General features: G+C 35.5%; 7 protein-coding genes across 11 annotated transcripts; 4 read left to right on the top strand and 3 right to left on the bottom strand.

Moving 5' to 3' along the window:
- Positions 1 to 6,912: 6,912 nt before the first annotated feature.
- LOC117326737 lies at positions 6,913 to 13,197 on the top strand. The gene is made up of 4 exons (XM_033883458.1): positions 6,913 to 7,210; positions 11,896 to 12,021; positions 12,653 to 12,799; positions 13,136 to 13,197. The coding sequence occupies exons 1-4, from the start codon at positions 6,913 to 6,915 to the stop codon at positions 13,195 to 13,197; spliced, it is 633 nt and encodes a 210-aa protein (XP_033739349.1).
- A 617-nt stretch (positions 13,198 to 13,814) lies between these two features.
- Positions 13,815 to 18,933, top strand: LOC117326736 (serine/threonine-protein phosphatase 6 regulatory ankyrin repeat subunit B-like). Its single transcript, XM_033883457.1, has 2 exons — positions 13,815 to 13,856; positions 14,292 to 18,933. Exon 2 carries the CDS (start codon positions 15,817 to 15,819, stop codon positions 18,931 to 18,933), a length of 3,117 nt encoding a protein of 1,038 aa, XP_033739348.1. The 5' UTR covers positions 13,815 to 13,856; positions 14,292 to 15,816.
- A 9,804-nt stretch (positions 18,934 to 28,737) lies between these two features.
- Positions 28,738 to 33,067, bottom strand: LOC117328538. Its single transcript, XM_033886071.1, has 2 exons — positions 32,841 to 33,067; positions 28,738 to 30,441 (listed from the first exon to the last, which is right to left on the bottom strand). The coding sequence occupies exons 1-2, from the start codon at positions 32,887 to 32,889 to the stop codon at positions 29,993 to 29,995; spliced, it is 498 nt and encodes a 165-aa protein (XP_033741962.1). The 5' UTR covers positions 32,890 to 33,067; the 3' UTR covers positions 28,738 to 29,992.
- An 8,019-nt stretch (positions 33,068 to 41,086) lies between these two features.
- LOC117327024 (uncharacterized protein YBL113C-like) lies at positions 41,087 to 57,626 on the top strand. The gene is made up of 4 exons (XM_033883837.1): positions 41,087 to 41,310; positions 51,312 to 51,468; positions 54,946 to 55,139; positions 56,274 to 57,626. Exons 1-4 carry the CDS (start codon positions 41,265 to 41,267, stop codon positions 57,503 to 57,505), a joined length of 1,629 nt encoding a protein of 542 aa, XP_033739728.1. The 5' UTR covers positions 41,087 to 41,264; the 3' UTR covers positions 57,506 to 57,626.
- A 2,121-nt stretch (positions 57,627 to 59,747) lies between these two features.
- Positions 59,748 to 70,388, top strand: LOC117327021 (carbohydrate sulfotransferase 9-like). Its single transcript, XM_033883833.1, has 5 exons — positions 59,748 to 59,945; positions 63,072 to 63,124; positions 64,422 to 64,580; positions 65,486 to 65,590; positions 67,745 to 70,388. The coding sequence occupies exons 1-5, from the start codon at positions 59,855 to 59,857 to the stop codon at positions 68,672 to 68,674; spliced, it is 1,338 nt and encodes a 445-aa protein (XP_033739724.1). The 5' UTR covers positions 59,748 to 59,854; the 3' UTR covers positions 68,675 to 70,388.
- A 226-nt stretch (positions 70,389 to 70,614) lies between these two features.
- On the bottom strand, positions 70,615 to 79,422 carry LOC117327022 (quinone oxidoreductase PIG3-like). Of its 3 annotated transcripts, none has more exons than XM_033883834.1 (8): positions 77,121 to 78,513; positions 76,527 to 76,667; positions 76,283 to 76,418; positions 74,468 to 74,599; positions 73,779 to 73,991; positions 73,434 to 73,538; positions 73,036 to 73,127; positions 70,615 to 72,418 (listed from the first exon to the last, which is right to left on the bottom strand). In XM_033883834.1, the coding sequence occupies exons 1-8, from the start codon at positions 77,253 to 77,255 to the stop codon at positions 72,224 to 72,226; spliced, it is 1,149 nt and encodes a 382-aa protein (XP_033739725.1). In that variant the 5' UTR covers positions 77,256 to 78,513; the 3' UTR covers positions 70,615 to 72,223. The 3 variants fall into 3 exon arrangements, with proteins under 3 accessions (XP_033739725.1, XP_033739726.1, XP_033739727.1); XM_033883835.1 differs by lacking the exon at positions 77,121 to 78,513 and adding an exon at positions 79,313 to 79,422 and having other exon boundaries at positions 72,030 to 72,418; XM_033883836.1 differs by lacking the exon at positions 77,121 to 78,513 and adding an exon at positions 77,020 to 77,041 and having other exon boundaries at positions 72,030 to 72,418.
- A 12,365-nt stretch (positions 79,423 to 91,787) lies between these two features.
- Positions 91,788 to 102,334, bottom strand: LOC117327020 (alpha-(1,3)-fucosyltransferase C-like). 3 transcript variants are annotated; one of them, XR_004532561.1, is made up of 3 exons: positions 101,175 to 102,334; positions 96,734 to 96,899; positions 91,788 to 96,694 (listed from the first exon to the last, which is right to left on the bottom strand). XR_004532561.1 is itself a non-coding variant. In XM_033883831.1 (2 exons), exons 1-2 carry the CDS (start codon positions 102,300 to 102,302, stop codon positions 96,852 to 96,854), a joined length of 1,176 nt encoding a protein of 391 aa, XP_033739722.1. In that variant the 5' UTR covers positions 102,303 to 102,334; the 3' UTR covers positions 91,788 to 96,851. The 3 variants fall into 3 exon arrangements, 2 of the variants coding, with proteins under 2 accessions (XP_033739722.1, XP_033739723.1); XM_033883831.1 differs by having other exon boundaries at positions 91,788 to 96,899; XM_033883832.1 differs by lacking the exon at positions 101,175 to 102,334 and adding an exon at positions 98,228 to 99,374 and having other exon boundaries at positions 91,788 to 96,899.
- Positions 102,335 to 115,432: the final 13,098 nt, after the last annotated feature.

Here is a 115,432-nt window from a genome sequence, read left to right as displayed (position 1 = left end):
TTGCTATGCAACGCCAGTTTTGAATGGTTTAAAACCGTGTATGATTGCCAGTAATCCACTCTCGTGTCAATAATACACTCACAAACCGCCTATATGTACAAAGAAAATACACAAAATGTATTATTGAAGTCATAAGCTAATATAGATACTGTTGTAGATATATATATATATAATATTTCTATTCCTTTATCTTGATCAACTATCTTAATCTTATTTCTCGCTTGTGGCGTATTTCATTAGCTGTTTACTTGACAGTTATGAATTGGGTCTTTATGAAAAGAAAAAAAAGGTCCACAACTTTCATAATAATAACTGAAAGTGTAAAGGACATTGAAACTGTCTAGCAAATCTGTATTAACGGATAATCTGTTTCAAAATATGAAATTGCTCGCTTTTATGATTTTCTTCATTCAATTTTTATTTAGCGGGCAAGTACTACATCCTCGTTTTTTATGGGCAAGGGTGCCTTCACAGTTTTAGTTCATTTTCTCTTGGTTATAGCCGTGAAAAATTCTGTCAGTTCCTGAATGAATACACTCCATCCGTACCATTACATAATGCATCAAAGTTTACGTTCGATAGCATATATTGTTGTATCCATATATGCTCCAACCTGAAGCGGATAATTGAGAGCCATGAACAAAAGCATAAAACTTAGTACAAAAGTACTTTTAGCCAAATCCATATAAATTTAGCTGACCTTCCTTACACTTGAAAAAAACTAATTAAAAAAACAACATGAACTTATCTCCATTTGCTGTTTTGGGCAAACAATACTGTTTATTAGTCCCCTGCCGTTTGAAAAACAGAGGGACTATAGGTTTACCCTCCGTCCGCCTGTCTGTCCGTCCGGCCGTCCGTCCGTCTGTCTGTCTGTCACGCAATAGTTGTCCGGACAACTCCTTCTAAAGTACTACTCCGATTTTAATGAAACTTGGTATACATGATCAGTATAACATGTAGTTGTGCACCCCACATTTTTTTTTCGAAAAACCAATTTTCAAAATGGCCGCCGACTTCTCATTGGTTGAGACTTGTCCGGACAACTCCTTCTAAAGTACTGCTCCGATTTTAATGAAACTTAGTACACATGATCAGTATGACATGTAGTTGTGCAACCAAATTATTTTTTTAAAAATTCATTTTTCAAAATGGCTGCCGGCTTCTCATTGGTTGAGACATGTCCGGACAACTCCTCCTAAAGTAATACTCCGATTTTAACGAAACTTAGTATTCATGATCAGTATAACATGTAGTTGTGCATCCAACATTTTGTTTTCCGAAAAACCAATTTTCAAAATGGCCGCCGACTTCTCATTGGTTGACGCTTGTCCGAACAACTCCGCCTAAAGTACTACTCCGATTTTAACGAAACCTGGTATACATGATCAGTATAGCATGTAGTTGTGCATCTCAATTTTGCATCCCACATTTTTTTTTCGAAAAACCAATTTTCAAAATGGCCACCGACTTCTCATTGGTTGAGATTTGTCCGGACAACTCCTCCTAAAGTACTACTCCGATTTTAACGAAATTTGGTATTCAGCATGATCTGCATAACATGCAGTTGTACATCCCAATTTTTTTTTCCGAAAAACCAATTTTCAAAATGGCCGCCGACTTCTCATTGGTTGAGATTTGTCCGGACAACTCCTCCTAAAGTACTACTCCGATTTTAACGAAATTTGGTATTCATGATCAGCATAACATGCAGTTGTACATCCCAAATTTTTTTTCCGAAAAACCAATTTTCAAAATGGCCGCCGACTTCTCATTGGTTGAGGCTTGTCCGGACAACTCCTCCTAAAGTACTACTATGATTTTAACGAAACTTGGTATACATGATCAGTATAACATATAATTGTGCATCCCAATTTTTCTTTAAAAAAAAACAACACTTTTTCAAAATGGCCGCCGGCTTCTCATTGGTTGAGGCGTGTCCGGACAATCCTTAAGTACTACTCTGATTTGAACGAAACTTGGTAAACCTGATCAGTATAACACGCAGTTTAAAAAATGGGAAATAAATAGTTGCACTCCTTGGTCAGGCAGGGGACTTTGTATTGCTGTTGCAATACTATCCATCCTTGTTTTTTCCTGTTTGAGTGTCAATCACAGCTTATTTCATATAAACTATTCACTTTATCTTGACTTTGAAGATTAGAACTCATAACTGCAATATGTTAAAGATGTTTCCTTTGTCAGTGACAATGACAAATGGTTATGAAAATAGCCTGACTCGGTGGTGTTTCAGGGAGAGTCAAGGGAAGTACTCAATACTCAATATATCCCGTAAACCCGCATAACGTCCTTTATTCAATTCTTTTTTCTTCATAGGAGTCACAAAACATAACCCTTCCTACATGATCGCTTCAAATGTTTATGTTATTCTGTTAATTGATTCAAACATATTTTATTGTCAAAAAGTACAAAGGGATTAGGCACAAGTTTTTGCAACTTATCAACGCCCTTTCCCAAAACAAATACAAAATTACAATATTTGACAAAATAAAGACTGTTAAAATATGCTTTCTATCGAAAGATATTTCTACAAAGACATAATATAACAAACATGTTGCATTTCGAGAACTTTGAGATCGTCAGTATGAGTGTGTCAACTTTTATCAAACTAATATGATAGGTTATCAGACAAAATTATAATTCTTAATGTTTAATAAGATGTATCAGATTTACTGAATTTCCAAATGATTATTTTGTAATAGGTCTAGCAATTAAATGATGACAATGTAATTTTATATGTAAACACCAATCGTAATTTATTACTATACCACAGACATTTAACAACATACTGAGTACAATATATATATGTTGGAGTACATCCAAGTATGCAAATGACCTAAGTATTGTGTCATTGTTCTTTACCTTACTTAATCAAAAACACCTTTAACTCATAGTTGTTAAATCTGTTGAGAAACATTTATATGGATAAACCATTCAAAAAAGCATGCAATAACTCATTAACACCAGATTACTGAATATTTGACAATATCTTCACATTCGTTAGGAAAATAATCAATCACAGCAATTTTTATCCGCATCATTTCTTGCACCCGCGTGGCAATCAACTTATGCGTCAGGCACACTTGTCAAATTTCCCTATTTTGGTGGGAATCTTCAGATTTTAGCAAATATTTTAGGCAGTATTCATCAGAAACTCTTCTTTGTTTTATCATTACAAAATTCCCAATAGTCACTCAGAAAGAGAGCGTTTGCTTTCGAAGCTTGGTTGGGTTTATTTTGTTTAACGTCCTATTAACAGCTAAGGTCATTTAAGAACGACCTCCCGTGCGTGCGACATGCACGCGTGTGGTGAGTTGGTATGTTTGTTTTGGGAAGCTGCGGTATGTTCCTGTTAAGTCTCCTTAAGACCCCACTCGGTCACATTATACTGACAACAGTCGAACCAGTCGTCCCACTCCTAATATGCTGAGCGCTAAGCATGAGTATCAACTACCATTTTTAAAGACTCTGGTATGTCTCGGCCTGGGGTGGAATCCAAAACCCCAAATTATTGAATACGCAAAACAGCCCTGCACAAGTTCGACTATACAAAATGACAAACATTTCAATTATTTAAATAACGTGGTTGTTTGTGTTCTATGAAAAAAATGGTGCTACAGTCGGGTATTGGTGTGATCTCACATACTTAAGAGAGGAGAAAGATATTTCTGTCCTATTCAGGATTGATAACGAACATGCACAGGGCATTAAAGAATGATAACTGAAGTCACCTACGTGTGAATTTTGTCTGATATTGTCGAATGTGCCAGAAAAGAACTGTGGTTCAAGATGATGTCAACGTTTCAAGTTTAGTAGAGTATTATTGTGATTATCCGTTCCACTAGGTCTAGGGGAAGGTTTAAGGTTTAAATGTTCGAAGGGTCTGTAAATTGGACCCAATTTAGATATAGAAGAATTTGCCATTTAATTGTTATCTGTCATTTTTCAGCACAATACAAGCTGTATTCGAACAGTGTTCTGAATTGAATTAAGAGCCAATTGTTCTTAAAACAATTACAGATTTTGGCACACGTACACAACCGTTATCGTGCGTTAGGTATGTCCGTGAACACGATAACGTCACAACAATAGTTCATGTCCCATGATCAGTCTACCGCGGCCATATTAGGTTATAATTACAATACAGGGTTACATTGAAATATCATTTGATATTCTAATAATGAATAATGACATATCAGTGTAAGACGAAGTAATATGAGATTTAAAAAAAAAGACTAGCAAGTAATTTACATACATGAAGGTGGCTTATTCCGGATAAATGAACGGGTTCTTTTTTTAAAGTTTTATTTCTAATATTTAACTGATATTGTTATAAAGGTTTATGTCGATATATATGTAAACGAGAAAGATATAAGATAATATAAACGAATAAAGACTGAGAAAAACATAAAAAGGAAAAAGACAAAATATCCAAATGACCAAACCTTTGATAACCGAAGTATATTCAACACTAATTCATTGGACATTACTGATGTTATATATTTGTCCTTGTACTTACTCGGAGATAGAAGTACCTGTTACTGGGATACTCTTTACTCCAGAAGTAGAAATAACGGAATGTGGCTATACAAAGAACTCCCCAGGGTTTTTGTTAATTATAAAAGTCTAGTCCTAAAAGCGTATTATCTATCTTACCGTTTGATGATTTTCTTTTCTTTACACTACCATTCCCGAATGCAAATATGTGATGGAAGCTATTTTCCAACAAAGGCAAAAAATACACTTATGATGAAAACATAAAAAATGACTAACAAACCATTTCCGATTTTTTTTTTGTCATACAAGATAATTATATTTAAGAACAGGAAAACGCTATCTTGCTGTCTTTTTCTGAATTTCACCTATATATATATCGATGATGTCATATCTTTGTTATATGACGGAGATGGATTCCCATTTGGTTCAACTATTACTAACTTTTAATTGTATTGTGTGTTTTTTCTTAAGTGATATAAACACCTCTTCTCCCATCCTGCTTTCATGTGATATACAACAGACATGTACAGTTGTAAGCGCCAAATTTGACATTCTACATTCTGTTACAGATATACACCGGAATGGATATTATAATTAAAGGTTTTGAAAAATCTGATGTAGGCGATAGTTTAAATTCAATTCATATTATTCCATTTTCCCTATTGTTCAATTGCCATTTACACATGTTGGCAAGCTTACGCTATATATGTAGTTATTTAAAAAGCTGTATAATGTATACGTCACTGATGAAGACATCAAATGATTGGGTTGTCTATTCTTTCTTATCATACCGCACTGATAATGGGAAAACACCGACAGTTATTGCAGCGCTGGACTGTTGCTCGTCAACTCACAGGCTTTAGAGTCAACAATGGTGACAAAGGATGAGGGGAATTACCTTGTTTGTCCTTTAACACAATAACCTTAGTTTGTATGTAAATGTTTCGCGGTGTTTTAGAAATATGGACAACGTACCTATATCGAAAAGGAGACTATATACAAATCACCAGACAACATCAAACCTATCATAATCCCCGATTCATCATAGGGATACGTCAGGGTGTATGAAGCTTCAGTAATTATATATTACATACTCGATGTTGCAATTATACTGGTAAACCAATCTCGCCGTACACGCAATTTGCCTTGGGGTTTTCTTTTTCCTACAGGTAGACATCGAGCTTCGTAATATATTCCATACACGTTGTAAATCATCTATCTACATTTGAAAGTTATGGTATTAGTGTTAATTGAGTTGCAACAATGAATGTACTTTCAAACAGGCAAACTTATACCTATATCAGTAGCATAAATATTATTTGATATTTATTAAGTTTAAAGGCTTTTTTTTCAGGTCGATAATGATACAGAGATAAAGTTGAGGGTAAAATGGAGGACGATGAAGAAGGAAATAACGTGGATAAAGTAGATCCTACCGTTACCAAGGATGAGCGATCATCTCACCCCATAACATCTGGACATGTCTATGGTTCACAAGGGGATGGACAAGCATCAGGTACCACAGCAACATTTGACAGTAGCTATGGTTCACAAAGTGAAGAACCAACATCAGCTACCATAGCAACATCTGATCGTGGCTATGATTCACAAAGGGAGGATCCAACACCGGGTACCATGGCAACATCTGACTGTGGTTCTGGTTTACAAAGGGAGGACCCAACACCAGATACCATAGCAACATATGACCGTCATCAACCTGCCTTCGACGATAAGTCAGTTACAAACTTTGGAGAAGGTAATGAATAATGAACGGTAAATAGCCGCACTGTTATCACTGTTTTAAATGTCTTGTTCCTGTCAGTGCTGAAATCGCTGACATATATGCAATAGACAATCATGTTATAACATAGACAATGAGTACATGATAAAACCAAAGTCTTTGATTGAAGGTTGAATTTTCTCATAAAAAATAGACTTGTGTGTGGAGATTATAAATAATATTTGAGAATTAAAATCTCTAATTTGAACATTATTTGACAACATCAGAGCGGGTTTTTCTTATCATTTTCTCAGGATGTACAATTCACGATAACAATGAAATGATTCAGCAGTCGCACAAATCAAATATCCGGTTATTTTTGACAGGTGACGGTCTAACCTTTCATGGTAACCATTCTACTCTCATATACAACATCGGTAAGTATTTCTAGTTTGATAGTCTTTTGGAATGCACATATTTTATAGAACTAAGTTTTTTCTTTGAAAAATGATATCAACAAAACAGTTAAGAATGAAAGTCTTTCCACAGATGGAGGTAAACGTAAACGTGATACCATGGACACACCAGATTGCCGTGACGACACCTCAAGTAAACAACCGAAATACATGTATGATATTAAAACAACAGCTGGAAGTAGTTGTAATGCCTCTACAATGAGTGAGGCACCAGATTTTATGGAGACTTTGGACAGCAGTGATTGTACAGTCATATATGACCGTAAACGTGATGCCAGGGACACGTCAGAATGCAGTGGCAACTCTTCCAGCAAAAAAACGAAATATGATGCTAAAACAACACTTGAACATTGTAGTAGTTTATCTACTGCTCGCGCAACACCAACCATCATAGAGACATTTGAGGGCGGCGCGTGCAATACTAGATATGACCAAACAGATGAAACACATCTTAGAAATGCTTATGACGATTCAACAATTCCTGAATCCAATCAAGGTAGGAATTCATGACGGTTGTACGCATGTTGCGTATTCAACTAGTCTGTACACGTGTTTCTGAAGTCGGAGGAGGTACGAATAAACCTAGACTGTACAATTCTTCTTCAACGCGTTACATTAAGATGCCGTAGCTGTCTACATCTTTAATCATATAGTAAAACCATGAGACGTCATCAGTCATATATTGTATCGTTGAAGTAATCGTTATCATTATGTTTTTATCTCATCCATTTTGGACACTAATTAGCTGGCAATTTCAATGACGTGAAATAATCATGAAGGAATATAAGTACATCTGTAGCATGTTAATTCTAACTTGTGTCTTCAATTAACAATTAAACGCTTGTTTGATTGTATATATTCGCAAGATCAATGCAAATCCTGGGTGACAAATAAATAGAATGACGTCCTACAAAAATGACGCACCTAACGGGCGTCATTCTATTTATTTGTCACCCAGATTGCATTGATCTTGCCAATAAATACAATCTAACAAGCATTTAATTGTTACAGACCCGTGTACGTTCGCGGTTCCGATTTAAGCGTAGCGTTTCCGTAGCACTTCCGTAGCATTACCGTATCACTTCCGTACCATTTCCGTATCACTACCGTAGCATTACCGTACCATTTCCGTAGCACTTCCGTAGCATTACCGTACCATTTCCGTAGCACTTCCGTAGCATTACCGTACCATTTCCGTAGCATTTCCGTAGCGTTTGCGTCCACTTACCGTAGCATTACCGTGGCATTTGCGTTTACCTATTTTCACTCGCTGACCGTCTCATAACCGTTCGGTAGAAAATTTTGCGGAGTGTGTTTTTTATCGAAACGAAATTTAGTTAAATATACTTACCGAACGTCACTAAAGCATAGTAGCTACAGCAAATAATTTAACATTGGTCAACTAAAGGTACAGTATGCTGTGGACCAAGTGATACTAGGTGTGAAAGGTAGAACAATAAGAGATAATTATGACCTACAGGTAAGGCTATAGACTGCTTCATAAAACTTGGCTTTTAACATTAATGAGAATGTCATCGTGATCTACGGAGTTATTCATTATTTATTTCAGTTTTAAAACCCAAAGGTCTAATCACAAAATTGATAACAAATTGATAAAATCAGAGACCGAATAAATGTGATATATATTTCTCTCGGTAAAACTACGACAGGAAATTCAAATCTATATCTTCGGATCATATGTGATATATATGTATGTATCTGATAAAGTATAACAAGAGTAAATTAATTACAAAGTAAGAGCAAATACGGTATATAAGTGCATACACATGTGAAATAGAACTGATGTCCTAAATAGAAATCATCCAGATAATCAAGTTAGTCTTGTTATGAACAGTAAAAAAGAGACTTAATTCTGAAAACAAATCTTCGTCCGACATAAATCTCTCAAGTGAGACGTTAAAAAACTGTCAGGAATATGACAAACGTAGTTTTAATTAATTAGGACTCTTTTAAGAACATTACAATTTCTTACAATAATCCAGAATTTACAGGGATAAAGCAGGGTTGAGCTACTCGACCTAGTCAAAAAAAGATGTGGAACTAAAAAGTTAAATTATCCTGTAAAAGTTCGATCAAGCAGGCTATGTAAAGATTTGAATAAAAATATATGTATTAATGCCTACATACCAGACTAGGTAAGTTGAATTGTGTACAAAACATGTAATATAGACTATGATCGTTTAATTTTGATTTAAAACACGTAAAAGATGTAAAAGAGAGAGTGAATCATTTGAATCGCGTAGTTTAAGGACTGATATTATGCAGATATTTTTTTGTATCATCACACTAACATCATCGTCAAAGTTGGAATAGCAAAAACTTTTCTTCGTGGCAACGTTGCTTTACTTCATTAAGAAACACATCCGCTGCTAGTTTGATAGAATTTTATAATTATTGGTATGCACAAAAAAATATTTGCTTTGGTGTCTTTTCTAAAATTGTTATTTTGTAAAAAAAAAAAAAAAAAAAAAAAAAAAAAAATAACACACACACCCTCACACATATACACAGATTTAAATAACAGTCATACAAGACACTTGTTAATACTTCTATTATAAAAAAAAACATACATTTGTAATTTAAACTCTTGAGATGGTGATGGTTTCATGATATATGTAAACTTAATAAATTTCGATTTTTACTGTGAATATCTAAGATTCGTTATAAGTAGCCTCTATAAATTCATTTGAATCATTATTGTATAAGTCATATTCAACTTGACATTTTCATATTTTCTTTCATGAAAGTAAGAACAGGCTACTGCTATAGTTTAAACTCACTCAGGTGTAAAATTTGACATGTTGGCAGGTAATACAGGTAAATTTCTGTATGTTGGCTAAGTGAGAATAAGCCATAATTGGACCCCGGGGGGTTAATTGGGGACAGGTCACCTGGCCAGGTATACCACGTGCCAGACATAAAAGAGCTAGACTGATCGGCATCTTACAGGTAAAGTGTGATAGGATGCATGTCCTCAAGGCTGTGGGGTTGCATATTGCGCCCAGTTGGCCATTGGCAACAGGCCTTTCATAGATGTTTGGCTTCAATGTAATGTACATGTGGTCTGGACATGTACATGTCTCAAGATCTGTCGACAGAACATACAATGTATAATATCATATAGATGACTTGTACTGTAAAAAAAACTTTCAAGTTGAGAATAACAATGTAAAAGAAACTTTAGTAAATTAACATTCAATTAAAATTTAAAATATTAATATTTTGTCTGACAAAATATTTACATGAAGTATATGTACACCTGAGTCAGCCATTATTAGGCCTCTGACACAAACTGATGTATTGTAATAGAAGCATGTAAATGATTAAAATGATCGCAAACAGCATCAAAATTAATTTCAAAAGTAGATTCTTCACTCTACACTGTTGAAGTCTTTATATATTGAATCAAAGTATTACCGGGTTATGTTCTTTGTGATAATAAGTTTTAAAAAACTCGTGCACTCCTCACTTCTCCTAGGGTGCAAAGGTTAACTGATTGTCACTCAACTGTAGTTGTAGTCCATTAATAAATATTTTCAGAGTGTTATCCATTATCACGTAAACATACAGAGTCTGCTCCATTGCAGACGTGTGATATCAGAGACATATATATGTCTCTGGTGATATACACGTATCTGATTGCACATGTACATTGTATAGTCTTAAGTATATAATTATTGATGTCTTGTTTTTAGTTTCTATCCCTTTCCATGCAGCCAGAATTTCCTCTGATCCGACATCAGACTTTTAAACAAATCGTCAATGCTTACACACCATTAATATGTACCAGTGATTGTTATATATAGACTTGCCAGGCATGTACATGTACTTGACTTAATTGTCCCCCTTACTTGTTGCCATGGGTACTAATCCCCCTCCCCACCACCATCAACTTCACCTGATGGCCATGGATATACACTTGATTAGGAGTCACCGGGCTCAGGTGTGTAAGTCATAACCACACCTGGTCAGTTTCTCCTTTTTACAATTAGCCCTAGGCGGGTCAATTCATAGCCTGGTCAATCTGTGTTCAGAATTCTTGATCTGTTTACCTGTACCTAAATTAACACTTTGATACAAGTTTTACAATTCAATTAGTTTATTACTTAAACCTTATGGTTTATCAGTACAAATGCGGTGAATAAATGCAGTGAAAATATAGATAAATACATAAAAACAAAACGATAAAGTTCGGACACACAGAGACAACACATTTTATTTTAAAATTAAATACTATCGTCTTTTGTTGCCGAGAATAATAAATTATGACCTTAATATTTCCGGTTTCTAAAAGTTCTCGCAAACTGAGGTTTTCTATAGTAGTACAGTTTGATAAAACGTTCTTCCACTCCCCGATACAACATTCACTCCATCAGACACCTTTCACTGTCGTTTCTACGAGTTCGCTTCGTCTAGGATCCGCTTTTTATAAGAACCAGATAATTTATTCAGAAACGGTCGATTATTTGTGAGCGTCAACCGTAGCATTTCCGTAGCATTACCGTAGCATTACCGTGGCACTTCCGTAGCATTACCGTAGCATTTCCGTACCATTTCCGTAGCATTACCGTACCATTTCCGTAGCATTTCCGTAGCATTACCGTACCATTTCCGTAGTACTTCCGTAGCATTACCGTACCATTTCCGTAGCGTTTGCGTTTAAGACGGAACAGCGAACGTACACGGGTCTGTATATTTATATTAAGATACGTTAAACTTCACTTTCACTTTGCTAAATCTGGAGTTTAAGTTTAGCTATTCCCCTGTTTGTTCAATTGAAAGAAACGGCACATGTGAAATCGATTTCATTGTAGTGCTTGGTTTGCATTCAAATTGACGTGTAAGACAAAGCCTCGGCGTGACTATGATCAACAAAGCACCAAAATGACGTCATATTTACGCGATTGTTCTAAGTCCAAATCCTTGCTAGGTTTGATTCGCCCGTAACGCATTGCCAAACATTTTTTTTACGCTTACGAAAGTGACGTCATGTGATCTGGGCTGCATTTATACGGTGATCAATACCATCTGGTTTAACACAGGAGTAATGGGAGACTGTCACACAGAATGTAAATATTAACGTATGAAAGACACATTTTTCATGATTGTTTACAAAACCAATACTAGAGTATGACATCACAATAATTTATGTTTGTCCAGGAGCTGTAATGCGGCTTCAAAATGAAGTCATCCAGGTACAGAATCGGTCGAATTTCCGTATAACTACAAAAGGCGCCGGTACAAATCTGATGATCGGTCAAAATCCTAAGGTCGAGTACAATTTCAGTAAGTAGCCACTACAAGACGACTAATGTAGCATGCTCTTCGTTATTTAACGTTCACTGTATATAATGCCAAGATCGTATTTGAAGCAGCTGTTCATTTGTATCTTATACAATCATTTAAATACATCAAAATTTCCGTTAATAATTGGACTATAATAGAAAACTACATGAATGATTGGGATGAAATTTTTATTATCATTGTATTATTTGTTGTTTTACTTCTCAATGTGCATGAGACAGGTTCCGACGCTAAACTGTATATCTAAAATTACATTTACATAATTAAGAAATAATAATCGCTCGGATATAATTAATTTTCCATTGATTGTACGTAGAATGCAGCTTTCTGACTGGTTAAGATTTTTTTCATACCACTATGAAGAAAATCAGAGAATGGCACGAAAAATGTGACGTCACAATACGACAATTGACGTTGCATATTGATTTGAGAAAAAGAATCTCATATAAAACCAGTAAAATTGTACATAAAACATGTTTTTAATTAGAAAATTATTTTCAAAAATTAGTTATAAGCGTTGATGTCAATTATTTAAAAGTTTTATAGGGATATGAAAAAAAAATATTTGCAAACATGAATATGCTCATTCAAACAACATCACAACTAATTTCAGAGGATGGTTGCCCGGAGGCTATCGAAGACTCAAATCGAGAGACACGTGAGGCAGTACTTCATAACGAAACTCAGTTGAAGAAGGCAATAGTGGAATCTGAGACGAGAATAGCTGACCATGTTGTGAAGTTATCACAGCAAATCGAAGGTGATTATCAAACTCGTGTTTTACGGAATAACTAAATATCACGTCAACGAATTACAATTATATTATCAAGAGGAAGCAGCTTAAAACCAACAAAATAATAATAATCATATATTTTTGAGAATTTCATTTGATCACTTCTGAGAAGCCCATGAAGTTTTCATATAGGACAAAAACCTCTACCAAAAATGTCTGTATTCTGTTTGTTGAGGCTCAAATTTACATACTTCTTACATATCGTACCGCATGCAAAACTATATATACATCTTGAACTTCCATGTTCTGAAATTGTGTCTGTGGATTAACGTATAAAGTTTTATCAAACTTTTATTGTTTCAGAACTAGAAGAGAGAACGAAACAAAACGAGGAAATGATACTATCATCTATCAAAAGTGAGTAAAATATGCATTCTATCATGTGTACATCGATGATAATATGAGAAAAAGGTTCGAGGCAAATGACTCAGGATGAAATGATTTGTATTGCATTCAGATTTATTTCGTATCTAGTATTTAAAACCTATGCATGTGTATAACTGTGTTATCTATTAATTTGTATTTTGTATTGGAGAAAAGAGGTTCAACATTTTCAGATATTCTGTTTTTTATTTTCTTATAATGAATTAAATATTTTAATTAGAAAAAGTGCGTATTTCAGGCTAATTACCAAATAAAATGTATTCTTTGAAGAAAAAAAATCAAACTCAAATTCAAATTATTTGATATTGTATATATTTAGAAAGTACAGAATAATTAATAAAACTATCAAAACTTTTTTTTATGTACTTTGTAGTTGACACATTTGATACATGTACATATGTACCAAGCTGGTTGTCACAAGCCTGTAGATTAAAGTAGGGATTGTCAGAGATTTCCAAACTCATTCTGATATTTTGTGTGTTATCCAGGTTTCCATTTTGTTTACTTTACCCATATGATTGCAAAATATCATCCGTATACCTTTTTAAAACCACTAAAATTAGTTCCCACTAACGCACAATATATTGTTTCATCTTAGAAAATGAAAACATGGACCAGACGGAGCAACGAAACATTATCAGTAAGTATCAATTGATATTTTTGTGTATTGCATTTTAGTTATTTAAATTGGTAATTCCTTTAGACAATGGAATTTTGTCCTCATTGCTTTGTATTGTTGTTTCACTAGAATATCCTTATCGTATAAAATTTCCCGGAATGTTCTATCTAAGGCGCTTAATAAATCAATACCGAAGTTAGATAGGATATTTTTATACTTACAAAGAGACAGGTCATTGAAGCCCCACACACTGAACGGTGACTTTTGCATTAGTTGCTATGTTTTTTTCTATACATATATATATATTCTGACCTGGGAGAAATTCGTCACTTTGTTAAACATTTCTGCATCTGAAGCGTTGTGGTTATTCGATGATTAATGAATAATTGTTTAAAGTTAAAATGCTTTAATTCAAATCTCACTTTAGATCAATAAAATATTTATTAACATTTTCAGGTCAGACAGAGAACTGGGTACAGGAACAACAAAAAACATTTCAGTTTGTAAACACCAAGGCCTTTCGCGATGCAAAAGAAAAAATCAAACAGACAAGGTTTGTGGTTATAAGGGGAGACTCTGGGTCGGGGAAGACACGTTTAGCCTCTGAACTTTTAGATTGGCTTCATTCTCCAGCACAAAAGCAAGTATTTCACTGCAAGAAACCCTTACGTCTCCCAAGCCTTCAGCGCTGGGATCAGGGTCATTTCAGCTAATTCAAATCTTGCCATTTTATTGGATGATCTGTTAGGCTACAGTTCTGATGTACTGCAGGATTTGACATGGTGGAGACAACATGCCGACATTATCAAATCAATCGTAGTGGGGAAGGATTTAGCAAATTATTTGATCATTACATTAAGAAATGACATATATCACGAGTACAAATCTAAGCTTGGTTGTTTCTCACTGTTTGATGATGAGAATGTCATTGATCTCAGCTCTTCTGATTACATTTTAGAGGAGGAAAGAGAAAAGCTGCTAAGCATATATACACAGACGATAGATAATTTTCGACCATTTTCAGAAAATGAGATTCGTCAAATAGTTGCTGCTTCTCCGCCAATTGGATTTCCTGAATGCTGCCGTATATTCAGAATAACTCCAGATTTGCATCCAAAGAGAGCGGGTTATTTCATAAGACCATTAGAGAGCATTAGAACAGTGATAAAGGAGAAGTTCAGCAAAGCAAAACAAACTGCGTTGTTGTATCTTTTGCTATCCCGAGAACCTGTCTCAACAAAACGACTTGATTTTCAAAATGAATGTTTTGACAAAGAAGGGATAGCACATGTATTCAGCGTGGCATCCCATGTCTTTCCTGATTCAAATAAAAATGCTGAATCACTTGAAGCACAACCTCAGTGTCTGCAGCGTGGCCTTAATATTTTATGTGGTTCTTTTGTACGTAAAGAGAAAGGCATCTTTAAATTCTTCCATGACTCTATACAAGACGTTACTGCTATCCTCTATGGGGAAGTGACGCCAAGTGGTTTCCTTAAAGACTGCCCCTGCAGTTGTTTACACTACGTAGCAACAAGTAAATGTACAGATGTACTAAATAAGGTAGTGATAGATGAGAACATCTATGAAATCGCTTACCAGCGCATATTGCGAGAACTTGAATCAAAACAACACTCAAGTTACGTGGCAGTAGCTTCCATGTCGCTATGGAATGACAAAGAATTTATCACTGGATTTTTAAATTGGTTCAAATCAAAGAAATATTCCGCAAAAGAGTATTTCATTACATTTAACACAACCATTCCACTGATAATATCTTTGAGTCACGTAATGGTTATTGAAAGTGATCAGTTGATATTTTTGGCTGAAAATTTGGCTCGAGAAAATAACAGCTGCTTTCTTATCTACGCTGCTAAGATGAATGCAGTTTTACTCCTTAGCCATTTAATGCAAATCTTAAAGATACAAGAGTTAACCAGCCATATGAAATATGCACTAGATGTAGCACTCTTAGAAGGAAATGTTGACTGTTCAGCATACCTTCTTAAACAAAACATTGAACCAGATTACAGGTCATATCTTTGTGCTGCACGAGGTGGCAAGGTCGAAAATTATGAAGATGCTAGATATATCAAAACCACTCAGTAACAGCCAAAAGTGGGAAATTTTCCGTGAGGCATGCATTTATGGTCGGCATGATATATGTGCATACCTTTCCGAACTTTTCCAGGTCCAGTTGTTACAAGTGGACAAACGCGAATATGGTCATTGTTTACAACTTATTGCAATAATTGGATCAGTTGAATGTTTTCAAATAGCAGCCAGCTTCTTCATTCAGGACTGTCAAAGTGATGAGGAGCGAAAACTATCATTTAAAACATTAACGGATGAACTCGGTTCTAATGTATTGCATATGGCAATTCTAGCAAGACAAAGACAGATGATACTGTATCTAATGAAACAATATCACTACCTGTTAAGACAAAAAAATCTTATCGGTGCTAGTGGTCTGTCATTGATAGCAAACACTTGTATGCTTGGTATACTCACACAGAGGGACATTGAAAGCGTTTTCAAGAGTATGTGTCAGAACGGCATGACGGAATCGCTGATAGATGAAGACGGTAAAACAATTTTACTTTGGGCGTGCTCTTCTGGAAACGAAGAGCTATGTGTAAAACTATTACCCATAAGTCCGGCGAATTTACTTAAAAATCGCAATGGCATTAGCTGTCTACATCACATTGCTTGTAGTGGCAAAATCGAATGGTTTAAAGCAGCAACTGCTTTAATAATTAAAAATCAAAATAACCTAGACATTGAGAAATTACTGGAAGACAGTAATGGGTTCACAGCATTGCATTATGCCTGTGTGAACGGACACAGAGTCATGAGTTCTTACTTGATAACAAAATATCCCAGATTGATTCATAAAAAAGACCAAATTGATCGCCACTGCCTTCATTTCATTGCAATGTCCGGCAATGTAGAGAGTTTTCAATCAATAGCTGCTTTAGCACTCAGAGATATGAACGACAAAGAAAGACAACTGTTCATTGAGACTCTGATAGACAAAAATGGATTGACAGTTCTAAATTATGCCTGCTCGAAAGGACACAGAGATATAAGCGTAAACTTGATCGAAAAATATCCTCGATTACTAAATCAAAAAGACGAAATTGATCACCACTGCCTTCATTACATTGCAATGTCCGGCAATGTAGAGTGTTTTCAATCAATAGCTGCTTTTGCTCTCAAAGATATGAACGACAAAGAAAGACAACGGTTCTTTGAGACTCTGATAGACAAAAATGGATGGACAGTTCTACATTATGCCTGCTCGAAAGGACACAAAGATATTAGCGTCAACTTGATCGAAAAATATCCTCGATTACTAAATCAAAAAGACAAAATTGATCACCACTGCCTTCATTTCATTGCAATGTCCGGCAATGTAGAGAGTTTTCAATCAATAGCTGCTTTTGCTCTCAAAGATATGAACGACAAAGACAGACAACGGTTCATTGAGACTCTGATAGACAAAAAAGGATGGACAGTTCTACATCACGCCTGTTTCAAAGGACACAGAGATATTAGTTTCCACTTGATCGAAAAATATCCTAGATTACTTCATCAAAAAGACCAAATTGATCAGCATTGCCTTCATTTCATTGCAATGTCCGGCAATGTAGAGTGTTTTCATTCAATAGCTGCTTTAGCTCTCAAAGATATGAACGACAATGGAAGACAACGGTTCATGGAGACTCTGATAGACAAAAAAGGATTGACAGTTCTACATCATGCTTGTTTCAAAGGACACAGAGATATTAGTTTCCACTTGATCGAAAAATATCCTAGATTACTTCATCAAAAAGACCAAATTGATCAGCATTGCCTTCATTTCATTGCAATGTCCGGCAATGTAGAGTGTTTTCAATCAATAGCTGCTTTTGCTCTCAAAGATATGAACGACAAAGAAAGACAACGGTTCTTTGAGACTCTGATAGACAAAAAAGGATGGACAGTTCTACATCACGCCTGTTTCAAAGGACACAGAGATATTAGTTTCCACTTGATCGAAAAATATCCTAGATTACTTCATCAAAAAGACCAAATTGATCACCATTGCCTTCATTTGATTGCAGAACTCGGCAATGTAGAGTGTTTTCAAGCAATAGCTGCTTTAGCTCTCAAAGATATGAACGAAACAGAAAGAGAATTATTCATGGAGAGTCTGATAGACAAAAATGGATGGACAGTTCTACATGTTGCCTGTTTAATAGGAAACAAAGATTTTTGCCTAGAATTGGTTGAAAATTTTCCTAGATTGTTTTCACAAACAGACAAAATTGGCCGGCACTGCCTTCATTTGATTGCCCAATTAGGCAATGTAGAGTGTTTTCAATCAATAACTCTTTTAGCCCTCAAAGATGTGAACGAAACCGAAAGAGAACAATTCCTGGAGGCTCTTGTAGACAATAAAGGCTGGACAGTTCTATATCATGCCTGTTTGAATGGACGCACCGATTTGTGCTTGAACTTGATCGAAAAATATCCTAGATTATTTTCACAAAGGGACCAAATGGATCGGCACTGTCTTCATCTCATTGCAATGTCCGGCAATGTAAAGTGTTTTCAATCAATAACTCATTTGGCCCTCAAAGATATGAACGAAGCAGAAAGAGAACGATTCCAGGATGCTCTTGTAGACAATAATGGCTGGACAGTTCTACATTATTCCTGTTTGAATGGACGCAACGATTTGTGCTTGGACTTGATCAAAAAATTTCCTAGATTATTTTCACAAAAGGACCCAATGGATCGGCACTGTCTTCATCTCAATGCAATGTCAGGCAACGTAAAGTGTTTTCAATCAATAACTCTTTTAGCTCTCAAAGATATGAACGAAACAGAAAGAGAATTATTCATGGAGACTCTGATAGACAAAAATGGATTGACAGTTCTACATTTTGCCTGTTTGAATGGACGCACCGATTTGTGCTTGGACTTGATCGAAAAATATCCTAGATTATTTTCACAAAAGGACCCAATGGATCGGCACTGTCTTCATCTCAATGCAATGTCCGGCAATGTAAATTGTTTTCAATCAATAACTCGTTTAGCTCTCAAGATATGAACGAAAAGAAAGAGAACTTTTCATGGAGGCTATGATAGACAAAAATGGATTAACACTGCTACATCATGCATGTTTGAAAGGAAACAAAGATTTTTGCTTGAAATTAATTGAGAAATATCCTAAATTACTTTCACAAAAAGACCAAATTGATCAACATTGTCTTTATTTCATTGCAGTATCCGGAATGTAGAGTGTTTTCAATCAATAGTGCTTTTGTCTAAAAGATATGAACGAACAAAAGAGACTATTCTGGAGGACTCTGATAGAAAAAAATGGATGGACAGTTCTACACCATGCCTGTTGAAAGGACACAAAGATTTTTGCTTGAAGTTAATTAACATATATCCTAAATTACTTTCACAAAAGGACCAACTTAACCGGCACTGTCTTCATTTTGTTGCATTGTCCGGGAATGAAGAGTGCTTTCAATCGATAGCTGCTTTCGTTCTAAAAGATATGAACGAAACCGAAAGAGAACAATTCATGAAGGCCCTGATAGACAAAGATGGAAGGACAGTTCTACATCATGCCTGTTTGGAAGGGCACACACATATTTGCTTGAACTTAATCGAAAAATACCCTAAATTACTTTCACAAAAAGACCAACTTGATCGACACTGTCTTCATCTTGTTGCATTGTCCGGGAATGAAGAGTGCTTTCAATCAATAGCTGCTTTGGTTCTAAAAGATATGAATGAAACAGAAAGGGAATCATTCATGGAGACTCTGATAGACAAAAAATGATTGACAGTTCTACATCATGACTGTTTGGAAGGTACAGATATTTCTGCTTCAACTTCATTAATAAATATTCTAGATTACTTTCACGAAGATACCAAAATGATCACTGGCTCTTTTTAATTGCACTGCCCGGCAACGTAAAGGGTTTTCAATCAATAACTTTTTTAGCCCTCAAAGAACAATTCATGGAGGCTCTTCTAGACAAAGATTGCAGGTCAGTTCTACGTGTTTCTTGTTTAAAGGGCATACACACGTTTTCCTTGAATTTGATCGACAATTGATAGATTACGTTCACACAAAGATCGAATCAATCCACACTGCCGTCATTTCATTGCCGAATCCGGAAATGAAACATGTTTTCATCCAATAGCTGCTTTAGTTCTCAAATATATGAAAGAGAAAATAAAATAGAAAAAATAACAATTTATTTAGACTCTGAAAATGGATTGACAGTTCTTCATGTAGGTTGTTTTGAGTTTTACTTGAACTTAATCGAAAAATATCCTAGATTACTTTCACAAAAAGATGCAATTGATCATCACTGCCTTCATTTGATTACAGAATTTGGAAATGAAGGGTGTTTTAATCAATCGCTGCGTTAGTTTTCAAAGTTTTGAACGAAACAGAAAGAAAACTATTCATGAACGGTCTAATTGCAAAACAGGATCATAAAGTTGTGTAATGTTCATTTCATTGCCGTATCTGGTAATATCGAATGGTTTCAATCATCAATATCTGGCTTCGTTCTCCACAACACGAATGATGAAAAAAGAAAACTATTCATGTCAGCTTCGATAGACAAATATGAAAGAACAGTTGTAACAGAGTAAAAACAAAGATGTCTCCTTATATTACACACTCAGGTCAAGAAGAGTGTTTTAATATGTACAAGATTTTACTCTAAAGGGCAAGACTCAGAAAGATATATATATATATATATATATATGTTCCTTTAAATTTGAAAGATAGCAGAGGCAAAACTGTATTGGACAAAGCACGTGAAAATGGACAAACTGAAATGAACTCGTACTTAATAGATCAGTTTCCTTTTCCTTAGCATAATTTTAATTACGCGTGACCTTGAATAAATACTTTATAGTTTCCAGACCCTCACATTTAGCTTTAATTAGACACTTGATGCATACGGTTTATCATGAAATCATGAACCTATGCTGAAACGTTGTTATTAAGATTGATGTAGGATAGCAGGGATGAACGTTACCATATCTTCTATATTTGTGGCATTAGAAGGAAAGCTGAGATCAATGACACGCCCGATACCAGTATTCATGAGTTTATAGTATACATTACAATGGAACCATACATTAAACCTGCATATAGCGACACGCCCGATACCAGTATTCATGTGTTTATAGTATACATTACAATGTGACCATACATTGAACCTGTATATAGCGACACTCCCGATACCAGTGTTCATGACTTTATAGTGTACATTACAATGGAACCATAATTAAACCTGTATAAAGAGACACTCCCGATAGCAGTGTTCATGAGTTTATAGTATACATTACAATGGAACCATACATAAAAACCTGTATATAGCGACACGCCCGACACCAGTGTTAATTTGATCATAGTATACATTACAATGGAACCATACATTAAACCTGTATTATTATTATTAAAACTATACAGTGAAGCATGTACATAGAGTCATACCCAATACCAGTGTTTATGTGCTGATAGCGTACATTACAATGGAATTATATAATAAACATATGTTTAGATATATTATAGTATGATATTATTTTATTTTGTACAAAATTTACATAAATAGTAGTATTTTGTAATGTGATAGATAATATTCTTGATATATTGATAATAGATTAATACATATTTTTGTCATGGTTCCTCAATAATGTATTTTCCTTTAAGTATTTATCTCCGCGTATGAAGTCAGTTGTATATCTTTGATAAACCTTGTATGATAAAAACTACCTTCCAGTTTCAAAATAAAGTAATTCACGACCTGAAAAATTACAGCAATCATTGATGGCAGTACTATTCACTATAAGCTGTTCATGTAATGATATATAATTAATTTTCCATTGTTTGTACGTAGAATGCGGCATTCTGATTGGTTGAGATTTTTTTTTCTTTTTATACCACTTAGGCCAGTACAATTGTACATAAAGTATGTTTTAAGTTAGAAGATTATTTTCAAAAATTAATTTTAAGCGTTGATGTCAATTGTTTTTCAGTTTCATCGGGGTATGAAAAAATGTGTTTGCAAACTTCTGTAAGAATCCGCTACACGGATTCATACAGTTTGCAAACAATTTTTTTCATACCCCGATGAAACTAAACAAATTGACATCAATGCATAAATAACAAACTTATAATCAATGCTATATCAATACAGTTTGTTTCAATTGACACTATATTACCGTATAATCTACAAACAATTCACCCTTTGTCATACTGACAAATATGATACGCGACTCATGTATAATATTTATAAATCAGATCAAATCAACAAGATAATCTGTTGTTGCATATTTTAAAATAGGTTTAATTATCAAATACACTTTTTGAACGGGTACAATGTATATTGTTCTGCCTTATGGTATTCTCGTTTTGTAATAAGATTGCATTGTCTTTTAATGCAAACTCTTCTTTCATGCATGTATTGTATTTTTTATTTATTTATTTTTTAGTTTTTTTATTTATTTATTTTTTTATTTATTTTTGTTTATTCATTTTTTGCTGTAAATAGTGTTTATTTTATATTGGACCACATTATTAATCATTGTCTTTACGCGTAAGAATGAATTATCTTCTAGTGATTATCATTGGTATCATGTTTATCGGACTCGCTGGATATACCGATATGAGAGTTATCTCCCCTGACACCTATCAGTGTAAGTATTTGATTTGTTTTGCTAATTTTGAAAAAATAATAAACTTGATATTTTTCTGTATGTTTTTATGAGTTGCTAATGTTCGCTTTTCATTGTTTATTTTGCTCATGTACCACAGGAAATAATATATTCTAAAAACGGAAAAAATTATTTGCTTTCTTAACATTCGAAAAATTATCTCCGTTCCTGGTATATATTACGAATATTAGTTGTCCAAAAGTGTCTAGAATTTTTTCCCGTAAATATATCACGTTATTTATCTTTGTATATGTATATATCTATACATAGCTATGACGCGCCAAAGAGTTTTCTTTTCAATCACACATGAGTATAGTCAATCACTCAATGCCACAAAATTCGAGGTCATAGCTTCTGTAAATAGATCAGTTTGCTGGTGTATATATTACAATGCGAAAAAATCCTATAAAATTTCTCTATAAATATATCACGTTCCTTATGTAAATATTTCTATGCCAAGTTAAATTCTCTCTATACCTCATAATTCTTAATCTTATTTCGCTGTAAATAGTGTTTTTATTTTTTTTCATTTATTTATTTTTATAATTATCATATATATATAGAGTTTTCTTTTCAATCACACATGAGTATAGTCGATAACTCAATGCCACAAAATTCGAGGTCATAGCTTCTATATATATATATATATTTGTTGTTGACAAAACCTGATAAAAAGTCCAATACTTCATATGTAATTGATGAAAACGAAACCTTTTATCATGATGATAACGGTTACTACCGTGTACGTTGGACTCGCTGGATACATAGCCATGTGTCTATATGTTGTACATAAGCCTATATGTAAGTTATCTCCCTTTTATGTATTTTGTGAAAGTATTTTTTTCTACAGTAGAAAATATTTTTCATTAATGCTGTTTCTGTACGCAGGTTTAAAAACATATATTGTAGTTAATTACGATTTGTTAAAATTATATGATCACTTATAAATTATCTTGTTCTGTTATTGTAGATTACTCATATATTCATTTATGTACCAAGAGAGATTAGTATATTAATAACAATGAAAATAACGATCATTATTATCATTCAAAGTTGTTTTTGATGTTTATTACATATATCCCAGTTTATCAACAAAGTAAATATAACATGATGAATATATGTAAATATGACAAGCCAAATTATATATTGTCTCTATTATACACTAAGTTTTATGTCAGTTATATCATTGTTTTGAAATATTTGTTTACGGTGTTCAAACTTTGAGATGTCTGATATCTTGTTTACAAATAAAACAAATCACTACAGTGTTAACCTCTGTGGTTAACCTATAAAGGCTATATAAAGCCCCTGAGGTGCGTTTTACAAATTATGTTGTGTTATGTAATATGATCAGATAGATGTATTATGTTTATCTACATGTATATATTGCATAAAATATGAACATTTTAAATGATTTGATGTAAGATGTAATATATCATAAGTAAAATATATATCTTAAATCAAACCCATATGTAATTATTACTTTTAAATATTTTTTATGTTATGAATCGTATTTCTGTTATTATATATTTATCTACTGAGTTACGCTTGTTACAAACGTTATCTGATCCAACTTGGGAAATTATTCAAAAAGCTGGATGAAAAAAAAACCATCTTCGTTTTTTATCATTGATAACTTACAATGTTTAAGATGTGAGCTATTTTCCTGAACTGAATATATGCACAATACTATTAAGAAGTATAGAAGAATCGATCATATCTTAAAAGAAAAGAACTTTAAGACCAAGTTCATATCAGAAATGAAATTGACATGTTTAAAATGTATTACATCAAGAATTCGTTTTAAAAATATATGATCACTTCTTAACTTTGGTAATGATTTACCTGTATGGACTGGCAAGTTTGAAGAGTTGTTATCAGTCTAAAAAATGATGTGATACTCTACCATCAAAAGAAGCTGATATGGTTCAAAAGAGATGAAAAAATTAAATATTGATAAAATTAATATATAAGAAAATTTTTGGAAAGATATGATCGGTCAAAAACTTTTATTTTGATTTATTATATGGGGTACGGAATGCTTGAAAGATAAGATCGGTCCTAAACTTTTATTTTTTTCTATTTTTTCATCAGGAACTGGACATGTTTGAAAAGATATGACCTGTCCTAAAAGTGTATTACGATTTATTAATCAGGGTACTCGTATTGCTCGAAGAGATATTATTTGTCTATAACTTTAATTAAGATGTTTTATTATTTGAGGTACTGGACGTGTTCGAAAAGATCGATCCTAAACTTTTTCTACGGTTTACTTACGGAGGTTTTCAACTGGGAATGTTTGGAAAATTATTATTTGTCCTAAACATTTATCATTTTATTGATGATAAATGACAATGTTTAGAAAGATATGATCCGTCCTCAACTTCTATGATTTATTATATATGGAAATAAATTTGCTTAAACGGATATATGACAGTTCCTTCACCTTTATCATATAATTATTTGAGGTACTAGACATATTTTAAAAAAAAAATGATAAGTCCTAAACCTTTTATTATGATATATTATATGAGGTACTAGGCATATTTGAAAAGATATGTTTAGTCCTAAACTTTAATCAATTTACTGCTGAAGAACTGGACATGTTTAGAACGATATGATCAGTCCTATACTTTGATTTTGATTTATTTTATAAGTAACTAGACAAGTAGGAAAACATGCAATATATATCCCACCCATGCCACACACTCCCACACACAAACACATATACATATATTTTTATCAATTAGTAAAATTCATAGTAATTTAGTTATGCATATGTTATATATGACAATTCTATATTGATTCTGGGTAAATCTCAATTATATATATATGCAGCATATACAGTACCCTGCAAGCAATATAACATTATGGAAATGGGCAAGATTGGACTGGATGGAAGTTGTCATAGTATTATTAAGTTATATAAAGTAACAAATTTCCTAAAATAATTAAGGGTAGATTGATAACACTTTTGACTACTCCAGTTTTTTTTTTGTTTTTTTTGTTTTTATATGTAATATGTATTAGCAAAAATGTGTATAACATAGTTGTTGATGAATTCTCATACATCTTTTAGGGTGACTGGTCAATGTGTTTTAACACGGGGACTTTATAGGACCTGCAACCCAAGGAAGTAATGTATGAAAATTCTATCAACAAATATGGTGTACAGACAATACCTAAATTCATATAATTTGACTCAATTTATACACACCAAAAAAAATTCTACCTGGAGTGATATATACTTCATTATTTAAATTATACTCTAATCTACTGTTAATTTGTGATTTGGCAATTGTATGTATCAACTACGTAAATTAATATATATATTCATATATATGTTCCTGTTAATATATATAAAATTATGTATACTTCTTCTGTTATATTCGAGATTAAAACATTGTTACCTGTATATATGTTTATATGGAGATGACTTAAATAGGCTATGCCTGATGTCAGATCCATTTGTCGAATTAAATGACAATAAAATGTGTTGAAATTGAAATTGAAGTAGGAAAATATATCATTGGTCCCTATCTTTTATTACGATTGATTATATACATAAGGCACTGGGCATGTTTGAAAAGACATCATCAGTCCTTAAAGAGGCTTACCCGCAGACGGACCGGTAAACGGCACATCTCCGATCACTAAATAAACTTCAGTACACATTTCTATGTGACAAAATTAGAGGCTTTCCGACTTTATTTCTTGAAAACAATTACAGAATATGTATTTAAAATACGTTTTAAAACTCAACCTGAGAGGGAAATGTATGGAATATAACGGCAAATCTTCTTTGTAAATCGCCGCTGCCTTTGAAGTTATCACTGTGCGGCACTGTGCACGTGCTTGTTTCTTTGATGTGTCAATCAAATTAGACTTATTGCGGGTTGTGATTAAATAAATAATATTTAAAAATGAGGTTATAATATCACATTTCAGCGTTTTATAAGGAAAATAAAATGAAAAACTCAACAATTCCAACAATCTGTCATGTGTAAAAAATATTTTTCTATTAGCCAATTTTTCTGATCTCTCTGCGGGCAAGCCTCTTTAACTTTTATTATGCTTTATTATATATTAAGGGACTGTAAATATCTTTAAACAATATGATCAGTTCTAAGCTTTTGTTACGAATAATTTATACTTGGTATACCCATACTACCGGTAGACTTCGTATTCGTGTACTTCTTATGTATACGTTGGTACAAAGGCAACGATTTGTCCCCTCCAGAAATTCAATGAGAGTGAAAACTATATCGTTATACCAATGCTCAGTCCTTGTCATTACAATAGCAATTTAAGTTAACCGTATACGTATATTGGACAAGTATATGGGACGCATTCGTTGCAGAATGACAAGATTAAGGTCATCATTGCATTGGGACATGATTTATTTTGAAGGCTGACTCAAAGGTCCAAAACCTTGGCTGCCTTCCAATGTTTACATGTCTGGAGTTATCAATGTTTTGTGTTATAAAAAATATTGCTGTTTATATTTAATCTTTGTCAGTGCTGTAATAATTTTCTATGGATTATGATCAAAATTCATACATTTTGTCAGGAATGAGAATATCTTGAAACTGTCGGAGTTTGAGGGTATACATGTATTTGTAGGAATGACCGTTACTATCTATAGAAAAGGTTTATATTCGCTCTTGTGACTTTATTTATAAAGCATATCAAATTTGACGTAATAGTCAAACGCACCTAGAACGAGTTCGTGTTCCGGAGTGCCAAGGTCATGGTCATTTTACCATTGATAGATTTGTTTTTATTGTTCTAATGACTTAATGGTTGAACGGATTTTGATCATACTTCATTAATTAATCAATTGTTGAAAATACCCAGAATGAGCTCGAGTTTCGGAGCTATGTTTACCAAGGTCAAGGTCATGATTACCATCTACATTTTTCCTTATATATATATCTTGTTCTAAGACGAAATTATCTCGTTGAATGAAAAACATGCCGAATTAAGTCTTGCAGGGAAGTATATTGTGTATACCTACTAAAAGCCTTCCATTTTTTATGCTATTTTAAAAGTATAACTACTAAAAATGTCGTGGTTAAATGGACTGTACACGACTGTGTTTTAAGTTGTAAAACTTATCGGCATGTAAATTTGACAAGAATTTCAGATGAATTACATTCTATTTATTTCAAGTGAAATTAATGTTTTAAAATGCTTTTGTGTATCTATGATCTTATGACTTATATGTCTATTTTTTATGGATTAGCTATTTTCGTATAACATTATATCCTTCAGTTCTATAATTTGCATTAATAAAGACATAAATGTAATCAAATATTGTGGATTTTTGCAGTTTCATGGCATTGGACATGTTTTATATACATGGAAATATGCTTTATTTGTTGAAAATGCAAACGGACTTCAAAATATCCATAATGATATTTTCAAAAAATATCAAAATAATTTCTGATCGAATATATGTTTGATTCTGAAATTAGATAAATATTAAGTACTTTATATTTTATATACGGACCATAAGTAGGTCGTGAAGCCTATTTAAGACATTAAAATGTGTATAGCATCTTAACTTTTTAAACGAGGTATCAAATTAATAAATAAACATCTTGACATAGTATCAGTCTTGATTTCTTGTTCTTTATTAGTTATCCGTCAGGTTTTTCTTATCAAAAATTAATATCTACAAAACATGTCATGAATGTAACAGACTTATGATTAGTTGATGCATGTACCAGAGTATAATCAAATCGCGTTCTCCACCTGGTTTAAGTTTGACAGCCACATGTCAAGGATAAAAAGTCAAAAATCACATTTTACTATTTGCGAAATATCATCCTTGTTTTGATCATTACAGATAAAGGTCCAGGATAAAAGGTTTAATGTCAAGAATCATACGTTAAAAGTCAAAGACAAAGGGTTAAAGGTCAAAGGTGATTTGTTAAATGTCAAGGATAAAAGGTTTAATGTCAAAGGTGATTGGTTAAACGTTGAGGATAAAAGGCGGGAATTCCGCAGGTGGGGGTACCCAAGTGTGCTGTTAATGTCAGGGTTACTGTCTTTCGAGTACCCGTGTGCTCTTAAACATATACAATAACAACATTTATCCGATAGAAAAAAACTTCAAACTTTAATTTGATATAAGTTTCGCATCATTGAACTTCAAACAAGCGAATAAAGGGAAGGAGTCACTAGTAATAAAATATAGTAAATTATTTAGTTGTGTGAGTTCTTTATCGACGTTGGTTAATAATTTAGGCAGGTTGATTATCAAACAGGTTTGGAGCAAAACAATATTTGAGTTTATTATAAGATTACAGGTGTTAATATCTTTGAATACAAATTGTCAACAAATCTGAAAAAAAAAATTGATTTAGATTTTGAATCTAGATATTTAATTTTTTAGTCACAATTTAGGGTATTGACAATATAACCATATACACGAACAAAGGCCGAACAACATTTCGCACGAGGGATTCGAACAATTTACATAGAGCTGGCGGTGTGGATCACACAACTCCCAATGGTCTTCATCATCCTACGTCTCTCGAGAACGGGAAAGTATTTTCACTTTCAAAACAAAGAAACAATTTCGTTTAAGGAAATGTCTTTGCATCAAAAAGGTAATTTTACACGTAATATTGAAGGTGACATCAACAAAGCATGAAACGCTGCTCCCGTCTTTTTTCTCTTTGTTTCCCATTTTGACAGCATTCTATCAATTGAATTCAATTTGATGATTTCATGACTTAAATCTAGAAGGACTTAAAAGCAGCTCTATGATGTCCATTACATCACTGACGAGTCCTAGAAGGATTAAACAGCTGTATATTGTCCCTTACATCACTGAAGAATCCTTGAAAGGACGGACAAGCTGTTTGGTGTCCCAAGCATAGATTACGAGTCCTCAAAGGACAAAACAGCTGTATGATACCATTAACATCACTGACAAGTTTCAGAAGGACTAAATAGCTGTATGATACCACTAACATCACTGACAAGTCCCAGAAGGTCTAAATAGCTGAATAATGTCTATAATATCACTGACTAGTCCTAGAAAAGCTAAGCACCTATATCGTATCCCTAACACTACTTACGAGGCCTAGAATTAGAGAAGTGTGTTAGGCACCGGAGCCAGCATAAAAGGTAGGATATGTTTTCTTGGACCTTTTGATGCTTTAGCAAAGTAATGTAAAATATAAACGGCGGTCAACCAAGATGAAATGCATTCTATATGCTCAATTTTCATTTCAGTGCCCTTTCTTTTAATAATTGCTTCCTTGCTGGTATTGTACATTCTGTCCCTTTTTGGATTTGGTATTTCTTGTTTTGCCAGCGCTTGTGTTGGAAATGGAACCAGATAACTGAGAAATATGGAACTAATAAACTGCGTATTTCCACCAATCCGTTAAAAGTGCTTGTCATTTGTAAAAGAACCTTGCCAGATCAACCATATCCGGGATTAAGATCATACCGATGATCGCTGTAAGAATGGCTATAGCCACGCCTCCCATGGCAACACTACTGAGGCGGGGGTCGTAAACACTAATATGTTTACATCGATAAGAAGATAACTTGGTTTTATTTACAGCGAGCAGTGTTTTTAATTCCAGAACGGCGTAATTCAACTCCTCCAGACTGAGATGTTTGATCTTGTTTCTCCTGACGAAACAATTGTTTCTTAAAACAGTTGTACTATTAAACGGAGAAGTTGGAGTGGCGTGATCTGTCGACCCGATATTGGCAGTTGTTCCTCGACTGGTTGTCGGGGCGTCAGATTCTATTCCAACAGAAGCTGTATTGTATATTGTAGTGACGGTGTTCGACGTCATCACAGCTGGAAATGTTCTGTGCGTTGTAGTTCCAACATCTGAAATAACATCAAATAGTGTTTTTACAGTTGCACGGAATTTAAAATGATACGAGTGCGTTGAGAAAATGTATACTACAGGCTAACAAGCATTCTAGGTATTACTAGATCAATATCTGTTCCCTACTGGCCTTCTCTGAAAGTAATAAAGTAACCTTGACCTTCACCCAAAATACTTGAATCTCTTTGTCTGCGAAATTATAGTTCCTTATTATGTGAAGTTTCTTCAAAATCCTTCAAGGTATGAAGCCGCTAGAGCGCTGACCATTTTTGGTGTTACGTACGTAGACACGTACGAAACTTAGACACCACAAAAATCCTTATTGGATTGAAAATCCTACAGCACAAACAATGCACTAGTGAATGCTGCTTTCATAAATGATTTTTGCAAAAGGATACGTTTAATGATGAATAAAGAGCGCATGCAAGGTGAGTGCACACAAAACAATTTCTAACTAATCAGTAAGCAACCAACAGAAACAGTCTTTGTTCAACTCGCCATCTTTGGAAATCCATAGAAAATCGATAGAATCTGAAATTCCTCATACATTATTTGTTTGCTCTTAAAACCTTCGATAACTAATGGCCAAAATAATCAACAAAGATAACTGTTATAATGACCAAACCACAATCAAAACTAAAAATCGATTAAAGGGAAAATGTGAACAAAAAAACAGAAAATTTGCAAAGAGACTACTAGAAAGGTACAAGCCCAAGTGATCATGAAGAGTAAGCGTCTTCAACAATATTCAATATCTCAATACGTATCAAGACCTTGACGATGAGACCCGCTATGACTGACGATTAATGGAATTCTATATGTACGTAATTATAACACCTAAGAAATTCATTGCTTTCATCCGTTAATACGCCTAGTGATTCCCCATTCATTTTGTTCTCATTATAAAAACGGGTCAATATATCTTTTACAAGATTCACATGGTGGACGTTGTCAGTAATCACTCCCATGGCCGAAACAATGGTTTTAACATCCCTGTAATATTGGATCTTTGGATAAACATTAATAAATCTGTTCATCTCTTAGCCATTGTTTAACAGATTAGAATAAGAATTCCCACTTCGTTGACATGGCATACCGTAGTGTTCATGTTTGTAAGGAGTTTTACATCCACATAATAGCTAGGGCAATATGCGGACGGGTCTCAAGGAGAAAATCAGAGTAAAAACACAACACGGGAAGAAAAAACAGACATCTCGCAATAAAAGAAACTCAAAGTTCGTCATCAGGGAAATTGCATTTAAATTGTCTCGATTATCATTCTGTTATTATACCGATTCTGAGAATTGATTGATACAGAACACACTGGCTATGTATATTCGTATTGATCACAATGGCTATGCAATCAAGCGTCAATGATGGTCGTCCCGTTGATTCTGTTCACCTTCACGTCTGAAAGTATTTGTATGAAACCGAGTGTGAGGGATAAACAATTACCACTGTGTGTTTTAGAATAAGAAAATCTCAAATCTGATTGCATTTATGATGTTAAGAAATTGGTTTTCAACCCAAAGAAGACGCTGACGAGGATCATTAACGAATTCCTGAGGTCTGATTTCAATTCAAATACATGTAGTATCGAAGTATGAACAACAAACCATACTTTGATTCTAGATAAAGGAATCGTAGGGAAAATTTAGCTTATCTGACTCTTTTACGTCACATAGGGTAGGTAAAGGTCAAATTCCGATAGCATCTACCATCTGCCAATGCGTATACAGGTACCATATGATTTCAAGCAGGTCTGAATTTTTAGCTGAAAATCAATAAATAATTCCCAAATGTAAAATAGCCCTTCGGAAACTACAGTCGTGGTTGAGGGGAGCAGGAACATAAAGTTAAGTAAGTGAACAATGAAAGAGTTATGGTAGGCATATTTACCTTCACATAGTTTCAATCATAAATAGTATTTGTCATGCATATATCAATTTGGCCGCCTTGTGCCTGGAAGATAATTATTAAAGGTAGTGAACTTCGCCCTCTCCCCAATTGGCGAACTTGCAAACCGTTGGAAAGATTCATTTACTTACAACTTAATAAAGCACCTTAATGCGCTTCTGATATATGTAAAGAAATTCTTTACAGCATATTAATGTCTTTAATAAAATCGTTCAAATTTCAACCAGTCTGATCCCCCTTTTTTTCTGCACTTGGTCTATAAAATTCACTATGATTCATCATTAACTAAATTTGCTTTCTTTGAGCTTGATGGAGATACATATCATTTCATTAAAAACGGTGAGAATATTTGACATGTATGTACATGTATATGAAATTTAAATGGCATCAACAATGATTTAATGATAATAAATTTGATTAACATGTCGCTTTAATGAGTTTTAAATTTTTAACAAGATTTTACTCAATAATGGCCGGTTACCTTTTCTACATAGGGCTCTATATGTGTCCCCGCAGTTCTTTGTTTTCATTCCATCACACGTGACAACAACACAGCTGTCATCGGGGCAGTTATTTGGCTCAGTCGCTCCATCCCATTTGCCCCACCTTCCGTAGGACCATACTCGGTAGTATTCCCATCTATTGTATTTCCGGTTGTAAAACCGTTTAATGCTGCATTTATATGAATCCAACACCAAACCAGTCCAAAATACCACAGAGCACCTGTCAAATGGAAGAGCATCTTTACTTATGATATGAATTATTAAATTCTTGATACTGTTAATAATAGTCCGTTTTTACTCATAACTCAGCACCAGAGGCGACCTTTATACGGACAGTGGAATTGACAGATCAGTCAGTATCATACGTCCATCAAAATGGTGTCATTCTCCCAAATTAAAAAAATATATATATTAATGAAAAGACACCTATTCAATGGACACAATTTACATGTGACCTATCTGTTACGAGGTCATAAACCTGAATGAGCTCAAAATAGTGATCACGATCTCGTTTGACAAATTTGGAAGTTTTATTTAGAAAAAGAAAGACACTAAAACGTAAACCTGTTTGTCTAACATACATTATTATTATCATGCATCATTATATGTACTTTATGCCATTATCATAATAGCCTTTGGTTCCCAACGAAACTGTTCAGTTAAACCAAAAGTCAAGTATATATATATATATATATATATATATATATATACCCAGATCTCCTATTGTCGTAGATTTACTATTATCGGGGCGGCAACTAAAAATGGATGTAAAATACACGATTGGTGTTTGCTTTTGTCATTCGTAGACCGGTGATAAAATTTTGTTCAACAGTTATTGATTTAATCATAAATCAAAATGTCTTTAAGACAAATGATATGTTTAAAACTGCAATTACGACACCAGCCGATTTTCGTACCTCTAGAATGGGGAACTACAGTCTATTACGAAAAGCTATTCGTTTGCTATTGCTAAATAAAGAAAACAAATAAATAATTACTTGTCCTGTAATCTTATCTCCTCTTCATAGTTCTTCCATTTATCCTCTGTGTTTAGCACCAGGAGGCGACCATTGTGATCACTACAATAGCTATTGGCTTCATTCCACGTCAATGAAGAACGGCTTAACACATAATCTGTTGCAAACGTCAATCTACCTGGAATATAAAGATACATCATAATGTGTAAGATTTATCACATTTATTTGATGAAATATATTGAGCTGCTTTCAGTTTCCACCACTATTGTACTCCATGTCCGTAATGGTCCGCATTGCTAATATACAAATACAGGCACTATAGTGAAGAAACAGGAAAGACCACTCACAGAATATCAATATTTTCACGAGTGTGAAGCACGAGTGAAAAATATCGAAATATTCTGTCATACGAGTGAAATATATGTTATATTAAACGGGAAACCATTCATTTTTTTCTGATTGCATTTTACATACATAAAAACTAAATTTAACATCGAAAAACTGAGAGTGCCAAAATGTGAGGAAATCAGAAACATAATTCATTACGTCATCTCTTTGTGACGTTACTCCACGATCAACGCAATTTAAGCGTTTTCTGCTGTTATCGAATAATATGTGGATTAATAGCGGACGTAAAGTGAGTATTTGGTCAAAAATAGGTCTGAATATTTCAGAAATACAGCAAAATAACCAATCTGATTATCTTTGTTTCAAGTTTCAATGCGGTAAATACAAAGGTTTGCTCTGATTGGTCAAAAAACGAAAAACTTATATTTTCACTACAAAACTTATATTTCTATTGCAAATGGCTGCAATGAAAGTATCAGTTTTATTAGTTTGATAAATTTCTATATTTCACTGACAAATACAATAAAGAGAAATATTAAATGAGAAAACAACTTTCTTTGTCACTAGTAAGACAAACACAAATACGAACATAAGAAAATGCAAAAGGTGACAAAAGATGAAGCTCCGAATTTTTTAAAGTTCAAAGAAAAGAATTGCAGAAGGTAAACTATTGCTGTGAAAACTGACGATATACGGTATATGTACGAGTATAATATGCCGACAATGGCAGGTGTAGTCTACAATCACGCTAGCAGGTATAAATACGTCGGCATACAATGCAAGATGGCTGTCACGCTCTTCATCACCTCACCTCTGGGACCAGTTGTCTTCTGTTATTTCAAGTACATTTGTATCTTCCCAAGGTAAGTCAACTCGTCATATACATTCAAAACACTCATCACTGTTTCAATAATGGAATATATTTAAAGCATTAATTGTATTATACAAGAATCATCAGGTCCACCCCTATATGACAAGTGGTATCATAGACCACTTTTCCACAGGAAAATCTCAACGCCCGCTCTTAAACTAAGCCGTTGACCAATACAGCAACTAATGAACCGACAAATCATCTCGCTTAATTTGCCTCAGATGCCTCACAATGGCTGCTCTTGCTATCCGTCGTCCCTCTATCGCTCAATTGGCCTCAGGATCGAGAACACATGGATTGGATGCGTTGAATACGTTAGCATACCATCAACTCATAAAGGTGGCATAGGGCATCGTGTTGACAGCCATATTCCTCCACGCAGAAGGAACTTGTCCCAATCGCCTCTTCACGACATTATTCCTATTAAGGGTCCTTTCAACACAAAAATACCCATCCATGACCTCCTTGCAAAATTTACCCAAATCTAGAACTTTCTGAGAATAGGCACTCCACCCACGTCTTCCCAACAGCAACCCCCATCCAGGGCCTCGTCACAAACGGTTCTCAAACCCGGGACTTCTGTTGTACCGCCATCCATAACCAGGGTTTCTTCCCCGCATAAACCCCAATCTTTGCCTCCCATCATGAACCTTTACGAAGCCCCAATCCGGTACCACTTTACAACAAATGTCCCCTTTTCGGGCCTTCTCAAAAAAGAAATCCCTTTCTTGGTCTCCATTTTGACAAGAGACCCCCTTCGGGATTTTTACAACAGAAACTCCCCTATGGGGCCTACTCAAAACACAAAGCTCCTCAGGAGCTTTTATCATGACGGGAACCTTTCCCCGCAAAATGCCCATCCAAACTACGGGGCATTTGCAAAGGATACTCCTGAGAAACAGAATCATCTGATATGAGACAGGTACGGAGATATTTGTTGTTTTCGATTATTATCAACATCCCTTAAAATTCAGCTCTAATACTAGGAAAAGTATCCTTCATACGCTGATGTATTATCACACGTATGAAGCATATCGATCGATGCTATGTAAACATAATGTTATAGAAATACCTTGTACCATCAAAAGCACTGCGTGAACTCCGATCACGCCAGGTACTGGCCTAGTTATTGGACAGGTATTTTGACCTGTATGTTTGGCATCAAATATCTAGCAATAACAGTACATTTATCGCTAAAAAAACATCCATTTCACTTCTTGACACCAATGTTGACGGAGATGACTGAATATCATATATGTACGAGTATAATGTACCGTGTAGTCCACGAACACGCTAACAGGTTCGTAAATACGTCCGTATACAAACTTGACCAGGTGTAGGGTACGCTTATGGCTGTCACGCTCTAAAGTACCTCACCCTTCCTCAGATACATGTATATAACCAAGGGAAGTCAACTCGCCACACATACATTCACAATGCTATGATAAACAGTGCAGTAAAATAGTGTATTAATGCTTGACGCATTTAAGTCACGATGTTGTGTTTCACTCGAATTGATATCACCTTGTTATATTTCAATCGTGTGACTATTATAATTATTATATTATGTGACTATCACATTGTTGTATTTAACACTTGTGACTATCACATTATTATATTTCACTCGTGTGACTATCACCTTGTTATATTTAACTCGTGTTGATATCACATTGTTATATTTCACCCTTGTTGATATCACATTGTTACATTTCAATTATGTGACTATCACATTGTTCTATTTCACTCGTATGACTATCACGTTGTTATATTTCACTCATGTGACAATCACATTATTATATGTCACTCGTGTGACTATCACATTGTTTTAGTTCACATATGTATTTCGTGTGAATCTCCTTGTTACATTGCATGTTTCACTGGTGTGGATATCACCTTGAATTATTTTCACTCGTGTGAATCTTCCCTTTTTTATATTTCATTCGTGTTAATATCACATTATTATATTTCAATAAACCTGAACACCTGTAGATAAATCTATTAAACTTTTAGCCACAACTTAAATATTTTGATGACTATTTAAGAAATAAGTCAATGCATTCAATGTTCTCCTTTCTGATGTATGATTTATTGCTGAGATGACAAACGACACCTATTTGATATAACATAACTAATACTAGTATATTTGTCGATACACAAATATGGTACAGTATATATGGCACATTGTAAACACGGAACCTTACTCATTTTTGGTGTTTTTGTTTATAAGTATGTACATGACATATCTACATTAATTTATTGATTTAACGTAAGGTTGCATCTTTAGTACTTATATTACATTGATGGAAAGGCTTACACATATCTTTTCGGCATAGCCGTATAATATTCTTTTGGTCCCGGATATGACGCGACAGGTGGCGTTACTGGTCAAGACGAAATATGTCATTGGTCAATGATGCGGTCAATGCAAAATGCACATATGCAGTTAAAGACGAAACAAAGTTAAGAATGCAAGCTGAATAAGTGGTGTATCTTTTCGAGTGACAAATTAATAAAATTATATTCCTGATTAAAAAGCAGTCTTATTATCGCCAAAAATAATTCAAACTGATCTAAGTTTGTTATCCGTGCTGAAACGCATTAGTTCGTTGTTTATTTCACCAGCAGTTTTACATTATAACCACCAGCATTAAAACTATTCCGGGGCCAAAAGACAAGTATACGGCTATGCCGAAAAACGATGATTTAACGGAGAAAATAGACGAAAATCTGAATTTAGTCACCTATTTGACATCATTGATGGACACTGGAGTTGCACTTAGTTCAAACAGTATTCAATACAAGTGTACATATACATTACAAATTGTACATGGTGAGGGATCTAGAAACAAGCTTAAAGCTTATATTAATCCATTTCCCTCTAAGGTTCGGCATATTGGTGATTAGGATGGTGGTCGAGATACAAATACTGTTTCATGATAATAAACAGAAAATAATTATTTTTACAAAAAGTTAAATTATGGTGAAAAGTGATGAACAGTGGTGGAACACAAATAAATCTATGTTATAGCAATCTAATTTGAGAACAAAATACTTGGATATATAATCATGTAAATTATTTATGTTAATTAATGATGTTGATGGGGATGTGGATAAATTACGATGAAGCTAAGTAGTTCATAAATATTTAGTCGAACCTTTTGGAATGTAATATAAAATTCTGTACAGCTTCAATTATTATTTCATTTTCTTCCAGTCTGGGTTTCCTGATAATAGAATATCAGTATTCAGATCAAAATTTAAACTGAATATAAACTGATTACGTTGATTAATAATTTTTTCGCACATGAACAAAAAGTGAAAACTATCTTCAATACATTGTATATCCACATAAACAGAAAGGGCTATCCGTTAGATTTCTGTTAAATACATGTTCTTTCACGTTACTGCAATTTAAACGATGTCTGGTATGTAGTATTTGTAAGTTACGTGTGCCAAAATTTCAATAACATGGTGGGGTTTTAATGTCTTAATTTAAGTATTTATTAAGGATAATCAAAGAGGGGTTGTTCCTGATGTCTGCCGGTATAGAATTGTCTGATTCTGTAATCATGCAAATCTGAATGTTGAGAAGATTCTTGCACTCAAAATGCTATCCCTATTGGGAATGGTGTCAAAAGAAACATTACAAGGAAGGCAAATTTTAAGTAAAGAGAGAAAAAATTAACTTACCCCGAAGTAACAGAATAATCACGAGAACAAACACGAAGACATCCATCTGTGATAAATATCAGCAACTCAACCTATCATGTTCTATATATATAAATATTTCCTGAGCTTAAGGTCTGCTAGCTGGAAATATTCTGTATGATTAGTTTTGAAATTCTGAATAGATCAAGCACCGCAATATGCATAACATATAAACATGTTTATGATACTGGTAATATAAATCTGTCAATCAATCTTAGGAAATAACTTTTTGTATTTATGTCGCTGTCCTCCTTTGTCCCCAACGAGATTCCACAGTTCAATTATTTTCCAATACAACTCACTGATATAGCTGTTTGCAAGTGAATGAAATGAAGAAAAATAAAATGGTTTGATCTTTTTCATTATCTGTGTACGTATTTATTGCTAGGTAATGCTTACTGGCCGAAAGTCCACTCAAAAGTGACAATGCTTCTCAAACGTAGAGCATGCGCATACAATTGAGAAGTATGGTTGACTAAGAGGAATATTCATATAGGGAACAACCAACCAATTGAAAAAATATATTTTTGAAACAGCCCCTGTGTATAGAACGTTGAGCCAAGGATAAAATGTCTGGCAGTCACTGATTGGCCAGTATGTTATGAAGTGAATAGATATGTAGCCTGATAGGTAACAATCAATAAGAAATGTTGATATAAATTTCGTAAGTCCGATTGGTTTTTTCCCCAAAAGTTCACGTAATAATAGTAAACAGGTAAACATTTAAGATTTTTGCGAATTTTTACTGCGAAATTCACCTCTTTTCAAAATGGCTACCCTGGAGAAAATTTGAGCTGAAGGACCCAACTTTTTTTTTGATTAGGTGTTATATCAGACCCTAAACTTTTGTTATAAACCATAATCGTCATATTCAATTCAAGAATTTGAATGAAATAATCCAAAACGTTAACACTAAAGTCTATGGGAAAACAATTGGTTGGTTGGTCTCAGAATAATCAGCAAAGGGAATTGTCTTAAATGTATCGATAGCACATCATGTAGAAACTATTTAGAACGATTGAAAATACTTTATGTAGAACATGAACCCTACAGAACATGATGTAATGTGTTTATCAATTATCGCCCACAGTAAAATTACTTATATTTACGTAAACCATGAAAAATACCAGAGAGAAGAATTAATAGGAAATGAAAAATTAATTTAGGCATTTATGTACATTGTTTCATAAATATTAATCAAGAAAATATCATTAGTACATTACCGGAACAAAAACATAAATGGAGTAAATAGTTTGAACTTTTATCGAAATGTTGTTTCAGGAGCACAACGCCACTAAGTACTGACAATATGTATAATGAAATTAGTTATTTGTAGATGTTTTTATCAATAAAACAAAAACAAAAACATCATGCTAGGACATTTTGGGTAATTATTGCAAGTCGGGGTTTGGTTTTGGTTTATCATTATTTAAAGTCCTACCAATATGTAAGGTCTCCCGTGCGAACGAGTGTGTATGTGTTTTTGGAGGCTTCGGAAGTGCTATCTCACTGAAGCATACTGCCGAATAAACCTAGCAGCACAACCCACCCGGTCACATTATACTGACAACTGGCGAACTCTAATATGCTGTGCACTAAGGAGGTGTAACTACCGTTTTCAAAGACACTGCTATGCTTGTAATGCGTACAGTATTTACTACGAATTTGGTGAGCAATGGACACATAAGTATGATTGCTCCTAACAAATTTCCACCAACAAGCGGAGGGAGGGTTGAACAATTGAACAAATATTGTGGGTTTCTTACAGACAATCAGCCAGGCAGACACACCCAGAGACAATCACAGCCAGAGACAGACGGGCGGGCGGGTAGGCAGGCAGGCAGGCACAGAAAGACACACAGGCAGACGAAATAAGCCGGAATTTACTTCGGACAAGACATGAGCTCGGTTTTAATCATGTTTGGAATTCTTCCATAATCGTATTTTTTTTCCAAATTGACATAATTGGTATAAAATTGAGTCACTGTGACCTGCTTTCTGACTATTGGTTATGTTTTTCAATACCTTTTTGATTTTTTTAACATATCATTAAGTTTCGTAAAAACAGTCAATGACATATGCCATATTATGACAACCTAACCTCAAGGTATCTATATACAAAAAAATTAAACTGATCGGTGATAGCCACCAGAAGGCCTAAATTGGCACTCCTCTTTTCATACTGACCAGTAATATAGCCTATAATTATATTTATTGTATCAAATAGAACTATGGATATCGCGGCATAATTTCAGCAAATAGACGGGAGTATATAGACATTGGTTCATATTAACATCGCTAATGCTGACGGACACTGGCCCTCATCATACATTGTTAAGCAGGTAGAACTGTTAGCTGAGGCTTTTAAAATTGTCGATTCCCTTTCGCCATTTTTAAAGTACAGATGGAAAGATGAAGAGTGATGTTATAATGATGTCGATGCCTTTTATACACATTCGTTACAGCTAAGGACTTTTGAGGACGGGATCAGCCTAAGAATGCACGCCTTTGCGCTAGTTCTGACGATCATCATGTTAATTCAGGGTAAGTTTTCCTCATATTTGTACTATACAACACTTTCATTAAGAACATGATATTTGCATGTTGTCTTCATATATATAAATAAATATATGATATATATAAAATTCAACACAACTGTGGTGTTTCGCTTAATCTTTTTTTCTTTTTTTTTTCGCCAATGTTTTCATTTTTTTTTTTTTTTTTTCGCTAACGTTTTTAGTTGGGTTTTTTTCGCTCATTTTTCATAACGTTTTATATAACGCTTATATATATATAAATATTTCGTAAAAACTATTGGCATTCCTTTATACATTGGGATATACGTTTTTTGCGATATACTCAAAAATGATATTGCGTTCCTCCTAGAAGTTAACAAAAAATTAGCATCGTGAGAAATCTAAGAATATATGATACATAACTTTGACATTACTGATATCAAAATTTCAAGTTACTTTGAAAAAAAATAACTAAAACGGGGCATTTTGAGGTTATTTTAAGTGTCGACTCAAAGAATTTAACTACCACTACGAATTTAAACGTTGACATTCACTCATAACGTATATTTGCATACATTTTATTGATGTTGTTTTCGTCTGTACATGTCCATAAAGACTGCATTCATCACATAATAATACCGGTTTAAACATTAATGTGAGAACTTATACACTATTTACAAAATAATGGATCAAACTCGGTACAATGCCTATAAAAATCCATTAAGAATATCGATATACATGAAAAAACGAAACCATAAATAAAACAATTACATAAAAAAATATTTACAAAATCATAGATTTAAATGGAGACTCTTAAAAAAGAACAAGGAGAAAAGGCCAGGTGCTCCGCAAGCGTCAGCGTCTGCTTCTGCGTGTCTCTTAAACATTCCTTCACTAAGTGTTAAAGGAAAACAAATTTCAAACTTTATTTCCTGAAAATGCATGTACCATATGACGTCAACAACAAGTTCCCCTGTACATCTATATAACATACAGTTTATTGTATTGCTATTAACGGTGCAAGGTGACGTCTTCACCAAATTTCTCATATATTTTATATAATGTATAAATTATTGCATTGCTATTAAAGGTACCATATGACGTCAACTCTAAGTGTCCCCATCATATGTATATAATATATAGGTTATTGCTTTTCTATCAAAGGTACCATATGATGTCGACACAAAATTTGTCTTTACACTTAAATAATAAATAGCTTATTTCAAGTGTCCCATTTACATCTTTATAATATACAGCTCATTGTATTGCTATTACTGGTACGATATGACGTCCACACAAATTTCCCCTCCACATCTATATAATATATAGCTTATTGTGTTGCTATTAACTGTACCATATGACGTCACACAAAATTTCTCCTCTACACTAACATAACATACAGTTCATTGTATTGCTATTACTTGTACGATATGACGTCCACACACATTTCCCCTCTACATCTATATAATATATAGCTTATTGTGTTGCTATTAACTGTACCATATGACGTCACACAAAATTTCTCCTCTACACTAACATAACATACAGTTCATTGTATTGCTATTACTGGTACGATATGACGTCCACACAAATTTCCCCTCTACATCTATATAATATATAGCTTATTTTGTTGCAATAAACTGTAACATATGACGTCAAATCCGAGTGTCCCCATCATATTTGTGTAATATATAGAGGATATCTAACAGTGTCTTCAGTAATACCAAATATATTTCACGAGTGGGGCTAATATTTTGATATTTTTCACGAGTGCGCAGCACGAGTGAAAAATATCAAAATATTAGCCACACGAGTGAAATATATTTGGTTTTACTGAAGACACTGTTAGATATTCTGTTTATTACATTTTTAATCAACGAAAACCCTACCCCGTATGCTAACTAGGACTACAGCGATAATTTGTAAACAAAAAAAGTAGTTTCCCCTGTCCAGGTGTCGGGCTTTCTGATTGGTCAATTATTTTGGTATTTTCTAATCATTAATTTGATTGGTCAAATCAGCAAAAGTGATATGTTTCACTAGTGAAAAATATGATATTCTTCACTAGTGAAAAATATGATATTCTTCACTAGTGAAAAATATGATATTCTTCACTAGTGAAAAATATGATATTCTTCACTAGTGAAAAATAGCACTTTTATAGAATGAATAATTTTTGATATTTCACTGGTAAAAATGTAATAAATAGGTTTATTGTATTTCTATCAAAGGTAGCATACGACGTCAACACAAAATCTCTCTTCACACTTATATAATATATAGCTCATTGTATTGCTATTAATGGTAGTGTGTTTGATAGAGAAATTCTGTTTCATTCAAAGAGTTTCAGGGGGAATTGGGTACTAGAGATTTCATACCTACCATTATATCTACATTATGTCATAAGAGGAACTCCGGACAAACATTCCAAGAGTCGGTGTTCTTTGAGCTGTTGTTTGTTGATTTTTCCAGTGTTCGTTTTCAATATTTTCCAATAACCACCTTGACGGTATGTCATTCAAGTTAGTAAACAAATACATTGATACCTATGGTCATGTGGAGAGCAACTTTATATATGATATCGTTATGACATACGTAGGTTTATCTGATTGGGTAGGTCAATATTTGTGCTTACATTATCGTGTGTGTATGTGGTACTGTATGAAGGGGAAAGCAATCGACTATCGTGCTCTAGTGTGTACAATGAGTTTAAAAACCATTAACATATGCCAGTTAATATTGTGCACTTCGACTTTACACATCAACATTCCCCTGTAAAGTGGAAATTCTGACAAGTTCCGGAACTGATGTCGTCAAACTATGACGATATAAGATATATATGTATTGTACAAAATTTATAAGGAATATACCTATCGCATATGTTAACTACTGCGATTATGTTTGAAAAATAATTGATTTTTATTTGAATTTATTAGCTTACATAATTATAAATAACAGTTTAAAATGAGATACAGACAAAGGTAACTATGGTAACAAAATGCTCAAAAAAGATGTATCAAACAAATTCAAATTGACCGAAATTCAGCCTACATAGACTGTACTAGTATCGAGTGAGACACTTGCGTCTGCGCATGACCGGAGTAAGAAAGCGTATCCGGTTTTGAAGGATAACGTTCCTCTCAACTACCAAAGCTGTTCCTAGCTGGAGTGTCATATGATGATCGTTTTTGGTAAAGTTGATCGATGGGATTTACGTCCAGCGAACGGGCTAGCCAATCCATTCGATAAATTGACTCTTTGCTTTAGCTGCTGTTCAGTCATACTATCTCTATGTGACATAGTAGTATCGTCCATATTGATGAAGTTAGGACCAATAGTGTAACCAAAGAGTCTGACATAGCCACTCAAGGGTCTGACATAGCCATCATAGGGTCTGACATAGCCATCATAGGGTCTGACATAGCCACTCAAGGGTCTGACATAGCCATCATAAGGTCTGACATAGCCATCATAGGGTCTGACATAGCCACTGAAGGGTCTGACATAGCCATCATAGGGTCTGACATAGCCACCAAAGGGTCTGACATAGCCATCATAGGGTCTGGCATAGCCATCAAAGGGTCTGACATAGCCATCATAGGGTCTGACATAGCCATCATAGGGTCTGAAATAGCCATCATAGGGTCTGACATAGCCACTCAAGGGTCTGACATAGCCATCATAGGGCCTGACATAGCCACCAAAGGGTCTGACATAGCCATCATAGGGTCTGGCATAGCCATCAAAGGGTCTGACATAGCCATCATAGGGTCTGACATAGCCATCATAGGGTCTGAAATAGCCATCATACGGTCTGACATAGCCACCATAGGGTCTGACATAGCCATCACAGGGTCTGACATAGCCACCATAGGGTCTGACATAGCCATCATAGGGTCTGACATAGTCACCATAGGGTCTGACATAGTCACCATAGGGTCTGACATAGCCATCATACGGTCTGACATAGCCACCATAGGGTCTGACATAGCCATCATAGGGTCTGACATAGCCATCATAGGGTCTGACATAGCCATCATAGGGTCTGACATAGCCATCATAGGGTCTGACTTAGCCACCATAGGGTCTTACATAGCCATCATAGGGTCTGACATAGCCACCATAGGGTCTGACATAGCCATCATAGGGTTTGGCATAGCCATCATAGGGTCTGGCATAGCCACCATAGGGTCTGACATAGCCATCATAGGGTCTGGCATAGCCACCATAGGGTCTGACATAGCCATCATAGGGTCTGACATAGCCACCATAGGGTCTGACATAGTCACCATAGGGTCTGACATAGCCATCATAGGGTCTGACATAGCCATCATAGGGTCTGAAATAGCCACTCAAGGGTCTGACATAGCCATCATAGGGTCTGACACAGTTATCATAGGGTCTGACATAGCCACCATAGGGTCTGACATAGCCATCATAGGGTCTGACATAGCCATCATAGGGTCTGACATAGCCACCATAGGGTCTGACAAAGCCAGCATAGGGCCTGACATAGCCATCACGTATTTCATCTTAATAAATCAGCCAGGATACCATTTCAGAAGACATGGAGGTCAATTTTCCCACCAAGGCTTATTCCTGAGCCTCAGACATATACTGATTATAATAGTTTGTAATTTTATTTACCGCTATACACAGCAAGCTATCTCAGGCCGGTTCACACATTATTATCCGTGGTTACTTGGCCTTTAGCAACCAGCATATGTCTTTTCTCAACTCTCTGGGGGCATACAAACGGAGCTGTCATTTTGGCGCTAACAGCTCACACACGGCAATCCTTACACTTCCCCACGACGAACCTTTTTCGGCATAGCCGTCTAATTTTGTTTTGGCCCCGGATATGACGCGACAGGTGGCGTTCTGGTCAAGATGAAGTATGTGATTGGTCAATGTAGCGGTCAATGCAAAATGCAGATATACAGTTAAAAACGAAACAAAGTTAATGGGACCTCACGGTAAACCAATATTTATTTTGTATTTTTTATCATATTATTGGGTATATCTTTAAAAAAAATAACCTTCTGAACAATAAACATTCGAATTCGATGATGTAGGCCTATGTACATAAAAACATCAATTATTAAAAGGTTATCAAACAATCTGAATATGCACAAATTTTGTGACATATATACGGATAAACGCATGCGCACAACAAACTAAAACACATGGAAACAAAAATGGCTTCCAATGTGAGTCGAATGCGGTTGAAAACGATAACAGCTTCCGCAATGAAGAGAATAATAGGAAAATGGGTCAAACACAATCCTAGAATTAAACTTGGGAAGCAGTACAATAGACTGTAACAGTACTAGTTCAAACATGAAAACAGCAGTAATACGGACGCCGCTCGTATTCTGCTTGATTGTTTGATAGTAGGTCATGACAATCTCGGTAATATTTACACAAACTCGGTAAGATTTCCACAAACTCGATAAGATTTACACAAACTCTGTAATAGTTCCACAAACTCGGTAATATTTATACAGTCTGTACCAGTACATCGCTACTGTCACTATACTATATGAACAATGTTTACACTTATTTACACATAAATATGCGTGCCGTAATATATGCAGAATGTGTTATTTAACATTTAAACCACTGTATAATATCGTTATCCAACTAACCCAGATGGAATATATATATCGCCTTGTAAACTATCGTGTGTTTGTGCTGCCACGATTTCAAAACAGTCACGTAATGATTTAAAAATAATTTCCGCGCTAAATTCAGAGGGGGATTCCCAACTAAATCAAGTGGTCAAGCTGGACATAGGGATTGACTGTGAACATTGGGACAGCACAGAAACATAACTGGAAAGGAACAAAACGCGTACATTCAGTGAAAATTGCAACGTTTTTACCGTGATGTCCCTTCTAAATTGAATGCAAGCTGAATAAGTGCATGGATGCATCTATTCAAATGACACATTTGCAGTCTTATTATCACCAAAAATGATTCAAACTGATAGAATTTTGTTATCCGTGCTGAAACTGCGCATTTATTAATTACAATGTAGTTCGTTAACCTATTTCACCAGTAGTTTTACATTATAACCACCAGCATTAAAACTATGCCATTTATCTTTTTTAAAGATATTTCTTGTTATAGCTGAGTCGACTAGGACAGCACGGAGTAAAATATATTGTCCCTAGACTATAGTGCCTCCCTAAAATCAGTGATCTCTTATGTTCCCGAACATATCCTACCTAGACTCTCTCCCTAGGTTCTCTTCATACTCGTGCAATAAACACACAATTGTTTTCCGTAATACATCTACTAATATAGTGAAAGTATCATTAGCCTTTAAGGGCGTGTAAAGTTGGAAACACGCGTACACGAGCTCTGTTATCAACTCGACCATAGGAATAGACAGGAAAGCTGCTAACTATTCTCCCAAAATAAAACGGGAGAAAACTATCAAATTTTACAAAAAAAATCTGGACATTTTGCCAATATAGTCTAGTAATCTTAAGAAAGTGCGATTAGTATACTGTAAGCGTGCTAATTTTGGCTCATTCAAATTTTAACGCGGCACAAATATTTAACAGATCAACGCAATGATACATTTTCGCACCAACGTTATTTACCATAGGAATTATGTTAACAATATGTGTTATTAATGCCGTTATGATTTTGCGAAAAACGCAAAAGTAAAATTACCGCTAAACTATGAACGTTAACACTACATAGCATGGAAGCGTTGTCAGTCTGCCTGCGAAACACCACTTACATGTCACAGAATTTTTATGTAATCATTTGTTCTATTTATTATTTCCTTGAGCTTCGGCACAAATATCTGAAGAGTAATATAACAGGTTCCCCGAAAGCAATGCATGGTTACATGCCCGATTCCATTCATTATTTGCATGAACTTCGACACAATGCTTTATGAGTTGCTACCGCATTTAAACGTAAAAATGCAAAACGAGTTGTGATGACTCGAATGAAAGCCACTCAAGCCATAACTCTTATCACAGATAACAGTAAACAAGTCATTACTCAAATTTCGTCTCTATATCATTATAATCTTCGATTTTTCTGAGTTGATATATGCTAACATTTCTATTAAACCTTATTTCAGTTCAATATCAAACTACCAGCATATAGAATAAGACTTACCGCAAGCAATCAAAATAGATTTGAGAAGCGTCGTCTGTACTTTCATAATTCATCATATTACCTCCCTTTGAGAACTCTCCCATTGTACGGTCGCCCATAGCTGTCAGACGCTACTATTAATAATTTCAGGATTATATTTAAGAAAATAACGACTTTCCCGATTTTTGTTGTATTTCGAATTTTTGTAGTGTGTTTATATACTGAAACGAAAAAGAAACGCAACATGGAAAATTGTGATTAATTTTGTATTAAATATACATATCTGTATAAAAATCGCGGAAATAAACATGCACCCTGCCTAACACCCATACCAATCTTCAAAATCACCCAAGTGTGACTAGAGACCTATGCACTTCCGGCGCGGTAAAAACATCAAAAACCGTGCCTGTACAAACATATGCGTTCTTTTTTCATTCAAAGCAGTATCAATTCATCACTAACATTGAGCCACATCATCGCCAATACTTTTGCAAACAATAATTCCTTTTACAATTATGCCACGGTTATCAAAGGTTGATAGAGGACGTGCTATAGCGATGCTTCTGGCAGGGAACACGCAACTTCACGTCGCTCGACAATTCAGAGTTCACAAATCGACTATTAGTCGATTAGTTTCACGTCTTAACGCAACAGGAAGAGTCGATGACCAGCCGAGATCAGGACGTCCACGCGTAACGTCGCGACGTCAAGACCGGGTTCTTAGGTTGGCACACCTGCGTAACAGGAGATTAACGGCCGCTGAAACGGCAAGGAATACGATTGGTAATCATAACCGTCGAATTCATCCCCAAACAGTGATCAACAGACTGCGTGAGGCTAATTTGCGTGCAAGGCGACAGTACGTTGGTTTACCACTAACACCGCAACGTCGAGCACGTCGTATGCAATGGGCAACGGCACATATGCCCAGACGTTTTCCTATGAGACGTTGGAGGTCTATGCTCTTCACCGATGAATCTCGATTCACGTCATTTCGAGCAGATGGCCGTCAACGTGTGTACCGGCGTCGAGGCGAACGTTTTGCTGACGCCTGTGTTTTGGAACACGACCGATTTGGGGGTGGATCAGTTATGGTTTGGGCGGGAATCTCCCATGGTTTGAAGACGCCTTTGGTGATAGTCAATGGGAATTTAACGGCCGTACGCTATCGGGATGAGATCCTTAGGCCCCATGTTGTGCCGTTTGTTAGGCAGCATCATCTAACCTTTCAGCAAGATAACGCGAGACCACACGTTGCAAGAGTCTGTAGAGACTTTCTTGCGACACAGAACATTGTTCCTATAGATTGGCCTCCATATAGCCCCGACCTGTCCCCAATCGAGCATTTGTGGGATGAATTAGACAGAAGAATTCGAAATCGCCGTAACCCCCCAAATACCCTCCCTCAGTTAGCAAATGCACTCGTCCAAGAATGGAATAACATTCCAATACGGAAAGTCAATGCCCTGATGAACTCAATGCAACAAAGAATTAGAGATGTGATAACTGTTCGAGAAGGACACACACGATATTAGGGCACGGTTTCAAAACTGCTGCCATTTCAACTTGGATTCACGTAGGGTACTACCAATCATGACCTTCTAGCAAAGTGACCTGTTCTTAAAAATCTCTAAACATTTAAAGGATGTTACATCAATATTCAATATTAACTATTACATATGAAATTTAAACATAATGCTCACAAGTATTATTTTATTAAACCTACAATTTGAAGTTGCGTTTCTTTTTCGTTTCAGTATATATTAACCTAGATATATAATCAATAGGAATAGTTTTTGCTGCATTTAGTTTGAGGTCTAGATTGACTAGACTATGAGGTGATTGTAAAACCTCACATCCCGCCTGGCTGGTCACATTATACTGACATGACAATGGGCCAAGCTAGTTAAAAGCGCAACCATTTGCATTCGTATCAGCCGTATAATCTTCATAATATGCATAATTGCTTAAATACAATTCGTTTATCTGTGCAAGAGCGGGGAAACAAAATGGCTGCTGAATCTCACTGTGTGACTTTATGTGGTGTCCACTACGAGCTTTGGGTAGTTTCCCGATGTCTGCTATGCCGTATCTACCCTGACTTACCATAGCCTATACAATGTTTTGTTGTCCTCTACACAGCAATAAGCATTCCATCTGGCACCAGGAACTATGTTTACCCGCTGTCAGTAGGTGTACGGGCATGTTTATTTACATGTTTTACATGTTACATGCGATTGACCATTTACAATGAGATAATGTATGGTTTTGTTTTCCATTCTTTCCAACAACTACGGTCATTGAAGGACGGCATCCGCTGTGTGCAAGATACATACGTGATTGTATGTGTGTGTTGTGAGAGTCTGAAGTATGTTCGTGCTTGTGTCATTGTTTTGTCGCAATAATACTATGTCAACTTCACAGTGCTACCTCAGTGAAGCATACTGCCAAAGACACCCAGCAGGACACTCACCCCGTCACATTATACCGACAACGACATTTGAATACTGAGCGTTCAACAGCAGCAGCAAGTACTATTTTAGGACTCTGGTCTGTTTCGACCAAGGAACAAACCAAAAAGCCTTCCTTTACAACTGCGAACGCCCTGCTAAATGTCAAAACTGAGGCAGTGTCAAGTGCGACATTGGGGAGAATAAAATTGTTAGAAAAGAGAAAAGATAAAATCCCAAATTAAGTCGCCTTTTACGATCATGCAATGGGGACAGCAGGTACAATTCTTACGACCTACCTCCAGGGCTTGTGTGGAACTAAAAAGACGTCCGACATTGACCCTATTATCCATGGGCGGTCGTTATATGGTCTTATTCATTCTGATGACGTTAATATTTTAAAAAGCAGAAAAATAGCACATCCTGATCTTAAAAAAGGTGTTTTGTTTGATTTCAGGGAAAATAACATCCGGTGTAACCTACTTCTTCAGCTCTAACCAATTGTCTTTGAATGATGCTGTAGATTTCTGCCAGAGTAACCATGGTCATATCAGTTCGTTTGACAGCCAGGCCACTTGGAACAACTATAAAGATGAAATGAATTCTCTTGGCAAGTAAGTACTTTGTGATGCATTTGATTTAGTGTTATTTTGATAGATACTTTGACGTGTGAACACGTGTTCAATATGATATATATGTTATTGGTGGTTTATAATGAAAATTTTCTTTATGGAAGGAGGAGATTGATCAGAACTCAATTATTGCTTCTTTGAATGTGCTGAACGTCAGCGGCCAGACAGTTTATATGGTTAGAGTGCCCGTCTAGACTTCAGAGGTCCCGGTTCATTCGTTGCATTTTCCTCTTCCATTACATATGGCGCCATACTAAATATCCACGGAGGTGTAAAGGGGACTCGTGAACCCCGGAGATTTTTTTGAAATAGGGAAGAAATTCCAGGAATATAGCGGCACTGGACTAGTCTGAACGCCAGTGGCCAGGTAGTTTAAATGATTAGAGAGTCCGTCTAGAGTTCGGGGTTCGCAAGTTCGAATCCCAATCTGGTCACCACATTCTTTCTCTCCTGTAAGAGTGATCTGTCCCTCGACTCCGTAGTTCGTCTGGTTGTTGATTTGTACCAAAGCAGGTACCTTAGAAGAAAAAAAAAACAACAATAAAACAAAAAACAAAAACAAACGGGATATACTAATATAGTGCACAATTTTCCTTAAAGCCAGGACACTGAAAATAATTATTCCCTTGTTATGGCGTTATGTAAAGAAGCGCTGTGTTAATATGACTACAATGTAATCTACCAAAGTTTGACATGAAATGTTGATGAAATCGACACTTGAAAAGTCACACAAGTATATCGATTTGGCATTCAATTAGGCAAGACTAGTACCACAGCCACCGATAGTACACGGGTCCATATCCGCCGACTTGTACCACAACCACTAATAGTACAGTGGTCCATATCCACCGACTTGTACCACAACCACTAATAGTACAGTGGTCCATATCCACCGACTTGTACCACAACCACTAATAGTACAGTGGTCCATATCCACCGACTTGTACCACAACCACAGATAGTACAGTGGACCATATCCACCGACTTGTACCACAACCATTAATAGTACATTGGTCCATATCCACCGACTTGTAGCACAACCACTAATAGTACAGTGGTCCATATCCACCGACTTGTACCACAACCACTAATAGTACAGTGGTCCATATCCGCCGACTTGTACCACAATCACAAATAGTACAGTAGTCCATATCCACCGACTTGTACCACAACCACTAATAGTACAGTAGTCCATATCAACCGTCTTGTACCACAACCACTAATAGAACAGTGGTCCATATCCACCGACTTGTACCACAACCACAGATAGTACAGTTGTCCATATCCACCGACTTGTACCACAACCACAGATAGTACAGTGGTCCATATCCACCGACTTGTACCACAACCACTAATAGTACAGTTGTCCATATCCGCAGACTTATACCACAACCACAGATAGTACAGTGGACCATATCCACCGACTTGTACCACAACAACAGATAGTACAGTTGTCCATATCCACCGACTGGTACCACAACCACAAATAGTACAGTTGTCCGTATCCACCGACTTGTACCACAACCACTCATAGTACAGTTTTCCATATCCACCGACTTGTACCACAACCACTAATAGTACAGTTTTCTATATCCACCGACTTGTACCATAACAACAGATAGTACAGTGGTCCATATCCACCGACTTGTACCACAACCACTAATAGTACAGTGGTCCATATCCACCGACTTGTACCACAACCACTAATAGTACAGTGGTCCATATCCACCGACTGGTACCACAACAACAGATAGTACAGTTGTCTATATCCACCGACTTGTACCACAACCACAGATAGTACAGTTGTTCATATCCGCAGACTTGTACCACAACCACAGATAGTACAGTGGTCCATATCCACCGACTTGTACCACAACCACAGATAGTACAGTGGTCCATATCCACCGACTTGTACCACAACCACTAATAGTACAGTGGTCCATATCCACCGACTTGTACCACAACCACTAATAGTACAGTGGTCCATATCCACCGACTTGTACCACAACCACAGATAGTACAGTGGTCCATATCCACCGACTTGTACCACAACCACAGATAGTACAGTTGTCCATATCCACCGACTTGTACCACAACCACAGATAGTACAGTTGTCCATATCCGCCGACCTGTACCACAACCACTAATAGTACAGTTGTCCATATCCACGACTTTACCACACCACAGATACGTGTCCATACCAGACTTACCAACCACAGATAGTACAGTGGTCCATATCCGCAGACTTGTACCACAACCACAGATAGTACAGTGGTCCATATCCGCAGACTTGTACCACAACCACAGATAGTACAGTGGTCCATATCCACCGACTTGTACCACAACCACAGATAGTACAGTGGTCCATATCCACCGACTTGTACCACAACCACAGATAGTACAGTGGACCATATCCACCGACTTGTACCACAACCACAGATAGTACAGTTGTCCATATCCGCAGACTTGTACCACAACCACAGATAGTACAGTGGTCCATATCCACCGACTTGTACCACAACCACTAATAGTACAGTGGTCCATATCCACCGACTTGTACCACAACCACAGATAGTACAGTGGTCCATATCCGCAGACTTGTACCACAACCACAGATAGTACAGTTGTCCATATCCACCGACTTGTACCACAACCACAGATAGTACAGTTGTCCATATCCGCCGACTTGTACCACAACCACTAATAGTACAGTGGTCCATATCCACCGACTTGTACCACAACCACAGATAGTACAGTGGTCCATATCCACCGACTTGTACCACAACCACAGATAGTACAGTGGTCCATATCCACCGACTTGTACCATAACCACTAATAGTACAGTTGTCCATATCCACCGACTTGTACCACAACCACAGATAGTACAGTGGTCCATATTTACCGACTTGTACCACAACCACAGATAGTACAGTTGTCCATATCCGCCGACTTGTACCACAACCACAGATAGTACAGTTGTCCATATCCACCGACTTGTACCACAACCACAGATAGTACAGTTGTCCATATCCACCGACTTGTACCACAACCACAGATAGTACAGTGGTCCATATCCGCCGACTTGTACCACAACCACAGAAAGTACAGTGGTCCATATCCACCGACTTGTACCACAACCACTCATAGTACAGTGGTCCATATCTGCCAAATAGTAATACAACAGCCGATAGTACAGGGGTCCATATCCGCCGATTGTTACCACAGCAACCGATAGTCCAAGTGCTCAGCGTAACTTTCTTCCTGTTATTTTAAAAAGGCGGGATTTTTTTTATTTGTCATAGAAAAAAAAGTAAAAGCTTACGGATTGATTAAATTTATAACTTGGTCAAAATGTTGTGTCCGGCTATTTGAAGTTTATTTTTGTTTAGAAGTATAATTCTGGCCAATATTCGTTTCTGACAACATGGCTATACCATACACCCTTAATATAATTTTCAGGTGCGACACTCGTTATTGGGCAAGTAACGTATTGGATAGTTGTCTGAATGGAAAATGGACGTATAGTGGCTGGGGAATATGGGACGGCTCTCACGAACCCGATGATTGCCCTGATTCAAAGTGCGTCACTGTGATATGCAAAGGAATGAGAACAAGGGATTGTTCCGGCTCTTATTTTACTCTTTGCAGTAAAGGTAATTCATCCGATAATACTGTTGTGCCAAGATGGTGCGTTAAATGCTATTAAATAATAACACAAGTCGTAGAGCTTGGTTTACTTTTAATCACAAGCGTCTGAAGTTCTGACAGTAAACTGAGATATAATACCATATAAAAAAATAAGAGTATCTGCTATAAAAAAAGAACAGGTATGCAACGCCTCCGATGACAACAATCACTTAAATCTCTGCAAACGGGAAAAATATACGATTTACAATATAATTATTCATGATATTGACAATAAAAAAGAACTCAAGAAGCACATGGATTCTTTCAATTTATATTTATATTCTGTGTCGTTGAAACATTTTTTAATACTGCTGGTGTAACATGTTTCTGTTTTTAAAACGATTGAGAATCAAGGGCAGATAACTTAATTTTGCATGAATTAAAAAGTATTACCTCGATATTCACTGCGGACCTGCATGGCCGCCATTTTCACGACATGGTTGACGTGACAGACCATCTCAGAAAGTTTTTAGCTAAAATATAACTAATTAAACGCAATGAGTAATGGTTGATGTTTGTCGAGTGTTAAATAATGTTAGCGGCATATGTGTATACCAAAAATTATATTGTAAATCGTATATTTTTCCCGTTTGCAGAGATTTAAGTGATTGTTGTCATCGGAGGCGTTGCATACCTGTTCTTTTTTATATATCTATACTCCTATTTTTTATATGGTATTATATCTCAGTTTACTGTCAGAACTTCAGACGCCTGTGGTTTAATCGCGGCAAACTCTAATCATAACAGAACGTTTCAATGGCGTATATATATAATATATGTACAATTCGTATCCATGTATGTAAATACATTGCGATCCAGGTATTCATATATCATCTGATAGACGACTTACACAATGATCATGTCAGGGTATCGGGCCGACCATCACTGTGCCATTGAAACGTTCTTTTTTAAGAACGCCGATGTGGCACAGCGGTATAGGCTGCTGGTATTTCTGGCTAGGCGATTGGGTGCCGTAGATCGTGAGTTCGAGGCCCGGTCAGGGCACGGGTCAAAAAGTTGTCTTCCTTCGTAATTTGTGTTGCTAAGTTATATAAACAATGTTATATAGATATATTTGATTCAGCTTCCATTTTATTCAGATCTTTCAACGACGGCAAAAACTACGGCGTCAACGAATAACCCTACTACAGCACAAACTACGGCGTCAACGAATAACCCCACTACAGCACAAACTACAGCGTCAACGAATAACCCCACTACAGCACAAACTACAGCGTCAACGAATAACCCCACTACAGCACGAACTACGGCGTCAACGAATGACCCCACTACAGCACAAACTACAGCGTCAACGAATAACCCTACTACAGCACAAACTACGGCGTCAACGAATAACCCCACTACAGCACAAACTACGGCGTCAACGAATAACCCTACTACAGCACAAACTACAGCGTCAACGAATAACCCTACTACAGCACAAACTACGGCGTCAACGAATAACCCCACTACAGCACAAACTACGGCGTCAACGAATAACCCCACTACAGCACGAACTACGGCGTCAACGAATGACCCCACTACAGCACAAACTACGGCGTCAACGAATAACCCTACTACAGCACAAACTACAGCGTCAACGAATAACCCTACTACAGCACAAACTACAGCGTCAACGAATGACCCCACTACAGCACAAACTACAGCGCCAACGAATAACCCCACTACAGCACTAACTACAGCGTCAACGAATAACCCCACTACAGCACAAACTACAGCGTCAACGAATAACCCCACTACAGCACAAACTACAGCGTCAACTAATAACCCCACTACAGCACAAACTACAGCGTCAACGAATAACCCCACTACAGTACTAACTACGTTAACCAATGCCCGCACTACAGCACTAACTACGTTAACCAATACCCGCACTACAGCACTAACTACGTTAACCAATGCCCGCACTACAGCACTAACTACGTTAACCAATGCCCGCACTACAGATGGCGAGACTTCTTCACAAAACACACGTATATCAGATTTCACGTCTGACGTCAGTACCACGACACAAACCACACTGGACTCCGTCAGTAAAATTAACTGCAACTTGTGTTGTGTTGTAAATAACACGAGTAGACAACTCAACCAGGAAGAGTTGAACAACGTCATACAAAAACTTAGGAATGAGCTCGCTGTAAACAAAACTAATTTGTCTGCCTACCGCCGTAAGCTAATTAGTGTGTATGACCCCCGGCCCAGCGTTGTCGCCGTGGGAGGTGTGGCCATAGGTATTCTGGCTAGTATCATCAGCACATTTATTATCCTTGACTTGGCCAGGCTTTTCAGGTTACATTCTAAAGAGCAGTAGAAACAGAACGTGTTACTGGTTCGACACTTAATCTATTAGAACCGTGAAACAACCAACCGGTTCAAGTAGAGTAATTTATTCAAGTTATGTAATTAGTTTCATTGAATAAAGATCATTTTTACACAAAAAAAATGCCAAACTCTGATTTCAGTTTTTTTGTTTTTTTGTTTTTTGTTTTTGTATTGGCAAAAGAAGAAATTGTTAATAAAGTGTTTTCAATTCGTCTTATTATTGGTGCATTTTCTTCAAAACATACCACGGAAGCAAACCGTCAGGAAGAAGTCGCCTTTTCGCGTTTTCAATTAAGACTTGCATACTGTAAACAAACTCATTTCCGCGTGCGATTAATTTTCGCGTGTTTCTTGTGTGATAAAAAAAATGCAAAAATAATCACCACGAAATAGTTTAAGTCAAAGTTACAGTAGACGAAGTGCAACATCGCCATGTGACAATATGACGCGACAGTGCGAAATAAACATTCTATCGAATTTGGTGGGGTACTTTTGTCACATGGCGCATTGTGGCTCTTCACCTGGCGGTGCGATATAGCTGAAATAAACCACCATACATGTACTGTTATTATTGTAAACCCCGACATTTAGTCCCCGTGAAAAAGTCGTTAAACATGAAAACGAAAATTAAGCCGCCGCGAAAATAAATTTGGCTATAGAATGTACAAGTGTACCACATATAAACGTACGCTTAGATTTTACGCAGAGAAAAAAGCACCTGTTATGACCGTGTGCTGAGATGTCCACGATGTGATGTAATTACAGTGTATTCCAAACTTGTTATAATACTTGTTATATATAAAGGATAAAGTTGTCTTAAAATGTTTAACAAATCTAAACGCAAAGCTTTAAAATGAAATATTCACGACATTGTCGTCGCCGGAGACATCCCATCATAGTCTCGCTTTCGGAACTTTTCGTAGAAGCTGAGACAACAATGCCTTAATGCATTAGCATATAGTAGGGTAAGCTTGTCGTTGTTTTTCTGGACCAAAAGTATCGCGCAAGTTAATTTAATATAAACAGAACTATAAAAATAGCTTAGACGTTTTTATATACCGACTATATCACAGCAACATTGTCGTCTCAAAGCGATTCACAAATTATCATCCGTGGTAATTGGGACAACCAGCTAATGCATTTCTCAAATCCCTGGTTAGCCTACAACCGGAGCTGCCATTTCGAGGCTAACAGCTTACACACGACATTTTTTGCACAGCCCTACCACGTAGTCATTTACGGCTGAGTCGATTGAACCACAACCGAGCAATGTATCTTGTTCAAGGATACAATATAGCGCCCTTGCCGGGACTCGAACTGGCGACCCTTCGGTCACGTAGACCTGCGAACTACACAAGACCATCATACCTCGAGAGAATAGAATCAAACTAATACAAAGAACTTCCATACAAGAAAAAATAAGTATTTGTCATTTGTATAACCTAGCACTTTTGTTGAACAATATAGAGAATACATTATTAGTGTCTTTAAATATATGCCGATAAGGTGTATACAGCTTATATTTAAGACACTGACCATGTATTCTATTCATCATACAACAATCATAAAAATAAGCATTTTCAAGTGAAACAGTTTAGACAATGATCTAAACTCACTTGGAAGTCGGTCATCGAATTGACGCACGTGATTCTAAAATACAACTGTTGTTCGTCACTGCCGAATACAGCAAAAATATATTTGATGGGTGTATTCCGGCAAAGCGGAGGCATGTTGCAGGATAAATCCTAATATTTGCCGATTCATCTGTCGAGAATCGTATTACTGACGTCGTCGTGACGTCAACCATGTTGAAACAGTGATGTCACGGTCAATATTGTGCACTGTGGCGTCATCTTGTCTGGAGGACAGTTCAAATAAAGATGTCAACCGTGTTGCCCGTCATTTCGTCATCTCTGATCATATTCTACTAAAAACCTTAAGAATAACTGAATCATATCATTAGCTCGTATTACGTTCACATGGATCTGAAATATAGATTTTCTCAGTTACAAAAACGAAACGTTTTGTTGAGGCGAATCAGGTGTTCATGACGTCAGACGAATACATCGAGATAATGAATGACTCATGTCTTTGTGACCTTCAAAAAATAATCTACAAATTCGAAATTCACGGAAGTAGAATCTAATCGCTATCGAATGCATTGTCAATATGAGTGTATGCAATTTGACTGTCGGTTCTCATCCCTTCTTATCTATAGCTGAACCAGATGGCGTTGGTCACAAGGAAAAGAGCCGTGGTATTATAGTTGTCGACAGTAAAAGTGGCATTTTACTTATTCATATACACATACACAGTGTATGTCTCCATATCAGAGAAAATGAGGCCGAAATTCCTTGTTATGACCAGTGCTGGGTTGTGCTTAACGGTTTTATTAGCATGGACATTAGGACACCATATTACCTATGAGGGTAAGTATGTTGTTGTTGTTGTTGTCGTCGTTGTTTAAATTGTATATTATTCTTAAATGATATCTTTCACATTTCCCAATTTGCTTAAATAGTGTCACGTGATTCCGTACAAAAAGTCAGATTTCTAAAAAAAAAAAAAAAAAAAAGAAGAAAACAACTGGTCAAACATACTGGAACTGGATGACTGAATGTTTCTAAAAATAGATTATGAATTACTCTCCTTTGGAATTGTCCAAAATGTCAAATATCTTGCACGCATTTGAAATATAAATTTCATTCTTAAATGCTTGAACATTATCTAATGATTTTGGAATCAGTGTACTGTTTGATTGTGAGGTGATTCAAATGTATAATGAAATATTTACAAAAGTTTCATAAAGCAGTCTCTCGGATTAACAAGAGCTGTTGGAGAACAGCATAGCTCGTCTCGCAAATGTTTGTCAATAAATAATTAAAATATATTAATTGGAATGGTTTCGCAAATTGCATTATTTAATAATATTTATATTGTTTACTTGATCAGATTATGTAGCACCCCGCTACAATTATGCTTTGTGAATTCATGCAATTTTCAAAACCATACCAATTTATATATATATAAATTATTTATTGACAAACATTCGGGAGACAAGCTATGCTGTTGTAGATTAAATGAATATATTAAATACAAATGTAATTGCTTTTGGACATATTTCTTCAATATTTTGACAAAATATTATCCTAATGAGAGTTATCTCCCTTGAAAAATGTGGACTGGTATAAATTGTCTATTGTGAGCATTTTCACATTGTTTTATTTTCAGTTTCACCCCAAGAAGGGATAGTGTAACTCCATAGGGACTCTTTTACCAAATATCAGCACCCTAGTACAATCATAAAGTGATGTGTTAAATAGCTTTCAACATTTGCACAAAAATTTATAAAAAAAATGTGTTTTTTCCCCAAAAAAATATTTCAGTTTAACTCCGGCAAGGGATAGTTTAACCCCCACAGGGAACCTAATACCATGTATTACTATGCCTTTCAACACTCACAATATAAACTTAACACAAAGTCCAAAGATTTAAAAACAAAAACAAAAAACACAGATTTAAAAAGAAAAATCCAATTATTTTTTAAAGTTTTACTCCAGGAAGGGATTGTCTTACTCCATAGGGACTCTATTGCCAAATATCAGCACCCTAGTACAATTATAAAATGATGTATTAAAACCTCTTAACACTTAAGCAAAAACTTAACACAGAAATATTCTAAGTCCAAAAATTTGAAAATTCTGTTTTTTTTCCCAAAAAAATCTTTTAGTTTAACTCCGGCAGGGGATAGTTTAACCCAAGAGGGAGTCTATTACCAACTATCAGCACCCTAGTGCAATTATAAAGTGATGTATTAATACCTTTCAACACTTGCACCAAAAACTTAACGCAAAAATTTTCTAAGTCCAAAAATGTTCAAAAATCTGGGTTTTTTTTCCAAAAAATCTTTTAGTTTAACTCCGGCAGGGGATAGTTTGACCCCCACAGGGACCATATTACCATAAATTACTATGCCTTTCAACACTTGCACCAACAATTTAACATTTGGAAAACCAACGCCGACGCCGGAGTGACGACATAAGCTCTCACTCTTCTTCGAAGAGACGAGCTAAAAACTATCATAGCATTTTGATTTAAGTAGACACACGGTTTTATTGACCTAAACAATTAACTTTTTAGGTTAATCAAACTATACATCGGCTTTATCAAAAGACAATTATTGTATGATATTTTTCGTTTATTTGTTACTTCGTCCTCGGTTAATCTTTTTTCAGGTTAATAAAACCATACATCGACCTTATCAAGAGGCTATAATTGTATACTTTCAAAAGTGTTGCAATTTAGTTTTAGACCATATAATGCAATATAGATATTGAATTGAAAGCAACCAATCAGATATATCATTTTCAATGCCACTGATATTTACATGCTATTTCTACCATGATTTTAAATGGATAAATATTAATAGTAGATTTCCCTATACGATTGATTCGTCTGTCATTAACACTATTATCAGTTCAAGACGACAGGCTGTGGCACGTATCCCTAGTGTCTGTGTAACTACTACATGTGCATGTTATCTTAAAAGTATACATACTTCTTGCGTATTCAAACAGAATGTTGATCTCACTTTCATCAACGAATCACTATATTTTAGTCATACAGTATGCTTATCCATCAAGAAACATGGTTAAGGAATTCAGGAAAAATTTTGGTCATGACGCTTTCTTTAGATGCATTTTTTACAAAAGCATTTTCTCACAGATCGGTAATATATGTCAAGGACTCCCACGTTTCGGAGTATTAAGCCTTTATTCGAATTATTCTAATGTACTTGTTTGTTTATTTGGTCATATAAAAATGAGAGTTCAGACCGACACCAACAATTATTGTCAGATGGTGACGTGATTCTAGCTTAAGACAACCACCATGGTTATATTAGGATGAGAATTCAGGCTAACACCAACAACCGTGGTCAAATGAGGATCAGAATTCAGGTTAACACCAACAACCGTGGTCAAATGAGGATGAGAATTCAGGCTAACACCAACAACCGTGGTCAAATGAGGATGAGAATTCAGGTTGACACCAACAACCGTGGTCAAATGAGGATGAGAATTCAGACTATCACCAACAACCGTGGTCAAATGAGGATGAGAATTCAGACTATCACCAACAACCGTGGTCAAATGAGGATGAGAATTCAGGTTGACACCAACAACCGTGGTCAAATGAGGATGAGAATTCATTCTGACACTAACAACCATTGTCATATGAGAAGGGGATTCGAGTAGATCTTGAGAGATATAATGAACATGATTTCAAAAAAAAATATAAAAAAAATCATATCATCAATAGAAAGACATAACAAAGAAAAAGAAATTCCGAGGCCGTATTTTAATTGCCTCCAAAGATTATCATGTAATGCAGTACATTTTTATGTGATGAAACAAATTACCATTCCTATTGTAATTTGGGTAAATCTTGTAAAAGAACAAACTTCCCATCCTATAGAAGATTGTGTTAATCTTGTGATGAAACAAACTTCTCTTCCTTTTTTAGAGTGTGTAAATCTTCCAAATTTTATCTTACAGGTTTTTATCTTTTTCATCCTAAGGAGAAAGAGAAACCAAACTTAGAACCAATGGTGAGTATTCCACACAAGAGTCACTGACATACAACATAGGGTTATCATTACAGCATCTCAAGACGCCCTTAACAATTATCTGGACCAGTTCCATTTATATTCCTAAGCTTAAGGCAATTTCTTGAACTAAAGTTTCTCATAGAAAATTGTTACATAACTCAAGGAGGGTCCTCTAAGTAAGACCTTTTTCTAAAATTCTGTAATGCTGTTCTATGTCTATTCTGTCTGTTGGTTTCCATTTGAACTTGTGAAGTATTTCCTTGGAGATATAACGCAAAGCAAAAAACGGAGTGCAATCCAATTTTTAGTGTTGAAGCTCCATAACATCAAAAACATTTCGAGTTAATCATTATAACTTATTTTAATGTACAAAATTCCCGTGGAAATATACTTTTGTTGGCTAACTATTTTCTGTTAGAAGTTATAACGCCGCTGTATGAGCCAATCAAAAGCGACGTTACAAACGGCGACGTCATTTCTTATGTTATGGACTGATAAGATTGTTTTGGCAAATGTAAATACCGTATATTGGGTTTTTTTAGCGAGTGTCTAATTTTCGCTGTTTTCGCGACCCGACTCGGTCGCGAATTATAAGATATCGCTAAAATTGGTCACATTTTACAGTAAGAGTTAGCTCCCTTGTAGGGGTGTTGTCACGAACCGATCACTTGTTTACACATACCGTATACAGGTGTGCTTAATTGGCCGTGACTCGACTGAACTGTTTTATTCAATAAAAATGTACTCACAGTTGACCATATGTTCTGTCCTTTGTTTAGATCTAATTGAAATCATAACGAGAGTGGCATCGCCAAGCGAAACATGGCCATGCTACGATTTGTAACCGTTACACAGAAGGACAAAGGAAATCCGGTCAGGAACAGACCTGAGTTTGCTGAAGCAAACAAACGTGTAGATACATTATTATTACTGTACTTCTTCGTTTTTGTTGTATATTAAACATATGCACGCTTGAATTTGAATTACACGTTGTGAAAACGCTTAAAATGAAATACGCTAAAAAGAAAACGTGTCATTTTGTACAGAAAACGCGAAATTCGGCATACGCTAAAAAAAACGATATACGGTACTTGTTACAAGCAAGATTGAATGATTATCTAACAACTTTTGAATTTTATTCTAGTTGTCGCCGTTTTGTTTTGTTCTATATGACCATGACGTCCTGCGAGTTATTTTGCTGATTATCGTATTGCAAGTCGCTATGATGTAAATAGCCCTTGTTTGCTATTAGAGTAACGACTTTTCCTATTGACTGTGCAAATTTATTTTGTCGCAGATCATGCTTACTCGAACGCCTACCACACAACATCTTGCAACTGCGTCACTTGTGCAGCCACGTGGACCTGTTCCACTAGATACAATAAGACAACAGAGGCGTGACAACCTGTTAAAGGCGTGTAAGGACGATAGTGTGAGATACCACGGGACATACCAGGTACTAAGTGGGTATGACGGCATGCAAAATAAATACTGTTGATATTTCAGCTTTTCTAAAGTGTTTTCGATGGAAAAATTAGGCAATTATGGTGCAAATTTCATTTCTTTAATCCATATAACCAGTGTGACAATTTGAATCAATGCGTGTCTCTTTGAATATAATATAATATAATATCATTTACATATTAATGCAACATATATCTTCAGTGTTAACATCAAGTTTTCGTGAAACCATTTTCACATATAGAAAACTGCAATAGTTAAAAAAAATCGCTTAAGTTAACGGAATTCAAGTTTTCCCGCCATTCTCGGGTTTGATCCTGTTAACAGCTCTGCCATGTTGTTCCGCGTAAAAAATGTGCGAACGATATTAGAAAACTAACATTCACATGAAACATTCTACATATAAACATGAGGATAATACATAACACAATTGTTACATTTGATTGTCTACGCCAGAAGGTTTATTATCCATCCTTTATTGCCTGGGCCGCAGATATGTTACTGTTATATTCATACGCCAGTAGGCAGTCATGAGCTGGTAACGCCCACCTTCATTTGGTATGGTCATATAGTGGCAATGTCATACAGTGTTAAATATATACAGATTATATCATAATGCACATGGTATTGAGATGTGGCAAGGCGTAAACCACATAAACTACATCCATACAGTTTGAATAATTCACCTAACCACCTCTGTCATTTTGATATTCCGACACTTTCAAGGTAAACAATTAGACACGAATTGATATATTTTCTTGATATCTTCAAATCAAAATACAGACATGGATGCTGTATTAAGATGTTTGTATGTCCCAAAAATAACAAATAAACAAACGAAACAAAACAAAAACAATTGCACAGACTTCTATAACATTCACATTACTTATACTTTACAAGGTACCATACACGGTATTGGAGCGCATGCAAGTGTCACCGAAACATCGCCTTATCTATTGTGGGTTAGAGAAAGCTGCATCGTCATTCATGAAAAGAATATTCATGGTAAATATATGTATACAAGTGTCTTTTATTCGTACATTTTGTACGGCGAAATTTATCAAATGTATCTCGTTCCCTTTCCGTGAATCTTATTCCTTTTCCGTGTATCTCACTCCATTTCCGTGTATCTCATTCCCTTTCCGTGAATCTCATTCCTTTTCCGTGTATCTCATTCCCTTTCCGTGTATCCCATTCCTTCCCGTGTATTGTATTCCCATTCCGTGATTATCATTCCCTTTCCATGCATCTTTCTCCTTCCGTGTATTTTATTCTCTTTCCGTGTACCCTATTTCCGTTCCGTGTATCTCGATCCTTTCCGTGTATCTTAGTCCCTTTCCGTGAATCTTATTCCCTTCCCGTGTATCTTATTCCCTTCCCGTGTATCTTATTCCCTTTCCATTAGTCTCATTTCCTTTCAGTATAGCTTATTCCCTTTCCGTGTATCTAATCCCTTTACGTGTATCTCATTCTCTTTCCGTGTATTTCATTCCCTTTCCGTGAATCTCATTCCCTTTCCGTGTATCTCATTCCCTTTCCGTGTATCTCAATCCCTTTCCGTGTATCTCAATCCCTTTCCGTGTATCTCAATCCCTTTCCGTGTATCTCAATCCCTTTCCGTGTATCTTATTCCCTTTCCGTGTATCTCGATCCCTTTCCGTATATCTTATTCCCTTTCCGTGTATCTCATTCCCCTTCCGTGTATTTCATTCCCTTTTTGTGAATCTCATTCCCTTTCCGTGTATCTCGATCCCTTTCCGTGTATCTCAATCCCTTTTCCGTGTATCTCATTCCCTTTCTGTGAATCTCATTCCCTTTCCGTGTATCTCATTCCCTTTCCGTGTATCTCAATCCCTTTCCGTGTATCTCAATCCCTTTCCGTGTATCTCAATCCCTTTCCGTGGATCTCATTCCCTTTCCGTGTATCTCATTCCCTTTCCGTGTATCTCAATCCCTTTCCGTATATCTTATTCCCTTTCCGTGTATCTCATTCCCCTTCCGTGTATTTCATTCCCTTTTTGTGAATCTCATTCCCTTTCCGTGTATCTCAATCCCTTTCCGTGTATCTCATTCCCTTTCCGTGAATGTCATTCCCTTTCTGTGAATCTCATTCCCTTTCCGTGTATCTCGATCCCTTTGTAACATGACTTCTGGAGGACAGTGTATATAATTGGCGCAGTACAGTAGTGTATACTAAGTGATATATATCTTGAGTTCGTTGTCCTATCAGAGCACAAGTAATTTTTTTGTCTTCCTTTGTCATTCGTATATATTAAATATCAAACATATTGTATCGTTTCCATTTTATGTTGTTGATGCAATTGCTAGATATGCGATACCCCTTCTTTTAATTAACATTTTTGAAAACTGACACCGGTTGCAGGTTTGTTGTACATTGTACTTTCATCCTCTACTCTAGGGCTAAATTTCCACGTGGTCTACCGTGACGACTCTTTCTATGGGATGTTTTCAATGTTTCGCTATTATACATCCCTTGCAGAACAATTCTAAGCCTGTCGAATATCCTTTGTTTAAAATTCTATTTTCACACAGAATAAACCAAAGATGAAGCCATATTAAAGCTTACTATATCTACTTTTATGACTGTACTGTATTTATTTGACCGTTCATGATCTTGATAATTTGATCAAAGAGTCTGAATATATTAAAATTTCTAAGCATGGTACCTACGGACGAAGTAATACTTAAAGAAAAAGTCGTCAACACTCTTTAGTACTTTCGTCACATCTTGGCGATTCTTTTGATATTCTGAAGAATCGCAAGATGCAACGAAAGCGCCAAAAACGTGTTGTCGACTTTTTCTTTTTTCTTTTTATATATATAGGTAATTGGTCGTGTAATAATAACGACAGTACAGACATGTAAATTGCAAACGAGCACATACACATCGTCTATATGTGATTGTTTGTAATTTACTTGTGTCTTGATAAAGGGACAGATTGCCTCGAAAATTCGACAGTTTACTTGTCTGTACACTGTCGTTATAACTACATGACCAATTATATATTTCTAGTATTACATATCCAGCGAACAACTGTTTGTTAGGACCAGTACCTATACTAGACCATACCGTCGTTATTACTTACTAGAACCTATGTATAATATATATATAACAATTTGTTGACATTTATATTACAGATCTTAAACGGAGCGGAGAAAAAGTCGCCCTATGAGTTGCCATTGGCTAAATCTGGTCTAGGCGTTCCCATCTTGTCCGAATACCCGCAAGCTGAAGTGCCCGATATGCTTCTAAATTCTACCATGGTTATAATCACCAGAGATCCTTATACCCGACTTTTGTCGGCGTACACTGATAAACTCTACTCTCCAAATGCCATATACGCTGATAAAATCGGCAAATATGCTGTGAAATTGTCAAGGGAAAATGCAACTGAACAAAGCCTGCGATGTGGTTTCGATCTCACATTTAAAGAATTTGTGAAATATTTCATTCAATCAGAAAAAGATGGCTTACATCGGGACAATCATTTCGCTCCTGCTAACCAAATGTGTTTACCTTGCACCTACAATTATAATTTCATAGCAAGAACGGAAACATTATTAAATGACACAGTGTATCTCCTTAATCATCTGGGAGAACAGCAATTGGCGGAGAGCATACAGGTAAATTTTACCAGCAAGAATCGTCGGGATAAAATCAAAGACCAACCAAACCTGTTATTCATGTTTAGAGATAAATATAAAGGTTGTTTATCCTTTTTTGATGCCCAACGAAAAATCTGGAAGAAAATGCAAACTTCAGGTGTGATTGACAAAAAATCCAAATATCCTATATCGCGAGATGAAAGTGAAAACATCACGCGGACTTCATTTGAAAAACTATTACTCGCAGCAGTCGGTAATGTTGTTGACGCCACCTACGCAAGGAAACAGAGAGAAGAGGCTGCCATTGAGGCATACTCTAGTCTTGACGGAGAGGACCTAGAAGAACTTAGCAAAATATTTGCACCAGACTGTAAGATTTTCAAGTTCAGATGTAGACCCCAAAGGTTTTTTGAAACAGATCCAAATATCAAACCGTGGTATTTCGAACTTGCGACAGCCTGATTTGTTTGTTTTTTTGTTGTTTTTTTTCATATTTGGAGATTATGAAATTGAATGCTTTTTCTAGTTCTCCCATGAACTGAACAAGAACTTGGCAATAGGACATATTGATGGCTCTTTCGTACTATTTGACGCACGATTGTCATAAAAAAAACCAATGTATATAACAACAATAAGCGCAATCATATTTTAGCGGAATGCTCCCAGCGCGAAAAAAACCCACTAAAATTAGATAACCGCTAAAATATGTAAGTTTACAGTATTTTATTCGCATTTTTACTTAGATCAGAATTTACGATTTATCTGTTCTGCAGCTTATCGAAAACGAAAATACTTTGTTTAAAGATTTGATTTATGCGACTCATTTGTGTCATTGATGCAGACTCAGTAGTAATGTCTTTCGCCAGAAGGTTAAACGTCAAAGATCCGAATTATCGGCTTGATGGTTTTACCACATTTGACATCTGTAACCTTAATATTGTGTCAGTGTCATTCAATAATCTAGGCGGGGTGACAGTGGAACATCATCAACAATGTTTTCTCTATTCCCTTCAACTATGATAAAAACTTAAACGTTACGTCATAGATACAATGTAGTAACCTAGTACAATACATGACACTTGGTGTAGATTTCTGTCATAGCTCTTTCTCCCAACATGCAAACGTTCGAATGGCAAAAACCAAGCATTTCACCTTGAATATGGGTCAAGGTCGTTTCTTTTCACAAAATGTAATTATTGATTGAAGAAATGTCGTTTCATTTCGTAAAGGTTTCATCCAAGAAAGCTACATGCCATAGATAATTCCATATATTTCCGTTCATCTAAATGTCTCGCTTTTATGTTTTAACAAAGTTGTTCCTTGTGACTTTGAATATTAATCTTTCTTTTCGTAAAATCTTATTGGGCGTTGAGGCCATATGAACTAAATGTGAATGTTATCATGAATTTCTTTTTGTTTTAAATAAAATTTTATCAATGTAGTTGTATATATTTGATTTTTTTGGAAAATAGAGAAAATTAAGAAAATTTGCAATATCCTTATGCTCAAGTGAATGTCATGTTGATCGAGAGAGAGATGAAGTCTTATTTGTATGTTCATCATTTTTATCATGTGACATTTTATAATGCTGAAATAAAACACTGTAGAAGTAACACATATCACTGTGAATTTTCAGCAAAATGCTATTTATTGAAGCAGACCTTGACCTTTGAGCTTTGATGTCAATATCTGTGAACTCGTGCCAGATCTATCAAATACAAACACCTGTTCAGTTTTAGAATATGTAAGAAAATATTACAGCTTAAGTGAAGAGATAGAGAGGGAAATTGAACATATGTTATTGGAAATTGGTCTTGACGCTATACACCAACTAAAGCGGGGCGGCAAAACTCTATTTTTAGATACAATGATCTTGACCAACGGCTGGTCACGCCAGTGTTCAAACTTGTTAAAAGTAAATTATACACTTTTGATTCGTCGTTCAAATAGTAAATACGATCGCTAAAGTAATGAAAAATGAATATAACAGAAGCAATGGGGATTTGGTCAATTTTGCAAGTATATAACACTTGTCTTTTACAGAAGACAATGTCTCTACTGTCTGTTTTAGCATCAGGACAGATATAATGACTAAAGACATAGGAATTCACGTGAGAAATATATTTCCAATTTCAGCGAAACACTTTCAAGTTGAATAAATGAATTTAAAAATTACCTTGTATTGTTTTGTTTTCTTTCTACCAATTTTCAAATCGGATTTCTTTGGTGTATTCATGAAGTAAAAGGACATTTTTTTTATTGTTTGTTTGTTTTGGGGGTTTTTCACTATTTTTTTATGACACATTATATAGTTATATCAATAAAAAATGATATTGTAACCAACAATCGTAGCTCAATATAAAAAAAAAACAGAAATTGTACAAAAAACGAACAACACATTGTTTAAAATACTTCAATTTACTCGTGTCCTGTAACATACACATTGTTATTTAGACAAACAGTTTACCTGTTTACAACGAAATACTCTGGGTAACACCCACTCCCAGAATAGCCAATGGGAGGCAAAACGCAGCATTTTTAAGCATTTTAAGAAAATGATATTTTGAGGTACAACCCGGATGAGCCGTCTACCTGCGGGTAATACATTTTACATACAAAAGCGACAGTTGATTATTTTGGCGATCAGTATTGGGGTCATGATACTTACATTTTTACAGCTATAGTAAACATATGTTGTTATTAATGTGATAAGCTGTTCATCAAAATATTAATTTAAAAGATTTTTGGAAAAAAGTGTAATACTGTTATATTTACATCTATCGTTCGTGTGTAAATTTAGAACTACAACAAAATATATAGTCAGTATTTGTTAATACGTGTATATTGTCATAAAACAAATGGATTGGACAACAGGCAAACCTATATAAGTCCTCTTCAATAATATACATGTACATGAAACATAACATAAAGCTCACATAAGGCATCTTTCGGGCCCTGTTTCATCAACATTTCTTAACGTAACGAATGTCATTGAATTAAAATTATCCACAGGGAAATATTAATGGGTTGAAGGAAAAAATCTTAGTCGAGGAATTTTCCTTAAATTCTAAAACGGTTTCCTGAAATGTACATTTTTAAGTAAAGGAGTTACGGTATACTTTAAATTAAGGAAAATTAATATAACCGGGGTTAGATGTAAAAAATGTAAAGATCGTCAATATTTAAAGCATGAACTGCATATAAAACTGGAATGTTTAACAAGTGTTGTGTTAACATAACAACCAAGTGACTTATGTCTTCATATAATACAAAAGTCTGACTAAATCACACACAAAATACTAAAAATAATGCATCGGTTTATAAAATATAACTACATGTATCATAAATCATGTAAAAGAATTTCATCACTAACAATCAACAAAATGAAAATTGCAATTATGATATATGAAACACTTATTTTAGCGCAATCAAATTTTAGCGGAAATTAGCAGAATAAAGGATTAGCACACCAACAAAGTTTGCCATCAAAATCATGTAAATTAGCGCAAAAAAAAAATCAATCGGAATTCTTTAAGCACAAAATCGCTGAAATAAGGTAACCGCTTAAATGTCTCCCTTTACAGTAACTAGATATGTACGTAGATTATATAAGTTCTACGTTTAATCAATTACTGTATTATACTACCGGGTAAATACAGAGTATATAATATCATATATATCATGTATATTTAACACACAATCGGTCTGTTGTCCAGTGAATTCGCGGTGTAATATTTTTGCATATGGCTCTAGTATAATATACCTTATATCTTAAATTTGTTTTCATTTCATATAAGATGTTATGAAACTCGTCTTGAAACTTTTATTTTCGCACGCAAAGGCTCGCAAAAATAAAAACTTCTAAGACTCGCTTAATAAAATTTCATTCGAAATGAATACTCATCTAGGATCATATGCATGTATATATATGACGTAAAAAGAGCGCAACTGACGTCGTCGCGCCCAATCAAGTGTGATCCCACCGGACGATACACTGGATACCCGGAAACTTCAGAGCTCATCTTTAGCGTCCCCCTTCCTCACCTCTATCACAATTTTCCCAGTGTTGGCGTTGCTCTCCATGTACATGTGAGCAGCTGATATGTTTTCCATCGGAAAGACTGTGTCGATGATGGGTTTGAGTTTTCCGGAATCAAAATGAGGAAGGGCAGCTTCCACGAAGTTCCTAACAAGATCCCCTTTATACTGAAATATAATATCATATAACATCATTTATTACTGTTTTCTGCTTTTAAATTCCATTCACTAAATAAGGAAACTGCCGTACGTAGTATGATTTTAAATTTGGACTCTTCTATAGACATATTTTCAGTTTACGGCCACCTCCCACACTTTAAGCCCATAGCACCACTGACGAGTCCTACAAGGACAAAACTGTATGGCACAGTTTAAATAATGTTCGCTCTACTGTATCAAACTCTCAAATGATAATGTCCATATATAGTGTGTGTCTTTTGAACAATCCTTTGAGATTGCAGGTGGTAGCACTGCTGGTGGATTTTTTCTGTTGTCGAGGTTATTTATACCCTGATCGACACGTTTCAATTCATTGGAATAGTACCACAGCAAACATTTAACTTCTATTTGTATTTGTCAAACTTTCTTATTTCAAACTCTGATAATTCAAAGATCCACAACAAAAAATTCAGTTCTGGAAAACTTCAAAGTTTGAAGTATATTTTGAGAGTGTAAAGGAATATAGGATTAAATATGAATTGAGCACAACATTGCCCTGAAAAGGTTGTCGAATAAAGTAGTCTACCTGACGATATTAATAATGAGCATTGACCCTGGTGACGTACCTGTATAGATCGTGCACGTAGCGTGGAACCCATTATAGAAATTCTCTTCCTTAATAACTTTGCTAGCATATCTCCGTTTACGTTCCCTCCGCCTACAAATTAGAATTATGCAACCGCATGATAAATACTCGCTTTTCTTCAAGCAAAGACAACTTTTGATTTCTTCATCAACCGCTGAACATTAGATTAAATTCAATTTATTGACTTTAAGCTTTACAGATCATCAGTGTGTTTGATGCTTTCCTTTATAGTTAAAACCATTTCCTACCAGCACTATCTGTTATTTCACAAAAGGTAGCTGTCGATCTTGTCATCACAACTACGTTAACAATGATTTCAATTCCAGATGTTTACATTTTATACAAAAATTATAACTTATTATCCATTGAAATTCTTACCAAGAAGACCATAAACGATCCAACGTCCTTCCGTCTTCACACTTTGCATATTTTGTTCGTAAAAAGATTCTCCGACACAGTCCAGTATTAAGTCCACGCCCTTACCTTAAAAGGAAGGCAACGTTTCAAGAAAGTTGGTTTAAATATCAAAATGTTTAAACCAACTACTAGTATACACTCAACACTCTTCAAAGGTAATATATGTTTTCTTAACATATTGTTTCCAAAATGTTCATAAAAGGGTTCAAATGTTACAAAAATATACGGCAAACGTACTTGTTTGACGTTTGAAAAATATACACTGTACATGGTAAATTAACTAACAAACTAGATGCACAAGTTTACCCTTGGTAGCCTCCAGAACTTTATGTCCAAAGTCCCCTTCCTTGTAGTTAAAGCCTGCCATTGCTCCTAGTTCTTTGGCTCTGCTTATCTTCTCGTTAGATCCCGCAGTCACAATGGGCGTGGCTCCGACTAAACTGGCCAGCTGTACTGCAGCTGTCCCGACCCCCGAACCACCAGCGTGGATGAGGACACTCTCTCCAGCCTGGATCTTACCTAATTTATACGGATGTGTCAGAAAGGTCAATTTGGTTTTGTTTTCTTTTTGTGTTATTTAACGTCAAATATGCGAGATTCATGCGTGTAGTGGATGTTCGTGTGTTTTGGGAGACTGTGGTATGTTCTTGTTAGTCAAATTGTGATAGCGCAGAACTGATGCCGACTTTATAGTGCTATCTCACTGAACCATACTACCTAAAGATGCTAGCAGATCACCTCAACCGATCACATTATCATGACAACGGGCGTACCAGACGTCCCACTGTCCAAATGTAAAGCGTTACGCAGGAGTAGTCACTAACAATTTTATAGATTTTGTTTTGTTCCCCCACATATGACATGTGATTGATTTGATTTCAATAAAAGGGGGTGGGGGGGGGGGGGGGGGGGGGGGGGGGGGGGTAGTATCACATTTAAAAAGTTATCTACATACAAAAATAGAAGCAAACCGTGTCTTTACTACTTTGTCGTACCAACTGTGTGGAGCAGTTGAAATGCCGTCAGCCATACTTCCGGTATGGCGGCCGCCTTTTTGAACGTGAATCCTGAGGGTACAGGCATCAAGAGGTCCTCGTGTCCAGCCACATACTCCGCATTGCCTCCACCTATGGGAATAAAGGCAATAGCAATCACGTGACATCAAAACATAACCCCGCCTACAGGAATAAAGGAAATACCAATCACGTGACTTCAATACATTACCCCACCTACAAGAATAAAGGCAATACCAATCACGTGGCATCAAAACATTACCCCGCCCTACAGGAATAAAGGAAATACCAATCACGTGACTCCAATACATTACCCTGTCAATGGGAATAAAGGCAATACCGATCACGTGACATCAATATATTATCCCGCCTATAGGAATAATAAATATTTGACACTTGGAAGGGGGTAGTTTCACATGTTGTAATGCTTTAAAATGAAGTATCATTGTTGGAAAGTTGGAAGGAGATATTGATACACATAATGGTGTGTAGTCGAAACCTAAGGGCCACTTTAAATGATGAGATGTATATATGTTGCAAATATGGGAAACCTTGGTTTAGTTCACATGTTTATATACAGAATATATACATTAAAAGAACCTCTTTGCAAAGAATCAGCCTCCTAATACCATTATTAAGTGAATGGTGAGCAATTACAAAATTTTAACCAGACAAGTAAAATTATCATAGGAGAATAACTCCACAAATAAGGGGTAAGGGGTATGAGTTTGGTATGCGACACTCCGGCTCATCAAGATGTATATTTGTGTCAAGTATGGAGAGCCTGGGTCGGGTAGTATTGAAGTTATGGTCCGGATAAGTAAAATCATAAAAGGGCAATAACTCCGCTAATAAGGAGGTGAGGAGCATACTTTTGGTATGTGACACTCCGGCTCATCTAGATGTATATTTGTGTTAATGAGAGCTCAACACCATATGTGCCCGAAGTAAAATCATCAAAGGGGAATAACTCCACAAATAAGGGGGTAAGGGGCATGATTTTGGTATGCGACACTCCGGCTCATCAAGATGTATATTTGTGTCAAGTATGGAGAATCTGGGTCGGGTAGTATTGGAGTTATGGTCCGGACAATTAAAATCACCAAAGGGGAATAACTCCGCGAATACGGGGGTAAGGGGGCATGATTTTGGTATGCGACACTCCGGCTCATCAAGATGTATATTTGTGTCAAGTATGGAGAATCTGGGTCGGGTAGTATTGGAGTTATGGTCCGGACAATTAAAATCATCAAAGGGGAATAACTCCGCGAATACGGGGGGTAAGGGGGCATGATTTTGGTATGGGACACTCCGGCTCATCAAGATGTATATTTGTGTCAAGTATGGAGAGCCTGGGTCGAGTAGTATTGGAGTTATGATAACATTTCGTCGGGCGTATAAAAACGAAAAAAAAAAAGATTTAAATAAATATCCTGATTACTACAAATGGTTATTCCTGAATTTGGTGAAGTAATTTTTTCATCTTCATCACTGATATTTTTTCTCCATTAAACAATTAACCAGTTGACAACACATTTGTCCTCTCTGCACTAGAAATTGTGTCCATGCCAGTCGTTTATTAGTTAAGTAAACAAACTTGATATCCGATATAATCCGTGGTAGCCAATGTCATCAATTTGAATAAAAATATAATCAAGGCCATTATTCAAGCCTGTAATTGATGTAATATAAAGACTTTTGGGTTGGTAATACATAGGACGTCGACGAAGAAAACAAAATGAACAGGACGAACGTCCTATTGCCAACAGTATGAGGAATTAGGAAGTAAAGCCTCACCCGCTAGCAGCGTCATCACTTTGTCTCCTAACTTCCACCTACTGCCACAGTCCGGCCCCAGGGTCTCTATAGTACCAACAGCTTCCAGTCCGAGGATTTCGCTCTCGCCCGGGGGAGGGGCATAGCGCCCTTTCCTCTGTTAATGACAATAAACTATATATGTTTGCGATTTTTGCAAAATAATGTTAATGAACATATATATCCCGCCAAACACAGCGAACTTATAATATCATACTAGCATTACCTGTAAAATGTCGGCCCTGTTGATAGCTGTAGCATGTACTTTTATCAAAACCTCGTGCGCTCTCACTTCCGGTATCGGTACTTTTCCAATGTGCATACTTGACGCAGCGCCATCTGGGCCGAACTGCACAGCATTCATCATCTACAATTATACATTATCTTATTCATCATGAGATTAGTTCAAATCAAACAATATATCGCCAGCTGTGGGCTTTTTAACATATATCTTGTTTTTGTTTGTTCAGAATTTTACAAAAACTCTGGTCAGATGCAAACGTTGTCCACGGGCAATGGGACAGACAACTGACGGACGCTGCAAAGATGACACATCGAATGTGGAACGGAAGTAGGTTATAATTTATCTATCTTAGATTTCCCGTTATAAAACCGCTCTTAAGATAGATAGCCTACTTCCGTTCCACAGTTGATTTGGTCCGTTTTCTAATCTCATTCAGAACATTCATCAAACTAGGCCTAGTGTTCTCCTGACTTACATATTCTCTGGTCCCGTGAATATAAACACGTGTTCAGTTTTATGAATAACACTGTTAGATAAATCGTCAACAAGACGGGCCCATGCAGACTGCCAAATTACCTTACACCGGAAGCCGTACAATATCCGTCGAACCGGAAAGACTTTTAGTTTCGTCGTCATATTTTGTGCAGCGATGATGCAGGAAAACATATCATTCACTATCTGTATCGGAGCTGAACAAAATGCATTGTACATACGGTAAACACAACTTTCGATTTCATTTTCCGTGAAATGCAGCTTTATCGGAAAATCACATATCCCGTTTTCTTATCATACTGCTACATTGCACCTCCTTTACGGAAGTGCGGTCTAACAGTATTCATTTATCACAATATACATGCATAGGCTAATGGTAAGGTTAACCTCAACATTTTCTTCGTGTGCCTTTTTGAGGAGTTCATAAAGCTAACAGAGCAAGCTAAAAAGCTGTCAATTGAGATTTAGACAAGCTATTTTTTTTTTCTTTTTCTTTTTTTCCAAATAACCAGCAGAGTTTATATATATTGTTTAACATTTTGCTTTTTCTAGTCTTAAGTGGTATTTCAAATACTAACATGCGGAATGTCTGCTATAATGTAAATACAGTCTGTAATTTCATATTATAATTCTACAATACCTGTTCAGTCTATTAAAAAGAGAGAAAGAGAAAGCTATAAAATAATTTGAAAAATAGAGTCCTGACCAATAGAAATTACTGCGATTTCGTGATCTGATTGGACCGGGTTGACCGTATAATTGGAAACAAACAAGTTCTATATAAAGTTTCCGTTTTCAGAAATATTCCACTATGATGACAGTGTGTTCCGGTCATCGTATCTAAGGAAGCGCCGACATTTTAGTTTGTGATATGCTTGGAGACGAGTACACGCACCCGAGCCTACAAAAAAACACAATGAACTGTCAAGTCAGTACATCGTCCACTGAACGGCCGAAAGACCGTAATAGTGGACGTTTAACCCGTTAATAACAAGTGCGCAGAATCGAACAATTATTGAAGTCTGTGTAATCTATACAAAAATAATATATGGCTTGCTCCCTAGTTGTGCATGATCTGTTTCCAATAACTTCTCCAACTGTCGATTTTCGGACAACCTTACGGTAAAGTTTTGTAACTTGAGATGAAAAATGTAACGACAGACCATGCTCCGATTTCAAAAACGTTCCTTGACAAAAAGAAATCCCCTCACTTTAACTTTTCCATGGGAAGGTATACATAATTTAAGGAGGAAATCTTAGTGAAATCTTAGCTAAGGAACCTACTTCAAATTCTGAAATGCTTTCATATAAAATCATTTAAGTTAAGGAATGTCCTTACGTTATGGGAACTTGATGAATCTGGGTACCAAGGACTCGAACCGGGACATCCGAACTCTAGACGGACGATCTAACACCGGCGTTAAGCCCAGTCCAGATCCGTCACGGTTTAGAGATTTAAATTAACGAAAACAATGACATATGTCCATGGTAAATTAACAAAAGGTGCAATTACTCTCATGATATTAAATATATAATCCATAGTTTCAATTAAATCTTGAAAATAATATGATTTTGTTTTAAGGTAAAATTCCAAATTCCACTTTAACTCCCCTGAATATTAATGTAAACAATTCCTTGAATAATCATACGTATCTCATTTTAAAATAATTGGATGAGCCTATCAGCATCAAGCACTTACAGTAATTTTCTGGGAAACGTTCTAGTTCACGGAAAATTACACGTGTGGATGTTTTTCTAAGAATCAATGACGGTTTACGTACAAGTTTAGATAGTATTTATCATATGTGATTAATGAAAATGCCCATCAACGTTATGTGAAACAAGTCATTAAAATGGCACGCGTGAGCACAGGGACCCGAGAATATGTTACAGTATATGTGTAATTTGGCTTTCTCCTGAGCGTATAGCACATTTTAATTCTTAAAAATGACACCCTCGGCGTCATTTAGAATATATATTTCTTATAATGAACAACGAGAGGGGTGCCATTTTTATGGAACTTTAATGTGCTTTACACACTAGAGAATATCTTATAATCATAGACTCACTGTTACAAATACTCGGGCCGTTTTATCGCGACAGAGGCCAAATGTACGAGTGTCTCAGTGATTAAAGGGAGATAAATCGAACACTTACAGATCAGGTAGCCACGTTGTACGCCTGGAAATGCATTGTGTTTGGGGAATTACATCGATTAAAGTGAGTTTGTTTGCTAAAACTTGACCTATTACGAAACATGAGTGCACGCCTCTTACCTTTGTTTCCGCAAAATCAGTGAAATACACAAAGTCGAGTGCAAACAAGCAGGGACGCATGTGTCAGTATGTGTAACGGTCTCTTCGTTAATTTGTGTACATAACTGCGTGTAGTGAAAGAGACGAACACGTTATCGGGTATATCCGGATTTTATGTTGGGGTCATTCAAAATACATCTATTTTTTTTTATTTCGTTAGATATTCAGGAATAACTTGTCCTTGAGGGGAGTTGTGTCGCTTTACCCTTTGTTTTTATGTGTGGGTTAAGGTGTGTTTATGTTGTGTTTTAATATAGATCAAAGCACTTAGTCTAGTAGCATTTAGGACACACACAACCAAATATCGCTCTTTATAGTGTTATTACTAAATACTCTATCCCCTCATGAACGGTCTCTTCGCTACACAACTTCTGGTGACGTCATCTACACGGATCTCCTTTCGTTTAGCTACATACGAGAGAGGCAATCTCTCCCAGGGTTCCTTGCGCTCTGCTACATTCCGAAATCTGGTAGAGATTGGCGAGAGAGGTTCTATATATACTTTACATCAGCTAATTATAGATACTTACACAGTATCTGAAGTAGAAATATGAAAATGGATATTGTTTAGCTCACTTGTAACTAACTACATACGTATAGCAAGGCTAGTTTGAGTCTCAACGGACATGGCAGTTACTTGGGACAACTAGATATAGATCTATTTATGTTTGTTTGTTTCGAAGATTTTTCAAGATTTTGTGCGCAACAAGAGGTCATACATTTACAATAAGTATCATACAATGTGATTGACACCAACACTTTCTAAATAATTTGGTATTTTAGACAATATCATAATTAGTCATTCAGTTATATATACATAGGAATAGTAAGACATGATTATCATTATATTACCTTATTACAATAATAAGTGTATCGAATAATCTATGTATAAGGCAATATATCTATACCTCGCGTATATCTATTAGTACAATGAGTACATAAGTTTAAAATTATTACAGGTCTACACGATATGTAGATCAATATACATATAGATATAGTTAGACAAAGTTTGTTTTTTTGTTTTTGTATCATTATATTACCTTATTAGCAATATTACATATCATAAAATCAAAAAAAAATTGGCACAAAACAATGATATTAATAGTAATGCTTAATAGTCTAAGTAATTCATATCTAAGATAATTCTTTGTTCTAATGCTGTTTTAGTAACTCATAGAGGAGAGGCGACGAAAGTTGTATGCTGTCATCAAACGGCTCAAAGAAAGGGGTGACAAGACTACCATCAAGATTGTCAGAGATAAACTGTACGTCAACGACAGACTTCATGATGGCGGCAACCTTGCCAACGATGAGCGTCAGACGTCTACGTCATCAACCTTGAACTCAGGGAACCGGAGATAGGGACACGAAGAGAGAGAGACAATCCAATCACTGACCGTGTCATATTATGGGATGCTGGTAAATGTGTCAAACTTCTAAATAGTGAATTCATCAACATTATTGATAAGCATGACATAATTTGTCTTAGTGAATGTTGGTTCACTGAAAATTATGATATTGGTGATCTTGATGAATATTGCAAATATGTTTCCCTCGCAAATCAGGTCGAGGAGGCGGAATCGTTATTTTTTACAAGAAATGTTTCCAAAACAGGTTATCAGTAATAAAAAATATCAAAGACAGTATAATCTGGTCAAAGTACGCCAGAATGTAAACGATATCTATATTGCTTTTTGTTATTTTCCCACAGAAAATAGTGATTTTTACGATAAAGATACAAAAGAATTTGATCCATTTCAATCTTTAATTGATTCGTTAACTAAATAGAAGACATACAGGACAGTCTTTACAGCAGGGGATCTCAATACTAGAATTGTGTGATGACATAAATTATTATCATTATGCAAAACGACTGTGTTTAGAATAATGAATGGACGGCATGTACATGGTTCAGTCGGTAGTTTTACATTCTTTAATTCTATCGGTACAAGTCTCATTTATCATGTGCTTGTCGAATGCGAGAATTTTCCTAATGTTACGGAATTTAGTAATGTCAGACCATTCCCCCGTGTCTTTTAATTTGAAAAAACCTCTTTAAGTAATGAGGAAGATAGATATGGAGACCAGAGTCATGTTACATATTGTAGATGCACATGTGAGTGTGTTAAGCGGATAGACAATAATGTTGATGTAATTAGACAAAGTCTTGCTAATGATAATAGTAGAAATCATTTGTCAAATATTCTTTGCATAATAACGTTGATGTTGATCAATGTGTTGAAAGTTTTTGTTCTTTTTTTTAAAACAAATAACCTTATCTTTATGTGATTTGCATTGTTTTAGTCCTTTTAAAAACGATACAGATAACCCTAAAAGAAAAAATAAGAAGGAAGATAAGCCTTGGTTTACTGTTACAATGTAAGCAAAAGTATACAAAAGTATATAATGTATACAAAAATGCCTTACATGCTTTCAATATTAGCAAATCTAGTGTAAATCATAGTAACTTGGTAGAAAAAAGTAGGAATATAAGAAAATGGAGTTAAAGCTGAAGAGAGAATATCAACGTCATGAAGGAGATATGATGGAGTATTTAAGAAAGTAAAATCCAAAACATTTTTACAAATACTTCAGCAAGCGAAAAGTAAATGTGTCAGACAAAATTTCTTTAGATAATTTTTTTCATCATTTTAAAGACTTACGCGGTCATGAAGGAACAGAATGTGTATTTGATGAATTGGGTGCGAATATTAATGAAGAAGAAATCAATCTTGCTATCAGTAAATTACAATGAAAAAGGAGCTGTGTAAAAGACAAAATACTTCATGAACTATTCATAGACTGTAAAGATATTCTTTTATCATATTTAACCAAGCTGTTTAACTCCATTTTCGAACCTGGCTGTTTTCCGGAAGTTTGGTCCAAGGGATATATAACACCAATTTATAAGAAAGGGGACATTGGCGACACTAATCACAACAGAGGCATCACTTTGGTGAGTTACTTGGGGAAATTATTTACCTCTATACTGAATACAAGATTAGTTAATTGAGATGTAGAAACAGACGCCCAATTTGGCTTTAGATCCAGTTACTCAACAACTGATTGAATTTGTGTGCTCAAGTCTTTGATAAATAGACATTTAGGCAGAAAGGGCGAGAGAATGTATTGTTGCTTTGTAGATTATAAAAAGACGTTTTATTTCATTGATAGAACTAATCTATGGTGTAAGCTAATTAAACAAGGAGTAGGTGGTAAACTGTTAACAATTATTCAGGCGCTGTATAGCTCTGTTACATACAATGTATGTTACAAAGCTATGTCATGTGTTAAGCATAATAGGTCTTGCTCTGAATACTTCACCAACAGGGTCGGTCTCTTTCAAGGGGAAATTTTATCACCAAGTTTGTATTTAATGTATGTTGATGATTGTGAAATGTATTTTTTAAAAGAAGGCTGTGCAATGTTAGAAATAGATATATATTTCGTTTGATGTATGCAGACGACATGGTCTTATTTGCAGAATCGACAAATAAATTACAAAGAATGTTAGATGAATTTAAGAAATATAATACCGAGTATAATTTTTTTTTTCTTCATTGACTGTAGGCCATACGGCCCATAAGTATATATTATAAACAAAACAATACTTGATAATGGCATAGAACTGCAATGCTACAATACAAATACAAAGTGGAGTACGGATTAAAGATATAAAGATCGGATTTTGTTTGCGTTTTACCTTCCTCGCAGTCGCATTTTCACGTTCTCACGTTTTCGACCTAAGGTCGAGATAGTGAGATTGCGAGGTTTGATATTTGGCGATAACGATCCACCATAGTAAGACATGTTAAGATTCGCTTCATTGTAACCATCTTTGTTCAGAAGACTTGTAAATAACTTAGCTTGGACATTAGTGACATCTCTACTGAAGTTGATCATGCATTTGTGATATGGACGATACATATAAAAATAACCATATCATATTTTAAATGTTAATACCTTTAATTGATTTATCACCTCATTAGTTTTCTTTTTAAATTAAATTCCTTTGTGCAGTATTTTTCTACACAAAATGAATATATGGATCTCAATATAAAAGAATCAAGTACTTATAATCTTCTCTATAGATTTATAATAAATCATACCGTATACATCATTTTGTTTTATTTTTTAATTGACATATTAAGTTATAGACAGCATATTTTACCTGTACAGGTAACAGTAACTTTGGATTTACCTGTACAGGTTACCTCATTGTTAAAACAACATTCCACCTGTATTGTTTACATATGTTTTTAGGACAACCAGGGTATATTTTTTCAGTTTTGGGAGAAACAGGATGACACTATTGTTACACCGTCATGCTTGACCGCAGATACCACACTGGCTTCGAAACAGGTTTTGCTGGTGAGGTATGCATCTGGTATTTCACGTAATTGAAAACCGTTTTTACGTAAGATTCAATTGAAAATATATACTGTACTCGTATTGGAACCAGGTTACCTTGCACTTTAACAATCCAAGGGCATACTATCTGTGTATTTCACCTATGCACTGCCCAATATTAGCAAGTCCAATGGCAAAATGTATTTCCTTTCAAAAAAAATGCAGAGCCTTTTCTGGAACTAGCATCATTATGAAAATAAAAAAGTTGTTTATCTATTTATCCATTTATCTGAAAGGTACTGCTATCAATATTTTACCTGAGTGCTGATTATAAATACCAAAAAATCATTGACACATGTACCTATCCCCTTTGAAGTGGTCTGTTGTTACAAAGGGTAGGTGAGTTTGCAATACTGAAAGTTAAAATCTAAAATGCATTTTTAGAATTCAAGTATAAGAGTACCTTTGTAAATGTCATATGGCTACCTATAGAAAAGTATAATTTCGTACCTGTTACCTGTTTTGAGAGAGATTTTTTTAAAGTTTCTGCTTATTCTCGCTGTAAAAGAACCAACCAGTTTGGTTCGTTAGGAAGAGTTGGAGGCCTTTTTGAATACGAGAGTGTTCCATTTTCAAAAGAAACACTGCTAAAACCATAACTTATCTCGCAGGCAACCAGGTGTTTGTACAAACTATTTCAATAGCAATTAATATTTACTGGAAGTCTGGTCATGAACCTTAAAGTGTATTTGTTTGCTAAAACCAGACCTATTACGAAGCATAGGAGCACGTCTCTTACCTTTGTTTCCGCCAAATTAAGTAGACTGCAAACAAGCAGGGATTCTTGTGTCGTTATGTGTAATGGTCTCTTCGTTTATTTGGTTAGAGGCTAGATCTAACGTCATCCCACCTCGTCGCGCTTGTCACTTCAGCTACACAGCTTCTGATGACGTCATCTACATGGATCTACTTTCGTTTTGCTTGAGAGGATCTACACTTTACATCAGCTAATTACACGATACTGACACATCATCTGAATTAGAAATATGAAAATGGATATTGTTTAGCTCACTTGTAACTAGCTATAGCAAGGCTAGTTTGAGTCTCAGCGGACATGGAAGTTACTTGGGACAACTATATATTTCTCTAAAATACAGCTGTTTTCCTTCAGTGTAGAATACAGAAAAAATATGCATGGTGGGTGTATTCCGAACATGCGGCGCAGTTACGGGGTAAAAGCCAGTACAGAGATGCACTGAGGTGAAAAGCCTCCTATGTATAATTAAGTCTGTATTGAGATACTCTTAGGCGACGGGCCTCGTATAAGGCCAGACTAAAGGCGGGGATCCTCCTATTTAAGTCAGCAATGAGATGATATGAGGTTTGGTCTAGTATACAAGCCAATGCAAAGATTAATTGAATGAAGAGAATGGCTTTCAGTTATAATTTAGTATAGGCCTCTATGTCAATAGCAGTATTGAGATCGTCAGAAGATCTAGACTCGTCTAGTGAAAGGTCGTAATAATTATGTTTAGACCAATTAATGAACAGAAGTGACAATCCTATGCGTGCAATATCAATGTAAGTCATTTGAGTGAGCTATATACTTACTGTACATTTGCCTCTACAATGTACAATGAGCTTACGCCTGTATGTGATTAAAGTCTTTCTTTGTATTATTATATATACTGTAGATAACTTTATTTATATAGTATGTTAGGTAATGAATTCAGATATGAATAATTACCTCCGATTCTGCACTGCACCACAGCCTTGTTTTCATTTAGACTCGGAACGAAATTAGATGACGTCATCAGAAGTTGTGTAGCTGAAGTGACGGGCGTGACGAGGTGATGGGGTGCCAGCAAACCTCACCGGTTCCTACCTGATTTTGCTAACGCATGCGCACATAGCTGTTCAAAAAATACTATTTAAGGAATTCATCTAGTAGGCAAGCCGTTTTAGCATTTAATCCCGTTACCTCTTAAGGGCATATTTTTTTCACTTAAGTAAAAAAAAACATAATGCAAATAATTTATTCACCTTAAGGTGAAAAGAATTTCACTTAAGTGAAATTCTTTTTCACTTAAGTGAAATAAAACATAATGCAAATAAATGCTAACTTCCCTTAAGACAAAAAGAATTTCATTTAAGTGAAAAAAAATATTTGCAGACATAATGCAAAATTCTTTTCATCTTAAGGTAAATAAAACGGACCATATGTTCATAAAATCACTCTGTCCTCCTATCCACCCCATGGTATAATGAAATGAACCCTCCACTTGGACTCCAAACCGGTTTTATACCACATTTATGTATCCACAACCATAAATTGAAGATACTTTTTATCATCATGAAGTAAAGTGAAACATATTTCAATATATGTTATGTTTCATTGCCATTATGTTTTTTTTTTCTCCAAGGTAAAAAAAAAAAGTATTTCCCTTATGTTTTATTTCACTTACGATTTATTTCACTTGTGTTCTATTTCCCTTATGATTTATGCTTTATTTCCATTATGTTCTATTTCACTTATGATTTATATCTTCAGTGTAAACCTTTTGCCTATACATACTAATAGCTATGAACAGATTTTGTCCTAAAATAATGACATATTGGAATTAATCAAAAATCATGTTTAAGAAACGCCTTCATTTTTAATTTTCAAAATTAAATAAGATAAAATAACCGATTTTGACAAAAAAGATGTTGTTAAAACCATTAAACACTGCAATCCAATGCTATGTCAACTAAGAAACAGCGTGAGTAAACTTTAACTTTGAAACGTTCTTATCACTTATCATAATGGAAATAAAACATATATTTAATGGAAATAAAACATAAGTGAGTGTAAATCATATAAAACAAATGAAGTAGGAAAAAGGTCTCAAATTGGTCAGAAATTAAACACCCAGTGCTTGGTCAATAGAGGGACTAGTCCATATCTGATTCATGAGAGTGGGTGTCCTATTTACTCAACAGCAGCATTTGCATTATGTTTTATTTCACTTAAGTGAAAAAGATCTTCCCTTAAGATGAATAAAATTTATGTCACTTAAGTGAAATTCTTTTTCACTTAAGTGAAATCAACCATAATGCAAAAGAAAATCTTTTAACCTTAAGGTACAAAGTATTTCACTTAAGTGAAATACTTTTGAAGCATATTTTACCTTAAGAGGAAATGGGATTAAATGTTAAAACGGCTTGCCATATGAGTCGTCTATTATTAGATTGATTCTGTAACGTATTAGTTACTGTGATTAACATATTATATTCCGACGGATATTTTAAGCAGTAATTATTTAGAAATATCGATAACTTTCTGTTGTCAGATGACGGACTGATTAGATGCTTGTAACAGAATAATAAAATACAATGGATATGCATTGTGTGTATATAAACTGATAAATATAATACCTTAGAACAAATTCGATCAATTATTATTTATTTTCATATCGGGTTTATAAACGTAAGCATTTATATTATTTACGCAAATCCTGGCGTTCTAGATTCCTTTTTAGGACCAGTGTTTGGTTAATTATATAAAATCAAATTATGTCATTAAATTTTAGTTTCGATTTGGGTTTTTGCTTTATGCCATTATATTGTTATGATGATTTAAAAAAATATCTTGAAAAAAAAGAGCCCATCTGAATGTTGGTTAAAAATCTATAGCTCTGCATAGTTATATACATTAGTAATTTGACATAATATACTTTTAAATATTCAAATTATTCACGTGTCTATGCTTCATTAATCTACGACCTAGAAGTTTTGATCCCTCACCGAGATGTTGTGAATTATGGTCAATCCTTTCGTTACTAATCAGCAACAGACATAAAAGAGTGCTTTGAATAAATATGTTTTATCATTTTTTTATTTTCACATAATCTTAAACCACTCACTTTGTAATTCATTCATATACATGTCAGAATACTAAACACAGCAATAATGTTACAAATAGATATTGTGACTGGCTCCATCAGATCTGCTCAGCCAGCGACAGCACTTACGCCGTATATATACTCTAATGAGATGGCTTGGGATTTTATGGAATTTCTTTTTATATTCTACATTCAAGTTAACCTCAGACTAAATTGAATCTTTAATGATGGTAAAGTTTTCAGTCTTAAAACTTCGTTTCCATGTACTATTTCATGGGATATCTCCCATTTACTAATAATATATACCGAGGTGTGTCATATGACCAGCCGGTGTGTCCGATATTCTAATAGTATGCCACTGTAGGGCTATCGCGAGCAATCTCCCACTGCACTAGTGACTTAGAGAGAGAGAGAGAGAGAGAGAGAGAGAGAGAGAGAGAGAGAGAGAGAGAGAGAGAGAGAGAGAGAGAGAGAGAGAGAGAGAGAGAGAGAGTACATTAATAGATACTCCTCAGTAATGAATTGGCGGACTTAAACTGTTTACATGGAACTTGAAGTTGTTACCGGGAAGAAATCCACGAATCGACATTATGATTAGAGATAAACGAATTATTGGCGGACTTACGGATTAAAACTGATGTAAAATGTCAAAATTGAAGATGTACCACAGCTGAAATACCTCAGTCAGAATGTCCAAAAGTCTTGTGTCAAGGTCAGGTTGAGACTCGAGCTAGGTCCTGATGTAACATGTCCATATGTTTATGTGTTGCCCTGTATGATTATCTGTTGTAATCGCACATTCTGAAAACATTTGGTGCACAGTCTAACACTTCCGAGATCCCGCAAAAGACCTTACTGAAATCGAACAGAATGTCAATTTTGTGATGTCATTAATCTGTTTAATATACATGTACATTTGATTTGTACATCATATTCATTCATGGACTCATGGCGCAGAAATGAAACAATTAAACTAATCTTGCTTCCGAGTTTCGTTAGCTAACATTTCCTCAATTGAAGACCTTCTGACCGAATGAAGCAGACGACACCAGTACTATGTGTTCCTCTGAGTTTAAACTGTGTAACAGAAGCGGACGGCATCAATACCAAATGCTCCTCTTGTCTCAGACTGGGTGACTGAATCAGACAACGTCAATAGCACGTGATCCTCTTGTTTCAGACTAAGTTACTGAAATTGACGACACCAACATCTCTGGCTCCTCTGAGTTCAGGCAGAGTGACATAATCAGGCGACGCCAATATCACGCGTTCTTCTGGTTTCGGATTAAGTGACTTAAGCAGACGACACCAATATCACGTGCTCCTCTGAGTTCAGCCTGTGTGACTTAAGCAGACGACACCAGTGTAGTTTCTTAAGCAGACGACACCAATATCACGATGTTAATTCAACTTAATCATCTTAATTCTTGCTGAAGGACGACAGGACTAGATTTGAACGTAGGTCGTTTCGTTTCATTATTTTAATATATATATAATGTTGGGAATCTCGGAAGAGTTACTTCCCCTTGTGTGGACTTTCCTGTGGCGGGAGATATGCGATTCGCTCTCTTCGACCCAAGCTATGAACCAGCAGGACGTGTGGTAATTCCCCCTGTAATTAACTTCGTCGAATTGGAGCGTTTGGTGGCCTCTCCGGGTCTTTGTGAGCGGGGACGGTTACAACAAGGATCTGTGTGACCCTTTCTGTGTTAAATGTAGATTTGTTTAGTTGTTGTTAACCTGTTATCGTAAATAAAGTCTGTTGAAATCTTACAATAATATCATATAACTTTAATATTCTTATGGTAGGAAACCCTGTTTCGGCTTGTTGCGTCCCACTGAAGCATACGTTTCACTACCGTAGACGTATATCCTTTATGAATTAGTGTCATAATAGGGGGAGAGGGGGTACTTATATTCAATGCAGTCGATGCATAACGTATATTTAAAATATCAAAGTAGTTGCATATCTAATTTTTTTATCTAAACAGAAAACAAAACTTACTCGGGTGTATCATAGCGTGACTGAGAGTAACACCAGACTTGTATCTAATGCATGCTTACCACAAACCCCTTCTCTAATACATCCTGTTCAATCTTTTAGCATACCTTAGCTATTTATGCTACAGTAAATAGCAATGCCCGTACGTATATATACATTCCTTCAAAATCTTTACTGTGTTACTCTAGGTGGGTTTATCAACAGATTGGATTGTTCTTGTGGAATTTTTTACCTTAAGTATTAGAAAGTTAAATATTTTGTAAACAATGTTTATTCCTCTACCAAACACATGGATAGAAATGGTCTTTCAAAGTGAAGGTTTTGACCTTATTTCACTGTTAATGTCACCGTGTCGTTTTTATCATACATTTCTATTTTTACAAGGTACAGTTTTGAAATAGTAACCGGTTTGACGGTTGCGTCTGCACACGTTTCAAGGCAAGGATAAAAACTAAAAATGTCAACATTTTTTAAGGTACTACGACCAAAATATCTACCACCAGAAGGGGCATCTCATTTCCTGCTCTTTTACATCTGCCCCCACCACATCCGAGAATCCAATCTAAATTGAAATCTAGATGGTCATCCTCAATACGTTACATGAACATCTAACAACATCAAAAAAGGGGTCACGTCGGGATGACCTTTTGGATTACCCAATCAAATGAATATTTCCAGAATCTTGGAAGTAAATTGTATGTGTTCGAATAAGCATGACTAGAGTGCATAGCTTGCATAATCTCTCAATTTGTTTCAAGTCAATTCGCCGATGAAAGAATATAGCAACATGTATATACATGCTGTGCCGAAATTGTTTGCTTCAGATGCATGCTGTGACGGAATGTTTGAAATACATATATCTCAGAGGTCATCAGAATGTGACCCCTTATGGGATGTTGTTAGATGTTCATGTAACGCAGTGAGAATGACCATCTAGGTTTCAATTAGATTGCAGAGAATTCGTTTTCACAAAATATTTTCCTCTGCTGTGCGTTGTGTGTTTTATTTTCAAGGGTCGAAGTCGTGCTGAACCTTTTAGTCGCTTGTTTAGATTGATAATTATAGTTAAAAGCAGCAATTACTATGTCATTTTCATTGATTTATCATACACAGTTCTTATATTGATATGTTACCTTCATGCCCTATCGAGAAATTAGTATCAGAGGTGAGGCCTCAATGAGTTCCTGCATGATTGGAGGGGATGTAATTTGCGATACTTACCACTGACGGTATTTTGATTAAATGACTATTATAATGACAATTGTGATGATTGTTATACAATGGCTATGATGATGTATGTAAAATGAAATGTGTCTTTTTTATGATATATTGAGATGAAATTTTCTTAGGATAATGAATAGGATTATGAGTAGTAGTAGTAGTAGTAGTAGTAGTAGTAGTAGTAGTAGTAGTAGTAGTAGTGGTGGTGGTAGTAGTAGTAGTAGTAGTAGTAGTAGTAGTAGTAGTAGTGGTAGTGGTGGTAGTAGTAGTAGTAGTAGTAGTAGTAGTAGTGTAGTGTACAGTTGTTGTTGTTGTTGTGGTGGTAGTAGTAGTAGTAGTAGTAGTAGTAGTAGTACATGTAGTAGTAGTAGTAGTAGTAGTAGTGGTAGTGGTGGTGGTAAGTAGTAGTAGTAGTAGTAGTAGTATAGTAGTAGTGTAGTGTAGTAGTAGTAGTAGTAGTAGTAGTAGTAGTAGTAGTAGTGGGTGTAGTAGTAGTAGTAGTAGTAGTAGTGGTGGTGGTAGTGGTAGTAGTAGTAGTAGTATGTAGTAGTAGTAGTGTAGTAGTAGCAGTAGTAGTAGTAGTAGTGTAGTAGTAGTAGTATGTAGTAGTAGTAGTAGTAGTGTAGTAGTAGTAGTAGTAGTAGTGTGTAGTAGTAGTAGTAGTAGTAGTAGTAGTATGTAGTAGTAGTAGTAGTAGTAGTAGTAGTAGTAGTAGTGTAGTAGTAGTAGTAGTAGTAGTAGTGGTAGTGGTGGTAGTAGAGTAGTAGTAGTAGTAGTAGTAGTAGTAGTGGTGGTGGTGGTAGTAGTAGTAGTAGTAGTAGTAGTAGTAGTAGTAGTAGTAGTAGTAGTAGTAGTAGTGTAGTAGTAGTAGTAGTAGTAGTAGTAGTAGTACATGCTGCGACGAGAAAACACGAGATAAAATCAGCCCACTGACACAGGCATTAAACAGTTGCGTTAGATAAACATAACAACATTTGAGTGCAGTTTGTATTTTTTTAATTTCTAGATGATATTGTAATAAGTAGCAAAACTTCATGATCAAAAGTGACCAAGTGTAAAGATATGTACATATATAAATATATATTGTATATAATAAATTGTGTTTAAAAAAGATACAAAAATATTACGTAAATACAATACAATGGAATTGAACAACATATATAATATATAACCTTTTATCATCATTGAAATGTATGCTAATTTATAGACTTGGTCAGACATGTAACCATGTTGCTGTTTAAAGTTGAACATACCTATGCCATGACGCATGCATATTTATTTCAAGAAATCTCAGTATCAAAACAAGGATTTGTCTTTTTATTTATTTATCTATTTATTTTTGTCGCCATGTAATTTTCTTTTTTATAGATATTTCAAATGAATCGCGTCAGAGCATCAAGTTGAAATATCTGTAAAAAAAAAATACAGTTTACAACAAAAAAGAACGAAAAATTATGACATACTTTAAAAACATTCATTGTCATTCATTAGACATTATACATACTTGGGTAACAGATATATTGTGTGTGCCAAAGCGAGGTCGTAACCTCACTCACAGAAAACAATGTATCAAACCTGGGCAAATATAAATTGAAAAACAAATATGGACCTAGAAGTGACCACTGAAGTACCCCTGCTTTAATTTTATCTCCAAATGGACTCTATACCAATCAACAATCACTCTTCGTTGTCTATCAATAAGAAATTATGTAAACCATTCTAACATATTAATACAAAATAATTGTTAACTTATATTTCTCACATACCTCACATCGTTATCCAATGGTTACTAGGAAAAAGATAAACCGATCTCACACAGGGAGGTAAAAACAGCTGGCACGCGCAATATGACGCTGCTCACAATAACGTAACGTCATCATTTTATGTTGAGAAACCATGTTGTAAATGATGACGTCATCAGTTTTGACGCACATTTCAAGGAGCATTGTATATGGGGCCATGAAAAACTTTCATAAAAACTAACATTTGCTGTGATATATGAGAGAAAAATAATCAAACATGGTTCTGTACCGCAAACAAGGATATATCAACCCTCGCGAGAGTTTGACTAGCGAGCAATCGGCCAACCTCGTGCTGACTGGCCAAACTCTTACATTCGGGGGGGGGGGGGGGGGGGGGGGGGGGGGGAGATATCCCTGTCCACGGAACAGACCCATGTTAGATTCTTTTATAATCGCTGTTGTCATATCCGCCATAAATGCTTTATTCATATCGCAAAATCCATATAATTAGTAATTGGAAAACAGGTTAATCTTCAGGTAGAAAGCCCGATTGGCTCTTCGAGATAATATTGTGACTTGAAAGGTAGTTAAACATGTATTTAGAAATAATTCTTCAAGCAATTTGCTAAAGGCAGACATTTCAGAAATTGGTGTGATATTGGATAGATCACTTCTTCTCCTCTTGCCCTTAAAAACTAGAGTTGACTTTTTTCCACAAAGAAAGTAGGTTACTGGTTAACACAAATTTATTAAATAATTTATCAAGTGGTCTCACAAGAGATTGTGAGATTCCTTTAATACATTTTGAGAGAACTGTCAGGGCCAGTAAGTTTATAGGTATTTACAATGTGTAGCTGATATATAGATTTATTCATAAGAGAAGATTGTAATATTGAATGAAAGTTTTCTTTTGCCTTCTGATTTGCCATAATAACGTCTTTTCTAGTTGATATCAATTTGTTCCAGGAGACCGCTGCATTGCATAATCTAGCTTTGGAATGCTGACAATTTCTTTGTCTTATTTTCAGACTCATATCGTTGTCAAGTTTTATCAATAGGTATATAAGTTACTGGTCTATGTGGTACATATAGGTCAATGGCAGTCACATTTGTTTCAATTAGAAAATAATTCATGTTGTCAACGTCGCTTTGCAAAGAAAAGTCAATAGAGTTAGAGTTTTGTTTTACTGCGTCATTGTCAGTTTAGTTAAAAAGTAAAGTCTTTTGTAAGGAAGTTTCTTTAAAGTCTTAAAGTCCAATTCATTCCTAAAAGGAAAGTGCTCACAACAGGAGGATGGAAGGTGTATAAGTTATTGGTTATCATAATGGCAAGAGATATCGATGTTGATGAATGTGAAGTAATCATTAGATCTTAAAGAACAGATATTGATGTAACAAACAAATGATATTAACAAGGGATTAGTATAATGATGCCGACGGGGATTCAAACGAAGGTCACCACAGTGTATACTGTAAATCACTTAAATTTCGCGTGGGATTTATTCGCGTTGATACGCGAGGAAAACAATCGCGGATTCAAATCCTTGCGATTATTTGTACGAAAATAACATCTTTGGATGGCGACCAAGCTATCGGTTACCGCTATTGGAATCTTGCAGAATTCATGGCTTTAATAGCTGCTAGTAATCATTCGCGAAAAGTAATTTCTAGATAAACGTTCGCGAAAAAAAGTACTCGCGAATATGTGTGAAGATGTAAGTTCGCGAAATAAAGTATTCGCGAAATCTACATGTAAGTGATTTACACTAAACAAAAGAATTACCATTACAGAATAATGTATGTTGCATGGAACTGATATGTAGTATAGCGACAGTCTCCGCCCTCACCATCAAAGGAAAATTAGCTTTTCAACCATTGTTAAAAACACTATGTATACAATGTAAGTATGCAAGTATAGGGCAAGCAGCGAATGACACAGATAATCATAACTAAAGATAAATGAAAAAGGGGAGTATGACAGGACAAGAGGATGACAAATAATACTGTTTATACTTTAAAAGTAACACTATAGGGAGTAAACATATTAATAATTCGGAACGAGTCACACAGTAAACAAATAACTGAAGACATTATTAATACATTATTTAAAAGTATCGACGCATAAGGCTTGTGATCTAACATGTCACGTCTCGCATCAATGACCTGACACAGTACATGTCAGACTCGTTTTCCCGGGTAGGGAAATGGAACGAAGCGGATCAGGTGGTATACGAGTATCCGTACATCAATAATTTATTCAGCGTTTGGTTTCCCAGGTGAAGTCTGTTTGCAAATTACTGAACCCTTTCATATGGCTACTATATATATGAACCAACTGTTTAGAGTAATGTGTTTGTCATTAGCATCTTCTGTTTTATAAGACTATACAAAATACAAGATAATATCACCTTTCCAAATATTTGAGAGCTACAGTACAGTTCAATGAATTCAACTACACCAAACAGCTGTTTCCTCCTTCTTGGACTCGTCAGTGATGAGGGAGGTTACCGAAACGCTAACCATACCGAAAGAAATAACAAAATCTGGATGCAATGATACAATTCAATAAAATTCATTATTTAAAATATTACATTATAAAATACAAAATAACAAATGTCTTGTAGTAACGATAAGATGAGCCTTTCCAATACCCAATGTCATTAAGATACCCTTTTATTGTATCAAACACCATCGGCTAGCTTTTTGTTAAAATACCATTATATAAATATACTTTTCATTTGTACACTATTTTACCTTTGTTTTATTTTATATGGAAAAGTTACCGGTAGGGCCCCACTCAGCCCCTGGGGTCAATGCCGATATGTGTATACCATCTAATTGCATCCAATAATGAAAATTCTAACCAAATATGAATCACCAATGCTAAGTCGATAGATGATGCTCAAAAATTAAGTATAGGGACGTTCTGCTGGTGGATTCTAGTTTGAAAATGAACATATCCGCGTGTCTGTGTTCGAGTCCATATTACATCGTGGCTATCTAGTCTACCTCTGTTGACAGTTCTGTCTTTCAGTACAGTAAGAAAAAACACGAACAGAACAAAAAGGAGGGTCAGACACGCAACATCCTATGGCAAAGTTGTACCATCAATTTTACAGTTTGTTTAACTTTTGTGGACCATTGGTACATATACCATACCATACATTCTTACTAACATATTAGTACACATAGATAAATATCCAGGAGAAATGGATGTTAACAAATAAATAAAAAGGAAAACTGTCAACAACAATGGAAAACAATTGAGAAGTATGGATATATAAGCAGTATTAACCACATTCCTTTAAGACCTGAAAGACATGTGTAGTATATTACTTAAAGTTGGTTAATGTAAATAACAAAAAGCTATTTATAGCTGTATTTTGGGTAATTTTTAAATGCAGTAAAAACTTAGACTCCAAATAATTTTTTTCAATTCGAAACGTTAATCTTGGATCATTTCATTTTAAATCTTTTGTTGTAGAACCCGGATGTTAATTATATATCCAGTCTATTTTTGACCCGGGTTCAAACGTAAACGAGCATAAACGAGTTGACAGAAGAATTACACACAAGGAAGGGATGACAGGTACATTTTGAAAAGATAGTAGGGCGAAATATGTGTTCAACTGTTTTGAAATTTGAAAGCTTCTTTGATGAACTAAATAATCTGAGAATATCCAAGAGGATTTCGTATATTGGTATTGAAAAACATCATAAGCTGTGTTGATATACGCAGTTTATAAAAATGTCACTCAAACAATAACAAGAGCTGTCGAACTCAAGAAAGCACACTCTATATGAGATCTGCCATTCGGCTCAGTAAACAAAGATACTATTTATCTGAGACATATACTCTAGAATTTCAACCGTCTCGAAAGTGAAACAAAATCTGGTATGAGTATTTAATAATCTATTAAGTGTCTTGTTTCTTATGCAAATTTTCACTTAAAACAATTAACGCTTCATCAAACAATTCTCGTCACACAATATCGTGTTTTGTTTTGATGGCACAAATCACATATACCTCAATACAACATCACTCCCTCACACATATCACACATACCTCAATACACCATCACTCCCTCACGCATACCACACATACCTCCATACACCATCACTCCCTCACGCATACCACACATACCTCCATACACCATCACTCCCTCACGCATACCACACATACCTCAATACACCATCACTCCCTCACGCATACCACACATATATCCAAACGTCCGCATTCCCTCTCCTATACCCATACCTCCGAAATCTAGTTGCAAACATCATGGAGCGCATCGCCATCCCTAACCCCACAGGAAGTTTCGCATTCTTCGAAATGCCCGTATTAAAGCCTGAAATAACAAATAAACATCACATAATGAAAGAGATTATATTATATGATATTTTTTGGCATTTATTTATATTTATTATCAATTTATTTTGTCACATGGGGAACGTCATTGGTGAACAATACATTTTTACAATAAATTACATATTTACAAGGCGTTCCTTCTGTTAGGTGTCTACTTGCTATTTTCTTGTGACAATCGAAAAACAACAATAGTTAAACCAGGATTTCTTGAAACAGTAGGCCAAGCTTCTACTAGCTAAATAGTTAGTGCTTTGATACACCGAGATAGATTATCCACTAAACAAATAAAATATCAACATTTTATTGAATAAAATTACTATTTGACAATCATAGCCAACGGTAAAAACAGTAGTTAGCTAAGTTGTATTGCTATTATGATGGTCTTATTTTATTTGAAAGACTGTTTGCAGCGTCACCGCCGTAACGATATATATACACGTATGTGACACATATGATCAAACTAAATTTATGTTAAAATCATTTGATAAGTGTGACGTTTACGATGAAACGAGGAACTGTATTATTTCTTCTGGAAACTTCGGTAATTCTTGGGCTCGAGCTTATGACGTCATTAATGCGATAAGCGGGAAATTCAAACACTTTTTTGCTTATATCAAAACAAAATCTATATGAATGTTAATATCATCATTGAACTGTTACCAGATGCTAATAAACAGTCGATACAAATACAATTTGGGGATGATAAATATTTATCCTTCCCCAAAATTGAATTCATTTTGACTGTATACTAGCTTCCGATAACAGTTCAATGTTTACATAGAACGTGAAATGTGTTTAATTTTCCTTTTTTTAATGTTATTATCGTGCAGTTTTCAACAGAATACGTTTATCTATGTTATGCATATATACTGACGACGTCTAAACGTTTCCATAGAAGGAAACCCATTACAATTCGTTCGAAAGAGGCTTTGGACAGGTGGACCGTAAAGACATTTATATGAGAATAAGGACGATACGGTAGTCGCTTGATGAATGCAGCTGTATGTCAATTACATTGTGGGTATCATTCAGCAGAAAAGTAATACGTACAATGTTTCGTAATTTTGCCGTAATTTAAAAATAGAACGAGGTAACGAGAAATATATGCGCTGAGTACACTAGCGTCCAAGTAGAAAGTTATCACAAGTGTATATATTACCTCATCTGCAACATGTCAAGTTCACCTAGATTTACAAAAGCATGTGAGAACGACTCTAAAGCATCATGGACGGACAATATTTGTAAACGTCTTGCACAAGCCCCAAAATTATTTATCAGAAATTAATGAATTAGTAAAAAATAACTTACAGGATCGCGCTTGCAAGTTTTTGTATCATTCTGCAACCATTTAAATAAATTTGGAATTTCCTGATCCCTCCTCGGCTGGTGTAATTCAGTACAAAGATCGATGAAGCTCATGTATGAATCCCACAAACGATATTGTTTCTTCCATTCAAAATAACTGTTATACTCAGAGTAGTTACCAGCTAGATAGTTCAAGTATTTACCTAGATCGGCGACGGATTTAAAGTCATATAAATTGATGAAAGATTTCGGGGGTACAAGTTCTTTCGTTACTAAGGTGTCAATCCATGGCCAATTCACTACAGGAATGACATCGTCGTTTAGAGAGTTCCAAAACTTTTCGGTAATGTAATCCTGACAGATTGAATTCTCCAAAGCAATCCTATATCGATATGCACTGGATGTGCATGTGGGCGTATCTGTTCGTGGGCAATCTAGATATCCACAGTTGCCGTATTGATCGAGCTCAACATATCGCCCAAGTTCTGTCAAAATTTTCTGTCGATCTGCATTGTCGTCGCAATTACTAACAATCGACACCGCCATTTTGGATTTTGTTGTTGCATAATCAGTATGTACATATTTGGTTTGTTCGTCTCTTGTTAGACGTCGAAAACGGCCGTAATAATTTTTCACTGTAGAATCACGTCTATATGACATGGTCCAGTTAAACATACCGTTTACTTGTTTAAGATAATAATTTGGGGTAATATGTGTAGGTGCTTCCGAGTTAATTGCAATCCAGACTTGACTTTTGTCCCTGTAATCCGGAGGTCTACTATTTATATCCCGGAGATGAAATATTACAGCATCCGCGGATTTGATATCTGCTTTATCCGAAGTTGCCACGCACTTAAACTTGCATTGTTGAAACGCGTCCTTAAATGATTCGACCCAGGTGTTGTCAGCAAAAAATTCGGTCCATACTAACACAGTCTTCGTTGTTTTATTCACCCAGTGAGACGTCTTGTGAATTATAACAAGCGGTTGATCCTGTATGCCTCCTTTATATGAAGATATGCTCCATGTTTCACACAAAATTTTTACAGTGACGACTATTATGAACGTCAACACATACTTACGATATAACTTGATTTTGTTCATCAAACCAACATATCTGTAAGTATTATGTACAGTATGTCTAGTTTCAAAACACATGTTGAAACTGAAATTCGCGAACAGTCATATGTGTGTTGTATCATACCGGTGTCGTGTTGTGTTTCTGTTTTTCCTAACTACATGTGTGCTTGGAACCATGACGGTATAGATAGATACTGTACGATAGCCGAAAGCAGCCATGTAATTCACTGCACCGAGTGTTCACCACGTTGTAAAAACCTAGCCAAACAAACAATTCACATCGAAACTCACCAAAGAGAAAAGAGAGGGGTTGTAAAAACGCTTGCGCGATACTGATGGTATACCAAACATTTAGGTGATTTGATGTTTACATTCAACGTGTTTTCACTTATATTGTTTATTTCACATCTGTATTCACTAAGTTTGAATATTTACATTGCATAAAATTTATATTTGTATTCTTTCTTAATATTGATGTTCTATTTGTATTATTCATATTGTATAATTTTCTATTTGTATTCAATATTTAAGCATTGACGTTTTATTTTTCTTATGAGTATTCCATAGTTTGTGTTTAGTGTTTATAATCTTAAAATTCCCATTTGTATTCAGTAAATCATATTTGTATTCTATTACAGATTCATTTGTATTGTAAAAAGTTATTTATCTTTCACAATTTTACCATACTGTTATATCCTTTTTGCATTTACATTCAATATGGGTTTCCATTTGTCTGGTAATTTGTGTATTGTCGACGGGACAATTGTACGCCATTCACTGTTCTGTATCATATACCCGTATTCGGACAATTAAGATTTCTTTTTATCTCAACATAGCTTTTAACAACATCGAACTTTCTGCAAAAGTCCTAGTTGATATACAGTGGACTCATCATTGAAAACATCGCTGACTATCTTTCGAGTAAAACGCGCCTTCATATTTATGATCGAATCCTCTGTTATCACTTTTCAATTCATTCAGATAAGGCAGATAGCAGTAATCTTTTTTTTTCTATTTCATCTATGAGTTCAGGAAAGCCGCGCTTGTGCCTTTGTAATCCAATTAATCTCGTCTATATTATCCCTTACGTTGTCTACGTATCTTTTTCCGTACCAGATAAACTGATCGGATATTGGCAGGTTTTCCTTCCCATTCGGAAGAATTACTCTCAATTTCGAGTTAATATATGTAGGCCCTGTGGAGGAAACATTTGTTTTCATCCCCTCTACATAATGCCGTATCTGCCCTTTCTGCAATCGTGGGGCCTTCGAGAGGAAATGTTGCTGACATTTCGATTCCAATGTAAGACGATCAATCTCAAAGTAAAGCCATATACCGGACTGTAACGGCAGTTATTGACAATATTCTTTAACTATCAATATTTCAACGCCAAAACCGCATTCAAACAATCCATGCAAAAACGTATAAAATAAGAGTTAGGACAAGACTTTTTTGTCATTATATTGCGCCCACTGTATCATGACAGCTATTGTTAACTTTTGAAGCAACACAGTGTTGTATCCATGGGGAAAAAGCTTCGTGGGGAAAGAAATTTGACACCCATCGAGATCGCAACCATTTTTTCTCATTGTTTGATCTCAACAAAGAACCAACATGAACATATGGTACGGAAATAAGGACATATCGCTAATTCCGGATATTAATTAATGGTTCAATATTTATGTTACAATAGGAAGATTAACTGTCAAAATTTCTACAAACACATTATTTCTTTTTTCCAGGAAAAATACCACGGTTTACAGACGAATGTGAGAACGACGCATTACGAACGGACTCTTTTCGTTAACGTCACGGATACGTCACCAATGAATTGGGCATATATGAATGAATAAGGAAAACAACAACTTACAGGATCGCGCTTGCATGTGCTGGTATCATTCTGCAACCATTTCCATAAATCTGGGATTTCCTGATCCTTCCTCGGCTGATGTAATTCAGTGCAAAGGTCGATGCTGCTCCTGTATAAATCCCACAAACGATATTGTTTCTTCCATTCAAAATAACTGTTGTACTCAGAGTAGTTACCAGCTAGATAGTTCAAGTATTTACCTAGATCTGCGACGGATTTAAAGTCATATAAATTGATGAAAGAGTTCGGGGGTACAAGTTCTTTCGTTACCAAGTCGTCAATCCATGGCCAATTCACCACAGGAATGACATCGTCGTTTAGAGAGTTCCAAAACTTTTCGGTTATGTAATCCTGACAGATTGAATTCTCCAAAGCAATCCTATATCGATATGCACTGGATGTGCATGTGGGCGTATCTGTTCGTGGGCAATCTAGATATCCACAGGTGCCGTATTGATCGAGCTCAATATATCGCCCAAGTTCTGTCAAAATTTTCTGTCGATCTGCATTGTCGTCGCAATTACTAACAATCGACACCGCCATTTTGGATTTTGTTGTTGCATAATCAGTATGTACATATTTGGTTTGTTCGTCTCTTGTTAGACGTCGAAAACGGCCGTAATAATTTTTCACTGTAGAATCACGTCTATATGACATGGTCCAGTTAAACATACCGTTTACTTGTTTAAAATAATAATCTAGTGTAATATGTGTAGGTGCTTCTGCATTAGTGGCAATCCAAACTTGACTTTTGTCCCTGTAATCCGGAGGTCTACTATTTATATCCCGGAGATGAAATATTACAGCATCCGCGGATTTGATGTCTGATTTATCAGAAGTCGCCACGCACTTAAACTTGCATTGTTGAAACGCGTCCTTAAATGTTTCGACCCAGGTGTTGTTAGAAAATAATTCGGTCCATACTAACACAGTTTTTGTTGTTTTATTCACCCAGTGCGATGTGTTGTGTATTATAACTAGCGGTTGATCCTGTATGTCCCGTTCATGTGAATATCCGCTCCATCTTTCATATGAAAGGGTAACACTGACGAATATTATGACCGTCAACACAAACTTACGATATATTGTGATTTTGTTCATCAATCCAACACATCTGTGTGTTGTCATTACGGAATGTCTCGTTTCAAAACACACGTGGAAAATTTAACTTCCGGACAGTCGTGTGTGTATTGTATGATACCGGTGTCATATAAGATTTTCATCCCCCATAAAATTCTTACCCGGGTGAATATTTTTTGCATCAAATACTCGTCCCCCTATAAAAAGAAATCCATCCCCGTATCTGGTACAAGAGCAGTTTACATACTATCAAAATGCGTAGTATTTTGAGGCCATGTTACCTGTATAACATTGTTCTTAGAGGCCAGCTAAGGTAGTACATACGTCATCACGCCTGTGAAGAGCTATACAGGTGAGAACATGTACATGTAGGTAATAGATGACCAGCTTATTCGTGAATCATATATTAGCTATACAGCCAACATTATATATATAAGTCCATCAGAAGTAATAACTCATGAGATGTTAAGCACTCATCAGTTTTAATGTAATACAGTATATCATTATAAAGTTGCCACATTACAACTACTTATATTCAATGTCATTCAGATGGTGTAAATTGCAATAAAAGAAACAAAATTAATATTTTAAATAGGAACATACGTATTTTATGATAACAAACTAGGTTGTTGAGGTACAAACATTTATGCATGAGTATAGTATGACTGCAAAATACACGTGGACTATGTGGAGCGGGGGATATAATAAATCATGGGGGTAGATTTTTTTTATGACGAGTACATGATGTAGATACATAAAATATATTGTTTTGGGATACCAAAGATTTCATGTAGGTATTGTAGAAATGCTTTATAGATCCACATTATAAAGTTTTGATTTACCAAACAACATACCCTCCCTTTTATAAAAGGGAAATTTGTTGATCTGTTTCTTTCCGCATACAATAGGAACTCGCTATATCATCACCTTATGTTCTCTGAGATTTTGTCGATATAACGAGTTTGGCGGTATATCGGGGATGCCGCTCAAACCCGAGTTTGCTGTCTGAACATTATAACTAGTGCTTTAATAACAACTGTAGACTGTCCAAAACAATTTATTCATATCAAAATATTGCATCGAATTGTACATAGATATTAAGCTGTTCGCTAAGTTTGATTTTTCTATATTCCGGCATATCAACATGTTCTTTATGCACGCGAACCCATGCCCGTAGGGACATGCTTGTTTCTGCAATATAGTATTCCTTACATCCTGGGCATGTTATGTCATGAATAACGTTTTTGGATTTGCATGTCATATTGGCATTTATAGAAAAAATCCTTGGACTAAATCGGTAGGGTGTCCCTTCTTCTAAATGTGTGAATATGCCGCATCGTGGATCTTTGCATTCCTTAACCTTGAATTCTGGTTTATCATCGAAATTCGACTTGCATATATTTTTGGAGTGCCGCTTACTTTCAATAAATTGTTTATTTTTAAATCAATTTTTTATTTGAGTATCTTCATTTAGTAAAACGTTTAAAATGTTAAATGTTCGTCTAATATTCCGATTTCGTGGGATGTGTGGTGTCACTAACGGTATCATTGATGACTAACGATGTAAAGCGTCTGAAGATATCATGACAGTATTCATGCTTTAACGAACGACGTGTTTTTGATATTATTATTAGATATACATATATATAGAATATTGAATTGTTGAAAATAACATATATTTCACGAGTATGATAGAATATCGATATTGTCACGAGTGCTCAGAAATATAATGTTACATTCAACGGGAAACCATTCAATTTTCCTTTTATTTCATTTTTATGATTAAAAATCAAATTGAAAACATCGAAAAATTAATAGTGTCAAAAAGTGCGGGAATCAGTAACATAATTCATGAATGTCGACTCTTTGTGACTTACTCAGCGTCAACTTGGCGGCGCCATTTTGAATATTTCATGCATGAAATAATCATCCGGTCCAGTAATTTATACATAAAAATTTCACATGGATGAATATTGTATGGGGTTGAAAATTGTATAGCACATCGATATTTTTTTCTCTGCCTTCGTTAGATGCAGTTGTGCATGAAACCATGACGGTATAGCCCGATAATGTACGCCCCAAATATATATATACACACTCACACACATATACACATACAGATTTTAAAAAATGTGTTGATATTCCAGAGTTTATGACCTTTCAAAAAAAAAAAAAAAAAACCAGGACTAGTTCGCGAGTCAGCCTTTGGTTACTTTCGGACGCCTGTAACGAGGTGAACTGAACTGTAACAATAAGTCGAAGATGTTAGTAATATTGTCCCTCTAGGTGTAAAAAAACGTCCGTAATAATGCTTCACTGTAGAATCACGTCAATATGACATAATCCAGTTAAACATACTATTTACTTGTTTAAGATAATAACCTGGAGTTATATGTGAATGTTCTTCCGCCTTATCGGGAAATCCATACCCGACTTGTTTCCCTGTAATCCGGAAGTGTATATACACACTCACACACATATACACATACGGGTTTTTAAAAAATGTGTTGATATTCCAACATTGTTTATGTCAGGTATATTTATTTCACGATTGCAGAATATATATTCTTTTAAGTTTATTGCCGGAATATCACCAGAACGACTGGTACGCGCATCAGCCTCTGGTTACATTCGGACGCCTGTAACGAGGTGAACTGAACTGTAACAATAAGCCTAAGATGTTAGTAATATTGCCCCTCTGACCTTAAATGACATTGTTGATCATACATGAAAAAGATTTACGTCTTCATAAAATTTGAAACGGTTGAAGGGGTTACCATCCTGGCAACAGCCAGTGTCATATGACGACGGCTGTCAAGGAGACACCTGTAGAAAAAAAAAGACAAAAAAATAAAGCACAGAAAGACAGGAACAGTCAGAAAAGAAAGAAAGAAAAAGAATCCCAATTGTCGCAATGGTGACGGTATATCTACTTTGGTCACTTCAATGTCCCCTAAATAGAAGACAAAGAAGAAATTCCCTGATCTTCAGGTTGTCGACTTTTAATCGCCTTCTGCGATCAGCATGCATTGGGATACGGTGGGCCTTATTGCAGCGCTCTCAATCGTCCTCTAAACAGAATACAAAGGAGAAACTGCCCCAAAGGGGGTCCTCACAGTAAGTCACCGTTTACGACATGCAATGAGAAACAGCAGGTATATCATGGTATAGGTCTTGAAGGTAACCTGATGTATATTACACCAAAGGAAATTAAACCTTGATTGATAACTTGACATCTGGCATTTTATAACTAAAATTTATTGATGACATAGTCACATATACTAAAATTCGTTATGTATTTCAAGGCTTTACTCGTATAACTGAAAAAAAAAGAAAAAAACTTCTATTGTTTTTGTTTTGAAAAATGCTGCTGCTAGACATGACTCGGTCCGTTGTAAAACAAAAAACAAAAAAAAACGTGTTGTCCTCAAACATCTATTTAATATTTTCTAATAGGTGAACGTTTTGCATCAACGTTTTCTAATGTCAATATCGATATTGGTTTTGGAACAGCAACGTTAGTGTTGTCACCTCAGGATTGACACAATGACGTCATCGAAGTGTCGCAATATCATAACTTCTGTGCATTATTTTTAGAAAATTATAAGTAAGGATTGAATGTTGCTTTGGTCGATTTCATTGGATGATGAATTGAGTTGCTCTTGAGACAAATTCAACATGATCTGCATCGCAAAGCAACATCTTATCTTTATATTTCAATTAACATGTATTTTTTCTAATAAATTGAAGAGGTACAAGTCTTCAGTTACTAGAACTTGTGCAAGTCTAATGGTTTGTGCTAAAAGAAAATGCCCGTCATTAGATGATGACACAAACTGTATTGTTAAGACAAAAATACGATTGCGCAGATAATTAACCACAAAACAATATGAAAAAAATAGCATGGTTTTATTGAAATATTATGTCTCTCATTGAATTTAAAATTCACTAAATAAAACGCTCCGCCAGCTGAGCGGAAGACCAATGACTAGACTGTGTTCTCCGGTTGTATCCCGCTCCGATACAAACTGAACAGCCATCTTTACCATTCGAAATATGTTACAAATTGGCTGTGACCCTGATACAAGCCCTACTTCTAATTAAAAGATGGTGCGGTTTTGATGAAAATTTAATTTATATTTCCAGAATCTTAATGTAAGCCTCCATGAGGCCTATTATGTACATCTAACAGAACAGTCCGATTCACATCATCCAAAGCCCTGATAATCTCATATTCCTGCAAATTAAGCCTTTTGTGATTACTCTAAATTAACTATAAATGTATCACTTGCTTCCGTTTGGAATGACTCACGTTTATCTAATTAATTTTCAGATAGTTTATCTTTTTGTTCATATTTTTCTAATTTGTAATCAAAGATAATGATTGGCTTCCTATCTGACATGGATTTAGCTATTGAGACCATTTTGTGTAATGTTTTAGGTATATGTTTCTAAGTCAGGAAAATAGGATTTTCCTAACTTATGGTTTAAGTATTCTTCATCGTTGATGTTATCATGGAATATACAGCCATACTAGCTTCATTATTTGTTTCTGAATTTCAGAAAATATCAGATGAATATTACTCGAGACTATATATAGAAACTCTGTCCCCGATGTATGGGAAAATGGTGCCCTATCAATGGGAAAGCTCTAACGTTTGTATGGGGACATGATACCATATCAATGGGAAAGTTCTTGTGTTTAAATGAGAAAATTGAACACCATCAATGGGAAAGCTGTTTACAATTTGTGGGGACATGATACCCAATCAATGAGAAATTTATAACCAATGTGTTGGGAAATTATACATTATCGATGAGAAGGCTGTGTCCAGTATATGAGGAAATAGTACTTTATCAAAAGGAAAACTATACACAAGTACGTGGAAATAGTACTCTATCGATTGGAAAGCACAAAGAATAAGCAATTATATGGGAAATAGATTTCCTATTGCTATAGTAAAATGCAGCAGCCATGGAGTCGTGGTCACGGATAGGCACTCTCCCGATGAGCTAAGTCAACCATAAAACTATGGAAAAGCATATATGACAACGGTTAATTCTGTTTGTGGGCGGTCTAGATATCCACAGTTGCCGTATTGATCGAGCTTGACATAGCGTCCCAGTTCGATCAGAATTTTCTGACGGTCTGCATTGTCGTCGCAATTACTAACAATCGATGCCGCCATTTTGGATTTTGTTGTTGCATAATCAGTTTTTTCATTTATTGTTTGTCGTCTAGTGTTAGGTGTAAAAAAACACCCGTAATAATGCTTCACTGTAGAATCACGTCTATATGACGTACTCCAATTAAACATACTATTTACTTGTTTAAGATAATAACCTGGAGTTATATGTGAATGTTCTTCCGCCTTAGTGGGAATCCAGACCTGACTTGTTTCCCTGTAATCCGGAAGTGTATCATTAAACCGAAGATGAATAATAACAGCATCCGCAGATTTGATCTTTACGATATTGTGAAGTGATTTTGTTGATCAACTCAACAAATCTGTAAGTTTAAAGTACAAAATGTCTCGTTCCAAAACACATGTGGAAACTGAAACATGCAAACGCATTTATGTAACGTCTGTCTGCGCTAACAGGTGTGCATGTAACCGTGACGGGATAGACCGTGAATTCACGATAGCCAAAAGCGGCCAAGTAAGATAATGTAAATTAACCTACCGAGTGCTTACAACGTTGTAAAACCCTAAGGACACAACCAAATCCCCTGCCTCCCGCAACCCCCCCCCCCCCCCCCCCCCCCGCTTAAAAAAACCAAAATAACTTATGCCTTCATTCTAAATTAAAGTAATTTCATTTACGTTGTTTATTTCACATTTTTATTCAGTAAGTTTATTATTGGTATTTTAGTTTACAAAGAGTTCAGGAGGCCGATGTTAACATTAAAACATATGAGGTATTCTGTTTATTCCCGGTTCAGTGTAATAGCAGAATATTATTTCTTTGTATAGCGTACTTTGTTAATGAAAATCCTCAAAATATTTAGAAATTATATTTTTGTATAATGATAATAATTTTGCAATATCAAATTGGAATGCCAAAATCGAATTCAACCCATCCAGAATTAATTATTACTATTTGGGTTGTTAATCGATACAAAAACAGCTTATTTATTCATTTTTTTTTTTTAATTTTAATTATTATTTTTTTATTCATTTTATAAGTTTTCTGCCAGACATGATTTTATAAGTTTCTGCCAGACATGCAAGGTGAATTGTTTGTTCTTCAAATGTTTGTGCATCATTTAAAAGTGCTTATGGAACACACTTTTCAGAAACATTTTTAAAAAAGCTGCTCCTTTTGACAAATCACACGATTTCGAACTTTTAGGCAGAACAGTGCTGTATCCAAGAGAATCATGTTAATAGAGAAAGAAATTTGACACGTCACGTCGAGATTGCAATCACTCGCATTGTTTTGTTTTTCCGGAAAGAGAATGGAACATCTAAACAAATAAACAACATGAACATACGTACGGAAATAAGGACACACTGACATACATATCTTTAAATTCCGGACATTCATTGATGGTTCACAGATATATGACATATATGAATATAGAAATTACAACAGGAGCATGAACTGTCCAAATGTATGCATACAATTGATTTTTCTTAGATTAAAAAATACCAAGGTTTACAGATGTATGTAAGAACTGCTTTAAACATTACGGACGGATGCTATTGGTTAACTGCTTGAACACGTCCCGAAACTATTTGACATTAACTTCAATAAGGAAAAATAATGAAACTTACCGCTTGCATGTGCTGGTATCATTCTGCAACAATTTCAATAAATCTGTGATTTCCTGATCCTTCCTCGGCTGATGTAATTCAGTGCAAAGATCGGTGCTGCTCAAGTATGAATCCGTCTGACAATATTGTTTCTTCCATTCAAAATAACTGTTATACTCAGAGTAGTTACCAGCGAGATAGTTCAAGTATTTACCAAGATCTGCGACGGATTTAAAGTCATATAAATTGATGAAAGATTTCGGGGGTACAAGTTCTTTCGTTACTAAGTCGTCAATCCATGGCCAATTCACCACAGGAATGACATCGTCTTTTAGAGAGTTCCAAAACTTTTCGGTTATGTAATCCTGACAGATTGAATTCTCCAAAGCAATCCTATATCGATATGCACTTGATGTGCATATGGGCGTATCTGTTACATTTTTTGGGCAGACTAGATATCCACAATTGCCGTATTGATCGAGCTGTACATAACGTCCTAGTTCTGTCAGAATTTTTTGTCGGTCTGCATTGTCGTCGCAATTACTAACAATCGACACCATCATCTTGGTTTTTGTTTTTGCATAATCAATTTCTATATAGTTGGTTTGTTCATCCTGTGTTAGTCTTCGAAAACGTCCGTAATAAATTTTCACTGTGGAGTCACGTCTATATGACATGGTCCAGTTAAACATACTGTTTACTTGTTTAAGATAATTATCAGGGGTAACATGTGGAGGTGCTTCTGCATTAGTGGCAACCCAGACTTGACTTTTATCCCTGTAATCTGGAAGTATACTATCTATATCCCGAAGATGAAATATTACAGCGTCCGCGGATTTAATGTCTGTTTTATCTGAAGTCGCCACGCACTTAAACTTGCATTGTTTAAACGCGTCCTTAAATGATTCGACCCAGGTGTTGTCAGAAAAGAATTCTGTCCATACTAACACAGTTTTTGTTGTTTTATTCACCCAGTGAGATGTGTTGTGTATTATAACTAGCGGTTGATCCTGTATGTCCTTTCCATGTGAAGAAATGCTCCATCTTTTACACAAAATGGTTACCGTAATTAATATTATGATCGCCAACATATACTTACGACTTGAGGTGATTTTTTTCATCAACCTAATATATCTGTTTATAATCATTATAGTGTGTCTCGTTGGAAAATACATGTCGAAACTGACAGTTGCGAACAGTTATATATGTTCCGTTCCCTGCCTTCGCTAACTACAGGTGTGTATGCATCCATGACTTCATAAACAGATAATGTACTGTATCGATTTTTTTCCACATTATAATGTAAAACCCTAGGCAAACCATCAAATCCCCCGCCAAGCACCCCCCCCCCCCCCCCCCCCCCCTCCCTCCCTCAAACACCCAATAAAAAGGGGGTTGGGGAATTACAAAATTTATTAGATGCTTATGGCATGTCAAACGTTGCATTATTCAAAATAATTTGATATAATTATTCAATGTGTTTTCATTTATATGTTTTTATTTCTATTGAATTTATATTCAATAAGTTTTTTTGTTTAGTACATCATTTGTATTTCTAATATATATTCTATTTATGATATTTATGTTATATTATTTTCTATTTACATTCTATATTTCAGCATTGATATTCCATATTTAAACATTTATGTACTATATTTCACATGAGTATTGAATAATTTTCGGTTTATATTCTAAAACTTTCCATTTGTATTGTACAGATCATAATTGTATTCTATAACTGATTCATTTGTATTGTAAAAAGTTATTTATTTTTACAATTTTACATTACTGTAGTATCCTGTTTGCATGCTTATTGTCGACGGGGCAATTGTACGCTGTTCCCTGTCCCGAATCATTCCCGTACTCGAACTAGCAAGCTTAATTTTTATCTCAACATAGCATTTTAAAAACACCAAACTTTCTACAAAAGTCGCATTCAATATAGAGACGACTCTGTCTAAACCAGACTCCTTCGGCACTACATAATTTGGCCGGTTTGTAGAGGTCCGGATTTTAGAGAGTCAGACTTTGTATCATTGCATGCAATGTTATGTAATAACATAGATACTAAAATCTTAAAACCACATATTATGTTATCTTTAAACAAACAGAATTTATTTCATAATGCAAATATGTATAATTTGTAAAACTTTTTTTTTAACAAATACATTTTTATTTCCCCTGCAGAATTTTGGTAGGTTACCAGGGTTGGGAAACCTTGGGTCAATCCTCTTACAGCATGTAGCCCCACGCAGGGGGTCTCTCTCATTATGCACTCAGCCTTTTATTTAACTTTCGTCATAAATCATTCCATATGTCTCTCTATTCCTTCAACACGGTGACAATTCATTTCTTTTAAATTTTATTTTGAGTTTGTAGTTCACATTGTATAAATTAAATGATGGACATACAAGAAAAATAATAATACATCTGTTAAGAGATAGTAGAGTAGATATATTTTTTGTTAGAATAGATTTATATTTTGTAAAAGGTTTAAGTGTTTTAACTTCCTCTATTAGCAAGTGAAGATGATATAGAGATTGTCAATGACTTTTGACAAGAGAATAGGGTTATTTAAATTATGTCAAAATTATTTTTATTAACAGAAAAATGTAATTATATCTAATTATAATATTCTTATATTATTTTAAAATCAAAATAGTGTCATGATTACAGGTCATAATACATGTATATGAAGCGAGAGAAAAAATGGCACAGGTGAAAGAAAGGTAAAGACATATTTACAACAAGGTATACATATAAACAAACACACACACTCGTTATCATATACAGATATACCCCACATCACATAGAAAGACAAAAATAGATAAATGAAAGACAAAAAGAACAAACTACATCAAATCCGGACCTACAGAATTTTCCATTGACAGAGAAAACAAAATGAGGTCTAGGTGAATCAGGCATGGAGTTGAGATCACGGATGGCCACTCTCCAGATGAACTCAGTCAACAATTACACTATGGAAAAGCATACATGACAACAATATATGTTAAGTAGATAAGTCTCAAACTGTACCATATTCTTTGTTATATTTGAGAGTTTCAACTTATCGATACAATATGCATATACGAATGCATAAAATACATAGCATGTCATCTCGGGTAGTACAAACAATCAGAATAAGAAATCAAATTATGCATTAACATATATATTTATATTTTTGTACACCCTAATAATTATAAAATCTAAGAATCAATATTGTAGTTTTTTTCAAAATTTCAATTGAAACCGGGACGCTACCGACTGATTACTGGGAATTTTCTGATACAGTGCTCCACTCTCTACATATATATATATGTATATGAGCCGCGAAAAATATACCAGACATTAAACTGGTTTTTCTTGGTGGACTGGTGATCAAAGCCCTCCATCAGAAGCCAATGTTGATCAGACGTACTGGTTGTTGCGAAGACAATGATTGGGAAAATTCGCAACATATACGACTTCAACGTGAATATTAGATAAAATAAACGATAGGGTAAACATACAAAGCCACTATGAATTGGATATTTAAGCATTAATGTCATTTTTTTCAAATTTCATTGGGGTATGAAAAAGAAATTGTTTGCAAACTGTATGAATCCGATCCGCGAAGCGGATTCTTACAAAAGTTTGCAAACAAATTTGTTTTCATACCCTTATGAAACTAAAAATTAATTGACATCAACGGTTATCATTAATTTTTGAAATTGATTTCAAAATTAAAACATGTACAATTGAACTGATCTTATAAGGGATTATTTTCCACATATCAATACGCAATATCAATGGCCGTATCGTGCCGTCACATATTTCGCGCCATTTTCGGATTTTTTTTCATAGAGGTATTCACTGACTCAATCACTGATTCGCTCACTCACTCACTCCACATTCTGCATACAAACACTGGACAATTAACTATTACATTCTTTCCAGTGAAATTTCAAAAATCATTCATTCTATAAAAGTGGTATTTTTTATTAGTGAAAATATTAGCTCCGCTCGTGAAATATATTTGTTATTACTAAAATAACAGTGTCTTCAGTAATAACAAATTAGCTCCGCTCGTAAAATATATTTGCTATTTCTGCATACACTGCCAGATATCCTCTATATATTTATACATAACCATAGAGTATTATAAAATTTAGCTTGATACAGTTTTATATTTGTAAACAAAAACATAGAGAGGCTTGAAAATATAGCTTGTTTTGATTAATGTAAACATTTGTATATATTTACCAGACTGAGACAAATCAAGTGAAATAACACAGTAGATAGGATATGGTATTCTCTAACAAAAGGATGTCCCCACAACGTCAGATACCCACGGTTGACTGCACTACACTACGTCACACCTGTCATAAATGTAGCGTAAGTGTAGTTCAATCAACCGTGGGTATCTGACGATGGATGCCCCATGGAATTGAATTATTTGTAACCAAAAATTACTTTTTTAACATCAAGAACTAAAAGCGACACATGATTGTCTTGGATGAAAGAACAATCAAGCTTTGACCATCTTGTATCTGAGGTCATTTGTTCATTGATTTATTCATTTTATTGCGTACTGTTTATTCGGTCAAAGTACATAACCTAACATCATAATACCTCAATACATAATTTTAATGTGTGAGACGGAGCCTAATATACATGTGAATATGAAATTGAAACTTAATTCTGCAGAGGAAATCTCTAATTTAACTGCTATGTGTTGACAAGTCAACATACATATATAACGCACAGGAATGCAGGGAACATAGCAAATCACATCTTAAGACACCTTATATCATATTATATCAAAGCTGAAAATGGAACCGGGATGCCACTGGAAAACGAAACCAAATATACAATTTTCTTTACATACTCGTTGAAAATGGACCCCGTTGAATAGTGAACCACATAAAAGTATTGGATCTTGGTATCAGTTTCCATTGTCATAGACGTTGCGATAACATATGAATAGCGGATACAATTATTATGGGCCGGCAGGAGCCGGGCCATTATATTGTATAGTTTTAGATAAAATGCACGCGTTGCTGCGGAGCTAACATGTATTTTAATTAGTTTGTTAAGTAGAGATAAGACTAATAAAATATGTCCTGTATATAGTATTGTTAAAAGAATATATTGTCATTGCTATCTGTTTTACAAATATGTCATATGGTCTAGTTTAAATATGTTATTATAAACTGAAACACCCGTACATTCAGCAGACTACTCACAATCTATTTTTAGACATGTATTACACAATGCTATGACGGCTGCATACCACAAGTGTGGTAAGCGGTCGATGGAAGCCAGTAGACCGCCCTACGTCACAACTCATACATATTCATAAGATCGGTTGGTTAAAAATAACGTGACTATTTTTAGCTTACAACTGCAGTGTTTTCGCAATGTTCTTATAGGCTCCAACATTTTGTCGTGAGATTCTGACTGCTGTTGTTTATTTATAATTGATTTAGTTACTGTAATACTTTATTGTTCTAACTATATAACGTTTGTATTTAAACGAACGACTGATATGTTTCCTTAGACCGAGACATGCATTTGTATCGCCACTCCGTATCTTGGTATTGCCGTTGGTACCGCAATTGTAGCTGATCGTCGGAAACAATCACGAGAATTGTTGAATACAGTAGGTAATTTGATAAAAATACACGCATCGTATGATACAGATACCATGCAGGTACATGTACACGTAACTGACCCGAAGTTCGACAAAGATTAATAAAATAAAGACCAGCTATTATTGAATTATCCTGTTAATAATGATAACAATTAAAAACATAAATAAAACAAATACAATATAGGTTTGCAAGTCTACTGGATACCCTGGTCAGACTACTGGATCCCCTAAGTCAGTCTACTGGATCCCCTAGGGTCAGTCTACTGGATCCCCTAGGTCAGTCTACTGGCTCCCCCGGGTCAGTCTACTGGCTTCCTCTAGGTCAGTCTACTGGATCCCCTAGGTTTGCAAGTCTACTGGATACCCTAGGTTTGCAGTCTACTGGATACCCATGGGTCGGTCTACTGGCTCCCCTGGGTCAGTCTACTGGCTCCCCTAAGTTGGACTACTGAATCTCCTATGTCAGTGTACTGGATCCCCAGGGTCAGTGTACTGGCTCCCCTAGGTCAGTCTACTGGATCCCCTGGGTCAGTCTACTGGCTCCCCTGGGTCAGTCTACTGGCTCCCCTGGGTCAGTCTACTGGCTCCCCTGGGTCAGTCTACTGGCTCCCCTGGGTCAGTCTACTGGCTCCCCAGGTCAGTGTACTGGCTCCCCTAAGTCAGTCTACTGGCTCTCCTAGGTCAGTCTACTGGATACCCTGGTCAGACTACTGGATCCCCTAAGTCAGTCTACTGGATCCCATGGGTCGGTCTACTGGCTCCCCTAGATCAGTCTACTGGCTCCCCTG

This window comes from Pecten maximus, chromosome 5, assembly GCF_902652985.1.
Source record: "Pecten maximus chromosome 5, xPecMax1.1, whole genome shotgun sequence".
In the NCBI taxonomy this organism is placed as follows: domain Eukaryota; kingdom Metazoa; phylum Mollusca; class Bivalvia; order Pectinida; family Pectinidae; genus Pecten; species Pecten maximus.
The sequence above is the reverse complement of the archived record's forward strand: the minus strand, read 5'-3'. Positions and strand labels throughout refer to the sequence as shown.

Bases quoted from the DNA above. Each gene is read 5' to 3' on its own strand.
- LOC117326737 (XM_033883458.1), top strand. From the start codon at position 6,913: ATGAGTGAGGCACCAGATTTTATGGAGACTTTGGACAGCAGTGATTGT. The intron at 7,211-11,895 runs GTAGGAATTCAT...ATGTTTGTCCAG, and splicing joins AATTCCTGAATCCAATCAAG to GAGCTGTAATGCGGCTTCAA. The intron at 12,022-12,652 runs GTAAGTAGCCAC...AACTAATTTCAG, and splicing joins TAAGGTCGAGTACAATTTCA to AGGATGGTTGCCCGGAGGCT.
- LOC117326736 (XM_033883457.1), top strand. From the start codon at position 15,817: ATGTTGACTGTTCAGCATACCTTCTTAAACAAAACATTGAACCAGATT.
- LOC117328538 (XM_033886071.1), bottom strand. From the start codon at position 32,889: ATGAAAACAAAGAACTGCGGGGACACATATAGAGCCCTATGTAGAAAA. The intron at 30,442-32,840 runs GTAACCGGCCAT...ATGTTATTTCAG, and splicing joins TAGAGCCCTATGTAGAAAAG to ATGTTGGAACTACAACGCAC.
- LOC117327024 (XM_033883837.1), top strand. From the start codon at position 41,265: ATGCACGCCTTTGCGCTAGTTCTGACGATCATCATGTTAATTCAGG. The intron at 41,311-51,311 runs GTAAGTTTTCCT...GTTTGATTTCAG, and splicing joins GATCATCATGTTAATTCAGG to GGAAAATAACATCCGGTGTA. The intron at 55,140-56,273 runs GTAATTCATCCG...CATTTTATTCAG, and splicing joins TTTTACTCTTTGCAGTAAAG to ATCTTTCAACGACGGCAAAA.
- LOC117327021 (XM_033883833.1), top strand. From the start codon at position 59,855: ATGAGGCCGAAATTCCTTGTTATGACCAGTGCTGGGTTGTGCTTAACG. The intron at 59,946-63,071 runs GTAAGTATGTTG...TTTATCTTACAG, and splicing joins ACACCATATTACCTATGAGG to GTTTTTATCTTTTTCATCCT. The intron at 63,125-64,421 runs GTGAGTATTCCA...ATTTTGTCGCAG, and splicing joins AACCAAACTTAGAACCAATG to ATCATGCTTACTCGAACGCC.
- LOC117327022 (XM_033883834.1), bottom strand. From the start codon at position 77,255: ATGTACAATGCATTTTGTTCAGCTCCGATACAGATAGTGAATGATATG. The intron at 76,668-77,120 runs GTAATTTGGCAG...GTATAATTGTAG, and splicing joins TGTACGGCTTCCGGTGTAAG to ATGATGAATGCTGTGCAGTT. The intron at 76,419-76,526 runs GTAATGCTAGTA...TGTCATTAACAG, and splicing joins ACAGGGCCGACATTTTACAG to AGGAAAGGGCGCTATGCCCC.
- LOC117327020 (XM_033883831.1), bottom strand. From the start codon at position 102,302: ATGACAACACACAGATGTGTTGGATTGATGAACAAAATCACAATATAT. The intron at 96,900-101,174 runs GTAAGTTGTTGT...TTGTTATTTCAG, and splicing joins GCACATGCAAGCGCGATCCT to GCTTTAATACGGGCATTTCG.